Here is a 144,179-nt window from a genome sequence, read left to right on the forward strand (position 1 = left end):
TATTAATGAAAAACACAACAACAAAACGATCTCGCCTACATTAAACATCATATATGCATCTTATAACAAAAACGAGTAAGCACGCGGCTTCTGCCATCGTCTGCTTGCCGCAGTCTGAGGAATTAATGAAATCTGACACCCGCAGCCGCTGCTCTGGATTCAGACAGCAGACACATACAGTTGTAAGTGTTTGCTCTCTCTAACGAAACTAAATGATTTAATTACAAGAAAATATCAAAACGACGGTGAAAGACGGTGTCGGGGTGGGTAAGTGATCTAACCGGTGAGAGGCTGAAGCACCGGTAATCACCGTTTCACCGACTATTGCAACAAGCCTACTACAATCCAAGTGTTCATTGTAGTCCTAGAACATTGGAGACGATAACTTAAGTCATCATTTTCTTTGGGGTATGTACTTTTTGAATATCGTTAACATGTACTAATACACACTTACACACCAAAGGATGTTTAAAAATTTAAATCTTAAAATAGGTGCTCTTTAAGGCCAAGCGATCGCAGAAGATGCCCAAATGGAGATGAATAAGTATTAAAAGAAGAGGGCCTAAAACTGATCCCTGAGGGACACCAGTGTGAAGTGTCAGAGCTAAAACCACCCATCGAAACAAAACAGGAAAGGTCAGTAAAATAGTCGGGCCAAACGGATGGTTTTTCCCTTACAATGCTCAACTTCAGTCAACGTCAGTAATAAATACAATGACACTGACATTAGGACAATATGATCTGGTTTCCTTCAATGTTTTTATTTAAAAAAAAACTTCCTGATAGGGTCATAGTTAACCTTCTTATCATGTATCAGTTTCACAAAAACAATATAAACAATGACATTACATGTGAGTCAATATTGTCGCAACTGAATTGTATTAAAGCCTGAAAGTGGGTTCTTAATACATGTTTTCAGATGTTCTGTGGTTTTGTTCAACACCCTATAAGCTAATAATAGTTGACTTCCTGTAATACTGAAGAAGTCTTTTTTATAATTTCCACTATGTCACTGCATCTCACTAAAGTTTAACAATTACAGAATGAGGATACACCGCTTTTATACTTCTGTAAGTCATTCTGTCATTATCTTGAGGCCAGGACTGGTTATAATAGTAAGGTTAACCACAGTGTATTAGATAAAATGTGGATGATGTTTGTGTGGTTCTCTTCATAGATCTGCAGCTGTGCTGTCAACCTACAGAGACAGTTTAACTAATAAACAAGTGATGTTAGGAGGAAATGTGACGTTATTCTGTGATATTGATTTTAAAGACATTCATTGGCTTTACATGAAACCATCAGACTCTCTAGTGATGATATTTCGTACTTTTACATCAGACTCTACCTCAGCTTTGTTTACTGATCAAAGACTCAAAAACAAATATTCATTACAAACTTACAGTCGTTTGTTTATTAGTAATATAACAATAAATGAATTAGGGATATATTACTGTGCAAAACTATACTCACAAGCTCTAAAGCTCGGCAATGGAACCAAACTTTACATCTCTGGTAAGTGTTTATAAAATTATCAAAAAATCTATTCCTATGTACATACCATTTGTGTCAGAGAACTATCAAATGTGGTACATAAGTGAAATTCTTGCTTCTAATAGAAACTAAATAATGTAATTATTGTAATAAAACGTATGAATTATTATACATTTCAAAGCCTTTTCAAAGCTTCGAATCAATGGAACCGATTGCTTCGACAAATGATTCACTCTTTCGAAGCGCTCGAAACACATAAATATGGCGCCACCTCCTGGCGAAAACGTCAGAAAACCAACACGATCTCAGTCCTAACATTTTACACCTTTAAAAAATAATTGCAAGATTAAAAAATGTTTTAAGATACATAAATTATTTAACTTGATTAATACATTAAGTAAAAGTGTATTATGTGTTTTTAGTTTTAGTTTTATTGTGGACAAACATATCATTAAAACTCCCCATTTTAATTATGCACATGTTCGTCATTAAACAAATGTAGGCAAACTGTAGTGTTAGCAGTCCGAATGATGAATGTTTTATGAACTCATAATAAAAGTGACACGAGTTCACCTTTACATATTAGACACTGGTCAATTGTGATTAACTCCCCCTGGTGGTGAACCATCGGAGTTTCACGTTGTGATGAAGCCTCGTTAGCTAAAATCACGTAAATTGGCCAGTTTGCAACACGCTCCGAACTCATGATTCGAAACAAACGATTCGTAAATGTTTCGAGGCTTCAGAACGCAGCTTTGAAATCCCCTATCACTATTATGAATGGATTTTTTTTTCTTAAATGGAAAACAAAAGAGAGACAAATGCATGTGCTAATGAAGTGGACTAAATAATTCCCGTTATAATATAGGAAAACATGCAATGGGTAAATGTAGAAATTACATGTCTATAAAAATGAAAGAATAAATCTTATTTGGGAAATTATTGGGCATAGAAACTTAAAATGTACAAAGCAATGGAGGAAGTATAAAGCCATTATAAAATTTGTTAAAGAAATAGGGCTGTGCTCCACACTCCAGTTCAGTAGGTGGTGGTAGTGCACCATACGTTGGTTTTCCAACCGCCATAAAACAACAGAAGAAGAAAAAGAGACAAATTTAAAGTCCCTCTTGTTCGCTCAGGGATTTTTTAAAGAGAAGTCTCTTGAAATTACGTTTTTGCGTTTTATTTATTGGCAAAAATATCACAAAAAAACCATCCGTTCACAACAGTAATTACTTAGTACTATTTTCTACAAAAAAAAAAAAACCGTATTTGAACTTATTGTAAACATTTTGATTGCGTTTTTGTCTCAAATGGACTAAATTTATTCTTTGCTAAACCAAACCTGCTTGTGGAAAGCAACTGAATAACATTTACTTTAATTTTTATTTAACTTTTTTACTGTATATAACTATTGAAGGTTTTTTCAGTCAAAATTAAAACTCTTTTGTTTCATTTGCAATGCATCTTTCCTTCAACAATTGAAAAATAAAATGCAATTGATAATCTTTAATAAAATCTCAAGGCATATATAACGTCATGACTCACTGACTCAAACTGATTAAAACTGGTAGGCTTGCAAACATTGATGCATATTTTATTTAACTTTAAGCTAAAATACTGTAAATAGTTAGTAAATAAACAGCAGTTCAGTTCAGGATAACTGATTATGTGGTTAATGCAAATTCAACCTTGACTTAACTTCAACGAGTCAGTAAGCAGGCAGCGCACAGCTTTCACTCCTCTGTAAGTTTCCCTTATTCAGTGTAAATGTTTGTTTATGTGATCTTGTCATGGATCTTAATTATTTTGTGGTCTCAATCTACAGAGAGTTTAACTCATCAACAGTTTGTTTTAATTGGTTTTTACTGAACCTTCCAGATCCTTGAAGATAATGTGCACAATGAGAGAAAATAAAAATCCTAAATATGACCACAAATTCAAAAAGAACAAGGCAAAAACAGCTTATTGATCAATGATTGAACTATTGATAAATCAGGAATACTGTATAAGACTAGGCATGGCTCTTAAAGTCAGTGATGGAGTCAGACTTACACCACAGGTCTTTCAAATATCATCACAGTAAACCTTTCTTGAGTGTTTTCCTTTCAGTTATACAGTAGTTTATTGTATTATATATAGCTATATTTGTTTTTCCAAAACCGAGAATCTTTCCAAAATCTAACAAAACAATGCACTGAGCCCCAACAGCAGACAACACATCAGATTGTGATCGCTGCATACATCATACTGAACACTGTGCTTTATGTTGCAATAACTGGTGAGTTGTGTGATCAAAGCCAAACATAACACAGTCACAATAAACACAATAGCATTAATAGTACACTGTTAGAAATAAAGGTACAAAAGCTGTCATTGGGGCATAACCTTTCAAAAAGTACACTTTTGTTACCTGAAGAGTTCATATTAGTACCTCAAAAGTACATATCTTTACCTAAATGGTACATATTGGGACTTTTTTTTACAGTGTTTAATCAGAGATTGTTGTGCTATTTTAGGTCTATTAAAGATCAGCCATAAAATATTCACCAAAAATCCTTAATATCAGAATGGTGGACAAGAACAGATTCTCAATGGCGATCTGGTGAGACACATTTCGTATTTCTGTTTATATCCATGATTTCATAATCATGCTTTCTTTTGACAGCTGTGTTGTAAATATATATTAGATTTCAGTTATTTACAATAGTTTGATAGAGATAAATTATAACTAAATAATATCTCTAAAAACTAACAGCAATTTTAACATGCAGAAAATATAAAAAAAAAGTAGGAGCTTATTTATATTTTTTTTGCTCTGTCAGAATACAGAAGTGGAGTTTCGTCTGTGTGTGTCAAAGGAGAAACATCCAGTACCAAACAGAAACAGATAATAAAACACATAATACAGCCATAAAACATTTCAAACTGTTTATAGATTTCTATCATTTGATTTTAATTTTTGTGCACAATTATATCACTTAAACATGAATTTGTTGGCTAAAGGAATAAAAAGGCCTTTTAAGAAAACCCAAAGGATTAAAATTTTTTATAAGACATTATGTTATAGTTTCCTATTTAATATCATGTAAAACCAAAATATGTATATATGGCCTGTAAACTTTTATTTTGTAATTGTACTGTCATTTGCTCTTTGCCTCCTTCCTGTTCCCTGCTCTGTCATGATTGGCTGGACCTCTGTTTACTTTAAGAATTTTTTTTTGCACAACTTTCGTATTTGATTAAGTGTCTCTATCTGTATCTCTGATGTTTTAACCGTATTGGTTTACACTGTAAAAACTTTCAATTTAAAAGATTAAGTTTCCTGGTTACCTCAAAACATTTTTAGTTAATTCAACTTAAAAATATTAGTTAACACAACAATTTTTACACAATGTTTTTGAGTCAACTAATATTTTTAAGTAGAATTAAATCAAAAAAATGTTTTACAGTATGTGTAATCGTATACTTAAAGATACTTCTTATTCTCTGGATTAAATAAACTGCTTTTAAAAAAATGAATTACCTCTTAACTTGAGTAGTCATAAGTTAAACGCTTTTGTAAATACAATGTGATCTTGTTTCCTTCCCTTATTTTGAATAAAAAGTATACAGACAACATCTGATAGTTTTTTACAGGTTAAATTTAATTGTTTATACTATACAGACATTTTTTTAAAGAGCACCTATTTTCAGTACAATATGCAAAGGTACAAATCCCAAAGTAAATGATGACATGAGTTATCGTTTCTTAAATCTATTTTTTTGGACTACAACAAACAGAGGTATTCAGTCCAATAACAACGTACTGGTAAGCTGGCCAATTGGAGGACACCGCACTTTTCAGAATGATGAGCTTTGTATAAAATCAATGCTTGGAATGTTTTTAGGGAGGCAGGGCATAAAGGAGCAACAATAATGTGTGAAATGTGGAAAATAATGTGTTTTTGAACCATAAACCACAAAAACATTCACTGTAAAAAAAGTCCGTAAAAATTTCAATGTTATTGCAGCTGGGTTGCCGGTAATTTACCGTAGATTTACATTTATTTTATTTACTGGCAAAAGTTTGCTCAAAGTTAAATAATTTTAAATATTAACAAGTCTTTATCTTTACAGAATAAAACTATACAAAAAAGCCTCATGCAAAGCATTCTGGGAACCAGAAATCATCATCAACCTTTTTCTGTTTTTTGCTTCAGATTTTGTTTCCCAGAATGTTTTGCTTGATGCTGTTTTTTAGTTTTACTCTGTAAAGACAAAGACTTGTAAATGTTAAATGTTCATTTAACATTGAACAAAATTATGCCAGTAAATAACATAAATTTAAATCTACGGTAAATTACCGGCAACTCAGCTGCAATTTTTACGGATTTTTTTTACAGTGTTGTATTATATCAAATACACAAAATAAAGTTTTTTTTTAGCAATGTAACAACTTTAAAAAAGTTGATTTCTCACAGATAACCTGTGGTTTTGGTCACACTGTGTATTACTTATTAATAGTTGACTTCCTGTATTAATGTCTTCTAAGGGAAGTCAACCGAACCATCTCACGGCATTAAAGTTGAACAATCACAGAATGAGGACCACACTGCTTTTATTATTCTGTAAGTTAATCTTACTGTCATTACCTTAAGGTTTTGTCGTGATATTTTATGAGGTTTAATGTAATTAACAGTGTATCAGATATAATGGAAAGTATGTTTGTGTGTTTTTTCTTTCAGATCTGCTGATGTGCTGTCAACCTACAGAGAGTTTAATTAATAAACAAGTGATTTTAGGGGAAAATGTGACGTTAGACTGTGATATTGATGTTAAAGAGATTTATTGGCTTTTCCAGAAACCATCAGAATCTCTAGTGATGATATTTCGTACTTTCACAGCAGACTCTACAGCAGCTATGTTTATTGATCAAAGACTCAGACACAAATATTCATCACAAACCTTCAGTCGTTTGTTTATTAGTAATATAACAATAGATGAATTAGGAATATATTATTGTGAAAAAACATACTCAGGAGCTCTAAAGATCGGCAATGGAACCAAACTTTACATCACTGGTAAGTGCAAATTAAATCTTCAGTTTATATTGTTGTGTTTATAAATGATGTAGGATTTTCTCCTATTTACTACTACTTAAAACACTTTACATGAAAAAGGAACAAAAAAGGAGCTGAAACAGGAAACCAGAAATGACTGAAAGTCATTGAATTTAACTTTGAAAAACGAAATGCAAAACCATGCTTGTGTTATTAAATTATTTTTAAACAATTCATATAATTAAACATCAAAATTTTATAGACAAGATGTTAAAAACACCAATATAGGTAACTGGGTTTTTATCAAAACATTTTTCTGTGGTTACTACAAAATATTGGTTTGATAATTTATTTTTTTAGGTTTGAGACATTGTAGTCAACACATCAATATTTGAGAAAATTACAACATTTTTTTTACCTGTTTTCCCATCATGCTGCATTGTCACTAAAGCAGTACCCTTTAAAAAGTAGCACCCCAGGGACAGATGACCATTTTGACAGAGTGTTGAAAGAGTCGAAATGATGTTGCTGCTTGTGTGGATTTTACAGTTTTAAGGCCTTTTACAGGTTGTGCCCAAACTGTGAGACTTACCAAAACATTACATATGTGCTCATCTTATAGCTAATAGGTGCTAGGTAATTCAGAAAGGGACAAAACCAGCTGATATTTTGTAATTTATCCTAAGCTGGGATGTTTTAAGCCATTGTTTATGTCACCCAACAGCTGGGCTCGACCCTTTTTGTGAAAATAACCCAGCATTTTACAGAGTTTATGGTGTTTCTCAAACACACAACAATGATGTTAAGGATTTCCTATTTAAACAGAGTCTCCTCCACAAGATGAAAATCAGTGCAACCATCAGCCAAACCTTCAGACAACAACACATCCTATTCTGACTGTCATATACATCCCAATGATGTTTGCTGCAATAATAGGTCAGATATCTCAATTCTGATGAAGTACATAAAACAATCCACAATTACTGTAATGCACAAATATCAAAATTATCCAAATAATCATGCATGGTTTTATTTCAATAAAGTTTAACAAAGTGTTTAATGTTTAATCTGGAGTTATTCTGTATTAGTTGTATTACAGATCAAACTTAAAATGTGCAAGAAAAGCTCCAAAAACTGTCAAGGTGACAAACAAAAACAGCTTTACACGCCAAACGCACATGAGGTAAAACACCGTATAACATCACATACTGTATGGATGATTATGTCAATCAATAGGCTTTAGGCCCAGCTGCACTACTTCCTGAACTTCAGCCAGCTCCTTGTTTCCTGTCTGCCATTATTGGACAAACTGATTCATCCAGGTGTGCCTGACCTCAGTAGTCACAACAACAATAATCAGACACACCTGGATTAATCAGTTTGTCCAATAACGGAGGACAGGAAACAAGGAGCTGGCTGAAGTTCAGAAAGTAGTGCAGCTGGGCATAAAGCCTATTGTTACTGAATAAGATAAACAACAGCAATATATGACTTATTCTGATTGTACATGCAGTAAATGAAAAACATTAAAACTGTGTTGAAAAGAAAAGTGTTTAAGCAGCTAACATATATTTTCTGTTCATATAGTTTACAGAAGTGGAGTTTCATCTGTGTGAATAACATTGCAGTGAGGCCGGCAGCATTTTCTAAAAATGTTTAACATAATGTCTTTCAACACCTTTAATAATTCTAGGCTAACCTAGACTAAAACACATGTTTGAGCTGAAAATAACTTCTTAAAATATGTCAGTGCAATTGAGTTGTCTTAAGATACAGTAATGTATAGTTATGTTTATAATAAATGCTTAAAATGTTTAATTTAGCTAAGCCTTGTTTGTGAAACCAGGCCATGATGTTATGATTTTCTATTTAACCTCATGTAAAACCAAAGTATGCAGTATATGACCTTTAAACTTTTATTTTGTAGTTTTACTGTTATCTGTTCTTTGTTTACTTCCTGTTTCTGTCCCCTGCTCTGACATGATTGGCTGGATCTTTGGTTTACTCTAATAAATGCTTATTTGTCTTTTATATTTAGTCTTTAATATGATGTAGATTTAGTGTCGCTCTCTCTCTCTCTGTATCTCTGATGTTTTAAATGTATGGTTTAGTATTGGTACATGTGTAAACATACTTTACAGATGCCTCTTAGTCTCTGGATTAAATTAACATCATTTTTAAAATCAATGTGCTTAAATTGAGCACTCATACATTAAACGCTGATGTCAATACAGTCTGATCTTGTTTTCTTTCTTTATTTGTTAAAAAGCTTTATACAGGTAACTCTTTGCCATAAGTTATCCAACATGTTACCCAATTATATATTTTATGTTGTTGTGTCACAATCGGATAGATTTACAGGTTGAATTCTAGTTGGTTTATACTCTGAACAGAAAGTTTAAGAAAGTTGTTTTCTCACGCATCACCTGTGGTTTTTGTGATGTTATGAGTACAATATGTTAAGAACTCCATTACCCAGCATGCCACAGCAGTTGTGAGCATGTGCAGAAGCCTCGGGTAAGGGAGGGGTTTGTTGTGCTTATGGAGGTGTGAAGTAAAGATGTAAAAGAAGCTATCGCGCCTTGTCTGATTGTTATAAGGTATATAAAACAACACAGTTTTGGTCACTCAATACATTCTTCAACTTATTTTTGACTTCCTGTATTAATGTCTCACAGAGTTTTGTAGTAACACTTCCTTTAAAAGTGAAGTCAACCGAACCATCTCACTGCATTAAATTTGAACAATCACAGAATGAGGACCAGACCACTTTTATTCTTCTGTAAGTTAATCTTTTCATTATCTTTAGGTTTTGTTATTATATTTTATGTAATTAACAGTGTATCAGATATAATGTGAATAATGTTTGTGTGGTTTTCCATTCAGATCTGCTGCTGTGCTGTCAATCTACAGCGAGTTTAATTAATAAACAAGTGATTTTAGGTGAAAATGTGACGTTAGACTGTGATATTGATGTTAAAGAGATTTATTGGCTTTTTCTAAAACCGCCAGAATCTCTAGTGATGATATTTCGTACATTCACACCAGACTCTACATCACCTATGTTTACTGATCAAAGACTCAGACACAAATATTCATCACAAACTTACAGTCGTTTGTTTATTAGTAATATAACAAAAGATGAATTAGGAATATATTATTGTGCAAAACTATACTCATCAGCTCTAAATATCGGCAATGGAACCAAACTTTACATCTCTGGTAAGTCTAAAATTACTAAACAAATATTTTTTTGTATACTGTACACTTACAGCTATGAATGTTTTAATACAAATCAGTTCCTGTACAATGCTGTAAATGTCACGGTCAATCACTGTGATCTGTTTTTGTGTGTGTTTTGTTACTTTGATTGTTGTCACCTGGACATTTCATTACTAATTATTATCATCATCAACACCTGTTTTAGTCTGTATATATATGCCTGTCTGTTGTCCGATCGGATGTGTTAGCATTGTCATTGAGTCCCTAGAGTTTTCGTATATGTTCTTGTCTAACTGCCTGCCTGTTTGTTTAGTGTTATTTGTATAATAAATATATGTTATTGGTAACTTGCGTCTGCATCCTCTTACCTGTTCTACGTATCGTGACAGTAAACTGATCAAAGGAAAATCAAACATTTGTGATACTGCCGTAAAAACCAAAACTAAAGTCATTTTTAGTAATTTACTGTGTTTTCTACATAAAATCATCCTATGTAAAGAACATTGTGTAAAAATAACCTTCAAATCTTCAATATTGATTTAGTAAGATCATGACAATGTGAAATCAAACCCAGATGCTCCAAATCACATTAATTTCACAGACATGAACACATATGTTATTTCTAAAAACGATTAAACTCAGCTATTCTTGTTTTTTACAGAAGCTAAGACAGAAGATAATGATCAACTACAACACTCGAAGAACTGCACAGCCACAACACAACATCCAGCTCTGACAATTACATCCATTTTACTAATTGTCATGCTCCTCATCATAATAATAGGTAATATTTCTTTTATTAACGTTGAAAGTGCAGAAAAAACACTGGAAAATATACAAATGTGCAATAACCAGTCCTTTTGTTTAATGTAGCTTATTCATCTAACTTTGTTTCTAGAAGTGTAATTAATTTTAATGTTTGACTGTATCACATAATAAAGTTCCAAGTTTTGTTCAGTGATAAATATGTAATTGTTTAATAAACAATGTGCTTTAAAACTTTACTGTGTACTTTAGGTCTGTTGATGGCAAGATGTCGGAAACCAAGAAAAGGTGCCAAACCACAGCCGAATGCTGAAGTTGAGTTTGAGCAGATTAAGGACCTAAATATAGCCGAGGTAAGACCAGCTCGTGTTTGAACACCTCCAAACTTGAAAAGGAAAGTGTTTAAGCAGCTAACATATATTTTCTGTTCATATAGTTTACAGAAGTGGAGTTTCGTCTGTGTGAATAACATTGCAGCGAAGCCGGCAGCATTTTTACATCACAAACAACAACAAAATGAAGACAAACATAAACACAATATGAATCCGTCTGTCTGTATAGCCTAACAATACTTTATTATTAAAGGTGTTGAAAAACATTGTTAAAAATGTACAGGACTAAGTATTTTGTACAGTTTGAATATTAATAAACAGTTTTGTCAAAGTGGCTTGATTCTTGTGTTTCACAATATAAAAACCAAAAGACAGTCCATGCATTGGGTTTATACACCTATAGCTTTCTGTCAATAAGTGCTAACAAAGCCACATATCACACCAAGTTCAAAGTTGCACACATAGGGCATGAGGTCCTTAAAGAGACGTCTGTGTGTTATGTGCAAAATGCACTAGTTAATACACATGCAAGTGTGAAGGAATGTAGACCTGCAAAACCACAGACTGGTGCTGTCCGAAAAAAACTGCAAAACCGTGCAACACATTTTAACATCAGTTCCGGCTTTAATGCATTTTATCTAATGAGTCAACGTTTATCAAAATGATCTTTGAGTTTATGAAACATCAAGAGATCATTCGTATGCATGAAAAGATAGAAATTATAAAACATTTGTATTAGCATTTATTAAAAAAAACATCAAAACATACAATACTTTAAATATAATAGTTAAGAAACACAATGCATAGTTTTTAATGTTTATATAGTGAGTTTTATTTTCATTTTAATGACAGATTGAATAAGTTTCAAAGCAAAAATAAACCAACAGAGGACTCTACTTTCATCCTCACACTTGTAACTTTGGCCTACTAAAATGTAATCCGAATGTAAACATACAGCAAGTCGAACGAGGAGAAGCAGCAGAGGAAGGCTTTGAACTGGTTCACGGAAAGAAAACGAAAACCAGAAAAGGCTTGCATGCGATTTGCGGATTAATACGCAAACTTTAATAGGGTGAAGGTTGATGATTTGCAGTTGTTTCAAAGGCTTGCAAATGTTAACACTTAAGTGATTTTTAAACAATTTAACCACAAAAAGGCGCTAAAGCAATTTTATGTATGCACAGACACACATGCGGTTGAATGTGTGCGGTCCAACTCCTATCAAATGTGATTATCCCTATGCCCTTCAAAGATCAGAACTCTTGATTTATAAACTTGAGAGAGAGTAGCGCTACTGTGTCTCATGTAGTCGTAGTCGATTAAAATACATTTGGCGAATAAAGCACTAAAAAACAATGTAATTTTTACTTTATGTGGAGCGATTGTTAATGTTGCATCTTCTTCCAGAAGCGCCGTTTTGATTTCGGCCTCCGTCTGTGTGTGCGCGCATGTTTAAGTGCACTCAAAAGTGCATACACGGAGAGACGCGTTTCAAAAAGCAAGCAAACAATCTTTCTGTTCTTGACAAGACACTATAAACAAAATGATTTTGAAATACCACAATATTCTTTTTCTAATTAAAAAATTTATTTAAGTTGTTTGCCAGTAAACTATACGGTAGAAATTGTCCTTGTATAATTCTGAAATAAATGTAGGCATGTCAGAATAACAGTTATGCCTCTTACATAATGTAGCCTTTTTTAATGTTTGATGACAAGATAGAGACTTAAGGAAAACTTTGTAATGTGACTAATAATTTAAGTCGAGAACTTAATTTTTCAGGAACGTCAGTTTTAGGGTTGAACCGAAAACGTTAAAATACTTTTTCTGTTCGGAACGAACCAATTGGGAAAAAAATCTGGTTTAAAGCCCTGCATCAGATTTGGGAGAATGAAAAGAAAGAAAAAATATGTTAAAATCCCGAAAAGGATGTGGAATTTACAGGGATACGTTAAATAGGGAAGCAGGGACCAATATGTGGTTATTGTGCAAAACTATACTCATCAGCTCGAAAACTCGGCAATGTAACAAAACTTTACATCGCTGGTAAGTGCAAATTAAATCTTCTGTTTATATTGTTGTGTCTATAAATGATGTAGAATTTTCTCCTATTTACTGAAATACTACTAAAAAACACTTTAAATAAAAAGGAAACAAAAAGGAGCTGAAACAGAAAACCAGGACTTAAAGTCATTATTATACCAGAAGCATGAAAACAAAAGCACTTAACTTTGAGAAAATGTTCATGTTTAAATTTAACTTTGAAAAAATAAGTACAAAACCATACTTGTATTATTTAGTTATTTTTAAGCAAGTCAAATAAGTAAACGTCACAATTTAATAGACAAGAAGTAAAAAAAAACTACCAAGGTAACAGGGTTACTTTAAAATATTGGTTTGATCTTTTTTTACAATAACTCTGTTAAAAGGTTGAAACTGACAAATGCAGTCAACACATCAATATTTGAAAAATAAAATTATTTTTGACATGTTTTCTCATCATGCTGCACTGTCACTGAGGCAGTACCCTTTAAAAAGGTCCTAATATATATATATATATATATATATATATATATATATATATATATATATATATATAGGTGCAGATATATATATTCAGTTGGTAGCAATATGTACCTCTGAGTACTAAAATATAATCTTTACACTGTAAAAAGTGAAAAGTTGAATCAACTTTTAAAACAAAAGTTTTACTTGATTTTTTATTTTTTAGTGTTACCAATTGAAGTATTTTTTTTTTGTTGATCCAACTTTTTGCCAATAAAATGCCCATAACGTCCAAAAACAATAATTTTACAGATTTTTTTGCAGTCAGATACTATTATTTTACACATTGCCCCAAGATTTTTATGATCAAACATCAAGTGACCAATAAAAGAAAATGTAAAAGAGACATGAATGTCACTGCAAGTCAGTGTCTTGCGCGTCTGTTGGATCAGTGTGAATTGGCCTTTACATATTCAGTCTTAAGTGACCCAATACATAAAGTATTGATCAAACAAATATTTTACATGTTTGTGATTTTTTTTTACGTTAAATTGTTGGTATGGTCATGTACTTTTAATATGATACACATTTAATCACAGATTATTTTTATTGTAAATTTAGATGAATTTGTATGTAATTCATGAAAACCGTAAAAGTACTGTATAAATAATATTATTTTCCTATTTGGAAACAGATTTTCTGTATTTTGTCATTAATGACATAAATTAACAGCCAAGGTGTTGATTGATTGATAGGTCATTTGTGTAATTTTACAGAGTTTTAAATATAATTTAAAATAATGGTAAACCACCATAAATTATTAATATTTTTGTAATTGGTCGTAAAAATAGGATCTTTTTTAACAGTGTAGTCTTTACAGTTTGAAGGCCTTTTACAGATTGTGCCCAAACTGTGAGACTCACCGAAACTTTACATACTCTCAAAAAAATTATTTATTGGATTAACTCCATCCAATATGAATGTATACCCCTAACTCATAAAAAAACTGATTCACACAATAAATAGTTACAGAAGTGGAGTTTCACCTGTGTGAATAACATTGCAGTGAGGCCGTGATAACATAATGTTTTTCATAATTCTAGGCTATCCTACTAAACACATGTTTGAGCTGAAAATAACTTAGACTGACAGATGTTAAAATATGACAGTGTCATTGATTTGTCTCAATATACAGTAATTTTTATCTAAGGCATGTTTATAACAGATGCTTAAACATCTTAATTTAACTAAGGCCTAGTTCTGGCTTTAGCTATGCCTTGTCTGTGAAATCAGTCCATGATGTTGTGATTTTCTATTTAATCTGATGTAAAACTTAAGTATGCGGTATATGGCCTTTAAACTTTTATTTTGTAATTGTACTTTTATTTGCTTTTTGCTACCTTCCTGTTCCTGTTCCCTGCTCTGTTGTGATTGGCTGGACATCTGTTTACTCTAATAAATGTTTATTTGTGTTTATATTATTCTACATAGTCTTTAATATGATATAGATTTAATCTGTCTCTCTGTATCTCTGATGTTTAAATAAATGTTTAGTATTGGTACATGTGTAAACATACTTTACAGATGCTTCTTCATCTTTGAATTAAATTAACATCATTTTAAAATCAATGTACATTAAATGCTGACGTCAATACTTGATCTTGTTTTCTTTATTTATTTGTTACAAAAATGTAACCCTCTTACACAATATTTTCTCTTTATAATGTTTTTTTATGTTTTATATTTTTTATGTTGTCATGTCACAATTGGATAGATTTACAGGTTGAATCATAATTTGTTTATACTCTTAACAGAAATTTTAATCAAGCAAGTAGTTTTCTCACGGATCACCTGTGGGTTTGGTCACTCTATGTATTTTTAAATAATAGTTGACTTCCTGTAGTAATGTCTTATGTGGTAACACTTATTGTTAAAGTGAAGTCAACCGAACCATCTCACTGCATTAAAGTTTAACAATCACAGAATGAGGACCACACCACTTTTATTCTTCTGTAAGTTCATCTTACTGTCATTATCTTGAGGCTTTGTATGAGGTTTAATGTAATTAACAATGTATCAGGTATAATGTGAATGATGTTTGTGTGTTTTTTCTTAAAGATCTGCTGCTGTGCTGTCAATCTACAGAGAGTTTAATTAATAAACAAGTGATTTTAGGAGGAAATGTAACATTAGACTGTGGTATTGATGTTAGAGACATTTATTGGCTTTTCCAGAAACCATCAGAATCTCTAGTGGTGATATTGCGTACTTTCACAGCAGACTCTACATCAGCTATGTTAACTGATCAAAGACTCAGACACAAATATTCATCACACACTTACAGTCGTTTTTGTATTAGCAATATAACAAAAGATGAATTAGGGATATATTATTGTGCAAAACTATACTCAACAGCTCTAAAGCTCAGCAATGGAACCAAACTTTACATCACTGGTAAGTGCAAATGAAATCTTCTGTTTATATTGTTGTGTTTATAAATAAAAACAATGAAAAACAGTACTACTAAAGAACTACTTTACGTGAAAAAAGGAGCTGAAACAGAAAACCAGGACTGAAAGTCATTATTATACAAGAAGCATGTAAACAAAAGCGCTAAACGTTGAGAACATTTTCATGTTTAAATTTAACTTTGAAAAATTAAGTGCAAAACCATACTTGTGTTATTTAGTTATTTTAAGCAAGTCATAAAAGTAAACATCACAATTTATTAGACAAAATGTAAAAAAAACAAGGTCTAAATAAAGGTTAGACCCAAATACAAATGTTGTTCTGTACTTACTACATAATATTGGTTTGATATTTTTTTTCTTACAATAATTCGGGTTGAAAGGTTGAGACTGACCTATGCAGTCAACAGATCAATATTTAAGATTTTTTTTCAATTTAATTACATTTTATTTATATGGCACTTTTCACAATTGTTTAATTGTTCCAATGCAGCGTTACATTAAAAAAACGAGCGAAAACTGAAAAATCAGAGAACAAATAAAATAGCAAAGTAGAGCGGCTAAGATTAAACCATAACGTAATGTAACATAGTTCAAAGTTAAGCCAATGTCAGCTGACTCCCAAGGGGTTGAAAAAACTCCTAGTAGAAAAACCTTGTGGGAAAAAGTCCTCTATAGAGAGAGCTATACAAAGCAGATCCTATAGAAGTAGGGGTGCTTAACGATTAATCGCGATTAATCGATAGCAGAATAAAAGTTTTTGTTTACATCATATATGTGTGTGAACTGTGTATAATAATTATGTATATATAAATATGCACACATGCATGTATAATTATAAGAAAAAAATATATTTATATATTAGGTATTTATATTTATATATATACAAATGTATATACACATGTAAACATTTCTTAAATATATACATGCATGTGTGTGTATTTATTTATACAAAGTTATTATATACAGTTCACACAAATATATGATGTAAACAAAAACTTTTATTCTGCTATCGATTAATCGCGATTAATCGTTAAGCACCCCTATATAGAATATATAAATACTTTAAAAATATATATATATATTAACAGTTAAAGGAAGTGGTTGGTTGTTGCTGGGCAGACTTAGGCTATCCAGTAGAAAAAAATACTAAAAAAAATGCTGGGTTATTTTTAACCCATGGTTACTTGGGTTGAAAAAAGAGGAACAAATTTACCCAGAAAATGTTTAGATGTGATCCAACAATGGGTTGAAAATAACCCAACATATTAAATAGCGTGTGTGCCTTTAACACAATTGTGTTTTTATTGTTGTTTATTGTGTTTCTCAAACACACAACACTGATGTTAAGGATTTCCTGTATTTAAACAGAGCCTCCGCAACAAGATGAGAATCAAAGCAACCATCAACCAAACCTTCAGACAACAACACATCCTATTCTGACTGTCATATACATCCCAATGATGTTTGCTGCAATAATAGGTCAGTATATATTGAGTACAAATAATAAATCCACAATAACTCTGTATATGTAATGTACAAATATCAGAATTATCCAAATATGTTACATTATAGTGCTAAACATCAGGTTTAATCTGGAGTTATTCTGTATTAGTTGTATTACAGATCAAATTTAAAACGTGTAAAACAAGCTCCCAAAAAACTGTCAAGATGACAAACTAAAACAGCTTTACACGCCAACCACACCTGAGGTAAAACGCTGTATAACATCACATACTGTATGGATGTTTATGTCAATCAATTGTTACTCATTTAGAACAGAAATATGACTTATTCTGATTGTACATGCATGATAACTGTGTTTAAAAAGAAAAGTGTTTAAACAGCTAACATATATTTTCTGTTCATATAGTTTACAAAAGTGGAGTTTCATCTGTGTGAATAACATTGCAGTGAGGCCGGCAGCATTTTTACATCACAAACAACAAAAAATTAAGGAAAAAAACAAACACAATATGAATCTGTCTGCCTGTATAGCCTAACAATAAAAATACTTACTAGTCCTGTAAATGCTTAACATAATGTTTTTCAACACCTTTAATAAGGTACAATTATGAATACCCTCTTACAGGTAACTCTTGGCCGTAAGTTACCCAATAGTTTCTCTTTATTAATTATTATTGTTTTTTTATGTTTTATATATTTTTTATGTTGTCGTGTCACAATCGGATAGAATTACATATATCAAAAAAATGAATCCAAGGCACTCTTCTTCAATTAAAAATTTTAAAAGCCTTTATTAAACTGGCTACTTCATATTAGAAAGTTAAAAATACATGGGGTAAGGAAAACAACCCACGCGTAGCAGCACAAAACAGCCTTCTTCAGGGTAGGGTATTTTTAACTTTCTAATATGAAGTAGCCAGTTTAATAAAGGCTTTTAAAATTTTTCATTGAAGAAGAGTGCCTTGGATTCATTTTTTTGATATATTAATTTGGAATTCCCTATCCCAAAGAGCACCTTCAAATAATTGTTCTAGAACTCCCTGAGCACCCAGGACATTCTTTTTCTCTATCATATTAAGCACAAGGGATAGATTTACATGTTGAATTGTTAAATAAAATTTCTGTTAAACAAAAGTTGTTTTCTCACGGATCACCTGTGGTTTTGGTCACTCTATATATTCTTCAACTTACAGTTGACTTCCTGTCTTAATGTATTGTTGAGTTTTTGTGGTAACACATCCTGTTAATGTAAAGTTAACCATCTCATTGCATTAAAGTTGAACAATCACAGAATGAGGACCACACCGCTTTTATTCTTCTGTAAGTTCATCTGACTGTCATTATCTTGAGCTTGTGTTATTATATTTTATGAGGTTTAATGTAACTAATAGTGTATTATTAGATATAATGTGAATGATGTTTGTGTGTTTTTTCTTACAGATCTGCTGCTGTGCTGTCAATCTACCGAGAGTTTAACTAATATACAAGTGATTTTAGGAGGAAATGTGACGTTAGACTGTGATATTGATGTTAGAGAAGTTTATTGGCTTTTTCTAAAACCGTCAGAATCTCTAGTGATGATATTTCGTACTTTCACATCAGACAATACAGCAGCTATGTTTACTGATCAAAGCCTCAGACACAAATATTCATCACAAACCTTCAGCCGTTTATTTATTAGTAATATAACAATAGATGAATTAGGGGTATATTATTGTGCAAAACTATACTTTACAGGTCTAACACTCAGCAATGGAACCAAACTTTACATTGCTGGTAAGTCTAAAATTACTAAAGAAATATTTTTTGTACTGTACACTTATGCATGTTTTAATACAAATCATCTGTGCTGCTGTACAATGCTGTAAACTGATCAAAGAAATATCAAATATTTGTGAAACTGCCTGCGAAAACCAAAACTAAAGTCATTTTTTAGTAATTTACTGTTTTCTACATAAACTCATCCTATATAATGTAAATAACATTGTGTGAAAATATAACCTTGATATATTTAATATTGACTAAGTAAGGTCATGACAATGATTGAAATCAATGTGAAATCAAATCTTGATGCTCCAAATCTCATCAATTTCACAGACATAAACACATATATGGTATTTCTAAAAAGATTAAACTCGGGTATTTTTGTTATTTAACAGAAGCTGAGACAGAAGAGAATGATCAACTACAACACAACAACACAACCACAACACAACATTCAGTTCTGACACTTACATCCATCTCATTAAATGTCCTGCTCCTCATCATAATAATAGGTAATATTTCTGAGTTTAAATAATGGTAAAAGTGCAGAAAAACACAGGAACATACAAATGTGAAATAAACAACCCGTTTATGTGGTATTGTAAATATGAAGCTTATTCATCTGTTCATTTAATGTTTGACTGTATCACATAATAACCTTTAAGTTTAATGCAAGTTTTGTTTAATAATACATGTTTTATTGTTTGATAAACTTTACTGTGTACTTTAGGTCTGTTGATGGCAAGATGTCAGAAACCAAAAAAGAGTCTAAAACCACAGCCGAAAGCTAAGGTCGAGCTTAAGCAGATTAAGGACCTGAATACAGCTGAGGTTAGACAAACTCGTGTTTGAACAACTCCAAACTTGAAAAGGAAAGTGTTTAAACAGCTAATATATATTTTCTGTTCATATAGTTTTCAGAAGTGGAGTTTCATCTGTGTGAATAACACTGCAGTGAGGCCGGCAGCATTTTTACATCACAAACCAACAACAAAATAAAGACAAACACAAACACAATATAAATCTGTCTGTCTGTATAGCCTAACAATACAAATACTTACTACTCCTGTAAATGTTTAACATCATGTTTTTCATAACATTATGTTTATTAATAAAGTACAGTTATGAATAATAATAAACACACAGTTTTGTTAAAGTGGCTTTATGCTAGGCTATCTTAGAATAAGACACATGTTTGATCTGAAAATAACTTATACTGACAGATGTTAACCCTCAATCGGTCCTTGGGGTCAATATGACCCCAAACGACATTTCATTGGTTAACAAAAAAGGTTCCCTTCATCTCAGAGATGTAAAACTTTGTGACTTTTCCTAAATAATCTATCTTTACATGCACAAAAAAACTGGGCTTGATTCGGTTGTTCTAAAGGTATGTAAAAAATTTTTTTATCAATCTGTCCCTTGGGGTCAATATGACCCCAATTGAAAGTGAATGGGAAATGCAAAAAAATGTACTTTTTTTCCATTTGTCAAAAAATAAATATCAATAAATCCAGCATAAATCTGAAAATTTTGACACAGAAATGAAGGCCTGGTACTTTTGCACAAATGCAATGCAAAAAACACATGCTCACACAAACACACACAAATACACACACACACAAACACACACAGGTATGACTGCCACAGAGAGCATTTGTGTGGAATTTGGCAAATAAAATCAGTCACAAATGCAGAAAATAACACATAAAGGGGTGTGACATAATGCACACACATGTACACTCACTAACACGCTCACACACGCATGCACGCACACACACACACACACACACACACACACACACACACACACACACACACACACACACTCTTTCTCGCTCCTTCTCATGCACACTCTCTCATACACACTCTCTCTCTCTCACACACACACACACACACACACACACATGCGCGCACACACACAAACCCACACACACACACACACAAACCCACACACACACATACAAACCCACACAGGCACACACAAACACATACAAACACACGCAGACAAACGCACACACGCATGACTACCACAGAGAGCATTTTTATAAAATTTGGCAAATACAATCAGTCACAAATGTAGAAAAAGGATACAAAGGGGTGTAACCTAATGCACAAACATACACTCTCTCTCTCACACACACAAACACACACACAAACACAGACACACTCACATGCTCTCTCCCTCTGCCTCTAATACACATTCTCTCAAGCACACATGCTTGGCTCTCTCTCTCTCTCTCCCTCTCTCTCTCTCTCACACACACACACACACACACACACACACACACACACACACACACACACACACACACACACACACACACACACGTGCGCGCACACACATGGGTGCACACACACACACACACACACAGACACACACACTTACACTCAGTCAAATTTCTATGGCATTTTGTAAAAACAGACATTTCAAAATGCATCAAAAACTATAAAAAAATTACTATTTGACATAATATTTATTTTTAATATCCTTTCTAATGTTTATATAAACATAAATTTACAAAATGTATCACAAAAGTAATGATTTGAGCAGTTGTCCATATCCAGGAAAATGAATGGGTCTCTATGGGAATCTGCCAGTCTAAATAATTTAATTCCTACACTGTAATTCTCTTATTTTTTTTTCTAAAAACCGATGCCTGAATTCAACACCCCACACCTATATTAATATCTAAAAACAATTTAAATCAAATTTAGATAATAATTTATGTGAATTTTCATAAAAAATTGATATTTTTCAGGAAAGCAAATTGTGTAGTTGAGGATTTTAGTGGTAAACAGGTACAAAACTACTTCAAATCTCTCAAAACACAGCTTTATTGTATAGATGAGAAGTAAACAAAAAAAATGATATATTATTTGTATTATTGAAAATGTATATTTTTCTTACAATTATGCTTTCAATTTTGGGGTCATATAGACCCCAAGGGCCAGAAGTGTAAACAGAAAACGAGGAGCGTTTGAGGGTTAAAATATGACAGTGTCATTGATTTGTCTCAAAGTACAGTAATGTATTTTATCTAAGGCATGTTTATAAAAGATCCTTAAACATTTTAATTGAACTAAGGCCTTGTCCTGGCTTTAGCTAAGCCTTGTCTGTGAAACCAGGCCATGATGTAATGATTTTCTGTTTAACCTCATGTAAAACTAAAGTATGCAGTATATGGCCTTTAAACTTTTATTTTGTAATTATACTGTTATGTGTTCTTTGCTTCCTTCCTGTTTCCTGCTCTGTCATGATTGGCTGGACATCTGTTACTCTAATAAATGTTTATTTGTCTTTTATATTATTCTACACATAGTCTTTTATATGATGTAGATATAGGGCCCTATCTTGCAGCCAGCGCAATTGACTTTGTCCGTGACGCATGTATCATTCGTATTTTGCACCGGCGCACTGCGGGTTTTTCCCTCCACAGACGCACGTCGGCAAACTAGGGAATGAACTTGCGCTCCCTGGGCGGTTCAGCGCAAAAAAGGAGGCGTGTTCCGGCGCAAACCATCCCTGATGCTATTTTGCAGTTTCAAAAAACAATTGCGCCACTGACCAGAAAAAAAAAAGTTTAAAGTCAGTGGCGCGTTGCGCATTGTTCATTATGCTATTTTAAGGGCGCATGCTTGACCATAATGTATAGCGTGCACAACGCGCATACACTTTGCTTATCTAATCTACACAGATGCAACAGTTATTTTTGCAAATCATAAATTGTTACACTAAAAAATATTAATACACGAGATAAGGGAAATCATAGTGGTGAGCATTGTGGTGATAGTTTTTATTTATTGTGTGGCTGCGTTAAAAAAATTATCATGCAAACAACGATTAAAATATTTATATAAGTTTGTTGTGTGGCTGTATTACGTTTATTTTATGTAAATAATAATTAAAATGTTTTCATAAGAAACCTTAATGTATATGAACTTGATTTGTAAGAGTACTTTGGGGTTGGACCTTGGTTGCGTTTCTTGGGTCTGATTTCAAAGCCCCCAAACCCTTTCAGCGGTGAGGGTGGACGCAGCGATGTCTTCTGGTGGCGTCAGGTCCTGAGTCAGATCCACCTCCCGTTACACAGCGTGCCCGATTTATGCTGGCAAGCTTGGGATTCCCCCGTCTCCTGACATCATTGTAGCGCTTGGCGCAACGATGGGGATGCCAGCTGATGAGACAATTGTGGCTATTTCCTCTCACGCCTGTTTAACCGACGCTGATTTGGGCGGGTTTCTCCTATCCCCATACAAAACAACTTCTCTGTCTTTAACTGCTCTTACAAGAACGTCGGTCTCCTCGGCTGTGAACCGCTCCTGGCGTGCGCCTGGTAAATCCGTCATAATAATAGCAACCCACCATGGAACTTGCGCCCTTGCGTTTAAAGGGAATGTTGGATAGCGTTCTGATTGGTTTATTTGACGTTACGCCCAAACCACACCTATGAATAATGAACCTACTTCAGACCAACCCCTTATTGATTTGCGCCCGGCGCAAGAGTTATTTCTCACGCCGGGAAAATAGCAACAGCGCCCAAGATCCGCCCACAAACTCACTTGCACTTTGCGCTTCGTACTTGCGTTTCAGATCGTTAAAATAGGGCCCATAGTCTGTCTCTCTGTATCTCTGGTGCTTTACTGTATGGTTTTGTTTTGGTATACATGTGTGACCGTACTTTACAGATACCTCTTACTCTCTGGATTAAATTAACATAAAAATCAATGTGCTCAACTTAAGCAGTCATAAATTTAACACTGATGTCAATACAGTCTAATCTTGTATTCTTTCTTTATTTGTTAAAAAATTTTTTTAGCCTCTTACAGGTAACTCCTTGCCATAAGTTACCCAAAATGTTACCCAATTATATATTTTATGTTGTCGTGTCACAATTGAATAGATTTACGGATTGAATTCTAGTTTGTTTAAACTCTTAACAGAAATTTTATTTAAGAAAGTTGTTTTCTCACGCATCACCTGTGGTTTTGGTCACTCTATGTATTATTAAATAATAGTTGACTTCCTGTATTAATGTCTTGTTGAGTTTTTGTGGTAACACATCTACAAAGTGAAGTCAACCGAACCATCTCACTGCATTAAAGTTGAACAATCACAGAATGAGGACCACACCGCTTTTATTCCTCTGTAAGTTAATCTTATTGTCATTATCCTGAGGTTTTGTTAATATATTTATGATGTTTAATGTAATTAACAGTGTATCTGATATAATGTGAATGATGTTTGTGTGTTTTCCTTTCAGATCTGCTGTTGTGCTGTCAATCAACAGAGAGTTTAATTAATAAACAAGTGATTTTAGTAGGGAATGTGACGTTAAACTGTGATATTGATGTTAGTGACCTTTATTGGCTTTTCCAGAAACCGTCAGAATCTCTAGTAGTGATATTTCGTACTTTCACACCAGACTCTACATCACCTATGTTTCCTGATCAAAGACTCAGACACAAATATTCATCAAAAACTTACAGTCGTTTGTTTATTAGTAATATAACAAAAGATGAATTAGGAATATATTATTGTGCAAAACTATACTCACAAGCACTAAAGATCGGCAATGGAACCAAACTTTACATCGCTGGTAAGTCTAAAATTACTAAACAAATATTTTCTTGTATACTGTACACTTACAGCTATGAATGTTTTAATAAAAATCATCTGTGCTGCTGTAAATTGATCGAAAAATCAAACATTTGTGATACTGCCTGCCTGTGAAAACCAAAACTAAAGTCATTTTTGGTAATTTGATAATTTTTGGTAATATCATCCTACATAATGTAAAAAGCATTGTGTGAAAATATAACCTTGATATCTTTAATATTGACTGAGTAAGATCATATCAAAGATTGAAATCAATGTGAAATCAATGATGCTACAAATCTCATCAGTTTCACAGACATGAACACATGTATGGTATTTTAACATTTTTTATACTCAGTTATTCTTGTTATTTAACAGAAGCTGCCTATCAGAATGAGACAGAAGAGAATGATCAACTACAACACAACAACACAACCACAACACAACATTCACCTCTGACACTTAGATCCATCTCATTGAACGTCCTGCTCCTCATCATAATAATAGGTAAGATTTTTTTATTAACGTTGAAAGTGCAGAAAAACATGGGAACATACAAATGTGCAATAACCAATCCGTTTATGTGCTATTGTAAATATGTCGCTTATTCATCTAACTTTGTTTCTAGAAGTGAACTTACATGTTTATGTAAAATTTAAATTAGATTTAGGGGTGGTTTCCCAGACAGGGATTAGACAAGTCCTAGACTAAAATATAAATGTAAGAGCTCTCCAAACTGAAAACATAATAACATATCTTAAAATACATCAGTGCCCTTTGTTTTACCTCAAAATGCACACAAGTAATGTTTTAAGTAAGGCATGTTTGTTAAAACTAGTTATATTTTAATTAAACTATAAGGCCTAGTCCTGGTTTAAAATAATCCCCTTAATGTTTGACTGTATCACATAATGAACTTTGAGTTTAATGCAAGTTTTGTTCAATAATACATAATAGTTTGATTGACAATGTACTTTAAAAGTTTACTATGTACTTTAGGTCTGTTGATGCAAAGATATCGGAAACTAAAGTGTAAAACCACAGCCGAATGCTGAAGTCAAGCTTGAGCAGTTTGAGGACCTGAATACAGTCGTGGTAAGACCAACTCCAAACTTGAAAAGGAAAGTGTTTAAACAGCTAACATATATTTTCCGTTCATATAGTTTACAGAAGTGGAGTTTCATCTGTGTGAATAACATTGCAGTGAGGCCGGCAGCATTTTTACATCACAAACCAACAACAAAATAAAGACAAACACAAAATTAATCTGTCTGTTTGTATAGCCTAAAAATACAAATATTTACTATTCCTGTATGTTTAACATCATGTTTTTCATTATGTTTAATAATAAAGTACAGTTATAAATAATAAAAATAAACAATTTGTCGAAGTGGCTTCATTCTTAGACTAAGAAACATGTTTAAAAGCTGAAAATAACACACTGACAGATTTTAATATGTCAGTGGCATTGATTTGTCTCAAGGTACAGTAATGTATTTTATCTAAGGCATGTTTATAAAAGATGATTAAACATCTTCATTTAACTACGACCTAGTTCTGGCTTCAGCTAAGCCTTGTCTGTGAAACCAGTCCATGATGTTATGATTTCCTATTTAATCTCATGTAAAACCAAAGTATGGAGTATATAGCCGTTTAAACTTTTATTTTGTAATCATACTGTTATTTGGATTAAATTAACATAATTGTATAAATCAATGTGCTCAAGTGGAGCAGTCATACAATAAACGCTGATGTCAATACAGTCTGATCTTGTTTTCTTTCTTTATTTAAATGTAACCCTCTTACAGGTAACTTTAGATTTACAGGTTGAACAATAGTTGGTTTATACTCTTAACAGAAATTTTATTTAAGAAATTTGTTTTCTCACGAATCACCTGTGGTTTTGGCCACTCTGTGTATTTTCCAACTCATAGTTGACTTCCTGTATTAATGTCTCAACGAGTTTTTGTGGTAACACCTCTTGTAAAAGTGAAGTCAACCGAACATCTACTGCATTAAAGTTGAACAATCACAGAATGAGGACCACACCGCTTTTATTCTTCTGTAAGTTCATCTTACTGTCATTATCTTGAGGTTTTGTTATTATATTTTATGAGGTTTAATGGAATTAAAAGTGTATCTGATATAATGTGAATGATGTTTGTGTTGTTCTCTTCACAGATCTGCTGTTGTGCTGTCAACATACAGAGAGTTTAATTAATAAACAAGTAATTTTAGGGGAAAATGTGGTGCTAGGTTGTCATGTTAACATAAGTGACGTTTATTGGCTTTTTCAGAAACCATCAGAATCTCTAGTGGTGATATTTCGTACTTTCACAGCAGACTCTACATCACCTATGTTTACTGATCAAAGACTCAGACACAAATATTCATCACAAACTAACAGTAGTTTGTTTATTAGTAATATAACAATAGATGAATTAGGAATATATTATTGTGCAAAACTATACTCAAAAGCTCTAAAGATCAGCAATGGAACCAAACTTTACATCTCTGGTAAGTCTAAAATTACTAAACAAATATTTTCTTGTATATACTGTACACTTACAGCTATAAATGTTTTAATACAAATCATCTGTGCTGCTGTAAACTGATCAAAAAATATCAAATAATTGTGACCCTGCCTGCCTGTGAAAACCAAAACTAAAGTCATTTTTGGTGATTTACTGTTTTGTTTTTTTACATAAAATCTTCCTACATAATGTAAAAATCATTGTGTGAAAATATAACCTTGATATATTTAATATTGACTGAGTAAGATCATGTCAAAGATTGAAATCAATGTGAAATCAATGATGCTACAAATCTCATCAATGTCACAGACATGAACACATATATGGTATTTTTAAAAAGATTTAACTCAATTATTCTTGTTATTTAACAGAAGCTGCCTATCAGAATGAGACAGAAGAGAATGATCAACAACAACACAACAACACAACCATTACACAACATTCAGCTCTGACACTTACATCCGTCTCACTGAACGTCCTGCTTCCTATCATAATAATAGGTAATATTTATTTATTAACGTTGAAAGTGCAGAAAAAATGCGGGAACATACAAATGTGCAATAACCAATCCGTTTATGTGCTATTGTAAAGATGTTGCTTTTTCATCTATTAATTTAATGTTTGACTGTATCAAATAATAACCTTTGAGATTAATGCAAGTTTTGTTTAATAATACATGTTTTATTGTTTGATAAACTTTACTGTGTACTTTAGGTCTGTTGATGGCAAGATGTCGGAAACAAAAAAAAAAGAGTCTAAAACCACAGCCGAATGCTGAAGTCGAGTTGAGCAGATTAAAAACCTGAATACAGCTGAGGTTAGACAAACTCGTGTTTGAACACCTCCAAACTTGAAAAGGAAAGTGTTTACACAGCTAACATATATTTTCTGTTCATATAGTTTGCAGAAGTGGAGTTTTGTCTGTGTGAATAACATTGCAGTGAGGCCGGCAACATTTTTACATCACAAACCAACAATAAAATGAAGACAAACACAATATAAATCTGTCTGTCTGTATAGCCTAACAATGCTTTATTATTAAAGGTGTTGAAAACATTATGTTAAACATTTACAGGACTAGTAAGTATTTGTACAGTAATGAATAATAATAAACACAGTTTTGTCAAAGTTGTTTAATTCTTGTGTTTTCACAATATAAAAACCAAAAGACAGTCCACGCATTCTGTCTATCCACCTATAGCTTTCTGTTAATAAGTGCTAACAAAGCCACATATCACGCCAAGTTCAAAGTTGCACACGTAGGGCACGAGGTCTTAAAAGAGACGTCTGGGTTACTGTGCAAAATGCAACCTGTTCACCTACACATGCAAGTGTGAAGGAAAGTAGGCCTGCAAAACCACAGATGGGTGCTGTCCGAAAAAAATGCAAAACCATGCAACACATTTTAACATCAGTTCCGGCTTGAATGCATTTTATCTAATGAGTCATACTTAATCAAAATGATCTTTGAGTTTATGAAACACAAGAGATCATTCTTATGCATGAAAATAAAGAAATGATAAACATTTGTATTAGCATTTATTAACAAACTTTAAGTATCCTAAATGGAGTTGAGAATCACAATGCATAGTTTTTAATGTTTATATAGTGATTTTCATGACAAACACAAGATTTGAATTTATTGTAGTACGTTTCAAAGCACAAATAAACCAACAGATACTTCACAACCACTGTGGACTCTACTTTCATCCCCACACTTGTACCTTCGGCCTACTAAAATACTTTAATTGCAATGTAAAGCGGTTTGGTCAAAGTGAGTTAAGGTTTCACATCCTCATTGTAAGGGTGACTGATGGCTTCCCTTCAGTGTTTAGTAACACTTCCTGACAGACTCATAAAGTCAACACATCTCACTTGCAGTTTGACAATCACAGAATGAGGACCACAGCGCTTTTATTTTTCTGTAAGTTAATTTAACTCTTGATTTCTTGTAATGATATTTACAAAGTTTAGAGGTTTGTAGCTTTATACTGTACATTAAATATGTGAATGATGTTTGTGTGTTTTTTCTTACAGATCTGCTTTTGTGCTGTCAACATACAGAGAGTTTAACTAATAAACGGGTGATTTTAGGGGAAAATGTGACATTAGACTGTGATATTGATATTAAAGACATTTATTGGCTTTCTCAGAAACCATCAGAATCTCTTGTGGTGATATTTCGTTCTTTCACATCAGACTCTACATCACCTATGTTTACTGATCCAAGACTCAGAAACAAATATTCATCACTAACTAACAGTAGTTTGTTTATTAGTAATATAACAAAAGATGAATTAGGAATATATTATTGTGCAAAACTATACTTAACAGCTCTAACGCTCGGCAATGGAACCAAACTTTACATCTCTGGTAAGTTTAAAATTACTAAACAAATATTTTCTTGTATATACTGTACACTTACAGCTATGCATGTTTTAATACAAATCATCTTTGCTGCTGTACAATGCTGTAAAGTTATCAAAGAAATATCAAACATTTGTGACACTGCCTGTGAAAACCAAAACTAAAGTCATGTTTTTAATGATTTACTGTTTTCTACATAAAATCATCCTACTGTCTTAAGAACATTCATGACTGAAATCAATGTGAAAACAAACACTGGTGCTCCAAATCTCACCAGTTTCACAGACATGAACACATATATGTGGTATTTTTAAAAAGATTAAACTCTGTTATTTTCGTTTCTTAACAGAAGCTGCCTATCAGAATGAGACAGAAGAGAATGATCAACACAACAACACAATCATAACACAACATTCAGCTCTGACACATACATCCATCTTACTGAATGTCCTGCTCCTCATCATAATAATAGGTAAGATTTTTGAGTTTTATTAACATTAAAGTGCAGAAAAACCATGAGAACATACAAACATGCAATAACCAATCCTGTTTTGTGGTATTGTATGAATGTAGCTTGTTCTTCTAGAAGAGTACTTACGTTATGTAAAGTTTTATTTAGATCTGATGTCTGACTGCGCCACATTTCCTCTGAAAAAAAAGACAGCATGAAGTTAAAACAACTTGGTTTTGCAAGTCATTTTAACCTACACTCTAAAAATGGCTGGTTGTTAGTATAACCTATCAGCCCATCCTCACCCCATGGCGTCAATATTTGACGCCACTTGACCATGCGTCAATATGTTACGCGGAGGGTATACCCTTCGCGTCATTTTTTGACGAACTGGGGACTTCAATACTATTGAGTCCGTTGCATTCTCTTTCCTATTTTCGTACCATTTTCTTACCATTTTCGCGTCGGTTTAGGGTTAGATTTACATAATGACATCCCTACCCAAACCTATCCCTAACCCCAACGTCAGGCGACAACTGTTTAATTTCGCGTACCTAATAGTATTGAAGTCCCCAGTTCGTCAAAAAATGACGCGAAGGGTATACCCTCCGCGTAACATATTGACGCATGGTCAAGTGGCGTCAAATATTGACGCCATGGGATGAGGATGTGTTGAACCTATAGTTGCATAACAACAACCCAACATTGGTTCATTTTAACCCAGCATGTGTTCTGACCAATATACCAAACATGGGCCATTTTTAGAGTGCATTTTAAGTTTTGACCTGTGATAAGTTGACATAACTTATAAAAACAAGATTTACAAATTTGTCAAGTTAAAGGTGCCGTAGAATGTAAAACTGTATTTATCTAGGCATAGATGAATAATAAGAGTTGTGTACAAACTTGAGCCTCAAACACGATTGTTTTCTCCTTCTTATGTAAACCTTGTGCATGCAAAAGGCTGCTGGAAAACAGGCCAATCTCAACATTAAACCAACTGTGACATCAAAGTCGAGATGTACACCCCAACATTAAATTACACATTAAATGAATTACAATGTTGTTACAATGCTAAAAACAAAACAAAGCTGTGACTGTTAGCACTATATGCTAGTTAATGCTGAATCTAATGTTTAATCAGAGTTTAGTGATAAGTTAGTGTCTGGCGAGCATTTTGTGACTGTGACGTCTCTTTTATCATAAATCCTTTTGATGCGTGTGCAGCAGGCACGTATTTTGACATGACGCAATGAACACATATTTTGACATGACGAGCAACACACATGACACTTCGAACACATATTTTGAATTCGCGCCTATATATCTCATAATAATTGATTATTCCTCAAATTCCGTATGTTCGTCTGACGCTCAAACATAAGGTCTGTTTGCACACACACAGAGCTACTAAAGGAGCCAATCAGAGCGGAGCTCAACATTATTATTCATGACCCTTTCAAATAAGGTAATAATAGACCATTTCATTCTTAAGGCAAATCCTAGGGTTGAAAATGGACATGTAAAACTGTATCTGGATCATTTTTGCAGTTAGTAAAGCCACATACCATCTATGTAGATATCAGAGAACAATTTAATAGAATTATTTCAATGCATTCTTTGGCACCTTTAAAGTAACACAAAAATATATGTTGATTTGACAAAAATGCTGCATTTTTTTTACAGTGTAGCAATAAACTTTCAGTTTTATGCAAGTTTTGTTCAATAATACATGTTCAATTGTTGATAAACAACGTATTTTGAAACTTGACTGTGTACTTTAGGTCTGTTGATACCAAGATGTCCGAAACCAAGAAAAAGTGTAAAACCACACCCGAATGATGAAGTTGAGCTTGAGCAGATTGAGGACCTGAATACAGCTGAGGTAAAACCAACTCATGTTACTCAATCGCATATTTGCAACTCAGTCTGTGTAAAGTCATTTGTTGTGATTTACTGTTTTCTACACTGTAAAAAAACACGCAGCATTTTTGTTGAATCAACACAAACTTTTGTGTTACTTTAACTTAAAAAATTAAGTTATATTTCAACTCGAATTTATACGTTTAAAACCAAGTTGTTTTAACTTCGTGCTCCATTTTTAACATTGCACATAAAATTCCACAACATAATGTAAAGAATAGTGTGTAAAAATATAACCTTGATATCTTTATCATCATGTCAAAGATTAAAATCAATGTGAAATCAAACTTTGATGCTCTTAATCTAAAATTAGATTATGAGACTTTAACCTCAGTGCAAAGGAAATGTTGGTTCAACTTAAAGAAGTGAGTTACCTGGTTGCCTTTTTGAGTTAGATAATATTTTAAGGCAACCAGGTAACTCACTATTTTAAGTTAAACCAACAAATCTATTTTACATTGCTGGATTTCACAGACAGGGTCACAATTTCACTCAATAGTTGTCTAGTCGAATCATTCGAGTGCACAGAGCAGCTGAAGATGTTCCGAAACCTCACTAGTGGTGAAAAGATTGTGGAGATGATCTTTTTCACAACTGCTAAAGCCACTTAGATAAATGATATAACATGTTAAGCCACCATAAACCACGTGCTGTTAGACAGTCATCACTCATGCTCGACATTCAGTAATAAACAATTATGTGTTTCAGGATGATGATCAGCTAACTGATGTTTTTATTCATCTTGTAGTATTCTGAAATCCATTTGGCCTCACAATCTACAGAAGCTCAACTCAGCCTTATCAACGCAACGTACGTTCTTCTTGAGAAACCAAAAGCAGACGCCAGACAAACATGATGATCTTGATGTGTGAAGTCTCACATACTAACACATACCGTGGGTGTTGGGTTTGAACTTGCACAAGAGAAACATTAATATACCCCACTCTGATTCCAGTCTTACAAAGGTTATGTTTCCGTTCTCGGTTTGCACAAGATTGTTTTTATAAATGCAGAAGTTCAGCTACCAAGCAATGTCAGATGCTGGTCGTAAAGGTTCCTTCGGAGGAACTTTACATTAATTCATGTTTTACTGCTGGTAAACAGGGCTTTGTGATGGGCATGTGACGCGACCACATGATACAAAATGTGACCCTGACCCACGAAACCAGTCATGAGTGTCAAAATGCTGTATGGTTTGTTAGGATGAGGGTGCAAAAAAAATGAACTATTGAGAAAATCACATTTAAAGTTGTCCAAATGAAATCCTTAGCGACACAAATTACTAATGATAAATGCATAATTTTTTATATATTTACGGTAGGAAATGTACAAAATATTTACATAGATCATGATCTTTACTTAATATCCTAATGTTTTTTGGTGCAAAATGCAATACTTTTAACCCATACAATGTATTGTTGGCTATTGCTACAAATATACCCATGTGACTTATGGTTTTGTGGTCCAGGGTTACAAATGTCAAACAAAGCAAATAGGTAAACATCCATCTACACTCTAGATCAGGGGTGTCAAACTCATTTTAGGCTGAGGGCCGGATGGTAAAAAATAACGCCACAATGTGAGGGCCGGATAATATTTTTTAACCTTAGTGAACTGATAATGTTAAAATTAACCAAACAAACTAATTTATCAGCAAGAAAACTAAAGAAACACACAGCTTTGTGAAAACTACATTTCATAAGTCACACTCATACTGTTCATACTATCAGTGTTGGGGAAAGTTACTTGTAAAAGTAATGCATGACAATATTAAGTTACTTCCCAAAAAAGTAACCAATTGCGTTACTTAGTTACTTTTCATGGAAAGTAATGCTTACGTCGTTATCTCGTTCAGGCCTTGCAGGTGTTTTTTATGATCGCAAAAATGTAGAGCTCTGGCCTGCCATCTCGTTTCTGACTCAAACTGTTCCCGCTCAGGTGCACCGAATGCATCATTCTACTTTAATGTGTTTAGTTTAATTCAGTACATTATTTTATTTTTTTAATTTGAATTAATTAAACTGAAAAGTAACTCACATTACTTTTTAAAAAGTAACTCAATTATTAATGTGTACATTTACTCGTTACTTCAGAAAAGTAATATTATTACGTAATACGCGTTACTTGTAATGCGTTACCTCCAACACTGCCACTACACAAATTTACATCTGTACAAACCCACTGGCCTTAGGTTGCAAAGCCTTAATTTAACTTCCTTTGCATGACACCTTAACCAAATTATACCTTAATGCCAAAATTATTTATAAACCATTCACTTTTCTTTGGAATATATTTGTCATGAGAACAGTCATTTAGAAAACGGGCAGTGGCCCAAACCAAAAATGGTACTAAGGGGGGTGGTACTATTTATGGTTTTAACAAAGTACTATAAATATGATGTGTTATATTACTACCATCAACTTAGACGAGTGAATGGGCAATATAATAACAAGAATTAAAGTCTGCTAAATATTCAATATGATTTACCCGATGGAGCTTTGAATCCATGTTTGCAATGTTGAACTGCCTTTAGCAGCCTCCACAACACCGTTCTCTGTCTTTATTTTGTGAAGGCATTGGTGTTTTTTCGTATTTTTTGTCAACAAAGTGTGCCAACAACGCAAATTTAGTGTTTATATTAACTTCGGGAACATTAAATCGATTAGACAAGCAGTGTAACGTTAATACTAAGAATGTGGATATTTTAGTTGTTTGCTTGCGAAGTTGCTAGCACTTTTAAAACACCGACAGCAAATCATTACGGGAAGAAATACATAAACATACTTCCAAATTACTAATTCTGCGGTTTAATAATTGATATAATGTAATGAATCTACCTGTTAAAGCAACGAAACTTCGGAAACTGTCGTTTTCGCTTTCCAGTCAGAGAGTGGACACACAGATGCTGCGGAGCGGGCGGGAAAACACGAAGTGGATTACCGGAATCAGTGGATTTTTAGCGGATCGGTAACATAAAACGCCCTGGGCACCCTGATTAGTCTATGTTCCGCGTTTTGCTGCTTTCCGCAAGTCTCTCATATTAAAAACGAACTAGACACCCGCCTGAAAGGGTTTCTAAAATACGTATTTAATATTTAATAATACTGTATAAATAATCATGCGGGCCGGATTGGACACCTTTGTGGGCAGAATATTTGACACCCCAGCTCTAGATGCTGATGTTGTGAGCAAAAATAAACCATTAAATGTACAATATTCATATCACTTCCTAAAATGGGCGTCCTTCCTGTTTCAGTAAATATTGACATATCTTAAATATATTTTGAAACGTGTAACTTAAGATTTGTGTTACTATATGCATTGTACAGCTGTGATCTTTTAAACTGTAAATATTGTAATTAAATGAGATTAAAACTTGTTTTTAAGTGACTGATGAAGTTTTATTAGAGTTACACTTGTTTATATCATTTAACACCACACTGTAACATCTGTACACAACAAACAGTCATATGTTACAGTAAATCTTTATTTTCCACATTACCATTATAGTTACGCCATAAAAATGGCATTGCAAATGTACACAGGAATGGTGTAAATACATAACATTCAATATCTCAGGAGGATGAAAACATCACAATCGAGTCAACACCAAACAATAAATAGAGTTAAATTTCAATTTTTTACATCCTAACAACTTCAGGAGATTCATATCTATGTTTTATTAAGGAAATCTACAAGAGTATCTTACCAACAGGCATCAATAAATAATCTTTACCCATGTGTCTCTGTGATTTTGTAATGTCCGAACATTTCATACAATAAGCAATTCAGTGGTGCCCATACATCAAGTTTCAATACACAAAAATAAAACACACACATACTCAGATACACAACACAAAGCTGGAATGGGAGACAGGGCTCAGTCCATACGGATCTTCTGATTGGTCATTCTGTAGATGATGCTATCGTATCCGGGATCCATGTTCCAGAGGTTGTATGAAACGGCAATGACAGACAGAGCTAAAATGATCATCAGCCAGAGGATGATGTTGAAGATCACAGCGTAGTCGTAGTTGTACTTGTAAGCCAGATTGTAGGGGCTTTCTGGGTTACTCTGAAACGATCAAACGCTTAAATGTAAGTCGCAGGGCAAAAAGTAGGTCAGTGCAATACCGTACCGCACACAACTTGTTTTTTACCTTAACACAAAGGTTTCATTTGGTATCTAAGGCGAACCATACGCTACGGTTTCTAAAACCACATTAGTGCCAGCTAACTACATGACTACCACTACTAAGTGAACAATCAATGTTAAACATCTTACAGCAACCGGCTTCAATCGATTCTTCCTTTTCATACCCTGATGAATAAAATCATGCTGAAAAAAGTTTTTTTTAAACACATCAAAGCACGTAGGCATGTTTTCTTGCTCATCTTTAGGTAAATGAAACTAGACTCGGGATGCAAAACGATTAATCGCGACTAATCGTTTGCAGAATAAAAGTTTTTGTTTATATAATATATGTGTATAATAATTCTGTATATTTAAATACACACACATGCAGGTATAATTTTAAGAAAAAAATAAATTTATATATGAAGTATTTATAATTATATAATATAAATGATATATAAATAGAAAATTTATATACACGTAAATATTTCTTAAATATATACTTGCATCTGTGTGTATTTATATATACAGAATTATCATACACATTGCACTCACATATATGATGTAAACAGAATTTTTATTTTGCAAACGATTAGTCACGATTAATCATTTTGTAGCCTTAAACTACATTTGGAGTTAATCGGTTTTAACTTACGATCTGCTTGGACTCAAGGATGGATCGAGACTTTCTGGTAAGAGGAACTTCAAACGTCTTCACGGTGACTACTTCGACAACTGCATTGTTGGCATAGACGCTGGAGACATCATTCGCAAACTTCACATGAAAGCAGACAGAAATAAATAAAACAAATAAATAATAATAATAATAATAATAAATAAGTAATAAGCTTAGTTTTCCAAGAAAATAAATTTTGAATTAAATATTTTTATTATCCTGTAAAAAATCCTGTTATAAATATTTACTAACTTTAGGGACGGTTTCACAAACAAGGCTTAGCCAGGACTATGTCTGATTTTAATTAAGATATTAACTCGTGTGCATCTTGAGACAAAACACAATTTTTGTGCATTTTAAGTTATGTCAGGGCAACTTTTTTTTAGTAATGACAGCTCAAACAACATATTTTAGACTGGGACTAGACTTAAGCCTTGTCTATGAAACCAGGAATTAATCTTATGCACTTTTGCATTAATTAAATTAAAAGTAAATATTAGTGCTGGGCAAAGATTAATCGCGATTAATCGCATACAAAATAAAAGTGATTTTTGGCATAATATATGAGTATGTGCTGTGTGTAATTATTATGTATAAATAAATACACACACATTCATGTATGTATTTAAGAAACATTTACATGTTTATATATATTTATTTATATTTTTATATATTCTATATTAAAAATAAGTTTAAAAAAATTATATATAAGTAAAACAATTCTGATATGAATATATGAATGTGTGTGTGGTTAAATATACACAATAATTAGACACAGTACACGCACATATATTATGCAAAAAAATCACTTTTATTTTGTATGCGATTAATCGCGATTAATCTTTGCCCAGCACTAGTAAATATATCCTGTTTTAAGAATCTTTATATTTTTTTAAGTTATTTTGGGCCCAATTTTTGACAGTATGTAAGGAAAGGACAGGAAAGTACAGGGTGTAGAGAGAGAAGTACGAGATCGGCAAAGGACCTCAAGCCGTAAATCAAACCCGGGTCGCTAAAAGCGCCCCATACACAATCGGCTCCGATGACGATCTTTATTTTTTTAACAAGAAATCAACACATACATTAACATGATTAAGTAAATATTACTTGACCCTTGAACCTTTGTTGTGTTTGCGGAGGAGACATATTGGTACCTTCTGCAAGGCGGACGTCAGGATCCTAGTTGCATCCAGGAACTGTGGTGAGTCGTTGCCGTAGCGACGAGTAATCTCCTCTAATCCTGCTAACTCCAGGGAGTAGAGATCAGGAGCCGGGTCTTTAGCCAGGTGCTTGTGTTTCTGTAACTGTACACAAGAACAAACCGCTCCACTTCAATAATAAGTTGTTTGGACTTTTGGAGCTTGATAGACAGAACTGTGTGCAGTTTCTTCAAAACACTGTTATATTTATGATCAAGACAGCATCATGTGGGATGAATAAACAGAGATAAACAAACATTTTTTGATGATCAATTCCTATAATGAAGTCTGGCTACACAAGACTACATCAAACAGATCGGATTCAAATATGTTTAATGGTTGGACGGTTATAGCAAATAGGAAACTGCAATGCAAAGTAGACACTATTACGAAATACCACAAGGTTGTTTTGTATGAAAAAAATCGTATAAAGTGTCAGTCAGAGGAAACCTACCAAAGCGGAGATGTCATACAGCACTTGAACCTCAGAAAGGAAGAGAAGATCGGCCTGAAACACAAACACATACAGTATATTTAGACCAACATCCGGCCTGCTATGTTTATTGTCTTCACTTTATCAAGTTCAATACGGCTTACATGTATAAAAACGGCACGGCACGTTTACTAAACGAGTGGTTTCGATCTTTACACTTCTTTCACATGCTGCTATTTCCTGCAATGCAAAAGGCAGGGTTCCTACTTTCAGAAACTACTTCACTAACTGTTATTCCCACTAGATATGTTAATGTATGTGCATATTTTATTTTAGCATTACGTATATTTGTGACAGTGTAAATGTTACCTTAATATAATATGGACAAGATAATGTTTTTACAAATATTATACAAATGTGTTCGTATATGTATATATTGTCCAAACATAAAACTTTTGTATAATTCTAGCTTTAAATCAGTATTTTTTCAGGGTTTCTGCAGGTTTCACCAAGTCAAATTTAAGATTTTTTAAGACTATTAAGAATTAAATTCAAGACCTTTTTTGTTGGGTCTGCACATAATGCACGCATCTTGAGGGAGAGCGCACTTGCAAACGATGTGACAGGAGGAAAATTCTTATTTGTAATCTATTAGCTGGTGGCAGTAAATGTAAGTTTGTAACCATAGTAACACAAATGGCGTCTCAACCATCACTGTGGTTAAATGCATAAGCGGGGAAGATCAAAAGTAATTTCAGAGCATTTGAATGATCATAAGAGGTACACTGTAGCGTTAATATGGACGTAGGAAAATTAAGACCTGTGGCCGGTTGCATAAACATAGCCGTGACGTTAAGACTGCGTCTTAAGAATGATTTAGTTAGGGCTAGATTATTTTAGTCTTATTATTTGTATTTAAATAAGACCAATCTACCTTTCTATGTAACATACTTAAAACAGTTATGATCAGTGATCAGTGAAGAAAAAAATTCATGACTAACTTTTAAGACTAGCCTTAAAGTTTTATGCAACCGGCCACTGTTTGAAATTATTTAAGACCTTGAACCTCAAATGTAAGAATTTTTAAGGACTTACATTTTTAAGACCCTACAAAAATGTCTAAAATTTCTTTTAAAAAAAAGTCAGGAATGTTTTCTTTAAATCTTGAATATGTTTTTTACAATGCTATAATTGTAAAAGAGGTTACAACCTCAATGTGACTTTCCTAGTTAAATAAAGGTTATATATATATAATTGTTTACTAGCAAAAAACATATGAAAGGGGTGTGGTCTAAGAGGGGTGACATCATCTTCACCTCGTTGTTGCGGCTGAGAGACACAAGAGGGAGCGAGGTGAGCACAGATCCGTCCTGAGACAGACGTCCTCGAATCTGCTGCAGGGTCACGGGCAGATCTTCGAACACCGTGTTGGCCATTCCCATCATATACAGCCTCTAAAGCACACAATAAAACATTATCAGAAATTACATTTAAACAAATTGAAAGCATTTCTCATATGTGACACTCCACTTTTTTGAAAATATTCATATTTTCCAGCTCCCCTAGAGTTAAACATTTGATTTTTACCATTTTGGAATCAATTCAGCTGATCTCCGGGTCTGGCGCCATCACTTTTCGCATAGTTTAGCATAATCCATTGAATCTGATTAGACCATTAGCATCTCGCAAAAAAATTACCAAAGAGTTTCAATATTTTTCTTTTAATTTTCTTTAAACTTTCAATAGCAGGGGACTATTTTTGGGCACTGTCAAGTTTTAAACATTGAAACTCTTTGGTTATTTTTTAGCGCGATGCTAATGGTCTAATCAGATTTAATGGATTATGCTAAGCTATGCTAAAAGTGCTAGCGCCAGACCCAGAGATCAGCTGAATGGATTCCAAAATGGTTAAAATCAAATGTTTAACTCTAGGGGAGCTGGAAAATGAGCATATTTTCAAAAAAAGTCTCATGAGCTAATTTTGAGGTTAGGAGCATCAAAGTTTGATTTCATGATGTTACTCCATCAATATTAAAGACATCCCGGTTATATTCACACTGAATATTCTTTACATTATGTAGGATGATTTTATGAAGAAAACAGTAAATCACAAGAAAATGACTAGCTGCGTTTTTGCAGGAATGGTCACATATGTTTTTTTTTTGTGTGTAGATCACATTGGTGCATAAGTGAATAAGAGTTTCTGCTCGGTCATACCTCCTCGCTGGGAGCGAGTTGCAGGACCACAGGGGTGCTGTCCGCAAAAAGAGTGTGCACGGTGTTTGCCACACTGTCTAGAGTGAACGGCACCGGCTGAAAAGAAAGAAAGGGGTAGAAAACAGAAGTGCAAGGGAAAAATCAGTCTTGTGACACACAATATGGGAAGTTTTGCAGGGAAACTACACAACTACCCAACCCTGGATTTCATTTCTGGCTTTGTAAAAAAAATTATTTTTGAAAATAATTTTTAACTGATTCATTTAACTGCAACATGTCATATTGGCCACCTGCTTATTGAATCAAATACAAAAATAGAGACAAACACATGATATCGAGTTCATGCACTACAGACTGAGTCGACACTGACTCATTCATGTGACAATGTCTCACTCACATTTTCAAGGGGGTAAGATGTAATGTTTTTTGGCAGGTCGAGACTCTCCGTGCCACGAACGACGATCAGAGCGTTGGCACGAGGGCGCTCGAACAAAGAGCCGGCGGAGAGACCTGGCCAACCGAGTTCCTGCAAAAACAAACACCAACATCTATCAAAGTGCTTACAGAAAAGACTTGTAAAAGAAAGGTATTTGACATATGGGCTACCTCAGGAACAGAGAAGCCCATGGTCAGAGCAACCAAATCAGGGATCTTCTCGCCAGATATGGGCCACTGTCCATCCCGAAAGTTCACATACGGCGGACTCCGGAGAACTGTCAAACTGTCCCCCAACACACCTGACGGGAAAAAAACGGATTGATACTTTGGGGAAAACAACATATTCTTATACACATAAATAAATGCAAATTAATATATACCGTAATGTACACAGTATATAGTGTCAACAGATGAAGCAATACAGAAATTTGCCATTGCATTATTATTCATTTCTATATACATTTAAAAATATATATTAAAAGCCTTTACCTTCACATAATATTACATAATTATATAAAAAAGGAAAAAAAATATTTTATCTTCAGAATATGTACACTATACTATAGTATTAATGTTGATGTCCTTTAAACCGTGACTGTCACATGACCTCCCTCCGCTTCCTCATTCACTACAAACATTTATCAAATAAACTAAAGCAATACAAATACAACATCGTATCCATTTCAAATATTATAGCAAAATTAAACGAACAGGACTGTCTGAAACAGGATGGTTTCCTTTAAATATATCAAATGTATACTAAGTTACAGATGACATGACTGCAGATGCTAGCGTATCACTGCGGACGCCATTATTTCATTAAAAAACACAGTAAACGGCACAAATGCAAAATAATAAAGCCAAACACATGTCAAAGATGTAATTATATGCGAATTTACCTGATAAAACGCCTAAAAGCGCAAATACTGAGCTGAAAATTGATCGATTCATCCTGGGAAGATTTTCTGATGGACTGCGCTTCCTCGCTACACAGGTCACATGACAGCAGGCTGACGCGGACGTTCTGCGTCATGACGTCACAGCAGGCCTCTTCTGCTTTTACCAATCTGGAACCGACATATACATTTAAACTCAATTTAATTAATATATTAATGATTTAAAATTAATTTTATATTCACTTTGTAAATTAGCTAACTAACTATTTTCAATGCAATCAAAGATAAAAAATTATTAATAATTAACAACAAAATAAGAGGACTCTTTTAGATATTAATCTTTCATTTTGTATTTCTCTTGGCTTTTCTTTTTTATATTTTGTTTTGATTTGATTTGTACACAAGTACAGTATGTATACCGTTTTTTTATAAGTGACCTTTAACCCGGGTGAACACGTGACATGCAGCGTATCTGTTTATGTTGCTCAAATTCTCGATGGAAGCATTCCAGGCATAATCCATGACAGGACTTTTGTCAGTGAGTGAGTTTTGCTTCAGATATCTTGTAGTTTTTTGTAACGTAATAGTCTTTATGTTCAACTAAAAAGTTATATATTTTTCTGAGCTCCCCGTCAGCTATTATTAGTAATAAATTAATTGTAGCAATAATACTGAATCGTTTTACAGTATAATCATGTATAGTTACTGTAATTGTAGATTTAAACACTTGATTTGATCTCATCTATAACCTAATTCAAAAGCTTTCCTGTCCAAAATATATAAACAATTATTTTAATCAAATTCCTACTGAAAAAGCAGCTGAATCCAGCATAAGCTGGTTTTAGTTAGTCTTCAACTTGGTTTTAGCTGGTTTTGCTGGTGTAGCAAGCTGGTCTAGCTGTGTTTTGGTCACTTTTTAAGATGGTCTAGCTGGACTCAGGTGGTCAGGCTGAAAGACCAGCTGACCCACCAGCTAAAACCAGTTACCACCTTATCTGGTCTTAGCTTCAGTACCCTATTTAACGCAAATAATTTTTTATACTGGCCCAGTCGGACCAGTGCTTCAGGTTTTCACTTGCCCTGCCAAAATGTTCACTGTCTCCAATGAAAAATGTCAGTGTCACATATTTAAAAATAATAATTTAAAACTCCAATATAATTGTATACATATACAAGACACATTCCAAAGAAAAAAGGCTCCCAACTTTTCTGCTTTACCTGTAAACTGACAGCAAATTGTGCAAAATATTACATTGTTTCTTTCGTTGTGTTTTACACAAGTAAATGTCTGCTTCCAAGATGTTAAATAATATGAAAATATATTTTAGTGACTGAGGGTAAAGCACTGGCCCGATCGGGCAAGTGACTACTTTTTACTGGCCCGAACGTCTCTCACGCTTGTCTCTGGCCACCAGGCAGTCCTTTATGTTGAGCCCTGCCTACTGAAAATCCTGCAAAGACCAGCATAAGCTGGTGAGCTGGTTTTAGCTGGTGGGTCAGCTGGTCACTTTTTAAGATAGTCTAGCTGGACTTAGCTGGTCAGGCTGAAAGACCAGTTGACCCACCAGCTTTGCCAGTCTGGGAGGATTATCTTAAACCAGCACCTGCCACATTAAACCAGCTCAAACCAAAAGTCTGTGAGGGAAAAAAAACAACAAAAAACACCTCAGACTTTCTACTGGATTAAATGGTCGTATGGAAATTGTATTGGTTTTAATGGAAACAATAATGATCTTTGTGATTCTTTACTGGCAATGTATTGGGATGTTGGTGGATGAGAGGGACCATTAAATCATATTGAAATAAGAACAACTACATAAAGGAATTTATTTTGTGAACGTTTTAATAGTAAACAGCTGATGGTTCATAATAGTATTTGAGAATTAAACCACAAAGAATGTGGTATAGGTTTTTTTTTAAGCATTTACAATCTAATTTAAACCTAAATATTCTTGCTTTTAAACTTGACACACCGTCTCTCGTTCTACTTTGTTGACTGCTCTTTTTTCAACTTTGCAGGTTGTATTGCAATACCCTTGCTGTCCAGTTGGAGGAGCTCTGGTTACGTCACATAATGCTGTACACGCGCTCGTGTTGGCCACTTTTTTACTGGTTGCGCAAGATCTCGGCTGAAGCGCGGCCCGTTATCTCCGGGCAGCAGCGATCATTTACCAGCCAGCGTCTGTGAGATTATTTACACGTGTGCTTTAATGCAAACTTTCGCCACATTTCCCGTTGGTAGCCTAATGTAGGATATGTATTTAATGAGATATTTCAAATGAACAAATAACAGATTAAACATTAAAATAATTACTAACTGTAATTGGCGGTTAATTAAATATATAATAATAATAAATAATGTTAAAAATGTTCAAATAGCATCATCAGGATTAATTGTTTGGGGGTTTAGCCTAAAACAAACACCAGAATATCATCCACCCCAGTGCTGCACTGAAATAAGGAAATATTGAAGTCGATCCGTTTTACTTGTTTCGTATCCTCTGAGGCTTTGTGTGTTTGGCAGCTTGCATTGCGCGCGATGTTCTCGCCCTAATCAGCGGGACCGGAGCGCGCGGGCGCTCGGACTGTGGAGCGCGACCCCGTGACACGCCTCCTCTGATTTTCACATTCCATTAGGTAATTCAATAGCAGACAATTAGAGTGACCCAGCCATCGGCCCACCCAACGGGACACAGCCGACACAATGACCCTGATGGGGATTCGCTGCAGAGGTCTGCCTGCCTGGAGTTCTGTGTCATCCATTTGAGGATGTAAATTATTAATGAGATAAGCGTAGGAGGAGATAGATAGATAGATAGATAGATAGATAGATAGATAGATAGATAGATAGATAGATAGATAGATAGATAGATAGATAGATAGATAGATAGATAGATAGATAAGCCTACAATACATCTGTACAATAATATAAGATGTGTAAATACAACAAAAACGTTTTATTGTTGATATGTCTATCTATCTATCTATCTATCTATCTATCTATCTATCTATCTATCTATCTATCTATCTATCTATCTATCTATCTATCTATCGCCTTCCTGTTAAGCTGTTCTTATCGTTTTGAATGACAGATCGCGCCTTCAAGTGACAACTTCTCGATGAGCGGGCATTAGCCGCGGCGCTGATGGACGCCCGCGCGTCTCTTCTCCTTCCTCCGTCTTTTCATTGCGCAAAATAGGCGAAGCACTGCGCCTCGGGCACTCAACACAATGGAGTGCTCGAGAGGGTGGGATTGGGGGGGGGGGGAAAGACCCCATGCATGTATAAATGGATGGGGGAAGGTAGGGGCGGCCTTGACGAGATCAGATTAAACAACAACACAAAAGCCCCACCACACTCGCCCCTTATTTATTTAGATTTTAATGAATGGGGAGCGTTTGTGTCAGCTGAAGAATCCTAATATCCTATAAGGCACACAGTGCTCTGCCCGCGGTAATTTGGGCCTAATGGCTTGTTTATTTCTGGGTTTATTAAGGCAATTTTCCAAATATGTACAGAAGATTTAAAGTAATACTGCACATTGGTTATATTTGTTTACTATAAAACAAAAAGTGACAAAAAATATCTGGAATAAATGAAAACACATAAAGAAAAATACAGAAAAATAGCCTTACAAAACACAAAATTGAGCTTTGCTCCTCAAAAGCAGTTCCTTTAGGCGTTGTCTTTTTCTTATCAGTAGATAACATTATCATTGTGTTTTATCTCTTTAAAATCGTACATTTTACAGTCTTCACGTGGTATTTTGATTGAATTCAAGTCATATTTGCTACCGGTTAACACTGAATAAACACATAACTCCTTAATTGTTAGGAATAAATAGAATTATGTCATGCAGTGGTCACATGTTCCTGATAACTTTACCGTATGACATAATTTCATGAAAGTATCAATAAAAAAAAGGAAAAAAAGTGTATTTTTTACCTTTTTTTACAGAATACAGTGTTTTCATTAATATCCATAGATTTAATAAGTTTCCATCTGACATTATACGTAGAAAGATTAAACATTTGTAATAATTACCCTTGCAACATTTTTTTTTTATCGAATATGATACAAACTTTTATCATTTAATTGGAAACATTAGAAGGCCCGCTTTTACGGGACCGTACCAATCTATACATGTCTCAACATATACCAACTCCCCTTACTTTCGCTAAAGCGTGAATCGTTCTCCTGTGCGCAAAAGCGCACGCTCCCGAGCTCTTTTCGCGCGTTCCCCAGCGCTGTGACCTCCAGGTCGCATCCCCGGGGATGATGCTTGTGTGTGGGGGAAGGGTTTGCCTGTCAGGCGGTGGCCAATACATCCTCCGTCAAAGCCCCGAGCAATCCTGTTACGCACGCAGCTCCTCTGCGCGATTATCCTGTTCCAGCTTCTCAAGAGGTTAAAAACAGGGACAACAAACTATAGTTTGTATGAAGTAATGTTTAACTTTGACTAGTTTGCGTTTATTATATGTGATGTTTTAATAGTGTTGTGGGATATAAATTAAAACTGATTTATTTCAACCTGTAAACAAGATTTAAGTATTTAAAATTATTATAAAAGAAAATTGTGAGTAAGACGTCAGATCTGCTAAATCCCATCTGAGAATTTATTTAAAGAAAATTTTGTTTATAAAAGTTTGCTCAGTTATTGCTTTAAAACATTTCAATCACTTTTGCTTCTAAATATTTTCCACCTTTACATTAGCCAAGACGTCCCTTTATTGCTATTATTTGATGGTTTGGTTTATTAAACGTTATTTTTGTATTATTACTTTTAACGTTATTAAAACTTATTAAAGGTTATGGAGAAAAATTACATTTCCCCCACCTAAAACATCCCAGAAATCCACCACACCATTCCTGCTGAAAATATTGGCCAAAATACAGTTTTGTGGTTTTCCAGAAGCCTCTCAGCTGCGCTGCCGATTAATTTTGTTTACGGAGCCCGTGCGCTGTTCTGCGTGAAACATTCCCCCTCCCTCTCACTGCATTTTACACGGCGCTTCGAGTCGTGCGGAGGGAGCACAGCCTACTGGGTTTATGGTAATTGCGGTTGTTCCCCCGACTGGCCTTCTGGGTAGTGAGAGAGAGAGAGCTAGTGAGAGAGAGAGACGAATCGAAATCGAGCAGGCGAGTCTAGCGCTCAGCTTTCATTCCCCGCCGCACGAGCTTACAGAGGCACGCACTCATAGAGCAGTCGTGCGAGTGGTCCGCGCGTTAGGGATATCGCATATCGGAACCGGGACAAAGACTGGAGAAATTTCCCGGGAACGCCAAGGACTTGGACCGTCAGATACAACCTAGAAAGTGGAGTCAGTGCGGCGCCTTTGTCGGCAAGTGGTACGTAAACGTGCGCGTGAGGACCGGACCGCGTAAACACGCGCACACACATTGCTGTCGTACTCTCGGCGTGGCTCGTTGTCTCGCCCGAGCCCAACATGGCGCTGCGAGGCGTCATATAGCAGACTGAGTTCAGTTTAACCGGAGCCGCGGGGATTTTTCGCCACCTGTGCGTTCACGCCGTTTGTGTCAAACTCGCCGTGCTCCGCGAAACCAAGGGAATTACGTTCGATCGCCTCTGTATGGATGTACGTGGATCCTCTACATGTGTTTACAATTTGTTTGGAGTGGATATTCATATTTGGCAAGTCCGGAGATACTTTGAACTTCTGAAGGACTTGAAAACAAAGAAAAACGTAGGGTTGCTAGATTAATCTAAGTTATATATACAGTAATGCGGCTTTCAACGGGAGCATCAAATCCTCTTTGTTTTAACGGGAATCTTTGCATATCTCAAACACTATTTGTGTTCTCTAAAGAGTGAAAACTTGAATTTAAAAAAGGAAATCCCACAGAATCCAAGCGACCACTTGGACGACAGACATCAATACATTCAGGTAAGAACATTTCGTGCTTCTATTATTGATGCTTCCTTGCCTTATCTGCTTGTGTTTGTTCCGTTACATTGTCCACTGTAGGCAAATGCGTGCGTATCGCGCGGACTATTGGAAAAGCTGGTCAGGGACACTTATATCCGGGACTCTTTAAAACTTAAACATCTATATTTTATGGTTAGCTTCTGCTGGGAGTGAAATAATTTCAGTGTTTGGTTTTAAGTGGCGTTTGCGTACAAGTTTTCAACATCTTTGTCTCTTTGGTGACTTGTTATTGCGTCCGATATTCGTGCAGTTCTCCTTCGTTTTTGGTTTTATTGTGTGCGGATATGAAGGGATGCTGTTAAATGATGCTAGATCCTTATGATATATTTAATGTTTCCATCAGTCCACTGTTTTCTGTAAACCAGGTTACGGGACTTTCCTTTTTAGTAGCTGACCTTTTTCGCTTGCCGCGCTGCATCATGCCGCCTATTCAAAGCGAAAACAAATCGTAGATTTGTGGAACTCTTGGTTTCTGTGAAATTCACGTGTGATAATTTCTCGTATTGAGTAATACGACGCTAGACCGCCTGCGAGCGCGCGCTTACGGTGCCGCGTAGACTTTCTATTTTCCAAACGGGATACACGGAGAGCGCTATTGATTTCGCGAGCCTCGCCCTTCTGCATGTTATCTACCTTATGAATATATTGATTGCAAATTTCAACATAGTACCTTTCCAAGTTCATAGACGACAAGAAATGAAGGTGACCTCCAAACATATACGTGTTTGGAGGTCACCTACATTTCTTTATTCGGCGCGAGCTTTGTTCGGGACTGAAAGGACACGTTCACGGACAGAAGAAGCCTCGTGAATTATTGTAAACTGAATTAAACATTTTGTTGTTTGACATTGAGAGGAAACGATTTTTCAGAACACAATTTTGCCTCGTGGGGTAATTAAGTGACTCAACAGAAGTCGATGTTGCTTTATAGACACTTCGCGACCTTCTTGCGCTCGAAGTTGGACGATGTCTGTTTGTGTCCGGGACAAGGGGGAAAGTGACTTGGCCAGTTCAGTGTATAATTTGTCATAGAGTCCGTTTAAGGACATGATTTATATTTTAGTCCAATGACAATTGCAGACACATTTTTTTTATTACATTTTAAGTTAGATTTTCTGGCACCCTGTCTCACACCACTCGTGTCATTCTTTAATAACAGAGGCAATGACGCGGTCTCCTATTATGAGGTGCTCTGTTTTTTCCAAGTACTAAAGAGCAAAATGGTGAAAGATAAGTTGTAGGTTCCTATAAAGGGTTGACCTATGAACCATTATCGTAATAGCTTGTGAAACACGCATAACCTAGAGATTGCTTCAATACGCGTAATGCATTTCATTTTGTGAAAAGACAATTAATTACTAATTACTTTTTTATGTCAAGCAGGCTAAAGTGGTTTTAGCTCAGTGAAGACTCTTCAGATGTCAGTTTTGTTGGTCATGCTCTTGCTCAAAGTTAGGCCGCTCTTGTTACGAGTGTCTAGTCAAACCTTTGGTTAATTTTTCACAGAACTTTTGCTATTCTGCATAATTAAAACGCTGTGGACGCTATTAATCAAACATGTCAGAGCGCATCTGAATGAACCCTAGTGGAAAGAGAACGCTCGATTCATCCATATTTTCACAGGCTTGTCTAAACGTCTACCTCAGATTTTTGGCTTCCAGTATTTTAATCTTACCTACACAGTCAAGTGTAAAAGTGCAAGAGTAAAGTGTTTTTCAATGCCACACACCTTTGTGGCTATATACGAACTGAAACACCAAAAATCTAATCCGTTGTTGTTGTCATAATAAATATAGTAACCTTTAATCAAAGCTCATGGGAAATATTTTGCATTAGCTTCTTATTATTTCAAAGACCTACATGCGTAAATTAAAACTTTATAGTTTTAATGCCAATATAATTTTATATTCCGCTTCAAATATATATTTTATATCTGGTAAAAATTACTATTGTAATGCTTTACAAGATAAGAATATTGTACATTATCTGTTATGTACGTTTTTGCTTTTGTTGTACGTGTTGGCACACATCGGTTGTTTTTTCAGCGTTTATTTCGTCCACGTCTCCTGCGCGCCCCGCGAGACCCCCGGCTCTCTGGATTTGTTTATTTATAGCAGTCAGCTCAGTGTGAGCTCACGCCTGCACGGTCTCCTTACCCACGGAGCCTGTCTGGAGACAGACCAGCCTATATTCCGATGTCGGCGTCAGATTTGTAAGGGAGAAAGTGCGACATATCTGACCCGTATTGTAATGCTCTATACATACCCGCTGGTGTAATTTAGACCAAGTCATGGCCCGAGATAAACCGGTGCCACAGTTAACAGAATATTTTAAGTGATTGATGTTGGCCATGAATGAGGCAAAAATTAGACCACCGAAATGAACCACATGCAGATGTTTGTCTGCATTTGAGGTTACTGAAAGAGATCAAATGATACGAAATTAGAGACCAGCCTAATATGGTCAATATTTTAGGTGGTTTTGGTGGCATTTACTGTTGGACAATGCTACAGAAACGACGAATGTTGTAGTATGTTTAGGAATGCTTTATGTTAAGGATACACTTGAATTGTGAATATTGATTTTATTGCATTACAGTCGGATTTCATTTTAATGACAATTTCAAGACTCTAAGCAAGAGACTGTGTCCATCCTATAAAATTATACTTTGAAAGCCTATAACGGACAACAACTTTGGATATACACCACATGTTCACCCCACATAACTCTTAAGGTATCACTGAACTGAAATTCTGATGGAATTTCTTTTCCAACTCGGGTTGCCAATGTTTCTCTTTGTTTTGGCAGCCCATTCGGCTTTATTCGCCAGTCTTAAGCTTGTGTGAGGGTGGAGAGATGCGCCCGGATCGGTTTTCGTTGTTTGGCTCCCGCTGGAGACGTCACGGTTTGATTGAAGTTTCTTCTATGTCCGAGCGGTCCCGCGGGACGGCGCGTACTGAAACGGGAGAGCTCTTCTCTTCGCTTCACCGAGCTTTTGTGCCGCAGCAGGAGCCCCGGCATGCACGGATCGCCGCGCGCCCCCGGAGTGACGCCTACCCACGAAGACATTGTTTTCTTTTCGCCGTATATTCTTTTCCCACACGTTGAAAGCTTGTCTTGCACCTTATTCCTGTTTGGGACACACCTCATTACTTTAAAACTTTCAAATTAGGCCCAAGCGTAACCTAACTTATGTAGTTTCAGACAAAGCTTTTCATTTTTGTATTTTATTGGCAATATCTATGTAATCTATCTAGAATAAATGAATACTAAATAGGAATTAATACTAATTAAACAGGTAATGGTTTCCATATTAGTTCCGTATGCATTCGCATATTGTTTCTTTACACATGCATGCATGACAGCAGAAGCGAATGTGTTTCAAATAGGCCTATTAACACTTCTGATGCCAAGACTAATGACAGTAAAATGGGGTCGAGAGACAATCTAATATCCCATTTGTCCCATCTCTTCGCGCACGACCTAAAACAACCAGCCTACCTGGGGTAGAGCTAAAAATCACAAAGAACCCAACCCGCATCGATTTCTACACAGAAAGAAAGGGAGATAGAGAGGCTTGGCGAGATCCAGCGCTATTCTCTAGAGAGCACGCGAGCTACCCACCATTTTACAGCAGCGCAGAGCGCACGAGGCAGACTGGGAGGTGAGCGCGCGCTAGAGAGAATGGCTGCGGGGGCCGCACACGGAATGTGAGCGCTGTCAGCGCGTGGGGCTTGCGGCGGTTTGTATCGTGTCTCGCAGCTGAATATCTGCAGGCAACCTCAAAAACTGCTTTGTAGAAGTTACGTCTTAAACATCCGCGCTCTGATTTGTTTTTTCTTTTCTTCTTTTTTTTCTATAGCCTAACGGGCCAGCCAAATTCACGAGTGCATAATGACAATAAAGTTTGTTTTTCTTTGTTATTCAATTATCCGTGTCGGCCCCTTTGGCTATAGCTAATTAGGTATTTTCCCTTAAAGATAAATGAAAAGTTATGTTAAGCCTACCTCATAGATCCTGTATCAATTTCCGTTTCTCAGAAATATGTTCTTACATATGGTGTATTTTAAACGTTCTGAATATACAATTTTTGTTTGTCTCATCCAAATTTTCTTCTCAGCTGGCATTCTGTCTTCCGTGTACGGACATTATAAACATTTTACTGCCGCTTTAAGAGCCGTTGAGAGTCTCGGCGCGGCGGACGATGAACTTGGCGATCTGCCACAGTTGACGGTGGGCCCCAGGAGTTTATACGTGGAAGTCTAAGCGGCCACCCATTCTCCACACACGAGTCTTAACTGCAAAACCCAACACCTTCTTAGCTGAGCATTTAACACTGTCTTTCATGCTCTGCGCACTTTATAACATCTCGTGTTTTTCTGTCAACACCGACCTGAGGCAGTGGCTTTTACGCTTGCTCGTGCCCTTGGCGTCTCCTTGTCACGCTGTCACACGTACATCTCTGCATTTAAAAACAATTAGTTCTACCTTAAAAATATAAATAATAAAAGCTATTAAAAATAGTATTTTCTGTCTTTTTTAAATAACAACCCTAATTTCAAACTAAAACTAAGCCTAAATAGCATTATATATTGAAATATATGTATCTAATTTATGTTTCATGTTTTTCTTTGTGCAGCTATGTTTGCATTTCTATTTATTTGCTTATAATTGTAAGCATGCATTAGCTGTATGCTCTATTAGCTAGGACACGCGCTGCACATTATGCGATGCAAAATTAGGGAAATTTTTCCGTCAGCGCCTTGCTGTAGCTGAAACAATAAATCATTTATGCTCCTGTTAAAAGCACCGTTTAATTAAGGTTGAATTTGCTGTTCAAACTAGTTTATTTTGTTTTATGTTTTAAAATATTTGGTTATGTTCTCCTTTGATGGACCTCGCAATGCGCTGCATCCTGTGCCATCAGCCTTGCGTTTTTAAAGAAGCAATGGAGATTTTTCAGAACATGTGCCCCTAATTCTGTTCAGTTGCGCTCCGTATGGCTTTTTTGAACGCACGAATGCGTCCCGTGTGAATGTCCCAGAGGTAAACCTGTCGTTCAGGGTATTTTGAAAGTCTAGGTGATTAGAAACGAAGTTAAAACGCCCCGATTTGGTGTTGGCTCACCTGCATTAAGTGACAGACAAAGAGCCTGGCGCGCCTGGTTTGTGATTGATGTCTTTGAGAGCGGAGGTTTCTTTTCTCCGTGGGGGGTGAGTAGCCCTCTTACCCATGCGCCCCTAAAATGCATAATGTCCACGCCCCCGCCGGCGCAATGAAAGGACGGGTCACAGAGGGGACGGAAAATGAGAGTGCAGAGAACGTGACTGAATGGCCAAGGCGAGAGTCTCTGGTGCGCTCCCTACGGCAGGGTCGGATTATAGGCTTTGAGAGCAGTGAAGATTTGGGGGAAGGGAGGCAGACGATCCAGGAACAGAATTTACTGAAGTTTAATGTTGGTGCAATTATGAAATAATAATTTATTTGCTTATTGTGTTTATTGGAGTTTCTTTAATATGGACAATTTTCAGTCCCCATTCCTTCGTCATGTATTTTGCTGTTTGAAATGCGTAAAATGTACAATTTCCACATTTATTTATTTTTTGCACCATTTAAAATAAATAGTACGCAGTGTGTAAAGAGTGTAAGCGAGATGCATGTTTGAAAACATACACATCAGGATACATAACACTTGTTAACACAACATTTTGTTGTGCAAATTGCATTTAGGGTTTATAATTATTTGTCATATCTTGCTAAAGGTGTGAAAAAAATATAATTGTTTGTATTTATTATACATAATTTATTTGATATATTTACCTTAAGAACACAATTGAATCTATTGTTTATTGTTATTCCCACAATAAAATGATATCAATTTGAGACATTGTAGAAATAACTAAAATTCAAGATGCCAAAAGTGCCCAAAGACTCATTGTGGTGCATACATAATACCCAACAACCTCTGCTTTCTTTGCATAAATGCAAGATGAATCGTAATTTTCTGCATTACTTTTGTTTATGCATTGAATCTGTTTTGCGGCAGGTTGCTATGGAAGTGACGCATGGACATGCACATCTGTGTGTGTGTGTGTTTGTGTGTGTAGGCTGGTTTGATTGATGACAGAGGGCAAACTGCATCACTCCTTCAATGGCAGCAACTGTGGCCACGTCTCTAGATAAGCTCTGGGGCTACGTTATTGAAATCTGGGGTCTGTAGAGCCATCAATAACAGAGGCGCGGCTCGCCTACCCAACAGAGCTCTGCTGTTATGTCTTGCCAAGCCGTGGGGCTGGGCGGCAGTATTTGGGGAGGGGTGGGGACAGGAGGCTCGTTTGATTGCTGCCTTCTCCTCTGTAATGATGAAACCCCTCTCACTCCCTCCCCTTGCGTTGCTTTATATGAGTACAGAACGCAGAGGGATTCCTTATCATAGCCTTTGAGATAACAAGGCACGTGGCCTTGTGACCATTCGTTGAGACGAAAGCGTGTTGAGGTACTGCCCTATGGCTTTACCACCAAGTGGTTGTTTTGCATGTATTGTTTCTCCACTTGCATCATGCCAGTTTCTCTGTTTGGTGTTCTTTGTCCCCTGTTGTTCTCTTTTCATCTTAACTGAAAAGGTACTATGTTGTAAATAAATAAGAATTGTAAATCTTGACAGTTGCATGATGTCTAAAATATTTTTCCCCACACAGATTATTCTTGAGATGGTGAAGACAATAGAATCTGTTGAGAACTAACCGAGAAATAAAGTCATCATTCAAAGCATGGTAAGCACCTTCACATTACCCCACAGCAACTCATTTGCAGAAAATATGTATGAGTCCATAAACAGTATTGTGCAAAAGTCTTAGGCCACCATGAATTTTTGCAATGTTATAGTGATCATATATAATTTTTTCTCAGTCTCTTTAATAGAATACATCCAGAAAATACAGGATGTCTCAACTGATGTGTCAAGTATTTAGGGTAAACTCCCCTTCCACTTGAGCAGTAGCAGGAAACTGCAGGATCTCTTAAACCTAAATAAAATTAAATACTAATTTCTAATAAAAAAATATTTTTACTTCATTTTGCTCAAAAACACTCAAGATGTGTTTAGTGCCAAGAGAGGTCACACTGAACACCGACAATTTCTAAAGAAGACATTTAGTCCTGAAAATGTAATTATTTATTTTTTGTACTTATTTCCTGTTTGTATCTTAATAAAATATATTGAAAAATAAATATGGATGGACGTTACAACATCAAGTCAGGTGGTGGTGGCCTAAGACTTTTGCACAGTACTGTATATGTAGCAAAGTTCTCCAAAGTTGAGGGGCAACACTTTAGCCTTGCATTTTCCTTTTTATAATGAGACTTCAGTAAGATTTCAACTGTCCCCTCTCATTGTGAAATGCATTAACCCATCATGAAGCAAAGAGCACAACCTGCTTTCTTGCATTAATATTCTCCATTGTTGACAGATGCACTCCCACAGAATGCACAAGCCAGAACTGGTATAATTTAACTCTCAGGTATCTCCCATATGGAGATACCGCCTGTTGCTGATATTTAAGAATGATCTCCACATTCACATGTTGTGACCCTGAATGTGTGTTTCATGTATTGTTAGTTTGTAAGGTAATCACCAGAGAATAATGTGAAATGAACAATTTTAATACAAGACATTGAAAAGTTTTTTTGTTTTTATGTGGGTTTTTTTTGGTGAAATCATGACCACCTCATTTTGTCTAACGTTTTTGTGGCTGTCACGTCATGTAGTCTCTGTTTCAATGATGATTCTGTCCTTACATTTAGTGAAAAGTGAATCTCATCTCTAGATAGCAAATGGATGGATCATACCTGTTGTTAATCTGGATTGGCTTTTTGTTCCTTTGTCTGCCTGTTGTCTGGTTCTTATTGCTTTTTGTTTATTGTCTTCTTTTACACCCCCCATTCCACCATGACCATTTTCTGCTCTTCTGTCCCAGGTGGATGCGAGTACAACCTGCAGAATGAACCATCTCAGTGCGCTCTCAGGCATCGATCGGTCCAGCTTGATGCGGGAGAGTCTCCGTGTTCATGGAGGAATTTATCCAGCAGGAATCCGGACTCTGCCAACAGAAAAGGGCTTTGTTGGTGATAGAATCCCAGACCTGCTGTACAAACCAGACGTGTCCCTCGACACCAGAAAGACCTCAAACAGTTATCCTGGACTTTATAAGAGTTCTCCACCTGGGATTCAGAAGCCGCTCGTTTTGCCTGGGACTGGTGCAGATGCATTAGGGTTGGATAGACGCGTTTTATCAGCAGACAAGCCTCCCGAACTAAGTTTGAATGGCAACAGCTATTTGCGGGTTCCATGGATGAATCCATATCATGAAGCTGGAATGTACTCTTTTATAGACTCCAGTAAATATAATGCTTTAAACATGTATAAAGCATCAATCTTGTCACAACCACCACATTACCTTCCCCAACATCTGGCCTACCAGTCTCTATGTGCTGGAGCAGGAGGAAGTGCAGCTGGTGCTGAGCGCTTATTCTACATGCCCCCTTATCCTCCTGCACCTATATCTTCACCCCTCGCCCCTCCTCTCAGGATCCCCACTGCCACTGTTGCTCCTACAGCACTGTCACCAATGATGCACCACCAGGATAAAACCATACAGAACATTGGCCCAAGGATTCACCATGAGCCCTCAGCATTTGGGCAGCAGACCATACATCAGCAGACACAGGTCCACCACCAGTCCTCTAGTGACAGGCAACACAACAGCAGTGTAAACAATCACAGCAACAGCAAGTCCACCCGGACCTCATCCAGCAAAAACACGAGCATCACTAGCAGTAGTGTTAGCTGCAGTAGCAGTGTTGGAGTTAGCAGCAGCTCCAGTTCCATATCAGTAGACACATGTCCTTCCCTGGTAATGCAACCTCCCCGTCCGACAGCACGCCCCCCTCAACCATCTGCAGCTCCACCCCCTCCACCACTTGTGGACAGCACTATTGAGTTCCAAAAGCATCTGTACAGGAGTCCTTCCTCAACTTCCTCATCCTCACCATCAGTTGCTCACCCTGTATACATTAGCAACATTTCCCAAGAGCTACGCTCTCCTATTCGAACTGCTAGCCAAAAACCTAAAGCCAAAGAGGCAACCTTGGATTCGAACAGATGTGTAAGGAATGAAAGAAAAGGCAGCTGCTCACCTGTGAAGACCTCTTCTGAGAAACCATCTGAGAAACAGGGGCCTGTTACCAAAGACCCAGCAGATAAGCCTTTAGACTTGTCTGCTAAAATCATGGATTTTGAAGGACCTCCCAATGGATATCAATCAAAATTAGAGGCCTTAGCTAAACTTGGTTATTCCCCCAACTCTCGTTATGGACTTCCCCCAAACAGGGAGCTTTTAAAAGAAACTCTTTCTCCATCCTCCTCTGCTGTTAGCACTTCTTCTAAAACACCAGAAAGACCTGAGATAATTAGCACTTTACCCTCCTCATGGGTTGTGCCAAGTCCTACCCAGACAATCAGCTCTGAGTCTAATCAAAGCAAAGGCTGCAACATCATAAAGAACAAGAATCTTGAGCATGTAGTGCCAGAGCCGAGAAGTTCCTCTTGTCCCAGAATTGATGACCAAAACAACGTCTCAGTCCCAAATTCTGTCCCTGTTGTCATAACTTCAACATCTCGGCCATCATCTGCCTCACCTTCCCCCAAGATAAATGGTGAATGGACAAAGTCCACTCCCATTCCACCAGAAAAGACTCCAACTAATAACCATGGACACCCCTCAGCTACAAAGCCCTCAAAAACACTAAAAAAAACAGAAATCCCTGAAATTGGCTACAAGCACCAGCAAACTCATTTAGAAAATGGACATGCACCAAGCCATCTTTACATGCCTCAGGGTGAAGCATATCTTTCTCCAAGCTTAGCATTTTCTAGCAGATATCTCTCCTACCCAGTACCTGAAAGTCTGTCCCTGTCTCACTTGCAGTTGCCTGGTAAAGGGCCAGTGTACCCTCACCCAGTGCTATTGGGCACTAACAACCTGTATTCAGCACGTTTGCCTCCTAAACCTGGCCTCCCTTTTGGAATACCACCTAGCCATGGAGAGTATCTGACCTACCATGAAACACAAGAGATGGTCCACCCACTGATGTCTCCACACATGCCCATGGACCACAAAGTCTCTGAGCGTCTTGAGCTGAGACCCAGGCCATCAGACAAACCTTGGCATCATGAGGAACCTTCTTACAAGCGTCAGAGCCTTACAGAGACAGAAACGGGTTACAGATCAGAAAGGGAGTCAGAGAGGCAAGAATTTCAGGGCTGTAGGTCTCAGAGCAAGCATCACACAGTGAATAAGGAAGAGATTGTCTGTATTGACCTGGTCCATGATGATACCGATGGCAGTCCAGAGCCAGACAAATATAGTGTCACTGATGCCAAAAGCAAAGAGCCAGCTAAGCCAGTCGGCAGTGGGACAGGGAATGAGAGTGGCAGTAGTTCTGAGGGTAAGGAGCCAGAGCTCATGCAGATCTTGCGTTCTGGCCAGCCTGCCATATCTAGGCCAACTGAGTCAGAGCGGCGGCCAGAGGTATGCAGTCCACCTCAGCCTAAGATGCAGGCTGACTCTCCTTTGCATAGCCAGGGTGAGGAGAGCTCATCTGAGCATAGCCCACTACCAGATATGTTGGAGGAGCAGACGTTACGCTGTGCTAGAACATCAGGTGAGAGGGCTCGGGCTGATGGTGCAGAATTCAGAGTTGATCGGCACAATGCTAATCGACAATATATGGACCTGGGCAAGGACATGCAAGAAGATGCAGAGTCCCACGAGGATGAGGAAGAAGGACATGGATTGAATAAAAACAAGAGATCCAGCCTAGCCAAGCGAATAGCCAACTCAACAGGTTATGTTGGCGACCGCTTCAAATGCGTCACAACTGAGCTGTATGCGGATACTAGCAAACTGAGTCGGGAACAGCGAGCCCTGCAGGTGAGTTGCACACCTCTTCTACATTTGTTAGAATGAATAAGAAAGTCACACAACATTTGTTTAAAAATCATTCAGAAAACCTAAGCTGTAGTAAGATTATAATTTAAACACCCCACACTTTGTTTTCTGGTAGAATCTTCACAGAACTTTACAATTTGAGTTAGTTCTCTAAAGTCCAGGGTTTCTTTAAATTTCCGGCTTCGAGTGAGCACTTGCATCTTGCTTTGCTCACTCTTATTGAACGCCTCGCTAATTACGGTTCTCTGTAACCCACCCTCCCTCTCCTGCTCTCTCTTTCTATCGTTTCTTGCTCCCCTACTGTGAATCTGTCAAGCAGGCTCTAACGGCAGCAGTGCACAGTTATCGTGAGAGAATGTGTGTTTGTGTAAGAACACACACCCTTGAATGTGTGGTTCAGTTAGCAGCTGAAAGGGTTAACACAGCATGTCGTCTGTGGCTGCTCTGGCCAGTCGTGCGGAAGCTCAGCTGCTGAGTGTGTGTGCAGGCCAGGGCCTAGCTAGCACATAATGCTGCAGGCAACTGTTAACCTGCAGGTGAGCCCCCTGAGACTAGTGTGTGAGTTTGTGTCCGAAAAACATGTCGGTCATACTTAAACATAACCACGCACTCTCCTACAAGCTGCTTCTTGTGCGCTGTTCTTCTCTTAACTCGCATACACAAACACATGCACTCCCCCCAGGCCCCCAATAGCCATGTGCATGGTAGAAGCTCTCCCAGCTTTAGTGAAATCCGGCCCATTCGTTCCTGATGGGGAAGATTAAAAACTCTTACCAGCAGCAGTGGGCAGAGAGCTCGCCGACTGGCAGAGTCATTAGTGCAGACACACACACGCACATACAAAGTCGCCCTGCTTAGTGTACAAGGAGAGAGAGAGATGGAGAGGCTGACAGAGGACAATAGCTCCATTTCAGAAACCCCACATGATTTCGAAAATAAGCCTAGTTTTGTCTGCACATTTCCACACATCCCACAGTAATATTTATATTATTTACACAACAGCTTCTAAAACTTTATTCTCAAATGTCTTGAATTCCACTATGTTTTTATAAGAATTAGTGTCTTGCTTACAATGCCTTGTTATAGTGATTCTTGTAGTTCCGTAGCAGGGTAAGTTGTTTGTATACAGATGTGTTAAATTTGTGAACATTTTAAATTTCAAATAAAATGAAAAAGATATTGAGCCCCATTCTGATTGCTTAGATGGAAGGATTATCACAAGAGGACAGTAATTTAAGTCAACCAGCTGCGTACTGGGAGGTCAGTTCATTTTATTTTTAAATTACTAATCAGTTAAAATGAGTAACTTTGGTTTTGCTCCCACAGGCAGTTGTGAAGTCAGATTTGTCCTTTGTTTTGTTTCCCCCTTTATCAGGGGCCCTGAAAATTGCATGGTCAAATTTTAAGAAATCCCTTGACTTCACTTGCATCATTTAGCATTTGTTATTAGTTTTTTGGTATGCATCTGCTGCATTTACTTGCTTCAGCTCCTGTTCAACTTTTTACCACAGATTTATGTTGTGCCCATTTTATTAATTTTCCTGCATTGTACTCTAAGCGCGAGAAAGACGTGCTCTTAACACTGGGTCTGGATTCACGATTGTGCTGTGTATGTGTGTGTGTGTCTGTAGCGTGCGATGATCCGTTTCTCGGAGCTGGAGCTGAAGGAAAAGGAGGGGTGTGTGTCGTCTGCAGCGCCCGGCTCAGGGAGAGATCGGGAGCGAGAGAGGGAGTTGGCAGAAAGCCAGCAGAGAGCGGGAGACTGGGAACGAAGCCAGCCAAGCTCCAGGCCCTCCGCAGCCCTTTCAGTCCTCTCCGATCACACAGAGCAGCACAACGGTAAGACATAAGCGCACACACATAAGTGCAAATCTCTCTTACGATGTCTGCCACTCTTGAACTCCTTTTTATCTCTCTCTCTCTTCACTCTGTGTCTTAGTCTCACACACTTTGGTGCGCCATCTTGATCGCATGCTCTCTTCTTTTGTCCTATCTCCTGCAATCTTCCACACGCATACCATTTTGGAAGCGCTCTCATTCTTCAACTCCCCTGCACACTTCCTCTCCATGTCACTAGGGACGGTCCCTGTGCTGCGGCACTCCTGCAACAGCGCTAAACCAGCGGAAACAACGTGGTAAACATGGCTTCCGCCACCGCCACCCTCAAACAGGAGACACATGCATAAATAAGCACATGCTCACTCTCCTTCTTTCCCTCGGTCTCTCTCGCCCTCACTTTCTTTGCAGTTTTGACTCATGTTTTTCCACTAGAGCTCTGCTAATGGCCTATTGCCATCAGATTTCCAAATCAACACTTTGCTGCTATGTGACCTTGCTCTCCCTGTAGGCTCTCACAGAGGCGAGGCGTTTCCTGTGTATGTGGGTCAGAATGTGTGTGCGCGTACGCTCGCATGTGTCAGCCACACGGACAATTAGCAGCGCTCTGGATTACATAAACAGAACGTGTTCGGCAGATCGGCAGTCGGTACGATGCTCAGAGGGCAAATAAAGCGGGAAAAAAGACACTTCCAGGGAAGATCTGGCAGTGTCTTGTATCTGTGGAGGTTCACAATGGCTGCCAGATCCCATCATTTTTATTAATCGATACAGCTCACAAAAATTGATTATTTAATTATTCAACACTGCATTTTTACGTTCTTTCTGTCCTCCAATATATCCCCCTTATTCTCTTGTGGTGACGCGAATGATGTTACCATGGTGATCCACTTTAGTCCAGAGTTGCTATGGTGCAGACGTTGCCATCAATTATGGGATGCATGTGGTGTTAGTCACATGCTTTCTGTGTGTCAGTGTTACCCCGGGGCAGGGCAGACTGCATTCTTGCCTGGGCCAGTATATGGGTAGGTTTGTTTGGCATCGAGAGTGCGTTAATTAAAATAGTTTCACCAGTACGTGCTTAATCTATTTTTGTGGTATGTGTTTTTTTTATAAACATGTTTGTAATTGGACCTTTGCCATGTGTGGCTTTATAAGATTTAATTTTTGTGTACATTACGTTTTATATATGGTGAGAGTTCTTGTGTTGCATCTGTGTGAATATCGGACGAGCCCCCATTGCCTGTCTTTGATCTACGCCAATGCTCTTAGCTGCCGGGAGACATTCTCAAGGAGCGCTTTTCACTGCCACACACAGAACAGGAGAAATGGGAGGGGGGACTTGAGCTGGGTTGCCGCTTGCGATCTTGGCAAGAACGTTTTGGGCTAATTTAAGCGAGCAAGCCGCCCCTGTTGCTGTCTAGCGCTCTGTGTAGGAAGGGTGTGGTGGACTTAGCACAAACACGCAAGTGTCCAGGGTAGGGGTTTGTTTTTCTCTAGCTCTTTCCTGTCTGTCTGTCTGTCTGTCTTTCTCTGTGCTCCAGTGGCCTTGTTTTCCACTGGCCTCTCATTCTTCTTTGAACTTGCATTCTGTGCGGTTGAAAGGGCCTTTCTTTGCAAGGCCATGACGTAACGTGTTTGACTAACACTTTGGCTTTGCAGGTGTGACGCCAACGTGTGCAAACAACAGAGTTCCCGTGCTCCAGAGATGTGGTCTGCCGGCTGACGTCCCGCAGTCCCGCCGAGTGGAGGAAAAAAGAACGAGGGATGTGAAAGGGGAGGAGGAGGGCTCTGTTGGCACGGCGACGAGCAGGAAACGTGCACTTGGTTTGGAGCCGAGCCAAGGCCACCCTGATTGCACGCACGCCGCAGAAGAGAGGGAGAAAGAGGGAGAGAGGCAGACGAGAGGAGAGGACGATCACTGCATCGCAGCGAAGAGAGCAAGACTGATTTCAGGTAGATATTTGAGCTGTCTGTCTCTTAACCGCCTACAGTGTCCTTCACTGTGTCTGTCCTGTTTTTCCACCTTATAATCCTATTGTTCAGTCTACAACAACTAGTCAGTTGGTTGCCTAAATGACTAGTTGACTAATTGGATTTAAGAGGAAGCCTTTTAATTAAAGTATTACGTTTTCATAGGATGCCGCCTGTCTTGTTCCCTTGCACGTCTCACTTTATTCCTAGGGTTAAGCTGTTGCTCTTCTCTCCAGCTTTAATCCATTTGCTGGCCTTTTCGGTTCCTTGATTTGTGTTTATTGCCGTCACATGGTCCAAATAAACACAACTGCTGGGCATTCTCTGGCCATCTCTGTCTTTGCACTCCTCCTAAAGGGCATTTTAGATCAAAACCACCTTTGTATAATCACACATTATTTAAACACGATCCAGAATGCTTCGATTTGCCAGCCAGATTTTTGTATCTGTATAAGGGTGTCTGTTTGTTGCAGTGCATTAGTGTAAAAGCTATGAAACTCACGCTTGTTTGTGTTCCTGGGAAAGCAACGCTCATAACAATAGAAAAACAACCATGTTTTCTGGTTAAATAGCTTCTTCTAATGCATCTTTGGGATCAATGTATTGTAATCGAATCACGCAAACCACTTTCAGGAGGTTTTAGTTTAAGTGCTAATTTACAGACAAAATTTGCATGAGACACAATTATTGTAAACATTATGAACGACGATTTTAACCATTACTATTAAAGCAAGTAATATATGAAGTCAGACCATCTGCTTAATGCAAACCGATCACAATTGGCCACCGGAGCCTCATTTGCAATGCATGATAAAACTACATGCCGTCTGTCCCGACTGACCACTTGTGATCGGATATCTCAAGACAGATGCAGGGTGTAACCAGATTGCTTGTATCTCCCTACGCAGACGTGTGGCCACAGCCCTCAGAGCAGGAAGTAAAGAATCTGAAAGTGTGTATCGAGCTGACAGGTCTTCGGCTTAGTAAACCCCGCCACCTCCATAATCTCCAGGATCTATGGGATAGACAGGGACAGCTTAACCATGACAGGCCTCAATTTGGAGCTCCCAACCTGGGCTTGCCTCCCAAAGCCTCACTTCCACCGCTACAAACCACCAGGAGGGAAAAGATCGACCCCTGCCCCACAGAGGTCCAGAGAATTGCCCTTGGTGCCCCCGCTGTGGATCGAAAGGTCAAGACAAACGGATTGGAAGAGAAGGCGGTGAAGAGGAAAGGAGAGGTGGAAAGAGGTTGGACTAAGGAACAGCTGGAATATGCAGAATCTGACATGGGTATGTCCTCACTTTTCCATCTCATTTAAATGCGAGTCTTTGCTGGGTCGACAGTGGAGAGCAGGGCATTCTGGGTAAAAAACAGAGCAGGCTGTCTGTAAAGATCTTTAGGGGACTTTGTGTTAACTGAACCTTAGACATCAGACGAAGAGATAGGAGTGGTGTAAATTGGTTTGGTCATCTGTTATCCTGTTTTATTTGTGTGACTGATCGGTCTCCTCCCCAAACCGTTCAGGTAGAATGCAAATATAAATTTCAAAGACATACCAACCTCATCATACTATAACCTTATGAATACAAAGATTGAATACATTCAAACATAGTCAACCTTAGATATACAACACACTACATATTTTACCTACCATACATCCTATACTACACTTACGAAAAGCACGTCTGCAAAGGGTGCTCTAAGCAAAGAGCGTCTCATTTAGTTATGCAGGGCAGAGAAAGACCCAGAAGGGGGGAATCGAGCGGAGAGACACGAGCAGTATGCAGATCAGTAAGAACAAAAGAGACAGACAGTGAGAGAGGGAACGAAAGGCTGTTAAAAAGGAGAGGGAAAGGGTGGAAAGGAGCAGCGAAAGATAGCAGAAAGAGATGAAGAGAGGATATGGGTAGAACCGAGGTGAAAGATGAGAGCGGGAGAGAAACAGGAGTGGAAAAACAGCAGGGAAAGGCAGATTAGAGGAAAGCGGAGCGCGTCGGCCCGTGTCTGTGGCTTCGGGATCGGAATAATGATTCTTGTTGATTGACAGCCACACACGCGTTCGTGCGCACATACTTAGACGCTCGCTTCCTTGTTGGTATAAAAGCATCGGCGAGAAAGTGCATGCCGCAGAGTAATGAGCCATGAGATTCCACAACTGTGCAAATAGCAATGTGTGTGTGCTGCCCGTCAGTATCTTGGCTGCTGGATATTGTGCTGGCGTTCTGTCAGGAGGATTAGAAAGGAGCAAGATGAGAGATGAGACTCTTTATCTTTCTCTCTCAGTCCCTCAGTCGGTGTATGTGTGTGTGTGTTAGGGAAGTTCAAAAGTACGTTTCAAAAACGGACTAGTTTGGTAGGTTGTCTTACTAGTTGACTAATTGCTCTGGTTTAATTAGGCTGGCTTACACGGACATGGTTTTTATGAAATGTTTAGTTCATGCGTTCAATTATGTAGCAGCAAATTGAATGCAGGTGTGATTTTGATAAGTCAAGCTATTTTCGTATAATCTTCCTGTAGCTCAATTGGAAGAGTGTAAAGATCATGGGTTGGATTCCCAGGGAACACGGGTACTGATAAAATGTATAGCAGGGGTCTCCAACCTTTTTGTGAGCAAGGGCTACCACAATGGTTAAAACAATCCGGAGGGCTACTTTTTTGAGTCTATTCAAAACTTTGTTGTTTTACGTCTTGATTTTATTTGACTTATTGATATGTTTTATTGTTGTTTAAAATATTATCATACATAAAAGAACCCAAGCTTATATAAAATCTGTAATAAATATGTTGGAGAGCACTGATGTATAGCTTGTAATGATTTGCATTTAGTGTGGAGAGACAAATTGCCATCTAGCTAAGACACAGTGTTCGACTAAAGCATCTGCATGAAATTTTTTAACTTGACACTTCATCTTAACACTTGTGGTGTTCGAATGTTCCAAAACGTTGTGCGAGACGGTCAACTACACAACCTGCGTGGCCCATCAACTAGTGTAACTAATATGTGCTATACATGTTTATCTTGGTTTAACTCGAGCAGGGCAGTGGTTTGCTGTTTAACGCATTATGGTGGTGTGTGTGTATGTGTGCGCTTGCCCAGTTGCGTGCTAATGGGAGGCTAATATCCCCCAGATGTCCCTGTCAAAATCCGTCTCCTGCTACACACACATACATCTCGCTCTTCTGCTTAGGGAATTCATACACACGCAGACTAATTTGCATTGTCTGTGACAAGGCGTGAGAGAAGACGCGCATACCAGTGAATCAAAACTCTCCGCAGTAAAGCCCCAGGGTGTGTATGTGTGTTTAGTACGCTGGTTTTGTTCTGTTGATTTTAAAAGCATTAAGGTCTTTGCTTCCCTTTTGCTAATTGAGTGTTGCTCTTCGGCTAGAGAGCACACACACTTGTGTGTGTGTGTGGGGTGGGTTTGGTGAATCTGGTCTCAAGGGTCTCGGGGTAGGACTTTAATTAGCCTGTTGAAGGAGAGAAGCACTTTACACAGACTGGAACAGTTTGCCCATGGGGATGTGTTCTTACACACATGCACACACGCTAGGCGGTGCACAGCTGGTGGTCTGTGTTGAAGGTTCTCTGCGTCAGGTTTACATCAGAACCGCTTGTGTAGGTTATGCCGATATTGTAGCACTTTTATGCTGGCCTGATGTGTGCTAGAGCATATTGCATATTTGTGACATTAGTCATAGTAGCCAAGTGGTATTGGTTGTTTAATTGGAGATATCTAGAAAGCAGTGTGTAATAATGATGTAATACAGCGTAACGATAGCAAATGAAGGAAGCACCAAATTGTAAAAATTTGGGATGCAAATTTTACTTTTGATATGAAAATAGGTTTGGTAATTTTGACTAAAATAAATATTATTTTGAAACGAACACTTGTAAAAGTATGTGACAATCTGCTTGTTAAGTCTGACGTCACACTTGGACCTGGAAACGGAACTGTTTACGTCATAACTTAACAAGGGGATATGACACTCTATTTCTTATACAGATTATATCATTCATTACAGAAGACCAATAAATATCATCAGGTTAATATGCATTTTTATATTCATATGTGCCGTTCTCTGTTTTCGACTGCATGCGTGTTAGAGATTTCCTCCGCGCGATGGTGTTCTCATAGCTGCTGCGTGCGACGGAACGGAGGATATGATGAATAATGAAACAGATGTGGAGCGTGCTCGGTTTCAGCCTCCCTCTCTCTCTGCCTCGTGCTTACCCTTTTATTGTCTGTCTCTCTCGCCGATGCGTTCCTCTCTCTCTAGTTACATTTTTCCGTTTCTCCTTTTCTAGTCCGTTTTATTTTTGGTATTTACTTTTATTTTATGCACTTATTTTCTTTCCTGCGTTTTCCTTTCTCGCCTTCTCTATTGGTTTACGTTATTGCAATGATGTGTAGTGTCTGTCCTCGCTCCGGTCGGAAGAAAGATAGGCTGTATTCATGTTTGTGCGTTCTCGCTCTCCCTCCTCGGTCTATCCTTCATAACAAGGTGCTCTGCCTTCTGTTGTCCATTCTATGGCTGTCTGTCTGATTTACCTAACAAGGCCATCAAGAGGCTTCTATTGGTTTGATTTTTCTGTGTGTTGCCCACAATGAGCTTCTCTGCAAACATGAGAATGTAAAGCCGTCCATGTTTGTACAGTTAAAGGTTATTTTATTCTATATTGCATTTTTTCCTAGAATGGTCCCGAAAAATTGTTTGTTGATGTAATAGCTTGCTGTTTTAATGAGTCCATCTCTTTGTCCCTCTAGGTGTTCCTCCCCTCTCCGACGGCTTTTGTGGAGATTCCTCCATACGAAAATTTTCCTCCGCACTTCCGTCACATGTCTCTGACAAGCGACAGCGTTTCAAAGAGCATCGCAAGTCTGTCGGCTCCTCTTCACCTTCCCAAGACTCGGACTGCACCTTCCCTTCTCGTTTGCGTCGGCATGGCGACCCCGAAAAGCCAAAGGGCAAGCGGCAATGCAAAACCAAGCACCTCGGCCAGCAAGAGCGCCGGATGTTGTCGCAGGCCACCAATGAGGACTGCCCTGAACTCAGCCCTGCCCACCAAAACAAGGTAAGAGCTATCACACCTCAGGATTTAATTGCTAGTGGTTGACTTTCTTGTGGTGGCCTTAGCAAATTCCACATTGCCAGGATTAGTAGCATGCCATTAACGGCTCAAGTGATTGGCTCCAAAGTCCAGAACTTAGTGGCTATTATCATACTTTAAAAGGTTGCGCTAGCTGAGATAAATGGAAAGGATAATGGATAGATCTCCTTGGTCTGCCATGCACTTTCATATTCAAGGTCACCATCATTCATTAATGTGCACAAGAACGTCCTTTCTTTGTCAGCATGTGAGGTGAACCGCTGCGCTCTTTGCTTTGGCTTGCAACCCAAGCGCTCTCCCTGGGCTCAGCGAGGAATCGTTTAAAAACGTGTCTCCAATCACAACAATGTTAATCATCCCAATTAGGAAAGCGCCGCGGCTCTCTGGGATAGCTCAACGCAGACGGGAGGGGGGTCACGGCGTGTGTGTTTAGAGTGCGGTTGCTTTGACCTCCTTGTGCTGAAAGGCAGATTCCCAGCGGAGAAGCAGGAATGGGGGTGGGGAGGAGTGAAGGCCGGGTCAGAATTCCGAACTCACTCACTCTCTTTTCTCTCAAGGAAAATGATTCCCCTAGCGAACACGCTGTGCATTCTTTAAATAACATTCAGCCTGTGTTCTCCCTGTTGCGGAGTTGCACTCATATGCAGCACACGTGCATCCAGATTTGACATTTAAAAAATTCAAATAGTTTTCTTTTAATGTTAAATTTTGGGTTTGTTTGTAAGTCCAATTGGCTTTTTATGGGAAGTAAACGTGTGAGACTTATCCTGAAGTCTAATGCCATATTGCGAGAGACGAATTTTCAGCAGGCTGTGTGTTCGTGTGTGCGTGTTTTGCTCTGACAGCTGCTGCGCTGTGGAAGTCCTCGGGGGTGGGTGGAGTTCCCGCCCTTAACCCCCCTTCCCGACCTTCAGGCCGCTCGCATGAACTCACAATCTACGCATACACGCAAGCATTCCAGCTCATCTGTCCGCTTCACTGCGCTCCACAGATAGAGAGCTCACAAGCGGAAGGCGGGAGAGATAAAGCAACGGGAGAAAGCCAAAGTCTTCCGTCGTTTCCTGTTTAACTTTCCCTGGCGACAGGCATGGATTACACTGACGGATTTACAGCGCTCCATCTGCCTCACAAACAAATACTGAACAACCGCCTAGAAAGATCCATGTCATTCCGTAAAAAATGTGTTAAGGGGGAAGTTTGTGGAAATTTGAATAGTCTCTGTTTGTTTCAACCCATTTAACTGCACCAAAAATAACCTTGCTGACCATGCGGTGCTCTCTCTGTGTGCATGAGAGGAACTTTTGTTGGCTGTCGTACTTGTGTGTCTGGTTTATGGTGAGAAACTAACAGAATGGTCTGACACACAAGATAGTCTTGTTCCAAACTCGTGACATTAGTTAAGCTGAAATCAAAATTTGGGGGGAAATCTACCCATCAATGCCTTACATTTACTTTGCATTTTAAGCAAATATATTTATAATAAAATTATTGGAAATTTTAAATGATTTTAATATTCTTAATTTCAAGGCCTCCCTCTTGATTATATCACTGTGCCTGCTTTTGGCTGTGATGAATTAGCGTTCCACCTGAAACCGAGCGAGTGGCTCCTTCACCATTTTCTCCTCCATCTTTGTCTTTGTCTGTTAGAAAAGAAAGAGAGAGAGCGAGAGAGATGATAGTGATAACTTGGGGAAAAATCTGTGTGTGAAATATGAGGCCTTGTGATGGTTGGATTATCACAGCGTTGCGATCTGTCATACATGCCAATGTAACGGCACTTTTGTTCTCCCGCCAGGTGCTGAAACGATCTGCACAGAAGCGGCCAGCATCCCTCTCCGATTACGAGCCCTCTCCGGTAAAAGCTCGTCCCCCTTCCCCCGCCTACGAACCTGCCGCTCCACCCACCCCTCCACACACTGTCCCAGAAGCAGCGACACCTCCAGTTGCCCCCGCTCCTCCAATGCCTGCTGAGCCCCCGGCCAGCAGGCCCATGCCGCCTGAAGCGCGCCGACTCATCGTCAACAAGAATGCGGGTGAGACTCTACTGCAGAGAGCTGCACGTCTGGGATATGAGGTAAGTGTGTGGATCTCTCTCTCTCTCTCTCCCTCTCTCTGGCTGTTCTCTCTCACTCTGCTCGCATCTCATTATTTCTGCGTGAGACTGAGTCTGACATGCGAGAACCCCTGACAGGCACAGAGCGATCGCTTGGCGCGTGTGCACGCACATACTTTCTCCCCGCCTGCGACAGCCTCTCTTTTTTTTCTCTCTCCTCTGTCGAGCGCACACACACATACACACACGTACTTCTCATCTCTTTCTCCGCTCGGCTTTTGCACTCCCACTCGCAACCTTCTTCACTCGCATTTATTCTCTCACTCTCGCTGACACGTTTTTTTGCCGCATGCTTTCTCTGACTTGTCCTTGCGCTTTCTTTTCATTTTAGCGGAAAGTCGTAATCCTTAAAAAAACCTGCGGTGGATCTTGTAAAATGTTGCCTGCCTTTTTTGTGTTTCTTTCATTTTAATGCCAGGATATTTTCAAAGAATGACTTGATTTTATCAGTTAAAATTTAATTACATCTTTTTATTGATTTGATGGATATTATTACCAAGGCAAACTTTGGTTTATAACTTATAAAACAGTTTGTGCTATGAACACGGGCGATAGCTACATCCAATTTCATTGCTTGTTTTTAAGCAGTCAACTGAAAGGCTAATAAAACAAATCGAAAAATATCATAGACACATGTTGAAATGTAAAATTTTGTTGGTTATTTCTATTTCTTCTTCTTCCTCCAGTTGTTTTGTGGTGTGGAACTGGTTATTATATTTATTTTATTAATATTTTTTATTTAGTTTAACAACTATGCACAAGACTAATTGTATTTATTATTAATAAATATTTGATGATGTTTTGTAAAAATTGTGGGGATAAATATTTCTGTAGCACTTTCTGGAATATACCGGTTTGTTGGTCGCTAGTTTGTGTAACGGTGTATCGGTCAGTAGGTTGGAGTGCCTGTTGTTGTAGAACTTGACGGTATTTCACAATTCTGGAATACGGTGGTTCTTCGGGTTCTGGAATGGTGCGGCGTTCCGTGTCCAATTTGTGCAGATTAATGGGCAGCTAGATTAGTTCCGGCAGCGCGTCTGAAAGGACTGGCATGGAGAACAGGAAATGAGCGATTACTGCTGCAAGCGCATGATTTCTCTCCCCCCCATCCCCCCTTCTCTCCGCGGTGCCTTGATTTCCACTGAAAGGGAAAGTTTCTTATTGCATTTTACGGACCATTTTTAGCATTGAAGCGAGGTGCTGTTTGAGAACAGAGCCCGCTTGCTTGGTGTCGGAATCAAGCTAGTATACGGTTACGGATTTATTTTTCATTGTTTTATCTGTTACGCTCGTTTTCTTTCACGTTTTGCGTCTATCAAACATCCACATGCATCTGTGTGCTTGCATTGTGGATTCTCTATCTGTTCCATTTTTCCATCCCATTGTTTTGTTGTTATGTGTTTCGAGTACTTTGTCAGTTGTTTGAAATGACCAGACGGTTTCATTGCGGTCCCCCGTGTATATCTGAGTACACACATCTGACTGCTTTCACGCACATACCGAGACATGCGTTTGAAGTTTCCCCTCCCCCATGGTTTCTTGTTCGCTTGTTTGTGTTTCCTCACCTCCTTTCAGCTCTCAACTTGAGAGTTTTACTGCCACACACACAAACACACACACTCGTCCATTATTGTCCGCCAACACTGACGTTTTTGCTCTGTTACGATGCTGCTTGTTTACATTCGTGTTTTGTCGTTGCCTCCTTTTATGACTCAGAAAATTGGCCTTTGTGTGTAGATTGAAACCTATCGTTATGTGTTTGTGTGTGTGTGTATGAATATGCGTGAAGCGTCTCTCTCTCTCTCTCTCTCTCTCTCTCTCTCTCTCTTATATTCTGCTGCAGTTGCTAGACTCTGTCAGTAATTCCGCTCTCAGGCAGAATGGCTCTTTGCCATTAAGGTCCAATCAGCGATCTGACAAGTGCTCTCCGTAATCTCCACGTTAATTAATCATTCGGCTGAAGGTGCTAAACACGTGCTGTTTTAAGCCATTAGCTGCCCGTTCCACATGCCTCCCGATCTCTCGCAGCCCGAGCTAACGCCCGCCATTAGCGACTAAGCAGACGGGTGGGAGCTTTTTCAGCACATCTGATAAATGATAAAGCAGTGGCTGATTATCACAAAACAAAAAGCAATAGCTTTCATATTTTTGTTATTAAAAAATTCTAAATGTATATTTTAAATTTTTTGACAAAACATATAAAGATTTCTGGCTACACTGTTTATAAAGCTTTTTTAACTAGTAACTCTATTGTTTGTTTAATAATAGTATGTTTTTAATAAGAGCAAATTATTAAAGATTAGCTGTTTTGAAATTTGGATAGAGCTAACATGTTGTGTTAGCGTTGGATTTTCTTGTGCTTGTTGAGAGTCGTTACCTCTGAGGCGCAGGGCTTTGTGATTTCCCCGCTGCCGCTCGGGGTCTAATTCTGCTCTAATGGCTTTATAAATGCGCTTGGTGACAACGGTTAAAGGCGGCTGTTCTCGCGGGGCCGTGCGTGCGCCACAGATACGGCGGGGGAGCAATGGAGCGCGCAGTGCACTCGGCGCCATTCTGTGTGTGTTTGTGTGTCAGAGGAAGAGAGATAAAATGTAATCCTTCCCGCCCTGTTTATTCCTCATTTCTCTCTCTCTCCTCCCCCTCTGCGCCCTCGCATTGGCCCTTAGCAGGTGGGTACAGACCTTCCGTCTGTCTGTGTGTTTTTTTTCAGCCGACAGCGGCTTGTTTTTCTAGTCTTGCGATTCTGTTTCACCCCCCGTGCTCCTGGTTCATACAGGAAGCTGCTCTCGCTGTGTGTGTGCGAGAGATAAGCTACGAGTGGTGAGCTGCCAGCGCCATGCGTTTGTGTGTTAAGCTATGAGCAGCTCCGTAGCGCTGCCAGAGTTCTAAAATATGACATGACTGCACAGCCGAACCTTTCAACACGGACCTCACCAGCTGCTCCGTGTGTGCACGTCAAAGTCAGGGGAGCGAGAGTTCACACACTCAAACGTGGCACTCCATCTCGGTCCCAGCGCAACTGCTGTAAACACGCAAATAGCACGTAGCCTTGCGCGCTCTCTCACAATCATTTCCATTTTCTCATGCGCGCGCACCTTCAAAACAAAGCGCTCCTGGCTTGATGAAACTCGTGGGCCACTTTGAGCAGTCCTGCGTGTGCGATTTGAGTCATTTTGGCCTGCATCTCATGCATTAACCAGGCTCAAGTGGAAAAACCGGCGTGTTTTCCACAGTTGACTGCCTGAGCGTGTCCGCTGATCAGACTGTCCGTTCAAGGCTGCTTACAAAAGATTCCATCCGTTCTGCGCTCTTCTGCGCGAGCGGATCTTTTGATGTAGGCGCCGACCACAAAGCACAGCCTGTGACCTTAAATAACCCACTGGCATCTGTTCATTTGATCTAAGTTCTTTCTCTGTACATCTGCGATTTGCATATTTTAAAATATAAAACCAATATAAAGTTTTAATATGTTTGCAGTTTTGCAACCAGCAGAAAGTGCAATTGTGCGTGCAGGGTCACAGCCAGTGAGGCGTGTGTGTAGGCCACACCCTGTTTTGTCACCGTCTGCCAAGCCCGGCAAATAGCAGGATACAGATCTTCAGCTCTCAGACTGACGGCAGTTATATCACACATAGTCTCAGCCTCAAACCACACGATCATTGACGCCTACTGTCTGATCTCTGACCGTCTGATGTATATTGCACACAAAACTGGCAAGTGCTTTCTTGATCTGGCAATCTTAAATCTGATCGAGTTTGTGGTTCTAGGGGCATTGTTTATTTTTTTTATCAGTCCACCTGGAAAAGTCACATTTACATGGTAAACAATGAGCTCCACTGAAGTTGAAAGAATCTTTAAGTGGAAGCAAATCTTTCTCAGATAAACCCATGCACAAAATCTGTGTATTTCTTCCTATCAAGGTGGGCGGTTCTTGGCCACAATGAACTGCACTTACGCCTCTAGTCAAAGGTCTGGCTATGCAAGACATAACCACACACATTCACACTCATCTATTTAGCGGGTGTGTAATTCGTTTTCACGTTTGTTTGAAACACATGCAATTCTCACTAGTTTTATTTCTAACATAATACCCGTTTTTTCATTTTTACTGATACACAAGTAGCAGCAATGCAGATTTATGCAGGTATACTCACAAAAACATTCGGCAGCTTGCGTAATAAAGCCTGACTGATAAAGACAGATGTGTTAGATTGCGTTAAACATTAAATGTGAAATCTCACACGCACACGCTCAGTCCTGCCCTGGCCGGCTGTCAAGGAAAATTCCTGATGCGTTAATGATGCACTTCTTCTAAGGAGGCCACCTCAACCCTTTTCCCTCTGTTATCAAGACTCCCACTCAAGTCCTGCCTCTTTCTCAATTAAAAACCACACGAGGGAGTTTCTCTCTCTCTCCCATTCTCATTTCCTGCTCTATCTTTCTTATTTTTTTGCTCTTTCACTGTCGTTTTTGTCTTTCTGTCCCCACTCTCACTTTCCGAAGCGATGTGACGTCTGCTCAGTCTGAAGGCTGTTTTTCCCCGAGTTGTGTGTAAAATTAGAACATTCGTCAGCGCTGTGTGTAGCCAAAGGATCATTAAGCGAATGCTCTCCCGGTCAGACTCGAAAGAAATTCACAAAATTCAACCCAAACTTTATCAGCTACTTTAGATTTCTAGCACACCAGCTGTAGAATATTAGAACCCTTTGTCGTCTACTTTAGAATTCTAGAACCCTTTATCATTGGCCTCAGAATTCCATAACCAATTATCATTTACCTTAGTATTTTAAAACGCTTTATAATTTGTCGCAGAATTCTAGAACCCTTTATAATTGACCTCAAAATTACAGTAGCAATTATCATTTACTCTGAAATTGTAGAGTGCTTTATAATTTGCCTCTGAATTATAGAACCCTTTATCGTTTACCTCAAAATTCTAGAACCCTTTATCATTGACCTTGAAATTCTAGAACCTTTTATCAATGACCTCGGAATTTTAGAACGCTTTTTAATTTGCCTTGGAATTCCAATACCATTTATCATTTACCTTGAAATTTTAGAATGTTTTATAATTTTCCTCGGAATTCTAGAACCTTTATCATGTATATCTGAATTTAGACCTCATTTACCTCAGCAGTTTATATGGAGTTTTAGAATTATATCATAGGCTTAGAATTATAGATACTGTGTCAATTATTTTTATGAAATATAATTACTTTACTGAATGCCTCAGACATTGAATGCCGGATTTTGAACTCTTGAGAAATTCAAGGCTTGTTTAGACTGGAAACAGGTTTTGTGACTACAGAGTACCAGAGACCAAGAATGGTTGCAGTCTATGCTTTTGAAACGCTTCCCTTTCTCGTTTTTGTCTTGCTCCGAGTTGTAGTTCTTAATCCTTTTATTTTTATTATGTGGATTGGGTTGACAAGGCTTTGAGGTTGTGGTTAAAATGGTTGAACGTTGCATGTCAGGTTCAGTCTGGAGTAGTTTTGTGGAAATGCTGTCATGAAAGGGTTAAATGTCTGAAACGAGACTGATCGAAGCCGTTTTTGCTAGAGACAGCAGTGGAGCAAACACCACAGCAAGGAGGAGTTCTGAGGAGAAATAACGCAGAATCTTCTCGCTCGACTGTATAACACAGCTTTTATTGTCTGTTTAATGTAACTCCCAAAAATTCCAGCTGAGGAACTCCCAGAGGCGGGAGAGAGGGAGACCTCACTGGGAAGGGAATGAGGCGATGGAAATTGAGAAATTCTCCTCAACCGCGGCTCGCTCTCGGTAATTGAGCGTGTTAGGTGTGTGCGTGCTTGTATTTTTTACCGTGTGTTTCGGCCTGCACCTCCCGTCCGCCGCAAGAGTTTCCCGTTTGGGCTCGTTAACGGCTCGGCGCCGCCGCTAACGGCTCGTTTTTTTGAAACGCTGCCAGCAGCATGCCGTATCCTGGATACGGAGCCGGCGGGAAGCGCGAGGCAGAGCTGCTGGCAGCGGCGCGGGTCGTACCACCGTAGGGGGGGAGGGGTTGAATGAGCTCTCTGAGACGCTGCCAGGGTTGAAGTGCGAGCTCTACGCCTACTGAATCCTAATGCCCTCATTCGCCTGAGAGTCGAGCGGCCACCAGCCCTCCCCTCTCAAACCCATCTTTGTTGGTGTGTGCGTATGCGCGCACGTTTGTTTTTGTTGCGCACGCATGAGGGATCGGCTGCAGTGATGGATGAGGGAGTTTCTTCAAATCTCGAGTTTACAAAAGTCGTCTCTTATTAATTGGGCAAGGTCTGTCGGTAAATCTGCTTTCCTTTAGCTACTTCTCATGGTGTTCTCACAAAAATTTGAATGTGTTTTAAATTAATAGCACACAGTCACAGTAAATAGGCTACATTACTATACAACTTTTCCATATTAAATATTAAAGTAATTCAGTTTTGCAACAGCTTATCTATTCACTATAGGTAATTATATTATGTTTATTAATGGCTTATATTTCTTAAATGGGACATATAATGAAAATCAGTTTTTTCCACGTTTAAGTGCTATAATTGGGTCCCCAGTGCTTCTATCAACTTAGAAAATGTAAAAAAGAACAACCCATTAAATTCGTTTTGGTAAACCATTCTTTGAAAGTATGTGAAAAAATAGGTCATTGAAATTTTAATCCCTTTGTGATGTCAAAAGGGGATAATACCGCCCCTTAATCTGCACTATCTAGCGCATTTGCATTTAAAAGGACACATGAAAAAAACGCACTTTTGTGCTCACAACAAAGTGGCAATTTTAACATCCTATAATAAATTATCTATATGTTTTTTTGAGCTAGAACTTCACATACATGCTCTGGGGACACCAAAGATTTATTTGACATCTTAAAAAACGTCTTGAGAAATGTCCCCTTAAAAAGTATTCTAATGTCGTTTGAAGTGGAAACAAAAGCTGTGTGTGAGAAAATAACCATCCTTTTGAGCCTATGTATTGAAAAATAATGGTAAAATTAAGAACAACTTCTTGGCAATCAGTTTCGCAGATATCTTTCTATTTTTTTCAAGTCATTTTTACAAATAAACAAACACGCGCACTTCTCTTGGTTGTGTCAGAAGTGTCGTATATGGAAAGTGAACAGCAGGCTCGGGGCAGGATTCAACGTTGAAACCCATGATACCTCACACATCAATAATCAGCTCTGGGCAGATTTCTCTCTCTTGTTCTCTTTCTCTCTCTCTCTCTCTCTCTCTCTCTCTCTCTCTCTCTCTCTCTCTCTCTCTCTCTCTCTCTCTCTATCTGCGCTCCTTTAATGGTGTCTAATGAATTTCATTCCTCTCTGCACCATAGAAACCACTCACCTCTCTCTCTCTTTCTCTCTCTCCCTTTTTCTCTCGCTGTAGGATGTGGTTTTGTACTGTCTGGAGAATAAAGTGTGTGACGTGAATCATCGTGATAATGCTGGTTACTGCGCGCTCCACGAGGCCTGTTCCCGCGGCTGGCTCTCCATCGTGCAACACTTACTGGAACACGGGGCCGAAATCAACTGCAGCGCGCAAGACGGCACCAGGTACCCACATGCACTCACACTTATTAAGCCAAAGCTTCACTGCCCTTTGGATCGACTCGTTTCCATGACTTCCTGCGCTTTCGTCATAATGCACTTGAGAGCGCGTCCGTGTCTCCGCGGCTGCGATAATTACACGTGCGCGCACGTGCTGACGCGCACACAGTTGTTTTCAGTAATTATATGTTGCTAATAATGGCTTTACAACAACAGAAGAGGCCGAGAATCTTAGCTCGGATAATTACCGCGCAGAGAGCAGATTAAGCGCATGAGATCCGTGTCTTCGGTATGCACTTAAAAATCCAATTTCATTTAGCGTTCTGATGCCTGTCTGAGAGATGAATGACACTGACTGGTTTTAATGACTGTGTTATTGGCCAATAGGATCAGATAAGATTAAGGTAATTACGGACAAATTGAATAATTGAACAGTTTTTAGAAACTTTACAAAATGGTAACGTAAGTGACATTTTTATTTTATTTTATTATCCACCTGCCAATAATGTCTTAAAAGACTTCAAGTATTTTATTTTCACAAGATAAGTCTGCTGTAAAATTAACCAATAATATAATAGACTAAAAATACAATTCGATATTCAGTTTCACTTAAAATTAAAAAAGTATCGCACTGACAATTAAATATTACGCAAATGTCTCTAAAATGTGTTATGTCTGCATGTAATAAACAACTAAATGTCTCTTCTGACAGGCCTCTCCATGACGCTGTTGAAAACGATCATTTGGACGTAGTACGACTGTTGCTGTCATACGGCGCCGATCCAACTCTAGCTACCTACTCGGGCCGCAGCCTGCTGAAGATGACCCACAGCGACATAATGGAGTGTTTTTTGTCCGGTAAGAGCACTCTTCCCCTCTTCCGCCTTCATCCCTACAATTCCCCTCCCGTAGCAGCAGAGGGTTCGGCTCCACTTGGCTATCTGGTTACTAAGCAACAGCTGGAGCAGAGGAGAAGCCTCTAGCACCGGCAAATCAGCTTTTCCCAAAAGGAGATTATGTGTGTGCGTCTGTCTGCACTTGTCTTTATTTGTTTTCAGGCGTTGTGCGCCTGTTTCGAAGGGTGTGTGGGTTGTCTCGCGCAATATTTTTTGGTATTATTGGAACAGTAATGTGGGCGTGGAACAAACTGTGAGATTTTTCTTGATTGGTTTAATTGACAATTATTATAATGTACATGTATTACCTAAAAATTGTTCCAATTGAGCTGCTAAGTTGGTGATCTGATGAGTGAAATATTAAAGCGTCATATGGATGGATGGGATGTGTTTGATGCATGTGAAGATGAGACTTGGCATTTACAGACGCCCTTTCCCAGCTCCCCCGAACTTAACTTTCTCTCCATCCGTGGCCTTCGTCGTGTTTTTCAAGGCACAGCTTGATTAATGGTCCGAAAGTTTTGGAGCTCAAACTAGAGGACAATGCAAACAATTTGTACACAGCCTGCGTTCGTTCTTGACGGTAGTCGAGAGTACTTTCACCTCCAGAGCTAAGTGTGTGTGTTAGCTTTAAGGCGGCCAGTTAAAGGGCAGCTCAGTCACATGGTAGTGGTTCACACTGACTGTGTGTGTTTGATTATGCATGAGTTTGTGAGACTGTAGAGCGCTTGGGCCTGGAAGCACAGGGCAGCATATTGTGTGTCTGTGTGTGTGTGTAAATCAGTAGGCATGTCCCGTTCTGCTGTCTGCTGCGCTGATTTAGAGACCCTCCCCAAATTTGTTTTCCCTCTGTGGGAGCCTTCTAATCAAGCGCCTTCTCTCTCTCCCTGTCTCGCTCGCTCGCTCGATTTCTGGGTAGAATCATTAATGGCTGCGCTGGCAAATGCGGTTGCTAAAGCCGCTAGCAGCACCACGCCGGGCCAAGTTGCATCTGAGCACACAACCACAAGCGCTTGCACAATGTCAGATCCTCTTGTGTTCTGTAGACGTAAATTTTTTTTGCTTGATATCCTGTGGTCTGGTTGCACCACTGGTCAACATTAATGTTGTTAAGCCTAAAATTAGCTTATTTTAGTAGTGTAAAACGCTTTTCCTGCGGTATACGTAATGGGAACGTTATATTAGTTATTGGCATTTGTGTCAGTATTGTCAATATAAGCAGTATAAGCTAAGCTTTCGAATTCGAACACCAGACCGTATACCAGTGACAGCTCGTGACTGCTCTTCCGAGGGGCGCAAATTCAAAATATGTGTTCGGAGTGTCATGTGTGTTGCTCGTGTTTTCAAAATATTGCGTTGAGTGATCTTATGTGCATCACATCTTTTGTCAAAATAAGAGCCTGCTGCTCACGCGTCAAAACCATTTATGATAAAATAGATGCTCACGTTCACAAAATACACGCAAGACACTCACTTAACACTAAACTCTGATTACGCATGAGATTATGCGAGTATCTGGCAAACGCGAGCGTCTCTTTTATCATTAACCCTTTAAACGCATCTGCAGCAGGCACTTATTTTGACAAGACACGTGATGCACATATGTTCACTCGACGCGCCGAACATATATTTTGAAATAACGGACATACATGTTGTGACGAACTTCGCATTGTGTGCCCTCGAAAAAGAAGTCACCGGCCGCCACTGCCGTATACCTTTATAACATCAACATCATTGTTGATTTTCATAATAAAAGATCTTCAATCTGTATCCGTCAACATTTCTATCAGCTCATCCAGCTACTTCCTGTTTACATCACTGATATTCTCTCTCTCTCTCTCTCTCTTTCTCTCTCTCTCTAGATTACTTTGCCGACCTGCAGGGCAGAGCGGACGATGACCCCGGTGTGTACTGGGAATTTTACGGCAGTGCAGTGTGCGGTAAGTAACGCTCGAACACACACGCACACACTTTCTCACAGAAACGCAATCCCAGAGTAACAGATGAAGGAAAGGCAAAGAAATATCGCTGAGAGTCAAGCACAAAGACAGACGGAGAGAGAAAGACAGATAGGTATAGGCCTGGAGGTAAATCGCTAAGGGAACCGTCAATGTTTGTAGATGGTCATTGATCTAAAAACGAAAAATAAATAAATAACAGCCGTGTTCGCGCTCTCTCCCTCTCTCTCCCTCTCTCTGATGTTTACTTTAAAGATTTTACCCGTCCTCTGGGTGGTAGGTTTGGCACCATGGGGCAAAAATGGGTAGCAGCATTTTTTATTGCTCATTTTTTCCCTCTCTTAACGAATTCTAGCTGCGTATCGAGAGTTCCCCTGGCTGCCATATATCAGCAGATCGCTCTCTGTGTGTGTGTGTGAGCGGGCCTGACTCCAGCTGGCCGAAAACAAACCCCGTGCTACTGCACATTTTCCCTCGGATTCCTGGAATAACAATGCCGAGAGAGAAGGGAGGTGTGGAAGGGAGCCGTGCAGCTATTTTTGGGAGGCTGCGCCGTTGACGTGCCACCTCGGAAAACCCAAATTGTTAAAACGAGCCAGGGAGCGAGGGATAGAGGTAGAGAGGCGCCTCCGTTTGTCCTCGTTTCGCTCCGAGGCTCAGGCAGTTCTGCCAGCCCTCGCAAATGACTGAAGTGCTTCGACACGCACACGCGCGACTCCTCCCGTGGTGCTGCTTAATGGAAGAGAGTGCAAATAGGAGAGAGAGCGTTAGGAGAACGGCGTGTGACGTGCTTCGGACGAGCATGTCTCGACGTGAATCTCTCTGGAAGAGGGAGGGCGGGTGAAAAGGGAATCCGTAGGGATATATTAGGAACAAAATCCATTGGAAGCTCTCAAAAACACCTGCGAGTGTAAGAGGGAGGGAGAACGAAAAATAGATAGGAAAGTGTGTGCGCACTTGTGCGGTTTCATAATTCACACATTGTCTCAGGTTTCTAATCGATCATCGTCTCTCTCTAACTAACAGAAGCTGCCGACGACTCGTCTGGTTACGATATCCTGGCCAACCCCCCGGGACCCGGCGAAGACGAGGACGAACAGAGAGAAGTGTTCGAGTTTGAATTCTCCGACCGACCACTGTTGCCGTGCTACAACATCCAGATTTCTGTCTCACAAGGGTAAGAACATAACACCACCTTTGAACTTGTATGTCAGACTACTTTTCTTTAGGGCAAAAGACATCTCGGCATAAATGTCATGGGTGTTGAAATCCTTTTCAGGTGAAAGATCTGTAGATCGTAGCCGGTGACTGACAGGCGATTATTAATATACTATTTATGTTGTGTTTTGCAAAATGTATAAAAATTTGTGCGAACATTATTAGATTGTTGGTTTTACTTTGCTGTTTTCTATCCGCTCATAATGATTTTTGTCAATTTAGAATGTAGCCATAGAGACATTGACATTTGTCAAAGTTTCATCCTCACTATATAATCGTACAGTCCACAGCTGATTTGCTTGATAAAAAAAATTGAATCGAAATCGAAATTCGGACATTGGTAATTGTTTGTCGTAATTTAACATTATCAGAAGATCCAAAGCAATTCAGCTAGCCTGATCTCATGAGAATTCATATGTATTTTACGAGTTGACTATAAAAAAAATACGATTTTCGTAAAAAACAATAACGAAAGATGACCCTCCCCAACCCATCCTCTAAACCCAAAGTCAGGGCAAATCATAAAAAATTAAAAATTTGGAAATTTAATAACGGTAATACGAATTCAAAATACGTACATTTTTGCGTTGATTTAGCACTGATCCAGCTGTATTTGGTAAACGGAAAGTTGAGAGATTAGCATGGCGCCAATAACAGTCAGACTAAAAGAACCGATAAAAACAAAAGTTTGGCATTTTTGATAATTATTAGTATCGTCAATTTCACACTTGTCAGTTGTCAAATTGACATACGTTAGCTTTGACCCGCCATGCAAGATTTCGTTGTACCTGCGCCAGGTGTTTCCCCAGGGAACAGCACGTTGAGCGGAGAGCGACAGCCAGTCACGATGTTAGTTTAGTGTCAACGAAGATGCGAGGCCCGTTGCGTTTAAACAGCAGAGAAACGGAGAGAGAGAGACAGTCTAGTGACATCCTGCTAAACAGACACAGCTAATTACCTCCCACACAGACTCTAGCTCGACCGGTATCGCGCTCCGCTCTCTCTCTCCACACCCCCCCTCCAAACACCAACCCGCTCCCAGGCTCAGCTGCCGCGCTCACTGTTGTGTATAATCTTCAGTCTGCGCTTGTCTCTCGGCTGCCTTCCCCTCCCCCGTCCTCGCTCTCGCTCGGCACTGCTGGCTGATGCAGTATTAATGGCTTTCTGCTCTCCTCACATTTCCTCCCCCTTCTCGCTCGCCTGCTCTTCCTCCCTCTCTCTCTCTTTTCCCTCACCCACTCCATTCAGGGTTCAGCGCTCCGCGAGAGCCGCAGACCGCCTCAAGTGTCATCGATTGAGCGCTGCCTGTTACTGCTTTCCGCGGTGTGTGTGTCTGACAGGCTCGGTCTGGCTCTTTTTTTTAAGACTGCATAGACCATTGTGTTTTCGTGCAAGTTTAGGCCTTGAAAATCTTTGTGAAATTTCGTCTAATCGTCTGTATGTGTGTCTACACAAGGGCAAGCTGTAGACGTGGTGTGCATACTTGCGTATGAGCGTGTTTTTGTTTTGTCTTGCGCTAGCTCCAATATTTGAATTAGTGTGCAGTGTGCAACTTTGAGATGGAGTGCTCATGCAGGCAGCCAAATTTGAATTTGGCTTGCTGTGCCTATTCTATAAACTTGAATTAGGAATAAAATGTCCAGAAGACCTAAAGTAAATCATAAATGGCCATTCTAGGTTGTTGTAGGTATTATAAGAGGGCTACTATGTGATAGCGTAACACCGTCTCATGGCAATTCGTACATATTTTACAAGGTGGCTAATTCGTATTATTTCGTAAGACCTTATTCGTACATTTTTGTATGATTTGTTTTTGCCTGTGTTATGTTGCGGTTAGGGGTGGGGTTTCATTCTAGTTTTTTTTACGATAGTCGTAAATTTTTCTATGATTCACTTTGAATAAGCCAACTCGTAAAATACGTACAAAGATCTAAAGTGAATCATAAATGGCAATGCTAGGATGTTGTAGGTATTATAAGAGCACTACTATGTGATAGCGTAACACCATCTCATGGCAATTCGTACCTATTTTACGAGGTGGCTAGTTAATATTATTCCGTACGATCACATTTCGTACGTTTTTGAATGATTTGCTTTTGCCCGTGTTATGTTAAGGTTAGGCCTGGGGTTTCGTTATAGTTTTTGTTTTATGAAAATCGTACGTTTCTATGATTCCCTTTAAATTAGCCAACTCGTAAAATACGTACAAAGACCTAAAGTTAATCATAAATGGCAATGCTAGGTTGTTTGGATAGTATAAGAACGCTAGTATGTGATAGCGAAACGCGGTATCATAGCAATTCGTAATTTTTTTACAAGGTGGCTAATTTGTATTAATTTGTACGACCACATTTATACATTTTTGTACAATTTGCTTTTGCCCGTCCCATTATGTTGGGGTTAGGGTGGGGTTTCGTTATTGTTTTTTTTATGATAATCATACGTTTTTGTATGATTCATTTTGAATTAGCCAACTTGTAAAATACGTACAAAAACCTAAAGTGAATAATAAATGGCAATGATAGGTTGTTGTGGGTAGTATAAAAACGTTACTATGTGATAGGACAACGCCGTCTAATGGCAATTGTACGTATTTTACAAGGTGGATAATTGGGGTTAGGGGTGGGGTTTCGTTATTGTTTTTTTTATGACAATCGTACGTTTTTGTATGATTCACTTTAAATTATCCAGCTCATAAATTACATACAGATTCTCGTGAGATCAGGCTAGCTCAGATTTCTCTTAATTCAATTATCTAACCAAAGCATGCATGATAAAAATGGTGATGCTTTCCTTAGATTATAGCCAACAAAAATCCAGAAACCTCTAATCTAATTAATTCCTCTTCTCTCGAATTCTTTCCCTCAGACCGAGAAACTGGCTGCTGCTCTCAGATGTGCTAAAGCGCCTGAAGATGTCTGCCAGAACGTTCCGCGCCACGTTCACGCACATCGAGGTGGTGACGATAGCCGAGGCAGAGTTCTACAAGCAGGCGTCTCTAAGTCAGCTCTTCTCTTGTCCAGAGGAGCTCGAGGGATTTATGCCTGACAGCAAGGAACTCTTGGATCTGGTGGAAATCAGTGCTGAGCTGGTGGCGCTGTTAGGGTCATCGGTCGAATGCTTGGACGACCGCTGGGAGCCAGCATCCAAACCTCGTTCATGAACTTTTGCACGCACAAACACGACGCAACCTCGGACAGACACGAGGAGCACTAGAAGTAAAGGACGAGGATGTTCTGGGACTTTTCTTGACGTTTAAGGACATTTTTGGACTGGTTATGCTTGGCTGCAAGAAGGCTTCAGAACATCTTAATGCAAATTTGTACATAGTGTACATTCTGCAAATAGAGAAAGAGGACTCGAGATTTGGACCGCCGTCTCTTACTCGGAGATACGAAGCCATGCTCGAAACATGACACTCTTTCATATAAAAGAGATGTTTTCTAAATAGGAATATAACTATATATAAATAGTCACTGTATTTTATTTGTGTGTATTATATATAGATATAAATATATATATAAAATATAAATATATATATATATATACGTATACGCTGCATTTTTTTGTCTTGTTTGGTCAGGTTTTTTTATAAATGGATGTTCAGAGAACTGGTGTAAATATGTATTTGGGGATGGATCTGGGTTTTAATCGTGATGTCCACATTGAGGTTGAAACAGCCCTGTGGTCTCCTAGGCCGAAAAGGCCACTTCACTTTATCCGTGAAGCCACTTTAGCGCACTTCATCAGTGATTTCATTGCAAGACGTTTTTATGATGTCTATGAACTAGTAACCCGTTTGGGATTTTCCAGTCTCAGTGTTAAACTCTAAACTACAAAGTACGCAAGCTTTTGCTTCGACTACAGTCACTTATTTATGAGTAGGAATGAAGACATTTTAATGTGCCGTTTCTTTGTAAAATATTAAAGTAATTGTAAAATACTAATCTGACGCTTTGTTAGGCAAAGACGTGCTTGAAAATGTAAATAATGGGTTGACTATTTCAGTAACATGTTTCTGACGTGTGTTATTATTGTTTTTCGAGCAGTGTTTGGACTTTGTAATTACATACGCTATCATTTGTATTTATATTTTACCAAAAAAAGTTCCTTTAAATAAATGGCAATAAAAGATCTTGTACATCTTGTGCTCTTCCATATTTACACATCTTATTTTTCCTGGTTTATTAGTAAATATTATTACATAATTTTATACATCCTCTTTAAAAATGCCTAAATGGATAAAAAAAGAGTCACGAACACTGTTTCACATTGGCGTTAAAAGACTGAGCGTGTTAAAATCATAGAGCTGCTCGTTTTTAATTGATGCACAAAAATGAATTGGATCATTAAGCCTCTTGGTTTATTGCTATAATCAAGAATTAAGACCTTAATTCCATAACAACTCTTGCCATCAGATGAGTCCCTATACAACGTACGATGGTCACATCCTGTACCGCTGGACAAAACAGGAAATGAAGACTGAGTCACCGGATATTAGAGGCCTGAGGCTGAAGTGAGGGAAGCGTTTGTCTGCCTGATAAGAGTGAGGACATTATTGGCTCTGTTAACTTTCCATAACTTTAATGCAATAAAGAGCTGCACCGATGACGTATTTTTGTAGGCTAACCCGGAAGTTGGGTTCATGTGGGTTCCCTCGACAAAAAGTCCATGGAATTTTCCATAGGCTTTTGGATAATTGTAAAAAAAATAAGCTGTGTGATCATCACTAGGTTTTGATGCACGTTTTGTCCATCAAGATAATTTTCACAAATAAAATTGAAATGCATTTGCTAGAAATAAAAATTATTTATAAAATTCACGGACAACATGGCATCAAACAATGTTTTTTTTTATTCTTGGGTTAACAAATGTCGAATTATGTGTATTTGTTGGTTGTTTATCAGAATGTGAAGTCTGAAGGGTTGAATTGAAGAGGTGTAGATTTTAATCACCCTGGGTAATTACCCATTGAGAAGTTTAATGCCCCCGTTTCAGAGCGGTCACGATTGGTTGTCTTTGTTAAGATAAACTGACTGTGAATTTGTTAGTCACTATCAGTAATTAAAATGTGCTTATGCTTGTGGTTAAAAGCTGGAAATCTATGTACTGAATATGTGCATATTATTTCGTAACCTAATGTGATTAAGAAATGAAGGCTACGAGGTGGAAATAAATAATTTAGCCTACTATTAATTGCCACGAAAACACTATGCGCCAAGTAATATATTTTAGTATATCTTACTCACATGAGGCTTTTACTTGCATGTAAACATATAAAAAAACGATATATATATTTATTGCTATTTTCCCCAAAATTACAAAGATAGGCCTATATAACCCAGCACTAATGTATTAACTGTAGATATAGTGCCTACTTATATATATATATATATATATATATATATATATATATATATATATATATATATATATATATATATATATATATATATATATATATATATAAGCAATTTAATAATTGATTAAAGGTTTTCAACATTTTAGCCTCGGATGTTAAAGCTGAAAAAATATATTTATACATTTATTAGTAATTTTTTACAGGTTTCCAGTATAATTTTGAGAAAGAAATTATAACAAACAAATAAACAAATTCACGAGTTAACATGTATTCAAATATAAAAATAAGGCATTTTGCAATATTAGCCGACATCTAATGCCCCCCATACCCCATTAACTGGGACAGATATACCAGCATGGAGTGAGGCGATGGGGTAGAGGAGAGATGCTGCAAAAACTGTCGGGATAGAGGTGAGGGGCGGCTATAGGGACCTCTATGCACTGATTGGTGGATTACCTATACATCTTAGTTATAACTTTATCACAAAAACACTGTTCTGGTTACCGGGCTTTCTAATTTATATACAAGCATTGTGCTTGTAAATAAATATGGGTAAAAATCTCTTGAACCATACAGTCCCACGTGGCTATTTCTGGCTCTGTGAGGCGTCAAATCTAGCGCACGTTTGGCGCGCAACATAATTTAGGAGTTATTGCGAATAGAGCCGCACGCTGCCACGCGTGCTGAAAGCTGGACTACTGGGAAGAAATGTGGCCATCTAATTAAAAAACAATTAAATTACATTAGGCTTGGTAATTACACCCTCCCCTCCCCGGTTCTGTGTTACGACGGTTAATCCCCTCTTTATCTATCAGACAGAGCTCTGACATTGACGAGACAGTTCTAGCGCGTGAGTGAGAGAGACAGACAGACAGACAGACAGACAGACAGACATGTGTCTACTGGACGTGTGTGGTGCGTCACTACCAGAAACAAGATCGCTCCCATTATAATTAACTGAACTCTCTGCACTGCAAGTGACGGCCTTGACACGGCTTCAATTGACGGACTGCTCCGCCACTCTAGCAGGTCTATTTTCCCTGTTATGCCGAAATATGATTTCGTTTATATTTACATTACATTTATGCATTTGGCAGGCACTCTTATCCGAAGCAATTTACAGTGCATTCAGTCTTTAGGCCGACACTTTATCATGACTGAACTCGTGAGCTTTGCGCTGCTAAAACAATGCTCTATTAATTTAGCGACACATTTTAGCGACAACAATTCTTTAAAACTTAATTGCTTTATATGTTTTAGATTTTATTATATGTCAATGTCACATTTTATAACGATAAAATAAATAATATATAACTAAGACCACATCGCAAGCCCAAAAAATGTGGGTGGGTCCAAAACATTTACCATCTGAGGTAAATGCCATATTGTTGTATTTTTGTGCCTTTTAATTAAACAACTGCTTTTATGGCCTAAAAACTTTGTTTACCTTGATCTGTTGCGGCCCGGAGTGCAGCATGAAATGGAGTTTAATCATAATGGTCTCTAAACGAGGGGCAACCTTACCTTCCGATCTCTCTGACGAAGCCGATACGGAAGTGACTTAAACTGCAATTCAACGACTGGACGCTAGAGGCTCGCTACAAATGGGAGTCGACTCCCATAGAGCCCCATGTTAAAATGGCCAACTTTACAGTGGAAAATAATGTTTACAGTGGTACAGAATGGGTTTTTGGTCTTTATAGATGATTTTGCCATGTCATTTTTAATGACAACTGTGAAAGGAGGTGGGGGGATTTTTTTCTAATTCATGCGGTTAAATTATATTAATCCTTAAAGTTCTGCATAATTAAGGGTGTGACGGGTGAACTGCCACTGCTGTCACTAGAGTCGAGCTAGGCAGGCATGATTTTATCAACCAGCCACCTCAGCTTCACCCACGTCCCACCTTTTTACCCATTTTTGATTCTCTGTGAGGGATGCGCGGCCAAGATGGCATCGTCAGTCACTGCTTACTAAAAAGCTCCTCACAAACCTTTGGGTGACATCACGGACATCACGTCCATATTTTTTACAGTCTATCTGTGGGTTCACACCAGCCGCGTTTGAGGTGTTAAATTTCCGTCTACCGCGTCTAGTTTGCCGCTTGAACATTTTGAGTTTACTCGCTTCATTCGCACGTGAAAGCCGTGCGTGAAATTCTAGTCATCGAGACATTCACCCGGATTTTGCGTCATGGGAGGGGCTTTTGCGACTCCGCTCGCTTCCTGTAATCACGTCACTACTAGAGCAAGCTCCTGATTGGTTAACGCAGCTCGTTTTTCCGCCAAAGTTCAAATTTTTCAATTCGTGCCTCGAGACCTCCAGACGCGCGTCACCGCATCGTCACATTGAGTGAACATTGAAATCACTCGCACTTGACGCCTCTACTGCGGCCGGTGTGAACGCAGCATAAGACTCTAAATGAGGCAAGTGGAATGCATTTGAAGAAGCAGCAGCGTGAAAGTCAAGGCTGTAGCTAAAATGTGAAGCAGAGTTTAATTTATAAGGGCATTCCTTTAGTGGAATGGATTATTTAGTGCACAGACATATGTGCTAAATTAGAGAAAAGGTGAGTGGGTCCAATATTATTGGACTTAAAAAGTGGGTTGGTCTTGTCCCACCCACATATAATGGTTCTGACACCCATGGAAGAAATTGATTTCTGGTAAACCATACCTTGTGGCATAGCTAACTTTGCAACATGTGCTTGCATTGCAATAAAAGCGTTTAATACAATGAACTAAATGCAGCAAATTCATGTTGGGATAGCGACTGTGTGGCCTACAATATAAGCTCGCAGCTGTTTGACCTGCGATTAGCGAACATTTTGAGGTAACTTGTAGCTAAATTTTTGTAGCACAACGAGTCGCAGCAATGCATAGCTGCTAAATCTGCATAACGTTGACCAAACAAAACTATAATGCTTCCGTTTAAATCAACAAAAGCTACACAACAAGCGTGTAATGCGGCGTATAGCCTTCTGATTTTGTGAAGTGGCACAGTGTCACCCACCAAGCAAAGAGCAGGGTGTGTTTGAACTCGGGGGCAAACTGGGCATCCGCTTTAATGCAGCTGTCGGAAGGTTGTGTGTGCGCGTGTTCCCGGGGCCGGTGCTTTACCCATCTCCGAGACGGGTTTGGCGTGGAAACGCACATTTCTGGTTCGAGGGCAGGCAGGAAAAACGCTCTCTGGCGGATTAGGTAACCTCTACACTAATTAATTCTGCGAAGGGCCTTTCAGAGCGCCGCATGCGGCTCTCAGAGTGAGCGAGAGAGAGAAAGAGAGAGAGAGAGGGAGAGGGAGGCAGGCTGAAAGGATTGCATTATTCTGCGCTGCGAAAGGAAATCAGAGAGCGCCGGTCTCTCGGGGCCCTGGCGGCGCGCTCTAATAGCTCAGCGCGATCTCGGCGAGGATATTGCTGCCCTCGAGTGTGTGCGTGCTGGCAAGTGGGGGCTGGTGAGAGCCGCACAAAGTATGTGCGAGGATATTTTTAAGCGAATGCACATAGGAATACAAAAACAAGGGGACATGGTTGACTTTTTAGATGCATTTGGTGAAGTAGGCTACACGTTTAAAAATAAAGATTCCTAAATGTTTCCTTTGTCGGGTTGTATGGTTCCATAAAGAACAAAAATTGTTCCCAATGTTCACACCAAAATAAATATTCTGTCAATACCATCAAATTGTTACAAAGTTTTCCTCTTCTGTTGAACACAAAAGAAGATATTTTGATAAATGATGGTAACCGCACAGTTGACGGTACCCACTGACTTCCATAGTAGGAAAAACAAATACTATGGAAATCAGATATTGTCAACTGTGCTACCATCATTTATCAAAATATCTTCATTTGTGTTCAGCAGAATAAAGAACCTCATACAGGTTTTGAACAACATGAGGGTGAGTAAATGATGACAGAATTTTTATTTTGGGACCTTTGGAAACCTTTATTGTAAGAGTGTTTTGTAGTGTTTTTGTTTAGTATGCAGCTGGGACCAGTTGTAAGGGCGATGGTTGTTCCCTTGAAACTTCTAAAAGAATCTTCAATGAACCAGAATAGTTTAGTGAAATTGCGATCTCTGCACCAGAATCATTACATTCCTTACGATTCTCATCCCTATGTATGAGTTCCTGTTTGAGTATCAGCGTGCATGCGTGTGTGGGTTGGTTGCACGCGTGGCGTGAATGGTAACAGATGTTGCTTGCTTTCTCTCTCTCTCTTGCGAATCAATTCCTTCCTGGAGATCATCACCTGTCAAACACATGTTTCCGAGAAAGGCAATTCTCCTCATAAACAAACACGTTAAAGGATTAGTTTACCCGATTTCGATCATTTACTCACGCTCATGTTGTTCCGAAACTCCTAATTATGTATTTTTACCTTTATGTAAAATCGCACAAATATCCATGTGTGTGCTTATGTCGTGAAGTGTAAAGATGAAGGTCCCTACATTCTTACGAATAAAGGTGGTTTTTCAGAGCGATGCCTTAGAGGAACCATATTTGGTTCCACAAAGAACATTTCAGTCAAAAGTTCTTTAATGAACCAAAAATGATTAGCACCTTTATTTTTTAGAGTCTACCCATTAAGGTGTCCTTTAGTTCGCTCTGTTATCTCACACATTCACACACACTGGTGGATTGTGTAGGAGTTGGGCTCTCCAGTAGGTAACCGTGATCTTGCCATCTGTCCATGCAGTCAGACGTTGGCAGCGGTCGTAGCTCGAAGGCGTGAGCGGTGGCGAGCTGGAACAAGGACGCGGGCGCACAGCCAAAGCGATAGAGAACACACGCTAGTCTGGTTTCAGGTTGCGACGCCTCCAGCAACAGCTATAAATCAGGGCTATCACACAAACACGCACACACACACTCGATATCCACCTGCACATCATTTTAGACCACTTGCGATTCTTCACATTTATCATCATGTGCGAACGTATGCAAATAAAGGATCCAACAATCTGATCTCTTAGGGGCTGAACACACCAAAACTTTAAACACGGCTGAGCCGAGCGCTTGGGTAGCTCTGATACTTGAGCTGTGAGCCGGTTGGTTGCTGTGGTAATGTCCCGCCCCTCCTCCATTGTGATCGGATGGCCGTGTGAGAACTGACAGTGACGAGCGGAGCTTTTCACTCAAAGTTGAATCTCTTTCAACTCTCGCCGCTCAGCGCAGAAAAAAAACAGAGTGCCGGTTTTCAGCGCAAAAAAAAACTGCTAGCTGCTGGTTACTTGAAAAACGCAGAGTTTCCATTGGAATCAATTGAAAACATGCGCTGGCCACGTGCGTAAAAGCTTTGGTGTGCACGCCCCTTTATACATTTTTTATTAATTTGTACAAATAAGCAACGCTAAAGCCTAACCCCTAACCCAGTGTCGCAGAGGCGAAGGCAAATAATACTAAAACGTACAAATGAGATAAAATATTTACAAATTCCAAGAGTTCCCCACTGAAAAATCTTGCAAAGATGAGCATAAGCTGGTAGCTGGTTTTAGCTTGTTTAAGCTGGCAGTAGTTGGTCTAAGCTGGTCCTCCCAGCCTGGCAAAGCTAGTGGGTCAGCTGGTCTTCCAGCCTGACCATCTAAGTCCAGCTAGACCAGCTTAAAAGTGACCAAAACAAAGGAAGATCAGCTTAAAATACCAGCAAAACCAGCTAATTTTTCAGTAGGGTTTCCAGGGAGGACATACTAATAAAATGTACAGCTTGGATGCAAAATGTATAAACATAAATGCAGAAGATATATTTGCAATGATATTCAACAAGGAAAAGTAGTGAGTGATGTTATTTCCCTACTGAAAAATCCAGCTAAGACCAGCATAAGCTGGTAAGCTGGTTTTAGCTGTTCTTCCAGCTTGGTTTTGCTGGTGGAGCAAGCTGGTCTAGCTGTGTTTTGTTCACTTTTTAAGCTGGATATGCTGGAAGACCGGCTGGCCCAACAGCTTGACCAGCTTTGCTAGGCTGGAAGAACCAGCTTAGACCAGCTACTGCCAGATTAAACCAGCTAAAACCAGCTAACAGCTTATGCTGGTCTTTGCTGGATTTTTCAGTAGGGAATGGGATAACAGTGAACCATTTACTGGACTATAATCAGGTTGTTTGCTGGCAGGGGTTGAACATTAGGGATTTGTGACATCACCATAATATTGCATAAAATTGCTTCAGAGGCGAAGAGAAAAACGTTAATAAACATTTTTTAATTTTGCCCAAAATGTTCTACATTTTTCTAAAAAAAAAAAAACATGCATCAATTCATTTTGCACACAACAAACTTATTTTTGAAGTAATTAGGGTCAATTTGGAGTTCATGTTGGCGTAAACAACTATGTGCGTGAGACAGCCTGTATTTTCTGCACTGCACGGTCCAAGCGCATTTAGCTATCGACAAATCTGAGTGCACCCTCCAATTTCATGCCCCCGTACACACTGCGACTAATTACCCCACAGGAATGTTACCCGACCGTTCCGAGCCGCACGCAGTTTAAAAAGATTTGTGTCCTAACGCTTTCATCCCACGAGGGGAAAGTAAGACCTCGCTTTTTTGCCTGCTCAGTTTTATTCTCTCTCCCCAAGCGGTCTGTGTGTGCACGGAGCGTTTATGGCCGTTATGTGTGCAAATGTGCGTCAGGGGCAGCAACCTTGAGACCGCGTCTATAAACACGGTCATGTGGAGGAGAAGCCACTGGCACAATCTCTACTGCTCTCAGATGATTACAAGCCAGAGAGAGAGAGAGAGAGAGAGAGAGAGAGAGAGAGAGAGAGAGAGGCAGGGGAGCAGATGTGATAGCTCAAGATAGTCGGAATACACAAAAGCCTCCGTCCTTGCTTACCTTGGATCTCCGTGTTTCACAATAAACCAAATTCCGGACTCACATTTCAGATACGACACAGGCACGCTATTCAATGTAAAGCTGTTTGCATATTGTAATGTTTCTTTTCTCGTACATATGGCTAGGTTTTATTCTAAATCCTTAACCTAAAGGTTAAATTTATGTTTTCATACCATCATAAAAAAGAAATTCACAGTTAAGATGAAGTAATTTCGTTGAGAAACAAATAGCAACTAAGATAAGAAAAGTGGGTTGTTTTCAACCCAGGGTTTGGTCAAAAAGGGACGAATCGGCCGTTAACTAATGCTTGATTGTTTTAAAGGTGCAGTGTGTACATTTTTGCAGCATCTAGTGGTGAGCTTGCGAATTGCAACCAACGGCTCAGTCCACTGCTCACCCCTCACTTTTGAAACGCATAGAGAAGCTACGGTAGCCACCACTAAAAAAATATGTTATTGCCGGAGACAACTTAGTAAAAAAGTTTGTCCGTTAAGGGCTTCTGTAGAAACGGCGGCACAAAATGGCGACTTCCACGTAAGGGGACCCTCTGTGTATGTAGATAAAAACGTCTCATACAAAGGTAATAAAAACATAACGGTTCAATATAAAAAGGTCTTTATACACCCCTGATAATATAGTTTTGTATATTATTTTGCATTTCTGTCAAGAGATCCTTCTAAAAATTACACACTGCACCTTTAACCCATTGTGGGGTCAAATATAATCATTTTTTGGATATTTTAACCAAATGGATTGGTTTGTCCCCTTTCAACCCAATGCTGGATTGAAAATAACCCAACATTATTTAGAGTGTTCTTTGGAAAGAAAAAAATGGTTTACTGCAGTTGCTTTTTATTTTTAAAAAGGTACAGTAAAAGGGTTTTGAAGTACGGTAAAAAGGTTTTATGAAGAGCATAATGAGTATAGAGAATTTATCTATTTTAAAAGTCATTGAAATTTTGGCTCGTAATCTTTCTGAGAGCCACCGCATCCGTAAACCTAATCCAAGCCCTGTTCCAACAGCCCAAGGGCCGGCATCCAGCAGAAAAGACAAATAAAAGCTCTCATTGTTCAAACACTAAACCCAAGCTGACACTTTGACCCGTCAGGGCCCCCTCGGTTCCTAAAAGCTCAACCATGTTTTGCTCTCTGCGGGGTGTGTTCACTTACTCTGAGGGATTTAAAACTTAAAAAGACAACTGAAATAGCATTTCAACTTCCCCAGACGTTTTTGTTCTTTGTTGGATCCCTCTGATGGATATTTCTGGAAAAATCCATCCACTGACGATGCGGTTACAGGCATTTCGTTTGAAGCCCAAGAACACTCAACCTGAGGTGTTTTTGGGGTAACCCAGAGACCCCAAAACATGTGGCCCATCTTAAAAGACCAGCTGCTAGAAAGATTCCCTCAATTCATAAACCGTTTTCCTGCTTTCTGCATTTCTCTCTGGTTTTCCGCTCCCAGGAGGCTATTTTTCTTGGTCTTGCCCGAGCAGCGCAGTCTGCTGACCATGGCCCTGCACACACACACTCGCACATTCATCACTCCGCTCGTACCCCAGCGAGCAAACACACCGGTTTACAGCAGCAAAGTCAATAGCACAAGGCTTCTCCCTGCTGTTTATGTGCCCCTGTGTGGAATTCGGATTTTAGGCGAGGAACGGTTGCCAAATAAGCCACCATGTGTGTATTTAAATCAATTAAATTGCACATTATGAGCAAACAAAATAACCAGACAAAGGGTTATTATTTTTTATGAGCTACATTAAATAAACAATTTGGGAGGGAGAGAGAAAATATCTGTTAGATTTTTAAAATAAGAAGATTAGTTAACGTTGCTGTATTATGTTGCAAGCATGATGCTGTGTGCATCATTTACATTTATGCATTTAGCAGACGCTTTTATCAAAAGTGACTTAAAGTGCATTCAATCTACAGCAGCCAATACATTTATTTTATAAGGAAGTCTGTTCCCTGTGAATCCAACCCGTGACCTTTGCGCTGCTTTGCTGAGCCATGCATATTCACAAAAAAGTATGGGTTTAAGTGGCATTACGTGTAGAGTTTTCATAAAAACATTTTATAAACCAGCCACATAAAGCATTAACCGCCAGTTAAAATATATAGTTCCTGACATGTCATGATGTAACAGTTAACTTGTATTCATGTTATAAACAGCTGGTGAACAGTTGTATTGTGTATTAAAGCTGTACACACTTAAAATGTTCTTCACAATAATGCTTGAGAAGAACCATTTTTGGTTCTCCAAAAACCCTTTAAACTCTCTGTATGGAACCATACAGCCTAAGAGTTTATTTTGAATAAATTAGATTAATATTTTTAACCATATCATTTTTAAATATATGCTAAATTCAAAAAAGTGTGTGGATATGGTGCCTCCGAAACATTTCAGATTGAAGCCACTATTGTGTGTTCAGCCACACCTGGTTCATAACCATCGCCTATTAATTATTAATTGCCTTGACAGGGTGCGCAGGAAACCGAGGAGGTTTTTCCGAAATCCCTGACGCCTCGCGCCCACAGCCTGTTTACGTTACAGGCTACTTGATCGGCGAGAGCAAAAGAAGAAGAAAAGAGCTTCGGGGGATGAAGAGGAGCGGGGGAGGAGGTGCGGACCGCGTGCTTGGCAGTAAATTCGAGCACTGACATGAATTTGGCGAGGGGCCGGTCCCTTTGGAAACTCCCATGTGACGGCATTACAGGCCTCTCTGTTATTGCGCACACACACGTGCGCATGCGCGCACGCATCGACTGCGCCTCAAAATCTGCGCTCTCGGCCAATAAACAATGAAACTCAAGGAGAAACCTTTGTCATTGAATGTGTTTATTTGGCTTTCGGACGTTGCTATACTTCTGCTTGAGACAAAAGTAAGATAAAGGAAAAACTTTGTTACATCACTACTTAAAAATAAAGTTAAATTGAAGTATAGCTATGTACCACATTTGTACCACTCTTTAACTACATATTTCATGGTTAAACTATGATACCATGGTAAATTTGTGGTTTTGCGGCCATGGCCAAAATCTCACATTATTAACAAATAATCTTTGGAACAATCTGGTGCATTATTGTATTAGGCTACCATAGACGTTTCAAACCTATAGTAACCATGTTTTTTACTATTTACATTGGCTTATTGTAGTAAAACTATCACACTCCAAATGGAAATCAATATGGGGGAATAAACTTGAAATAAAAAATAGTCCTGATCAAACGGACACATGTCCAAAAGAATATTATGTCCCAAAGTGTTTTGCTAAATTATTTTCCACAAATCTTCTAGATCCGTTCTAGAATCGGTTTCCTATTTAGCGTCGCGTCCAGAACGAGTACGTGAGCCGATTGTTGATTCTCGCGCTGGCTGCTGTCGGGGTTTAACGAGCGCAGCGTGTCGTTAAAGCGCCGGTTTACGAGGCTCCTTTATCGTCCCACTCACACGCATATACGCGAGCGGCACACAGACTAGAAGCCCTAAAGACTCAGATTTAATGCTTCCTGCCCGGGCTGATCTCACTCCCACAACCAGCTGCTGCTTTCAATTGCCTCTCTCTCTCTCGCCCTCTCTCTCTCTTTCTCTTCTGCTCTTTACCTCACCGGTGCCTTTGGCGACGAAATGTTTGTTAAAGCTGCCCGCGTCTCTGAGACGAAGATACTGTTTCAAAACAGCACGCACACACACTTGTGCGTCTGAGGAGCCCCTTGACTTCGATTTTTCACTAATTAAGATGCTTATAGTCAGATCAACTAACCATGCACATTAAAAAAAAATAAAGGTTTCTACAAGGTCAGCTTGTGGTTCCAAAAAGAACCTTTAACAACCACAGAACCATTCTGGCTTTCGGTTGCACAAAAGGTTCTTTGTAATGGAAAAATGTTTTTAAGAGTAAAAGGGTTAACCTTTGACTGAAACATTATTTGAAGAATCTAAATGGTTGGCATCACTGCAAAGAACCCTTTTTAGGATATATTAAAGGTGCCATAGAATACAAAACTGAAGGCATTGATGAATAATAAGAGCTCTATAGATGGTAATGACATATCGTGAGCCTCAAAAGCGTTTGTTTCCTCATTCTTATGTAAACCTGGGCACACAAAAGACTGCTAGAAAACAGGTCAATCTCAACATAACACCGACTTTGACGTCACAGTCAAGATGTACGCTCCAAACATTAAATTACACATTAAACTAATTACAAAGTTGTTAAAATGCTAAATGCTAGTTAATGCTATATGTTAGCGTTTAGGCTGAAATTCTACTATTGACTTTACAGTTATGTTTTTCAGGTCCCTAGGCTACTGAAAAAGACACAAACTCCAAACAAATAGTTGTTCCTCAAAATCTGTATTTTCATCTGATACAGGCTGAAACATACAGTATATCAGGTCTGTTTACTAATATGAGCTATACTGACATGAGCCTCAGAGCAGAGCAATCAGAGCAGAGCTCATTATTATTGTTCATGACCCTTTCCAAATAGGGCAACAACTATTTAATTCAAAGGACAAATCCTAGGGTTGTAAATGGAAATGTAAAAACATTTCTGTATTTTAAAAATCATAAATAATATCAAAGAACAATTTAACATATTATTTCAATGCATTTTTTGGCACCTTTAACGAGTGTAACCGTCATAGATCATGGTTATTTGTGAGGACTTCACTCAGATTAGGAGGTACTCACCATATGCTTTATTATTCTGAAATTATAGTAATTATTATATAAATAATATTATACAAGTTATAGTAGGCCTATTCATATAAAAATTAGTAGGTATCAACTTTGGGACAATGACATTGGGTTGTGTTTGTACGGGGGTCTGTAGGGTACATGTTTCCATTAATCATTGTTTGTGGGTATACCCTGCACTTCACCAACTACACCAATTTAATAACCTGTTTCTATGACGTCGCAAAAAAGACCTTTTTCAGATTTAAGCTAAATTCAGGTGACTTTTTTCAGAATTTTTTATGAATATTTTATTGCTATCCATCTATGACACACTCGCACATATAAACACACGAACTCAAAGAGCTCGCGTTAATCCGTTTGTCACGCTAAGCGTGCTTCCCGAGAGCTGAAAAATTATTCCTCCTTTTCCCCCGCGACGCTCCACGCACCGACAGCGTGTGCGCGCGCGCGCGCGCTTTAATGTTTTTGTGTGTGTGTGTGTGAGAGAGAGAGAGAGAGAGAGAGAGAGAGAGAGAGAGAGAGAGAGAGAGAGAGAGGGGAGAGAACAGACAGGCAAGCAGCTGCAAATGTTAAATTGTATCCAATTACTGCCCGCGCGGCGATACGAGGGGAATAATTCTTTCCGTATGACAGCGCGATTCGATTATTCCGCACGCGAGAGACGCGCTCCTTATAACTGCGTGAAAAACGTCCCCTGCGCGCACTGACGATGAACACACACACACACACACACACACACACACAGGTCCGTGTCACATTGCTTCCGTGTGTGTGTGTGTGTTTGTGTAATGACGCGTTGCGTGTACTAGTGTTACACTCTTGATTGACAAGGGAGGAAGAACTCATTATGGTCCGACGCTTTGAAACAAGTCGGCGTGCGTCAAGCGCGTATCCAAAGGTCAGCGACCTCTGACCTCAACCTATTTCAACAAGATTAGAACCTCCAGTAACTGTACGTTTTTGAAAGGCCTCAGGGTTGAGTTATTTTACAGGAACAACAAACAACTCACCGTCAGATTATAACTCCTCTGTGTGTTTTGTCTCTAACATAGGGATTAGGTGTGGGTCGGGCTTTAAAGATAATCAGGTAGCAGCAGAATCCCCATAAATGAATCAATCAGAATTAAGGAATAAAAATCACAGGGAGTCTAATGTTGATAATAAAGAATTTCTAAGAGTAAGGTTTAATGTCTGTTCTTTTTGTCAAAGGGAACATCTTCTCTACAGCTGCACTATTGTTAAGCGCTTTTGGGACAGATTATATGAATGGTTGATTTAGATAAACATGCCTGCATTTGATTACGAAATTTGAGGTCTTTATGGAAAACAAAGATGTTGAAATTTTGTGTAATAATATGTTGATTGTAGCCAAAGTTTTATATACATAATTGTAGATTTCTCAAAGTTCCTCCTTGTTTTGTGGCCTTTTAAAATGACTTTAAAATGTTATTTCAAACCCTCAAGCATTTAAAAAGCAAAAGTGCCTTAAATCTAATTAATGGCTCTATATATGGATTAATATATTAATATATATTGGCTCTGTAATATGATGTATTTATTTTGGTATTTATTTTTATTTTATAATATAATATAATATTTATTTATTTTCAGGTCTCGTGATGCTGCTTTATGTATCCTAATTTGTTAGTGTATGGCTATTTATATTTTGACAAAATTTTTGACTCTCAAATGGTTTTCAAGATCGTCGTTTTTAAAGCAAGCACACAAATTACGATTGGTCGTGAACCAATGACGTATGACATACTTGTCAACGCTGGGTGGTTTGGCAAAAAGTTTGAATCTGCGCATGCGTTAAATGATAATCGCGCTTCGTCAATGTTGAGGTAAAATTTTGTCTGCCTTGTATCACGATGTATATGACGGTTTCTGGATGTTTTTTCATGCTTTCATGACTGGAGATCGACAATCAAATTACAAATGTGTAATTCATTTGACTTATTTGCCAAACATATTGGCCGTTTCTCAATCATTCAAAGGCTGCAGCCTGCGTACGTCGCATATGCAGGCTGCATACGTCATCAAGTCCGGTTTATTTAAGTTAACTGAGCATTAACATTCGCAAGTCAAAGACATATTTCAACAATTTACGATTAATTAAGAATAATAGTCAACGTTATAATTATTAATATTTTATAATAAGACCGTCTTTATGACATGCAGCCTAGAATTGCGACCTCCGGATGTTGCAGCCTTTTGTTTGAGAAAAGGCTTTTGTTTTCCCCAAGGTCACAGGTGGCTGAAACGACACGAGCGTAAGTAAACACCATTTTTAAAAAATATTTTATACTTGTATATTAAGGGTATGAAAACTTCAAATGAATATACCAATATAATAGTAACATTGTTTTTCAATGTAAATCATATAATCTGAAAGATTTATTTTACAATATTTATTTGATTAGATGTAGAATCTGTTACAAAGAACTACTGTTATGGCACCGTGACATAGATGTCATGGCATTGGTTTTGAATATGGTATTATAAAAAAGTACATATATCATGGTACTACCATGTTTTTGAAGAAGTGTACCATGGTGCTCCTATGGTAGCCCATTTAAGAAATACATAAACAAACATCTTATCCACATAATACATGACAAAAAAGTGGTTATGCCATGGCGTCATATAAAAAAATGCATAGTCGTACAATGTCACTTTTTTGTAAATGTGTATAATTATGATTCTCTTAAAGTGTGTAAATTGTCACAACAATGTCTTTTTTGGTAAACAGGCATTGAATGAGTCTTGAGTGTGCGTGTAAGTGCATTGTCAGGTTCTTGGGCTGGCCCAATCGTTTCTGAAGTGAACCACTTAGGGTAATGACAACGAGTGCTGAGACGTCATGTGTAAATGTCACGTGTAAATTAAGTTTGCAGTGAAGTGTGTGTGTTTGATGAAACCACAAACTTAAATGCATGGCTAACCTCACCTCGACACCGTATGCATTAGTGTTTGTATACCTCAAATGTTTATACGATAGTCATCCAGCGTATGTGTCACCTTTAAATGTTTGAAAATGGACCAATCATTTGTCAGCTCAAAAGTAGACTTAAGAAATAGCAAAGTCACTTTAGGGAAGTCGCGGCACTAGTGGACATCTTCGCAATGCCTCCGGGCAGTTATTTCAGTCATGCAAGACTAAAGTCCAATTTGCTTGAATGGGGAACGACAGATATCTCTAATATTATGTGCTAAAATCACAATCAAATAACATTTTTTCGACCAACAATTAAACCTGGCTGGACCATAACTTGTTTGTAAGCTCAAATTGTGCTAAGAAAAACAAGTTATTTCAAAATGACAAGCACCTCGTGCAACTCTGTACAGCAGTGGTTCTCATACTGGAGCCAGTGTGCCACGAAATTGTGCCAGGGGCACCAGTTTTATGACATTTTATAAAATCTATCAATTTATCATAAATTCTGTGTTAAACCTTGGAAAAATAAGGCTACTAACCAACAGCACTACAGCAGTAATACATTTTTTTTAGAGGGGGACACAAAGGGATGTACCATACACATGGGGGGCCGCATGCCGATAAGTTTGAGAACCACTGCTGTATAGAGCTCCTCCCCTGGATAATGTCAGTATTTATCGATTGATGATTGGTTCTTTTACAGGGTACCCCGGGTCCTTGAAAGTTTGTGAATCTGGAGGGGGAAAATTCAAGGCCCTGGGAAGTTTTAAAAAATATACATACTGTAGGTCACTGAAAGTGCTTGAATCTTTTTTATGCAAGAAGTTCTTCTTCTGAAAAAAAATCCATATTATTCCCTGTGTAGTGTTGGATAATATCATAAAATTCTAGACTTTTTAAGCACACGTGCTAAACTGTTCGCTTTAAATGTTTATATCTTCTGTATGCGAAAGTTGATTCATACCAAAATGCTTTTTTGCATAATTGTGTTTGGCACATGAAAACGTCTCGGGTTATGTATGTAACTGTTGTTGCCTGAGAAGGGAACGAGACGCTGCGTCTCCCTTGCCATACTTCCTGCAATATTTCAGATAGCGTTACACTTTCTAGCTCCCGTGTCAGCTCCGTTTGTCGTTAAGCCTCACCATTGGTTGAATTTGATATACACATTCAGACGCACTTACCCCTGGAGGAGTCCCCGCAGTGACGCAGCACGAGTTCCCTCGAAGGGGAACTGTAACAATGTAACTTTAAAGGTAACGCAATGTAACCTTGCTCTCACTTAAAAATGTGTCCCCACATTTAGTCCTTGAATTTGAGGGTATTGGACCTGGAAAGTCCTTGAAAGGTCCTTGAATTTGAAGTTACCTAAGGTGTGGGAACCCTGTTTTACCTGGAAGGGATGAGCCCCCCATAGCAGTGCTCAATCTTGTTATATCCAATATCTTTGGCAATAGTAAGACACTACATTGGTGCATTTGGTCGAAAATTGTCTTTTTTTGTAAGCAGTGTAAACTTTTTTGGCATACGGTACACTTTTATCCAAAACATGCCTTGTTACGGTCTGAAGTGCCCCCAATGCAAGTTCAGTTCGTATTGCACTTGACATTTATCTATTGCATTATCAACGCTAGTTGAAGGACGCTTTTGCGGACATTAGCATACATTTCGTCATCTACAGTAAGTTTTAACTGAGGTCAACTACTATTGCAGAGTATGCTAGTCATCCTCTTGCGGTTTTGTACCGCAAGGACGTACATTACTTATTACCATGTGTTCCCATAAGCATGCTTGCATACCGTATGTTTTTATAGCGCAACACCTGTAAATGACACAGGCTCCAGCCTAAGATTTCCAGCCCACTTCACACAAGGAAATAGGGCGAGATTGTGATGAAGTTTAAGGGCTTCCTGTCAAACACACATACACGCACACAGTCTCTAAGTGGCTGCCAGTCAGACAGCAGCTGTAGGGGCCGCCTGGTTGTCAAAGTGTCGACTGCCACTGTGGCAACCGCCACATCCCATAAAAACAGCCGTGTGTGTGTGTCTGTGTGTCCACCGTTACACAGGGGAAACATAGCAAGGTGAATCGCCCGTGGCGTGCTTGTCTTTCCCTGTCTAAACTCTCTCTTCCTCTCTCTCTGGGTTTTTAATATTAGATATTAAAGTCTGAATAGATAATAGAAGTTGACAGCTTCCTCCGATGTCTGTTTGGCGGATCTCCCATTTACACACACATACACACACACACACACACGCACGCACACACACAACCCTTTAACCTTTTCTTTTTTGCTCTCCATCCTTTCCTCCATCCCAGGCGCTCTGATGTCCTTGAGATTATCCCTTTTCGTCTCGCTCTCATTTGTTCAAATCAGCCTCCCCGGTTGTCACCAGGATGTGAGGGACGACCTTGTGATCGCGTTCCCTCCCCGGTCTCAGTGCCTCATCTGTTCTTCGTGAAGGAGAGCGTGCTGCGGGCAGGGCTCGTCTGACGTTCAGGTGTCTTGGACAGATGTCACATCACAAGTGCCCTGAGTAGACGGCTTCCTCTTAGCGTCAAGATCTTTTCGAAAAAGGCAAGAATTAATCTTTGAGTGCTTACAGTCTCTCTCACTCTCAATTGTCAGTGTTTAATGATGTTTATTGGCATAATTACAGAAGTGCAGCACTGCCAAAGCATTGCACGTGCTTACCGTAGTGTTCCTGTAGATCAGTTGATCGAGTTATGCAAAGGTCAAGGGTTCGATCCCAGAGAACAGATGAAAAAGAATGTATAGATTGAATGCACTACAAATGGCTTTGGATGAAAGCATGTCAAGTGTAAAAGTAAAGGTTCCTAAAACATTTACAGACATAGCTTTTCATTTATAGCGTTGTGATGACATAGAAGAAATATGCAATGTTTCTTATAATGCTATAGAAACAATATGATGTCTATATGATGATTTTAAACCTTTAGGGCAGGGGTGGGGAACCCTGGGTCCTTGAGGGCCACTGTCCTGCAGAGTTTAGTTCTAAGCCTAATTTAACACCTGCAAAATCTAATTAAAGTCTTCAGGATTACTTTGAAATGAAATTCAGGTGTGTTTGATTAGGGTTGGAACTAAACTCTGCAGGACAGTGGCCATCCAGGACCCAGGGTTCCCCACTCCTGCTTTAGGGGGTGTGCGCACCAAAGCTTATACGCCGGCGTATGTTTTCAATTGTTTTCAATGGAAGTGCAGCGTTTTTTAAAAAGCCAGCAGCTGGCGTTTTTGTTTTTCGCACTGAAAGCTGGCGCTCTACACTTTTTCCGCGCTCAGAGCTGAACACAGAGAGTTGAAAATGGTTTTAATTATTTGTGTCTATGGCACAAAATGTAGCTTTTTTACGTGCCTAAAGCACAAATGTATTTTTCGTGTCACTGGCACAAACTTCTATAAATAGTTTATTGTGGCCGTGGCATTTGTGGCATTTTATGTTTTGTTTTCAAATTTTTTCCTATTTTTAAATCATTGTCGCTTGGGGTTAGATTTGAGGTTTGGGTTAGGATGTACTTTTATGTATTTGTGTCTACATGTTTTTCTTCAGCTTTTAAAACCAATCTCACCTGGAGTTGGGGTTTGGGTTAGGATGTCTAAGGGCCTATTTACACTAGAACGCTTGAGGGTGAAAACTTGAAAATATTTTATCGGATGTGCCTTTCGTTTACACAGCGACGCCGTTTTTGGGGCTTAACAACGCAATAAAGTGAAACCACCCTCCGGAGTGGAAATCTTAAAAACGATCTACCCTCGTGTTCCCGTCTAAAAGGTAAAATGCAAAAGTCTGCTCACTGTGGCTCTTGTACGCGTTTACGTCACAGGTATACGCCAATTCAGGAAAATAACAACAAACATGTCGGATTATTTCCATACGTTGGACCTTCAAGTTGCCATAGCAGTTCTGATAAATATACAAGACTCTTTCCAGAAGTTGTACGAAATATTCACAGCTAGTTTTACTGATCAGAGAAGGCGCATTAATTACCTCTATCAAATTGTTGATGCGCCAACTCGTCGGAGGCAAACCAGACGACTTTGGACGAGACCTGGGAGAACAAGGAAGAAGGTTGTATGCAGGCGAGCAGACTTGGTGGTGTTGTGTGTCAGTGCTTCAGATTGTCATCTAGCTGCCTGGAGTGCATACTACATCGAATATCACACACTTTTGCGTCACCATATGCACGCAGATTTCCTCCTCAAAAAGATTGTATAAACGGGCAATAAAAAGTTATAAAGCAACGCCACTTTTGCGTTTTGTTTTCACCCAAGTGACAATGGTAAAAAAATAGGAAAGTGACACGAAAAAGACATTTGTGCTCAAGGCACGTAAAAAAGCTGAATTTTACGTCACTATAACACGACTTTCCATGAGATCAGTCTGCATAAAACACATAAAAGTGTCTGATCTAAAACTAAAGATAATTTTAGATTAGACACTTTTATCCAATGTGACATTTCTTCAGTCTTTGTTTTCCCTGGTGGTCAAACTTATGATGTTTGCGTTGCTATTGCAGTGCTCAACCAGTTGAGCTACAGAAACACTTTAATGTTTATGCCAAAGGCCGAAGTACAGTCCATTTTTTACGTGTACGCGCACCGCCGAATTTTTGCATACACCCTGCGTACATTGTATGCGTAGGTTGCACATGCGCCTACAGAAGAATGTAGTATGTAGCCCAAGAGAGGCATTGCATTTTACATTTATATTAAGTTATTTAGTAGATGCTTTTGTCCAAAGCGACTTACAAATGAGGTAAATTTTGTCGCAATGCACATGCTTCAAACATCTATGTATATGTATGAGACAAATAAACTATACTAAGAAAAGCTGTATGTTCGACCATGTGAATACGTTCACGTACACGTAAAAAAACGGACTTTATTCCGGTCCTAAGTACGCAAGATGTACCGAAAACACAAGGAAAATTGCAATTCACATAATGCAATGATTTGCATTAACTAAATGCTTTTAATACTTCAAAAAGTTATGCATAGTTAGGGGTTGTGTACACCAAAACTTTTACGCCCGCGGCCGGCGCATATTTTCAATTGTTTCCAATGGAAGCTCTGCGTTTTTCAAATAAGCCAGCAGCTAGCAGAGAGATTCAACTTTGGGAGAAAAGCTACGCTCGTCAATGTCAGTTCTCACACGGCCGCCCAATCACAGTGGAGGAGGGGCGGGACATTACCACAGCAACCAACCAGCTCGCAGCTGAAGTATCACAGCTACCAAAGCGCTCAGCTGAAGAAAGCTGGAACTCAGCTGAAAAACAGCTGGCATTCGGCGTCCTCAAGGCGTTTTCAGCCGCGTTTAAAAATTTTGGTGTACACAACCCCTTAGAGTTTTAGGTTGAGGCAGAGCTTGATGCTTTCTTTGCTCAGAAAGAATGTGAAACATGTATGTTGTTATATATTTTCAGTTTAAAATATATTTACTATTATTAAAATAGATTTGACAAATTACAAACGTAAAGCATTATCGTAGCGCTTAGTATATCGAATGTTTCGTCAATACCACGCAGCCCTAGTTTACAGCCAATTACCACCAAACTAAAAAAGGCAGATGCCAAATATGTAAATAATTCAAACCTTAAACGAGAGATTAAGAGATGACTGCATAAGCGAGAGGAAGCCGTGATCTGTGTCACAGCGAGAAAGCGAGAAGCATAAAAAGAAAAAAAAAGAGATCTTTGTCGCCCTGTTACAACAGTATCTGTGCTCTGAATGTGCGCGTGTGGGCCGATATAACGCCAGCAGGCACAATCTAGCCTGTTTATCACATACACAAGAAACACCGTTTCTAGTGAATTTGTGGCATTCAAATTCAACTTTTTGCTCAGCTATGACTTGGTGTCACACACACACATGCACAGGATCCTGGCATTCATCCCCAGCACATAAACAGCCATTAATCGCTGCTCACACTGGTGACATTTGGAAGAAAGGTCGCACTTTAACATCTCTGTCTCACTCTCTGTCTTACTCTCCCACAGTCGATCTGCCCACCCCGAGTACCGGCAGACAAGCCACGGCTTCAGTAATTTTCTGCCTTGGGCCGCTAATCGTGCATTTGCCGCTCGAGAGAGGAATTTGTGGCCCGTGTTGCCAGTGCCGCCTCGTACACGTGTCTCAACCAGACGGATAGGGCAAGATTCCAGAGATGGGGAATTTTCTGGTCACAAAAGCCAAAAGGTCGTGTGACGCTATGAAATCACAGATGTACAGCCGATGGTCATAAAACACCTTCCTTGTGTTTTCGTTACATCGGTAATGCTTCTCCAGACATATTCGTTTTTATGGTTTTCCCTTTTTGTGGAACTTGAGGAATTTGGCTGCTTGCATTCAGTCTTTCCGTGTCCGCGTTAAATATAATACCCTGCTTATAGCTGTACGACAGACATCAAATACGTTCTGACTGGCTGTTATTTTGACATCTTTATGCAACATTTCCTTTTAGTAAGGGCTGAAAAATAGCTCGTGTCACACCTGGTTTAGAAACGATACCGAATGTAAAGCAATGTGTCAAGAGAAATCTGTGTTGAGTTTAATGCATTTTTGTGGCAAACGCGTGACCGTCTACGTGAATGAACCTCGTTGTTACGCGTTCTCGCCTGCGATCTTCCTTCCCTCGTGATTTCTGTCAGTCTGTTGGAGGAACAATAGCGGCATTTCATCCTGAGATCAACCAGCGCGAGTGACACACATACACACACACGGCTGTGTCTGTCAGAGGATAAAGCAGACGGAGAATCCGGGAACACCGAAACAAATGATGAGAATTACAGGCAGATAGGAATTGTACCTCCTCTGTTCTGACTCCAAATATTTCACATATATCCACACACAAACGCGATGAAAGCCATTAAAAAAAAGTTACCACCAAAATCAGTATTGTATCAAGTCAGTATTTAAAAGTAAATTCTTAATTTTACGAAAAATTCGATATCCGTCGTGTTATTCTGTCATCTTTTTTCCCAAAGCGCTATAAGTGCCAGTCCTCCTTCTCTGCAGAATGCAATAAATCCGCATAACAAATCACAACACACCATTCCACGTATTGTAAACAATAATGGCGGTGCATTAAATACACACAGAATCCTAGTTTTCCTCATCCACTTTGTAGTTCGTGATCAACAAACAAACAAAAACAAAATAATACTTTTGATGGCATTGATAAACCTGTGGTGGTTTTCTGTGACGGGAAAGAAACGTAAGCCACTCGGGCGACGGCAAAGTGACAACATCAAGCTTCTGTCATGCTAACACATTGACCACAGGGGATCTTATAAAAACGTTTCATTATTTTTCTCGAAGTCAACGAAAATCGAGCAGGACCAAAACATTTTACAGCTGATCGCTGTCAAAAAAGTTCAGCGACGATGTCCCAAGCATAACAGCAGCAATCACAGTGTTCTTAAGCACAAAGTTTTGATAAATGCCATCTAATGTTTATTTTTTTAATCCGTGTATACCACTAGTCAACTAAATGAATGTAACATGGCAAAGATCAATGCACATTTTATATATTGATTCAATAGATTTATAGCATTTTGGAAAAATAATTTATTAAATTTGTTGCAGTAAAGAATCGAATCGTCCCTTTATCCTCCCACGGTTCGGCAAGTATTTGCACAATGTTTGATTCGACCTCGCATTTCTGATCTAGTTATTGAAAAAACAATGCATACAAGTGCTAATGTATGGTTCTGAATAAGCTCTGGGTGTGTTTACTTGAGAGTACCTGTCCAATCAACTTGAAGTATGCAAATCTGTTGCCAACCTCACAGTTCCTCCTTACATGTTGGTGTGTGTGTGTGTGTCCATTTAGCGTGGCAAGCAAAAGAGAAAAGCCGCTGATAGAGGCACCGCCAGCTACACCGTAAAACCCCTAATATATATATATATATAACGCAATGACTTTGGCGGCATCAAGGTAGCTATGATAAACGCATTCGGACAGCCTTCATAGGCAGCGTAATGAAACGTAAACGAGCGCCTTTGTGAAAACTAAAATACTAATTTCTCGCTAGAAATGCAACCAAAAGGCATAAAAAGTGAAAATATAACTTTATATACACAAAAATTAGTGATCCCACCACTTTCTTGGCCTCCATTTTATTTTTTCAGACTCGACCAGGCTCGACCAATCACATTCCCCACGCACACACGCAAAGAATTATGGGAGAGGTTGATAAAGGTATCTCAAGAGACAGGAAGTAAACCAAAATTGGATTTGGATGTGCCTTGATGCCTTCCTGGCTTGGAATGTTACTTCCGAAGGCAGCATTTAAGAGATTTCGGAAGCAGCCAGAGTGATTGTTGCTTGGACTTTCCTATCTGTCTTTCACGTTTTTGTGCATGCCATCTTTCTTTTGTCTATGCAACAAATTCACTCTTCACGCATGTCTAGAAATCCCTTTCGCTGTCCGTTCAGTAGCGTTACATTAAAACATGCACAAATCACAGTTCAGTCGGTCGTGGGTTCTTGAGTGGCAGTTTTTCTGGTTGTGTTTGTTTTGTGCGTCCGCGGTGAACAGCCCACACACCTCTCTGTTGACACTGCATGCTTGGTCCCAAACTGCAGCAGAGAGAGAGAGAGAGAGAGAGAGAGAGAGAGAGAGAGAGAGAGAGAGAGAGAGAGCGCGAGCGCGAGCGTGTCTGGTGTTTTTCCCAGCGTTCCATGTACCAGACTTCAGGACTGTTTCAATGCCAAACACAGATCACAAAACATCTACATATAGTCACAACTCTTTCTCTGCGTCTCTAATTTTGTGATTTTAAGGCTCCAGAAGCATCTGTTTATCTTATCTAAGACGCATACTGTTGTTTTGCAACACATCATCTGCGGTTTTTATTAATATTCCTCTTTTTTAGTTTGTCATTCCATTTTTGTTTGGCCTTTACTCTTTCGTTTTTGTTTATTTTTCAGCTTATTGTATTTTAGTTATATTACTTTTGTTACTTGTTTTTACTATGGAAGTCAATGGGGCCTCTGATCGGTTTGGTTACAAACATTCCTCAAAATAATCTTCTTTTTTGTTCATCAGAACAAAGAAATTCATACAGGTTTTGAACAAAATAAAAAGTGAGTAAATGATGACAGAATTTAAATTTTTGGGTGAACTTTCCCTTAAAAAATATATATATATATATTTATTTTTTTAATAAAAAAATGATACAGAATAATGGTTTAATTTTATTTGTATAAAGAACTGAAATGACAAATACAGTATGGTTATATTTAGTATATTTAAGTAGTAATGCATTATATTTAAATTCTCACTTCATTTTTTAAGTTTTAATCGCAGTTAACAAAAACATTCACATTTCTTGATAGTTCTAGTGTACTGTAAGAACCTTGTTGTCATTTACATTTTCACATTTATGCATTTGGCAGATGCTTTTATCCAAAGTGACTTAAAGTGCATTCAAGCTATACATTTTTTTCAGTTTGTGTGTTCCCTCAGGATCAAAGCCTCAACCTTTGTGGTGCTAAGGCAAAACTCAATTTAGCTACAGGGTTTAAAGGGTTAACCCACAGACGGCAGCGACATGCAGCGAGCATGTGGGCGTTTGGGTGTGTTCTCACTGGTGATAGCGAGAGAGAAAGAGAGAGAGAGTGCGCAAACATGAGCATGTGCGTGGTTTTGGTGTGCCGATCCGTCGGGAAGACGCGCTTCACGCCTGCTAGTCTTTAACTGTCAGAATCGTCCGCTTTAACAAACCCCTCCAGCGCCGTAACCTCAAGCTATCTCACTAACACAACAAAGTCCTCACTCGACAACCGCACACACACAAACACACCAGAGGTGAATATTGTCAGCAAGCGCCCTCCGTCCTGGTGTTCAAACACAGGCAAGATAATCTAGGAGAGTGCAGAGCAAACACAAAACTTTCATCTTTCGTGTTTTTCAGATTTTTCGCTTTTCTGGTTCCCTTCTCTGTCCACCAGCTATGATTAGAGAGTGGAGAAATGCTACTTCCCAGAAGAGTACGGGCGTCTAAACAATTCGAGTCGCTCGCACAAACATCCCGTCTCCAGTAATCTGTCAAATAAACCCAAAACACGCACGTGATTTTCCCACAAGCAATATCCCTGGCGAGAGCGTCTGTTTGTTTCCTGAAACGAAAGCCCATGGGTAGTGGCACAAGCACATACAATTAAATATCACAAAGCACATCTCTATAATAACACTGAGCTAAATTTGGGCTACAATCAGTGTTGCCCAACTTGTAGAGCATTGCATTAGAAGCACCAACTGTTTGAGTTGATTCCCAGGAAACGCACATACATATATAATGTAAACCTTGAACTGTAAGATGCTTTGGATAAAAGCGTTTTCAAAATATATATGTAATGTAATAGCTCCGATTTATATTTAGACATTAAATGGAGATCAGATGGAGACTTTGCTCAACTCTCCTGATTTTCCTTTTGGGAAAAGAAACCCTAGTCCAGTGGGTCTCAAACTGACTAAATGTTTAATTTAATATGTATTGTTTAATTCAAATTCTAAGTCTGAGGATGTTTTATGCCATGATATTTTTTGGGGGGGGGTGCAAAGTGAGCTACACAAGGGGGGTGGGGGGCGCACGCAGAAACGTTTAAAAACCACTGCCGGTCTCAAATGTTTTTCTAATTTGAAGTTACACCAAAGTCTGAAATTTCAGTACAAGCTTAAATGTTTCTTAATAGATCCTTAGAAGGCCATATGATTTGCTTTATACTATACAGAATAATTTGGTAGCTCTGTACGTTTACTTATGTCAGCGGGGTTTTTTTTTTAGGGAAAATTCCATGGAATTTTTGGGGACAAAACTGTGAATTCCATTAAAGGAATAAATCCCTAAAAGATGTCATAATTTGCTCATCTCGGTGTTAGGCCTTAATCAGCACTAATGGCAATCGTAAGTATTTTACGAGGTGGCTAATTTGTATGAATTCGTACTCTCATTTGTATCTTTTAGTGCGATTTGCTTTTGCCTCAGTGGCATTGGGTGTATGGTTGGGGGGTTAGGGGTGTTGTTTTATTCAATTCAATTCAATTTTATTTATATAGCGCTTTTCACAATTGTTAATTGTTGCAAAGAAGCTTTACATGAGTAATCAATAGATAATATAAGAAGTACAATATAGCGGCTAAGGTTGAACCGTACAAGCGAGTGTATTAATAATGTAACAGTAAAGTGCTAAGTTAAGCCAAAGTTGGCTGACTCTCCCAGGGACGAAAAAACCCCTAGGAAAAAACCAGGTGGGAACAACTCCTAGAAGGACAAAAACCCTTGGGAGAAATTAATATATATTTATATATATAGACACGGTAGGGATAGGAAGCGGGTAAGCAGATTAAACTGATTCAGCCGGTGGTCGTTGGTCGCACATCGGCTGGGCATCATGTTGAAGGACAGCCAGTAGATCAGTGGTGTGATAACCTTCACAGCTACAGGAACTGGGTCTGTTTGTCTCATTGTCCTCAGGGTCGAGGATGAGACAGGGAGAGAAAAACAGAATTCTATTAGCGTAGGGGCCGTTCGCATGTAATGCAAGTGTCATACAGTATTGTGGTTTAAAAACCCACTCCGTTCCAGACAGGCTGCCTATTGCGACATAAGTATATTACCCATATGAGGTATGTGAGTGCTTTGTTCTAGACAAAATAACTATTGCGGGATAAGTACATTTACTGGATATTTTATGTGAATGCTTTGTTAAAGAAGAATGTCTTAAGTTTAGATTTAAATTGATCGACTGTGTCTGATACTCGAACATTATTTGGTAAATCATTCCAGAGCTTATTATAACTTTATTTTAATAATCATATGCATGATTCACTTTGTACTGGGACTGGGCGATATTGGGGTCAATGACGTGGCGTTAATTATTTTGTGTCCATATAGTTCAATTAAATGTAAAAAATTATAAATAAATTTGCAGATTACTTGCATACATTCTCTTTTATGAGGACCAAGTCTAATATTTCTGGTTTTATTTTATTTTGAAAGAATATTTGGGGGATAACTGCAAAAATGTCAATGTGGTGTAACCGGTCTGTGTCAATTGGTTTAACTAGTATTTTTTTATTAAAGTATAAATATATTTTAAAAAAGTGTAATCGTTTAGTGCAATATAATTTTTTACATACAATTTTACATCATTTGTCAAAGATTATTTAGAAAACGGATCTGTTTTCAGCATATGTCAGGGAAAATATTACAAAAATGCATTAAAATGTACATTTAGAAATAACTAATGAAATGATATTTTAAAATGATTATTATTTATTACGCTTAAATGCCATCAAGGTGGATAAAATATTTCATATTTCTCATTCTTTGGCGCAATTGGTGGTTACACCATTTGACATTTTCAGGTCCATCAGTTTAACTTTCATAAAAATGGTCAAATGTAATTTTTGATTGCATAAAATTAACATAAATATACTATTTCCATTGAAATAAACCTGATGCATGCTTTTTAAAACAAGTTTTTTAAAGTTTTTAAAACAAGTTTTTTTTAAAAGATTTTTGAATTTCTCATCTTGCCAAACCGTTTTTGTCACTAACCCATTGAACGAAATTTATATGTCAGATATTCATTTATTTATTTATTTTTATGACCATTGGTATATGATTAAAATCTTGATAGTTTCAACAAAATAAAATACGTGTTAGCAAGCAAGTCAAAGCCTCCTAGCAAGTCAAAGCCTCCTACCTTTATTCAAACAACGTATGATAAAACTAAAATTGTATAGATTATAACAATCTACGTGGGTTACAAAAGAAAAAGTTTGGGATATAGATTATACCGATATATTACCAAAACTCGATCTATCAGCCAGGCCTACTTTGTACGAATTCATACGAATTATTCACCTCGTAAAATACTTGGGCGGATGCCCGTGAGATCATCCTGGGTAGCTATCAATTCTTTGCTTTTCTTTAAAATGATTTTAATATACTTTATAACGTATTGAAATATGTTGCTTAATATTATTTTAAATATGTGCGAATGAGAGTACTTAAAAAAAACATACAACATAAGGGCGTATAGCCTCCTGAGCTAAAACATCAACCGCTGAGCAATAAAAAAAACCCTCAGGGTTGCGTTTTGTGTAAACGTTTGTGGGGGAAATGCAGCAGTATGTAATAAGCAGAAGTTCAAATGGTAACTGGGTGAGAGGGACGCAAAGAGAGGGAGAGAGAGAGTGACTCGAGCGAGCGACAGATCAGACAAAGAGAGGGTGGTGTGGTGAGTCAGCCTTTAGTCTAACAAAGATGGAAAGGGAACGGATGACAGCCAGGCCAGAGGCTGCCGTGGCTCAAGAGACTCGCACATATGCGGCACTCAGACGGTGTTGTTTTCTCGTGTCTCAAAGCGAGAAAAGACAGACGCAACACTTCGCTCCGAGACTACGACACGTACTCTGCATTTTACAGCGAGCATTGCATTTCTTTGTCTTTTATCCAGGTCAGCATTCTCAAAACAGGATAAATTTCTCACTTTTTGACCCCACTGACCAGTAGATTTATATAGTTTTAAAGGGGCCATGGCATGAGAATCGGACTTTTTCCATGTTTAAGTGCTATAATTGTGTTCCCAGAGCTTCTATCAACCTAGAAAATGTGAAAAAGATCAACCCAGTAACTTAGCTCTGGTAAACCATTCTCTGCAAGCACATTGAAATTTGGTATTATTATAATAAGATCTCCTTATGACATCATAAGGAGATCTTATTATAATAATATCGCACCTTAATCTGCACTATCCAGCACTGCACTGCCATTAAGTGCCGATAGAGAGAGAGAGAGGAAATAATTCACAGCACAGTTGAGTTTCAATTGCAACAAACCACCATCATTGTGATCAGTGTTTGAATTTCATCGGCTCATTTGCATTTTAAAGGACACACCTTAACTGCATTAAAACTGTTATGTATTGGGGTCCATTAAAGTCTATTAAAATGAGACAAATTCTGGAATGTTTTCCTCAAAAAACATAATTTCTTCTCGACTGAACACAGAAAGACATCAACATTTTGGATGACATGGTGATGAGTAAATAATATGGATATTTTTTTTTTTGAGAAAATTTACTAATCCTTTAATATCAGCAATGACCATTAAAAACCCATATCGGTCGACCACTAGAATCGGTCCATATGACGGTATTTTTACACCCCTGCTGGAAAACATTACAAATATACGAAACTAAAATAAGTGAGTGATTCTTTGCACTGTCTGTCCACTCTGCTGAATGTCACATGATTCCTTAAAGCATGCCAGCTTGCATCACTGCTTCTTAATTGTATCTCCTATCTTTTTTTCTCTACCTGCACACAGAGGCATTTAAGAGACCTCTGCAACGCTCCTGGCCTTGACTCCACAGAGAAAAGATGGTGGGTCCTGTCAAGGACAGCGTAACGAGCCGTTCTCCCCCGTCTTCATCTCCGAGGTTTCCTCCTCATGCTCTCATCATTCCTGCACGTTCCTTTTGTTTTGTCGGTGACAATATGGCACAGATTGGGAAGTATCTGCATTTTCTGGCACATAAAGCAAACAACAGTTCAAGACACAGCTGGTGAAGTGTCTGTTTTTGTAGTATTAGGCGACATGCTGACTGTTTGAGCCTGCAACATCCAAATGAGCACCAAAACTTGCATATGCGCCAACCACTGCACCATGGCTCAATCATGCCAAAACCTTGAGTTCAAACGTGAAATGTCAACTTCTGGCTCAGCCAATTGCATGATTTTGCATGGGACCATCAGTTTATGCTATTAGATGTTTGGAAACAATCATTATTGCAATTCCTTTTGATGCATAGATCTTGCATATATGCTGTGTTTTTGTGATGCGTTGTTTTTAATGTTTCAGTTGTGTCACTTCAAATAACACTCATCTTCAAATTCATTTCACCCTGGACAGGTCTGACAACACTACCTTGAAGTCCAAACGTTAACCCGAGTCTGATCGCTCTCCTCCATTAAGCAGACCAGCTTCGTGGAGGACCAGGCGTCCGTTAGGTGATGTTTCTCGTTGAGTGTCTGGTCAGACACACTGGCGGCTGCTCGACCGCTAAATGGCCCAATCACAAAACCCTATGACTCGTGGAAAACAACAGATCAATAGCTCTTCCTCTGGTTCTCGCCCGCGAGAGAGAAAGACGGCGCAGATGGAGGTACATTCGCATCTGAAAGGTATGTGGAAAACGTGCTTATACGATGCGTTTATTAATTCCACCGCCCCATTACAGCTTCCCCTTGGAGAAATGAAAAATGATTGCTTATCAGGGAGAAAACGATTTGCTCTCTGTGAGCAACGTTCATTATAAACGGGCTTAGGTGTGTCGTGTGGCCGAGCTTGACGTCAGGAGTTAGCGGTGTAAAAGCCAAACCTTCCATCGCCACCAAACAGATCAGATTAGAAAGGCAGTGGAGCGCTCAGTCAGCGAGAGAGCAGGACGAGGCAAAGAGAGACATAAAACAGATGGATAGACGGGTCAGGAGAAAGTGGCAAGAAGAGATATATGCCTATAGCACTGATCCAAAATGTTTTATGCAAATGAGCTCTGCTCTATAGCTGTATTCGATTTTTACCCTGCAACTGAAATAGGGCTAACAATTCTGTCTGTGCTTTTGCGCACCTGCTTGAACTTCATAATTAAATGGTTTTTTTTTTGGAATGTTGATCAAAAGTTTACAGTAGAAGAAAAACTGATCTATGATATCTTAAATACAGTGCCTTTGCCATGCAGTTTCAGATGTCATCTTGAGATGAACTGAAGCAGAAAAGCCAACAATAGTATATTGTTAATGTTATATAATAATATATGTGATCCTGGACCACAAAAACATTTATAAGTCGCACGGTCAAATGTGATGTATTCAGATGAAAAAAGTGACCCTTATGACCCAGGTCCCAGGGTCACATATGATGTTAAAGAAGAAAGGTCTAAGCAGAAGCATTTTAAATTGTATAATTTAAATGTTAAATTTTATTATATAAGATAATTCTGAGAAGCAGAAATATCTAAAACTTAAGATTTTGAATAAGAACAAAAACATGTGAAGCTTCAAATGTTATGAATTTCTATACTTGAAAATGTGTTGATGCCAAAGAGATGAATCTAGAACTTGACATCTGGTGTCAAAGAAGATAGTTACATAGATAGATAGTTGCGTTGATAGATAGGCACATCAGTAGTATAGATCTATAGATGTTTTGAAGCAGAAAAGCAAAATAATTAAGAAACTGACATTTGTTAAAGAAAAAAAATTGAAATTGATATATTTTTTAAATAACAGAAAGGCAGATAAATCTAGAACTTTACACTTTTAATAGCAGAAAAAGATTCGAGAACTTGACATTTAGTTAAAGTAGAAGAATAATCTAGAAATTGGCATTTGTTGAAAGAGAAGAATCTAGAAATTGGCATTTGTTGAAGGAGATGAATCTAGAAATTTAATTTTTTCAAGGAGAAGAATCTCCTTGAAATTGGCATTTGTTGAAGGAGATAAATCTAGAAATTGGCATTTGTTGAAGGAGATGAATCTTGAAATTGGCCTTTGTTGAAGGAGATTAATCTAGAAATTGGCTTTTGTTGAAGGAGATGAATTTACAAATTGGCATTTGTTGAAAGAGAAGAATCTAGAAATTGGCATTTGTTGAAAGAGATGAATCTAGGAATTGGCATTTGTTGAAAGGGAAGAATCTAGAAACTGGCATTTGTTGAAAGGGAAGAATCTAGAAATTGGCTTTTTTTTAGGAGATGAATCTAGAAATTGGCATTTGTTGAAAGGGAAGAATCTAGAAATTAGATTTTTTTTTTTGGAAGTAGATGAATCTAGAAATTGGCCTTTGTTGAAGGAGATTAATCTAGAAATTGGCTTTTGTTGAAGGAGATGAATTTACAAATTGGCATTTGTTGAAAGAAGAATCTAGAAATTGGCATTTGTTGAAAGAGATGAATCTAGGAATTGGCATTTGTTGAAAGGGAAGAATCTAGAAACTGGCATTTGTTGAAAGGGAATAATCTATAAATTGGCTTTTTTAGGAGATGAATCTAGAAATTGGCATTTGTTGAAAGGGAAGAATCTAGAAATTTGATTTTTTTTTGGAAGTAGATGAATCTAGAAATTGGCCTTTGTTGAAGGAGAAGAAACTAGAAATTGGCCTTTGTTGAAGAAGATGAATCTACAAATTGGCATTTGTTGAAGGAGATGAATCTACAAATTGGCATTTGTTGAAGGAGAAGAATCTAGAAATTGGCCTTTGTTGAAGAAGATGAATCTACAAATTGGCATTTGTTGAAGGAGATGAATCTACAAATTGGCATTTGTTGAAAGAAGAATCTAGATATTGGCATTTGTTGAAAGAGATGAATCTAGGAATTGGCATTTGTTGAAAGGGAATAATCTATAAATTGGCTTTTTTAGGAGATGAATCTAGAAATTGGCCTTTGTTGAAAGAGAAGAATCTAGAAATTGGCCTTTTTTAAGGAGATGAATCTTGAAATTGGCATTTGTTGAAAGAGAAGAATCTTGAAATTTGCCTTTTTTTAAGGAGATGAATCTTGAAATTGGCCTTTGTTGAAAGAGAAGAATCTAGAAATTGGCTTTTTTGAAGGAGATGAATCTAGAAATTGGCATTTGCTGTAAAAGAAGAATATAGAAGTTGCAGTATTTTTTAAAAGCAGAAAAGCAAAAGATTTGAGAACTTGACATTTAGTAAAAGTAGAAGAATCTAGAATGTGGGGTGCTGTTGGTTGGAGTATAATATACAACTTTAGATTTTTCTTAATTTTCTCGATTTTTTTTTAAGCAGAAAAGCAAAAGGATCTAAAAATTGACATTTGTTGAAGGAGAATAATATAGAAGTTGAAATATTTTTAAAAGCAGAAGAATCTAGAACTTTGCATTGGTTGAGTAAGGAATAAATGATGATGATGGATTATTTTAAAATAATGCACACCCAAGGTGGTAAAGCGACACAACGCGATGGACCACGGTTACCAAAGACATTGCTAAGACATTGTTCTGATGGTTATTTTTAGACATTTGACAGGTTAGGTGTGCATTTATTGAAAAATAATGCATACCCATGGAACATTTCTCAACAAATCAGAATAAAGCATTCAAGAGCCTTGTGCAATAAAGTGCAATATACAACTTGAGATTTTGTTTAAAACTAGAAAAGCAAAAGAATTTAAAACATCAAGCAGAAAGACCCCCCCCCCCAAAAAAAATTAATGACTTGTAATGCATTGGTATTGTAGAGCAGAAAATCTACAAGAATCTACAATTTGAGATATGTTGAAGCAGAAATGCCAAATAACCCATGGCTCGAGATGTGTTGATGTAGAAAAGCAGGAATATGTAATCCATGAGATGCATTGATTGATTAATTGCCCTGATGGGCATATCAATAGTATAGATCTTTAGATGTTTTGAAGCAGAATACAAAAAGAATTGAGATCTTGACAGTTATTGAATGAGAAGAATCTAGATACTCAGACCTTTTATAGCAGAAAAGCAAAAGATGCCAGAACTTGACATTTGTTAAAATAGAAGAATCTAGAACTTGGAATTGGTTGAAGTGCAATATACAACTTGGGATTTTTTTTAAAGTAGAAAAGCAAAAGAATCTAAAACTTTAAGCAGAAAGACCTACAAGAATCTACAAGAGAGATATGTAGATTAATCTAGAACTTAATATATGTTGAAGCAGATAGGCCAACTTATCCATGGCTTGAGATGTGTTAATGTAGAAGCAAGACAAGATTGATGGTTAATTGCCATGACAGGGATATCAATAGTATAAATCTTTAGATGTTTTGAATCAGAAAAGCAAAAAAATCTAGAATATGACATTTGCTAAAGGAGAAGAATATAGATGTTGAGGTATTTTTTGAAAAGCAGAAGAATCTAGAACTTGAAATTGGTTGAGTAAGGAATAATTGATGGGCTATTTAATTATTTTAAAATAATGTACACCCAAGGTGGTAATGCGGCACAACATGAAGCAGAGAGCATTAAACAGCATTGAACCACAGGGCTGTTGAATGCTTTATTCTGATTGGTTGAGAAATGTTTTACGGGTATCTTTTTTTTCCGCTAATAAACACCTGACCTGTCAGATGTCTTAAAATAATCACCAGAGCAGTGTCTGGGGTAACGTGGTAGAAGTGGAATAATTAGCATTATATTAATTATTATAATTAATTATTAATTATTTGAAATGAATGCATTAATAAATATTTTCCAATAATTCAACGGCCCGGCATCAATTATTCCTTATATATTTTTTAAAGCAGAAATGTAAAAGACCCTAAAACTTTGAACAGAAAGACCCAAAACATCCTACACATTAGTGGCATTGATTGATTAATTACACAGAAAATCGTATAGATAATATAGACCTCTATACACTTAAAAGCAAAAAGGCGAGTTAATGCCAGAGTTCAATCCTGGAAAAGCGAGGCAGGTAACCAATTAAAGCTTGTGATGGGCAGGCGTAATATTTTTGCGCTGCGGCTCTCTACTCCGACATACGTGCATGCGCTCGCAATCACAGCACAGAAAAACAGCCCGCTCCCGAGTGCCTATGTGTGTGCGGGGGATAAAAACAGCCCTGACGCCGAACAATCAGCAGCCCTCCGCGTGTCTCTCTCTCTCTGGGCGGCGTCATGGCAACAGAACAGCTTCAATTAGAGGAGAAGAAAGCGTTTCCCCTCGGCATGGCGAGGAGAGAGAGGCGAGTGTCAATGAGGAGAGGGAGCGTGTGTATGTGTGTGCGTGAAAAGATTGCGAGCAGGAGAGAAAAAACGAGCGCCTGGGAGACGTGTGTGTACGACGCCGAGATTGCGAGAGAGAAAGGGAGCGTGTCTGAGTGTGTGCGCTACAGATTGCGAGGAAGCGAGCCAGAGAGACAAAGCAAGCAAGTGAGATTGAGAGGGAGGGGAAAGTGTGTGCGCGCGAGCAGCCGGAGACAGGCAGTGTTTTGCCTGCGTTAGCGCAGCTAATGAAAAATGAATGAGCCCACGGGAGAGTAAGAGAGAGAGATGCAGGAGAGGTAGTTCAGTGTGCGCAATGTTCTGGCAGTAGCGTTAGCATGTGTCTGCGGGTTCAGAAGGGCCGGGGCGAGACATTGGCAGGGTGCGTGATAAAGGTCAAGGGGTTAAAGCTAACACCATAACTTATGATGCCGTACTGTATTTTTGAACAACATGATGTGTGCTGTTCAATTGCTCTGACGGTAAAAAAAATCTTGATAGTCAAAGGGGGCGGAAGAGTTGTCTTTAAATATCCGTGTGACTTCTAATTAGATATTATCATGATATTCACATAGCTAGCTATAGAAACGTAGCTAACCGAAGTGACTGTTGCAAACCACTGTGGTAAAAACGATGCTTGATCACAATATGATCTGAAATAGTTCATAGCCACTGATACCATAATTATCAATTATCACAATTAAAATATTTTGTCCAAAACAAAGTTTTCTATGCCTGTTCTTCTTTTTGTTGTGATCTGTCGCACATAACAAAACAAGTTTACATGAGAATGCTCGCTTTGGCAGAAACACGTAGACAGAAATTGTGATATATTAAAATATATATAAATACCAATTTTTTTATGCATTGCAATATATATTGGTAGGTGTGGTATGTGTCCCGCCCCTCTTCCACTGTGATTGAATGGCTGAGTAAAAAGTGACACTCAAGAGCCCAGTGTTTTTCCCGAAGTTGAAAATTTTTCGTCTTTCACGAACGGTAAACAAAAAAACTGTGATACTTCTGTTTTGTTTATCAGCAGTTTTACGAAGGCCCATTGGTTTGGTGTGGTTTGTGTCCCACCCCTCATCCACTGTGATTGGATAGCTAAGTACAAAGTGATCACAAACCCAGTGCTTTCCCGAAGTTGAACATTTTTTATTTTTTATTTTTCTGTTTTGTTTATTAGTAGTTGTACGAAGGCCCACTGGTTTGGTGTGGTATGTGCACTGCATTATGATTAGATAGCTAAGTAAAAAGTGATCACAAGCCCAGTGTTTTTCACGAAGTTGAAAATTTTTCGGCTCTCCTGATCGGTAAACAAAAAATTTTATATTACTGTTTTGTTAATCAGAAGTTGTACGATGTGCCCATTGGTGGGTGTGGTATGTTTCCCACCCCTCCTCCACTGTGATTGGATGGCTAAGTAAAAAGTTAGAGCGATCACGAGCCCAGTGTTTTTAACCAAGTTGAAAATTTTTCGGCTCTCCCGATCGGTAAACAAAAAACTGTGATTACTTCTGTTTTGTTTTTTAGTAGTTGTACAATGTGCCCATTGGTGGGTGTGTGTCCCGCCCTTCCTCCACTGTGATTGGATGGCTAAGTAAAAAGTGATCATGATCACTATCCCAGTGTTTTTCCCCGAAATTGGACATATTTCGGCTCTCCCGATCGGTAAACAAAAAACTTTATATTAATTCTGTTTTGTTTATCAGTAGTTATGCGATGCGCCCATAGGAGGGTGTGGTATGTGTCCCACCCCTCCTCCACTGTGATTGGATGGCTAAGTAAAAAGTGATCATGAGCCCAGTGGTTTTTACGAAGTTGAACATTTTTCGGCTCTCGCGATCGGTAAACAAAAAACTTTATATTTCTTCTGTTTTGTTTATCAGTAGTTGTACGATGCGCCCATAAGTGGGTGTGGTATGTGTCCCACCCCTCCTCCACTGTGATTGGATGGCTAAGTAAAAAGTGATCACAAACCCAGTGTTTTTCCCGAAGTTGAAAATTTTTCGGCTTTCCCAATCGGTAAGCAAAAAAGCGTTGGATTACTTCTGTTTTGTTTATCAGTAGTTGTATGATACAGCCAATGGTAGATGTGGTATGTGTCCCACCCCTCCTCTTCTGTGATTGGATGGCTAAGTAAAAAGTGATCATGATCACGAGCCCAGTGTTTTTTTCTAAGTTGAAAATTTTCGAATCTCCTGATTGGTAAACAAAAAACTTTGATACTTCTGTTTTGTTTTCTCAGTAGTTGTACGATGCGCCCATTAGTGGGTGTTGTATGTGTCCCGCCCCTCCTACACTGTGATTGGATAGCTTAGTAAAATGTGATCACGAGCCCAGTGTTATTCCTGAAGTTCAATATTTTTCGACTCTCACAACCGGTAAACAAAATACTTTGATACTTCGGTTTTGTTTATCATAAGTTGTACGATGCGCCCATTGGTGGGTGTGGTATGTGTCCCACCCCTCCTCCACTGTGATTGGATGGCTCAGTGAAAGTGACACTCATGAGCCCTGTGTTTTTCCCGAAGTCAAAATTTTTTCTGCTACCACTCTATGATCGCTTGTTGATATTTAAATGAAATAAAAAACTGCACCATTGCACACACATGCTTTACATTCACCTGTCTCTCTTACCTTTTTCTGACCTTTGCCGCCAAACGGGGGGAAATCCACCCGCTGGCTCACAAACTACCAACTGCTATAGATAGACCTCTGTCAGAGATGCCAGAGAGAGCAAATGACTGACAGCGACTTCATGAGTTAGAGGAGCCTCGTCTCAAAGCAGCTGTGGCGAGATAAAGATAGATAGAAAGAGAGACTCTCTCTCTTTCTGTCTCGGAGACATTTGCCGGCGGTATTCTGATATTCCCGACTGCTGCTCTGGTATTCAAAGGGCTGCGTGCGGAGACTGATAGCTGAGCGTTGCTATTTTTGATGCACTAGTGTCGACATGTTGACGCCCCCCATTGCCCTCCCCCCCAACGAACACATCGCTAACAGCGGCACCACAGCTGGGTACGATTCTCGACTGCACGCCAACACCACGTCTACACTGCGAATGAGCGTAGCAACAAACAAAAATACGTCTGTAAAGGTGCGTGAACACTGATGGCGATTAAATCACTCACAGTTGTCATATTTTTTTTGCACTGTACACTGCAAGATTGTTACTAAACAACTAAAACTATCCAGATATTATTTGATTTTTTTTTTTTAATTGAATTTAGTAAAGAAATTGGTATAATATAATGGAAAATACTTCACACACTTGTGGTATAGGCAGCTTTTTAATTATATATTTTTTATTATAACGTTTAAGAATAAGTATATATTGAGTATAACATAATCGTTTTAGTAAATGTTAACTTTTTTGACCTTGGATCTTTCTTGATTAAAACTGGAATATTTTGGCAAACACTCAACTCTGTACATTGTGACAAAACTTAAATATTCTATCTATATTTGAGGAGTGTGCTACTTTTAGCATATATTGTTCCTTCGGTTTTAGCTATTCTTCCATGATCTGCGCCGTTTCTCTGTCCCAGATAATAACAATCTAACGAAAAGCCAAATTTCTCTCTCTCTCTCAGTGTGGTAAATGCCACGGCTCCAATCACGGACCCCCCGTTGAGCTCTTTGGCTTTGACTGACACAACATTCGGAAACACACTGGGATTTGAGTGTGCGTGTTTGCGTGTGTTTCCCTAAGTAGCGTTACACCCTCCACCCACCCTCCAAACCCCCCCGCTTCGTTCCCTCTCTATCCGCTTCTAATCTGTCTCTCATTTCTCTCACCCACGATCTCACGCTCCGTAAAGATCACGTTCGTTCAGCGTGAGAGAATACCGTAAGCCACATCTCTGTTTTTTATTTCGTCGGCTAACTAGACCAGACGGGTGTGTAATTTTGTCTTTTAAAAATATGTGTGCGTGTTTTGAGGCAGCTACTTATGAGGTATAGCATCTCCGAGCTAATCCGAGCTGCGATGAAAAAGCCAGAGAGAGGTTTCGGTGCTCTGCGCGAGTGTGTGTGTCTCATGTGGGCCCTTCAGTCCTCGAGGCGTTTTGTTCCCCCTCCCTACGCCGGCCCCCAGCCCTGCTAATCCTTTTGAGACGCACACACACACACATTTCCCAAGGCTCCGAGACGCTCCGTGCTGCTTATCTTCGTACTCCACTGAGCTGCGTGACACACACACACACACGGCAGATCTTGGCTCCGGCTGTAAGGTCTACGCTGGAAGAGAGCGACACGGTGTGACAAAACTAGAACCTTCCCGTTATAACCAATGAAAATATCTACGCAGCAAGCATTGCGATTTAGTTGCTACGTTGATTATAATTCGCATGCTACCAGCACAGAGAGCTTTGATTATAATGAGGACGTGGTAGTTTCGTCACGTCGAGCGTTTGCTGTGCGGATGGCCTTGTTGACTATAACGGGAGTGTTCTAGTTTTACGTTGTTGCGTCTAGCATTGCGTTTGTTTTTTGACAATGCATATTTTTCGCATAAGTGACTCTATTGATTATAACGGGAGCATTTTAGATCTGTTGCATTATGTGTGTGTAATTTTATACTGGTAGCATTTTAGTTTGGTTTCGTAATGTTTGTGCCTTAATTGTTACATCTATGGAGAAACTTGTGTTACGTTTATAATGTATTGCATTAGACGGTAACTTTCCGATATGCTAATTATATTATATTTATGATTCCTCAACCCTTTTTCACATTTATTTCCTACAGGATGCAGTTGTCAGACTGCTATTACTGTAGGTTATATGAATGGCATACTTGATTCATATGTGGAAAAAATTTATTTAATAGTTATATATTTATATTCATATTCGGAAAGTTTGGCCCCAAAACATGGTAAAATTACTGTAATACATTGTAATTGATGGCAGCAGCAATATTATCAAAGACAGCAATGTTTGTTAAATTAAATTTTTTTTAAGTAACTATTAGAAACTTTTATCCCGTCAAGAGATAGTTCTTTAGCCTAACTGTAAACTAGGCAAATCGGTGCGTTAATATAGGATTCAACTCATTTGTGGGACAGGTGTGTAAATTTGGCTGTTAAACATAATGTTTATGTTACAAACTTTATAGTTTTTTGGACGAGTATCGACAGCTAACATGGATTTTGTTTAGACATATGCATTTCAGGGAAAACTTCTAACGATTCAATTAAGGCTGCAACTAACGATTATTTTAATAATCGATTAATCTGCCGATTATTTTCGATTAATCGATGAATCGGATAATAAAAAGCATTCATTTCCAACCCTTTATTCAAAAACAGACGGTAACTTTCCGATATACTAATTTTATTATATTTATGATTCCTTAACCCTTTTTCACATTTATTTCCTACAGGATGCAGTTGTCAGACTGCTATAGCTGTAGGTTATATAAATGGCATACTTGATTCATATGTGGAAAAAATGATTTAATATTTATATATTTATATTCATATTCGGAAAGTTTGGCCCCAAAACACGGTAAAATTACTGTAATACATTGTATTGTGTGGCGTATCGGTTTTACGAATTGATGACAGCAGTAATATTATCAAAGACAGCAATGTTTGTTAAATATAATTTTTAATACATTTTTAAAGTAACGATCAGAAACTTTTATCCCGTCAAGAGATAGTTCTTTAGCCTAACTGTAAACTAGGCAAATCGGTGCGTTAATATAGGATTCAACTAATTTGTGGGACAGGTGTGTAAATTTGGCTGTTTATCATATTTTTTTTTACGTTACAAACTTTATTGTTTTTTGGATGAGTATCAACAGATAATATGGATTTTGTTTAGACATATGTATTTTAGGAAAGACTTTCAACGATTCAGTTAGGGCTGCAACTAATGATTTTTTTTATAATCGATTAATCTGTCGATTATTTCCGATTAATCGATGAATCGTATAATAAAAAGCATTCATTTCCAACCCTTTATTCAAAAACAGACGGTAACTTTCAGATATACTAATTTTATTATATTTATGATTCCTCAACCCTTTTTCACATTTATTTCCTACAGGATGCAGTTGTCAGATTGCTATAACTGTAGGTTATATGAATGATTCATATGTGGTAAAAAATTTATTTTATACTTATATATTTATATTCATATTAGGAAAGTTTGGCCCAAAAACACGTTAAAATTACAGTAATACATTGTATCATGTGACGTATCGGTTTTAACGAATTATTGACAGCAGCAATATTATCAAAGACAGTTTGTTTGTTAAATATAATTTTTTAAAAGTAACGATCAGAAACTTTTATCCCGTCAAGAGATAGTTCTTTAGCCTAACTGTAAACTAGGCAAATCGGTGCATTTATATAGGATTCAACTCATTTGTGGGACAGGTGTGTTAATTTGCCTGTTTAACATAATGTTTTATATTACAAACTTTATAGTTTTTTGGACGAGTATCAACAGATAATATGGATTTTGTTTAGACATATGTATTTCAGGGAAGACTTCCAACGATTCAATCTTGTGTTTTCTCAGCGCTGTCCTCCAGTCAGACTCCTGGCGCACTGTTCGCTGTCCTAATAATCCTCTTTGATCCGAGATGTTGAGGTCAGGGCAGGGTCATGGTTGCGGTAGGAGCACACATGCGCCAGGAATTTTATTCCAGGCTGATCGCTGAAGTCTCTCTCTCTGTCTCGCTCTCTTTCTCTCTTACTCACTCACTCACTCACTCTCTCTCTCTCTCTCTCTCTCACTCAGAACATCTGCGTGTGATCAGAGCCGTGCATAAATTATTCTCAAGCAGCGCGGCTGCGTCTTGTCTGTTTTCTCTCATGGTTTCTGGCTCTTTCGCATCAGAAGGCGCGCAGCATGCATGTTAGTTTGCGATGTCCAAGCGGCGCAGACGCCTTCTCTCGGATAGACACACACATACATACTAGCATGCACACTGTGTTACAAGGAGAATGGCCTGTGTCGTTGTAGAGTTTCGCAGCACTTTAACACAGGCGCTCACACAAAGGGACATCCTGTTTCCTGAAACACACAAACACACACATACACACATACACACACACACACACACACACACTTAGTCTTTTGTGTGTTCAGCTCTGTGCCGCACTGCAAAGGGACTATGAGTTAACCCTTTACACATTCTGTCTCTAGCAGGATGTACAGAGCTTTTCTCTTTCATTTTAGGTTTATCCGCTTTGTTCTCTGTCCATGTGTCTTTTTTTGTTGCTCTTTCTGTCTCTTATCAAAAGCAGAAATGGAGAAAATGATAAGAAATGGAAGAAGTGAAACAAGATAGCGATGAGAAGGAGTTGAGAAAGAGATTAGGAAAAGAAGAGAAAGACTCAAGGCACAGTTGAGAAAGATATAAGAGAGAGTTGAGAAAAATTAGAAAGTAGAATGCATTGAAAACATTCCACATAAGAAAAGTGGAAAGAAATGAGATGCTGGTAAGACTGATGAAATGACAAAGCAGTGAGATGAGAAAGAAAAAATTATAAGAAGAAGATAAAGAAAAAATGAGACTGGATGGAGAAATGCATAGAGGAGAAAGGAAATAAGATGCAGGTAAGACAGATGGGATGCAAATGAGATGAAAATGCAGCAATATGATAAGATGAGAGAGGAGAATAGAAAGGCTTGAGACATAAACGAGAAAGTGATGAGACAAAGCTGAAACAAATAAGAGGCAGAATGCAGAAAGATAAAAAGCGGAGGGCACAAGAAAAAATGGAGAAAGTGATGAGCAGGAGGTAAGGACAAAATGAGATGGCAGAGAAAGAGATCAGACAGGGAACAGAAAGCTTGAGACACAGATGAGAAAGAGATGAGACAAATAATATATTAGAATGCCGGAAGATAAAAAGTAGGGGACACTAGACAAAATAGAAAAAGTGATGAGCAGGAGATGAGGACAAAATGAGATGGCGGAGAAAGAGATCAGACAGGGAATGGAAAGGCTTGAGACAAAGATGAGAAAGAGATAAGACAAATGATATAGTAGAATGCAGAAAGATAAAAAGTGGAGGATACTAGACAAAATAGAGAAAGTGAAGAAGGAGATAAAGAGAAAATGAGATGGCAGAGAAAAAAGATTGGGCAGGGAATAGAAAGGATTGAGACACAGATGAGAAAGAGATGAGACAAATAAGATGGTAAATGCAGAAAGAGAAAAAGTGGAGGACACGAGACAAAATAGAGAAAGTGAAGAGTAGTAGATAAGGAAAATTTAGATGGTGGAGAAAGAGATTAGGGAGAATAGAAAGGCGTGAGACATAGAAGAGAAAGTGATGAGACAGAGCTGAAACAAATGAGAGGCAGAATGCAGAAAGATAAAAAGCGTTGGACACAACACAAAATGGAGAAAGTGAAGAGCAGGAGATGAGGACAAAATGAGATGGCCTAGAAAGAGATCAGACAGGGAATAGAAAGGCTTGAGACACAGATGAGAAATAGATGAGACAAATAATATATTAGAATGCAGAAAGATAAAAAGCAGAGGACACTAGACAAAATAGTGAAAGTGATGAGCAGGAGATGATGTCAATATGAGTTGGCGTTAAAGAGATCAGACAGGTAATAGAAAGGCTTGAGACACAGATGAGAAAGAGATGAGACAAATGATATAGTAGAATGCAAAAAGATAAAAAGTGAGGACACTAGACAAAATAGAGAAAGTGAAGAATAGGAGATAAGGAAAAATTAGATGGAAGAGAAAGAGATCAGGCAGGGAATATAAAGGCTTGTGACATAAATGAGAAAGAGATGAGACAAATGAGATAGTAGAATGCAGAAAGATAAAAAGTAGAGGACACTAGACAAAATAGAGAAAGAGAAGAGCCGGGGATAAGGAAACATAGATAGTGGAGAAAGAGATTAAGGATAATAGAAAGGTGTGAGACATAGCTGAGAAAGAGAAGAGACAAAGCTGAAACAAATTAGAGGAAGAATGCAGAAAGATAACAGAGGACCGAAGACAAAATTGAGAAAGTGAAGAGCAAGAGATGAGGACAAAATGAGATGGCAGAGAAAGAGATCAGACAGGGAATAGAAACGCTTGAGACACAGATGAGAAACAAATGAGATAGTAGAATGCAGAAAGATAAAAAAGTGGAGGACACTAGACAAAATATAGAAAGTGAAGAACAGGAGATGAGGGAAAATTTGATGGAAGAGAAAGAGATCAGCGAAAGAATAAAAAGGCTTGAGACATAGACGAGATAGAGATGAGACGAAGCTGAAACAAATTAGAGGAAGAATGCAGAAAGATAACAGAGGACCGAAGACAAAATAGAGAAAGTGAAGAGCAAGAGATGAGGACAAAATGAGATGGCGGAGAAAGAGATCAGACAGGGAATAGAAAGGCTAGAGACACAGATGAGAAAGAAATTAAACAAATAAGATAGTAGAATGCAGAAAGACAGAGCCGGCCCAGCCACTAAACGACACTTGCAATTGCAAAGGGCCTCGTGGCCAGCAGAGGGCCCCCTAAAGTCACTTAGCTAGTGTTTGAAAAAAATCATTCATCAAAAGTAACATAAAATAAATATAAATATTCATTATTTATTATTATGGCAATGTTAAAAAGGCTGTTACTTGTTATTATAGTTATTATGAAAGTTCGCTAATAAGATCTCTTTCTTGCCGAGATTGATTGACACACAGCATCCAGCGCAGCAGCCAATCAGTGCCCGCGACTATGTGCAGGCGAGCATCCCGCCCACAGAACGCAAGTTGAGTTGAGCCGGATCGCTGATACAGACGCGAACTTTTGCTGTTGCTTTAAGGACAATTTCTTTAATGTTATGCGTGTTTGTGCGTAAATGCGAAGTAAGTGGATCTTATTTGACTTCGGTAATGACCAAACCTGTGTTCTGTTTGACTTCTCTTTCTTATATTTGCCATCATAACGTGAATTGGTTTATTAAGCTTAATAATTAATATTTAAACGGTTTAACGTGGTAAATTAATTCTGTTACGCTTATATTTCACGTATGCCATTGTCATTTCTACATATTTATGTCATTAATGTAATTATATTGTTAAACGTCTGAATTTAAAGTGTTTTATGTGTAAGAGTAAACAAACTCATGCGCATATGCGTGGTACATGTCCAGACAGCGCACCGTTGTTAAACCACCTGCTAGCCTTTGCAAAAGTGTATAATGTCACTGTTCGGTGTTTAATATTTAAACTATAGCAATGCATATGACATACAGTAGCCAGCTTTGTTAGATTAATGTTATGAATGCAATGTTAATTGTTAATCTTGAATTATTAATATTATTTGCAAGTGAATTGTTATTATCCACAAACCTATGTTTGTGTCAGATTTAGCTCATCTCAAACAAGAATGTTAGGTACTATTAACCTTGTTTGTTGGGTTTTAGATATTATTGTTAATTTTGTTTATTTGAAAAATTTAAACATTTAAGTATTATATTTATTATTTTATATAATATTTTAATTAAATTTTATTCTATTTACTCTATTTCATTTTAATTATATATAGGCTGTTGTTTGTGCCTCTTAATCTCTGGTGTCAATTAAAAATGTTTCTTTGATGGTCAGTGAAAATCACTTTATCAGTCTTTTTATTCAGCAAGTTCATCAGTGTGTGTTCATTGCACTGCACTGCCATTCAGTTCAGTCAGTGGTATCATATTTTTCTGTTAGACATCAAACATGGAACTCAAATCAAGAACTCAAGGGGGCAGTTTCCCTGAAAGGAATTAAACTAGTCATAGACTAAAATAAAAGTAGGCTAAGAGCTGTCCAAACTGAAAAAAGCTTGCACTGACATATCTTAAAATACACCAGTGCTCTTTGTTTTGCCTCAAAATCCACACAAATAATGTTTTTAGTAAGGCATTTTTGTTAAAATTAGTTATGTTTTTTAATTAAACTAAGGCCGAGTCCTGTCTTAAGATATTCCCTGTCCGGGACCACCCCAAGGTCTTTTATTGTCATTCTGTAGGCTACATGTTGCCACATAAGAACGAAATACGTACTCAGGACCAGCAAAAAAGATCATTAACATACAGTATACATAGAATAATTAAAACATAATTTAATAGACACATTTAAAAAAAATAACATATTAGATATCATATGTGCAGTATAGTCATAAGGTAGTCATTGCTTTTCTTTAGGCCTTACTTAAAACGGTCAAAGGGCCTCCGACTAAATTTTGCTTAGGGCCCCCAAAGGTCTAGGGCCGGCTCTGCAGAAAGATATAAAGTGGAAGACACAGGACAAAAAAAGGGAATAGCATCAGATGAGGACAAAATTAGATGGAAAAGAAAGAGATTAGGAAGAATAGAAAGGTGTGAGACATAGAAGAGAAAGAGGTGAGACAAAGCTGAAACAAATTAGAGGAAGAATGCAGAAAGATAACAGAGGACCTAAGACAAAATAGAGAAAGTGAAGAGCAAGAGATGAGGACAAAATGAGATGGCGGAGAAAGAGATCAGACAGGGAATAGAAAGGCTTGAGACGCAGATGAGAAAGAGATGAGACAAATAAGATAGTAGAATGCAGAAAGATAAAAGTGGAGGACACTAGACAAAATAGAGAAAGTGAAGAAGGAGATGAGGACAAAGATCAGAGAGAAAGGTCAGGCAGGGAATAGAAAGGCTTGAGACAAGAGTTGAGACAAATGAGGAAGTAGAATACATAGAGGAGGAAGATGAGACAGAAAGTTGGAAAGGAAAGAGATACGAATAAGAAGCAGTAAGATGAGAGAGGAGAAAGAGATTAGGCTGAAAGATAAAGAAATGTAATAAAGGTAAGACAGATAAAACATGAGCAAGGCAAAAGAGAAAGCAGCGAGACATATCATGAGAAATGAATGAGTTATAGAGAGACATTGCGCATCAGTTGTAGATGAACACACAAACCAGTATAGACCTCTGCAGTACTCCAGTATACTTCAGTAATAGACAATGTGTGTGTGCGTGTGACAGACTTTTGCATAACTAATGTACCAGCGAGAGTCTGAGTCTGCATTTACAGCCGCCCAGAGCTGCCCAAGACCAACAACACCGCCCGTCCAATGAATATTTAAAGGCTGTGGGTGTGTGTGTGTGCTGTGTGGCTAGGATCATTTATTAATGCCGGCGGAGAGAGAGAGAGATGAATAGATTGGCTGTGTACACAGAGCCAGGGCCGGGACGAGGTGAATGGTAGAGCCCTGTGTGTGTGTGTGTGTGTGTCACCCTGCGCTGTCTTCTGTTTGGTCTGAGGGACCGAAGCCTTGCGTCTATTTATAGATCCATTATACATCCATTATTAATCTTCCATCTATCCCAGATGAAAAGAGAACCGTCACCGGAGCAACCGGACCACAAACACACGTGCACACAAAAGCAGAAGCTAATAACGATGTGTGCGAAAAACACTTTACATTCACAGGTTTCACATTCATCCGACACCACGTTTCATTTGTAACTAAAAACTAGTGGTCGACCGATATAGTTTTTTTTTATGGGCTGATGTTGATATTAAGGCAGATATAACACAAATGAAATTATAGTAAATGAGAGACAAACCCGTGAGAGACAAAATGAGAGAAAATTGGTGAAACTAAATAAACATTTGTTATTCATAATATTTATAAACTTACAATTTTAAAGGATGTATTATTACAAACAACAATTTAGGGAAAATAATTATTGGCCGATGCAGATAATTAAAAAAACTTTCAAATACACTGTCACTACAAAAAATATTAAGGATGAAAATTTTATCAAATGTTTTGATCTGTAGTGGATACGGAGAGTTTTAGAATAACCAAACAAGTATTTTCATGACGTTGGTTTTATTTGCGGTTTGTTATTTAATATTGCAATATTCATATAAAAATTTGTCTATTTAAATGGCATCCACAAAACTTTTACTTGTGTAAAACATGACAAGAAATATTTTGTGAACAAAACTACGGTGAAACTTTAGCCAATTATCTAAAACTGATTGGGTTGTGAAAATTGTGCTTCAGTAATTAACTCAGTTATCTTGTCAATTAAGAGAAAACGCTTCCCTGCCAATATAGAGTTTTGTACAGAAATCCATATTTTCGCTATAATGCTCGCCGATGCATATTTATCGGCCAATGCAAATATTTTAAAATGTTAAAATGCCGACTGATATTTCAGATATATATCAATATTCACATACAAATTTGTCTATTTAAATGGCATCCGCAAAACTTTCACTTGTGTAAAACATGCCAAGAAATATTTTGTTAATAAAATAAGGGTTAAACTTTAGTCAGTTATCGCAAAATGATTAGGTTTTGAAAATCCTGTTTCAGTAATTAACTCTTTCCCTGTCATTGACGAGTTATCTCATCAATTAAGAGAAAACGCTTCCCTGCCAATGCCAAGTTTTTTACAGCAATCCATATTTTCGCTATTATGCGCGGCAGATGCATATTTATCAGCCAATGCAGGTAATCTAAAATGTTCAAATACCGACTGATATATCAGCGACTGCATTATATTGGATAATCACTACTAAAAATATTAATAATGACAGATCTGTAGTGGATACGGAGAGTTTTAGAGTAACCAGACAAGTTCGAGGCGAAATCTAACCATATTCATTTTCATGACGTTGGCTTCATTTACGGTTTTGTCATTTAATATCGCAATATTCACATATAAATTTGTCTATTTAAATGGCATTCACAAAAATGTCACTTGTGTAAAACATTGGTTCTCAAACTTTTTCAGCGTGCAGCCCCCCTTGTGTACGGTGCATTCCTCCGCGGCCCCCCGAAAGAAAATTTATGACAAAAACTGTTCTGAAATGTAATATTTTAATTAAACAAAACATATTAAATTATACCTAGTAGTGCTGTTGGTTAGTTGGCTTATTATTTTTTAGGTTTAATTACACAGAATTCATGATAAATGAATGTATTTTATAAAATGTCATAAAACTGGAGCCCCCCTGGCACCATCTCACGGCCCCCAGTTTGACAACCACTGGTGTAAAACATGACAATAAATATTTGTAAACAAAATAAGGGTGGAAATTATTGCAAACTGATTGGAGTGTGAAAATTAAGAGAAAACGCTTTCCTGCCAATGACAAGTTTTTACGGCAATCCATATTTTCGCTATCCACTTTTACCCAACTTATAAAATGCATAACCATCCACTGATCAAAAAACAGTAAAAACTCAGTGTGTGTTTTGATTATTCCTCTGAATCTGATCTCTAACAAAAGTCAAATGCAATCATTTTATCACCTCTCAAATATCAAATAAAAAAAAGCGAAGATGAAGATTGGATGAAAGTTTTTTTGTTTGTTTAAAAGCAGATCAGGTCTGTTCCTGTATTTGATATATTGTATATTTATATATTTAACGCAGAAAATTTCTTGGAAGGCATTAAACTTTTGTGAAAATCATAAAAACGCTAAAACAGGATTTATGATTTTAGTCCAAAATTGTTGCAGTGGCAAAAATAAATGCGTAATAAATCAAAATATGACAAAGATTTCTTTTCTTTGCAATAACATGCACAGAATTTGTGGACAGTAAGACCAGATGCATTTTGTATATATAAGTATATTTCGGTCAGTTTTGTTTTTTAAATTGTGGATAGTGTGATTTAGAGAAAGTAAGGTCATGTCGTGTATTTTTTACATTTATACATTTTGGCGACGCTTTTATCCAAAGCGACTTTTAACAAGGTATGCATTTTTATCAGTATGTGTGTTCCCTGGGTTCGAACCCATGACTTTTTGCGCTCCTAACCACTGAGCTACACAGGAGCATTTACATGAGCCAATAACTGAAATTCATTGCGTTTTGGTAGTAATCCTGATGGTTTTTGTGCACACCTAAAATCTGCCAATAAACAATTTTGGGCCATTTGCTATCAAAGCCTCTAATCCGAGTGCTTAGCATCAGCACTTTGGAAAAGGTGTTTGACTAATATGTTTATATTTTGTGAGGGGGGAAATTCACACACCAAACCACAGATTTTACACCTCACCATTAGTACAGATTAGATACAGCATTTCAGATTTGACACCTTTTAAAATTGGCGATGTGTGGTCAGATTTCACTCTGATATTATTTTGATAGAGCTGCAAAGAGAGGAGACGTGGAGAAAAACATGAGATGAGATGGAACGGAAAAAGATGACACGAAATAAGAAATAAAGGAAAATGAGATGAACAATAAATGCTAAGAAAAGTTTTGTACTAATTATTTTTCATAGAAACGTATTGGTGTTACATATTAATAATGAAATTTTAAAATGAGTTTTGCTATAATGTCACTCAGTAGTCATAACATACGCCAACACATCTATCGAAGTTCTTCATCTGCTGAGCTTCTCTGTGGTTATAAGAAGTCTATATGAAAATGATGTGTGTTAACGGTCTGCTGTTGAACCGCAGCGCTTTACAGCAGGGTTTTTCCCTTTTTACACAGGTGTGTGTGTTTGTGTGCGGATTGACTCATAGCGAGACTGTCAGGAGTTGGATGTGAGTAAGAGCAAGAAAACGTGAGTGAGAACACACATAAAACACAAAAGCGAAACTTGTAAACGGTTAATCGAACGAAGACACACATTTTTGCTTTGATCATGCGTTGGTGTTCACTTTCCAAAATTTTGGATATATTACAACATGGTATGTCCTCATTTACATATTTAAGTTGACGTATGTGCGGCAGAAGGATTGTGTATCGATTACTTTTCCTGATCAATAATCACGTTACATCAAGAACATTTTTTTTTCCGAAACTGCGTTTTTCTGATCAAAGCATTTGTGTGCATCCTGTGTGCGAGACTGACAGTTATTGTGTGTGTGTGGTGTTTGACTGTATTGTGTGTTGGTTTTTGTGTGTTTAGGTTGTGAAGTCTGTGTTTGTGTGCGTGTGTGTCCTTCCAGGCAGCATTAACTCTTCGTCTGGTTTCCAGGAGGCTGACAGTTATTGTATGTTGTGTATTTGTGTGCAATGTGTATTTTTTGGGTGTTTTTTATTTGTGTATGTGTGTGTTGGTGTGTAGTGTATGTGTAATGTGTGTAGTGTGTGTGGGTAGTATTTGAGGGTTTTGTCCTTGTTTTTGTGTGTGTTGGTGTGTAGTGTAGTGTAGTGTATGTGTAGTGTGTGTGTGTGTGTCCTTCCGAGCAGCATTAACTCTGCCTCCGGTTTCCAGCGGAGAAAGGAAGGGAAAATTAATTCCGCGAGGAGAAAGCGGGCGAGAGAGAGAGAGAGAGACGCTAAATTTCAGACCCCTCCAAATGGAGCAACCCAACATAAGGGGTCTAAAAGGGGTCAAGAGTATACGACGCGCTCTCGTAAAACATGCGAGCGTGCACACACGCCCTGAAAATATTGGATTACGACGGTGAGAGACAGAGGCACGGATTTCTCATTTTGAACCTTTGACGTCCCTGTAATACATTTCTGATAAATGATTGTGTTTCAAAGTAATGAATTAGCCTCATTAAGCGGATGACTGGAGCTCGAGAAAGACTGGGGAAAAAACTCTGCCAGGGAGGTGGAGGGGGGGAGAGATTTCATCAACGAGCGAGCGGAGATAAGGAAGTATGTGTGTGCGCAAAAAGAGCGCAAGGGCGGGAGGGTATGTGTGTGTGTCTGAGGTGGGAGAACAGAGGAGCGACGAGCTTTGTGCGGAGTGAACGAGAGGGAAGCCACGGAGGAGGGAGGGACCAGCCTGGTGGGAGATTAAGAAAGGCTGTTTTAGTACAGCGCAGGGCGCTGCGCTCCCGCTGGGCTCTTATCTGGATCGTCGCTGCTGCTCAGAGACTGCACTGCACAGAGATTTTGCACGGCTGCACAGGGAGGTTTTCTTCCTGTGCAAAGCTGGCTTTGTTTGGCAATCTCTGTACTGGTGTATTACTCTGTGCCCATGTTGAGAGATCCCTGTGTTGTCATCCTCTTTGTGTTCTTAGTGATATTTATGTATTAATTTGATAGTTTCTACATTTTTGTGATGCTATATATATTCAATTTTTAAACAACTGCCCAGGTTCTGTAAATATATTTCTTTAGTCTTGGATTAAAACGTTTTTTTTGTATACATGGTTTGGAATCTTGGAATCTTTGGAAGCTCTCTGTGTTGTCAGTATTGCAGTTCTCTGTGTCGAGTCAGTATTGCACTTCACTGTGTCGTGTCAGTATTGCAGTTCTCTGTGTCGTGTCAGTAGTGAGGTTCTCTGTGTCGTGTCAGTATGGCAGTTCTCTGTGTCGTGTAAGTATTGCAGTTCTCTGTGTCGTGACAATATTGCAGTTCTCTGTGTCGTGACAATATTGCAGGTCTCTGTGTCGTGACAATATTGCAGGTCTCTGTGTCGTGACAATATTGCAGGTCTCTGTGTCATGTCAGTATGGCAGTTATCTGTGTCGTGTCAGTATTGCAGTTCTCTGTGTCGTGTCAGTAGTGCAGTTCTTTGTGTCGTCCCTACTGAAAAATCCAGCTAAGACCAGCATAAGCTGGTGAGCTGGTTTTAGCTGGTCTCCAGCTTGGTTTTAGCTGGTTTTGCTGGTGTAGGAAGCTGGTTTTGCTGGTGCAGCAAGCTGGTCTAGCTGTGTTTTGGTCACTTTTTAAGCTGGTCTAGCTGGACTTAGCTGGTCAGGCTGGAAGACCAGCTGGCCCACCAGCATGACCAGCTTTGTCAGGCTGGGAGGACCAGCGTAAACCACCTTAAACCAGCTAAAACCAGCTACCAGCTTATGCTGGTCTTAGCTGGATTTTTCAGTAGGGGTGTCAGTAGTGCAGTTCTCTGTGTCGTGTCAGTAGTGCAGTTCTCTGTGTTGTGTCAGTATGGTAGTATGGCATTATGGCAGTTCTCTGTGTCAGTATGGCAGTTCTCTGTTTTGTGTCAGTATTGCAGTTCTCTGTGTCATGTCAGTATTGCAGTTCTCTGTGTCATGTCAGTATTGCAGTTCTCTGTGTTGTGTCAGTAGTGCAGTTCTCTGTGTCGTGTCAGTATGGCAGTTCTCTGTGTCGTGTCAGTAGTGCAGTTCTCTGTGTCGTGTCAGTATGGCAATTCTCTGTGTCGTGTCAGTAGTGCAGTTCTCTGTGTCGTGTCAGTATAGCAGTTATCTGTGTCGTGTCAGTATTGCAGTTCTCTGTGTCGTGTCAGTATTGCAGTTCTCTGTGTGCAGTTCTCTGTGTTGTGTCAGTAGTGCAGTTCTCTGTGTCGTGTCAGTATTGCAGTTCTCTGTGTGCAGTTCTGTGTGTCGTGTCAGTAGGCAGTTCTCTGTGTCGTGTCAGTATGGCAGTTCTCTGTGTCGTGTCAGTATGGCAGTTCTCTGTGTCGTGTCAGTATGGCAGTTCTCTGTGTCGTGTGTCAGTAGTGCATTTCTCTGTGTCGTGTGTCAGTAGTGCAGTTCTCTGTGTCGTGTCAGTAGTGCAGTTCTCTGTGTCGTGTCAGTATGGTAGTTCTCTGTGTCGTGTCAGTAGTGCAGTTCTCTGTGTCGTGTCAGTATGGCAGTTCTCTGTGTCGTGTCAGTATGGCAGTTCTCGGTGTCGTGTCAGTATGGCAGTTCTCTGTGTCGTGTGTCAGTAGTGCATTTCTCTGTGTCGTGTGTCAGTAGTGCAGTTCTCTGTGTCGTGTCAGTAGTGCAGTTCTCTGTGTCGTGTCAGTATGGTAGTTCTCTGTGTCGTGTCAGTAGTGCAGTTCTCTGTGTCGTGTCAGTAGTGCAGTTCTCTGTGTCGTGTCAGTAGTGCAGTTCTCTGTGTCGTGTCAGTATGGCAGTTCTCTGTGTCGTGTCAGTAGTGCAGTTCTCTGTGTCGTGTCAGTAGTGCAGTTCTCTGTGTTGTGTCAGTATGGCAATTCTCTGTGTCGTGTCAGTAGTGCAGTTCTCTGTGTCGTGTCAGTATAGCAGTTCTCTGTGTCGTGTCAGTATTGCAGTTCTCTGTGTCATGTCAGTATTGCAGTTCTCTGTGTCATGTCAGTATTGCAGTTCTCTGTGTCGTGTCAGTATGGGAGTTTTCTGTGTCGTGTCAGTATGGCAGTTCTCTGTGTCGTGTCAGTATGGCAGTTCTCTGTGTCGTGTCAGTAGTGCAGTTCTCTGTGTCGTGTGTCAGTAGTGCAGTTCTCTGTGTCGTGTCAGTATTGCAGTTCTCTGTGTCGTGTCAGTAGTGCAGTTCTCTGTGTCGTGTCAGTAGTGCAGTTCTCTGTGCTGTGTCAGTAGTGCAGTTCTCTGTGTCGTGTCAGTATGGCAGTTCTCTGTGTCGTGTCAGCAGTGCAGTTCTCTGTGTCGTGTCAGTATGGCAGTTCTCTGTGTCGTGTCAGTAGTGCAGTTCTCTTTGTAGAATCGGAATTGCAATTCACTGTGTAGTGCAGGAATTGCAGTTCTCTGTGGTGTGTCAGTATTGCAGTTCCCTGTGATGTGTCAGCATTTCCGTTCTACGTGTTGTGCCAGTAATGCAGTTCTCCGTGTCACGTCTGTGTTTTAGAGCTTGGTATCCGTTTTGAGCTTGTGGCGGTAAAGAGCTCCCGGGCTGTATGCGATCACCTCAGCACAGCACATATGGAAACAATGGAGCCAACAGCTGTCACAGGGTGTGTTTGAGTGGGCTGGGAGACGAAGGAGGTTAGGATACACGTGTGTGCGTTTGCCGTATGGACATACAAGTGGCCAAAATCAAACCCTGTGATCTGTTGAGCATTGATATTCTGCTTGTGTGTTTGTGTGTGTGTGAGCGAGAGAGCAAGTCTTTGGGGAGAAAGCCGCCTGTTTAGCGAGAACAATGAATTGAATCGGAGGACAAGACAAAGCAGGGCAGGAGGCAAAATGTAGGCAATAAATTTCAATTGCGTGCTTTTCTTCCGCTGCGGGCAGTTACCGAGCGAGAGGTAGAGAGACAGATGAGAGAATAGGGAAAGCAATCGCTGCCCATCAACTATAAATCACTAACTAGCTAAAAAAAACTGCAGTATAGCAACATTTTTCAAAGGACGCCGAGCACAAAGCAGAGATTATGAAGACTAAGTCACAGAAGGCTTTACATCTTTAAACCTTTTCTATCAAAATGGCAACCAGACTCACACACACAAACCATATGACCATAAGAGAAACTTTTAAATTTTTTATGTTTAAATATCCGCATGCGTATTGAGCAATAGCATAAGTTGGGTGGCATTCTGTTGGCTTGACCAATGACAGGAAAGGAAAGTGTCCGAACAGTTATTAGTAGCGCATTTGAATTTTGGTAAGCTATAGGTACATAAATTACACCTTTCGTTTTCAAACCAGTGATACTCAAACATGTGGTTCATGGACAGGAGAGAAAGTCAGCATTGCGTGTCATGCAAAATATATATTTTTTGCATATTGTTCACGTAATTTGAATAAAATTGAATGTTTGATTCCAGGAAATGTGAATAAACAATTCTGGCTCTGAGCATCACCGCTTGATGTCCGGCGTAAATTTGCATCATGAATCGAAACCGTTCGAGAACCTCCTTAAACGTCCCACAAATCTGTGCTCCGCTTCAGAGATCCAAGACGGCGTCTTTTATACGAGCGCGCACACGCATAGCTTTCCAATGCTGATTAGAAAATGCATTATTCATTATGAATCTGCACACGAATGTGGGAGAATAGAATGAGATTGGGTAGAGAGAGAATGCCAGAGAGAGAGTTCCCTGGCTCAATAGGATGGAAAAAAGTGTGCAAATGTGTTAAGGAGTGTGTGTGTGTGTTTGCACACGTGGGCGTTGCCGCCCTTTGGGACGCGTTGACCCTCTAATTGACCCCGTCCGCATAGTCACCGGCCGACACGCATGGATCCAGCGGGGCTAAACGCTCGCAACACTCTCGCCTGCCAGTCAAATCCACGGGGGGCTGACGCTCTCCAGAGCGCACACACATGCATTTATATTCAGCGCATGTGTCTGCAGACCCCGTCTCTGGTGACCGCCCGCTACGCTCTTCCACAGTGCAGTGGTCCGTCGAGATTTAGAGACCCAAGACCGCTATTACTCACCAGCTGACAGCACACACATACACACACACATACACACATACATAGAGGCTTGGAACGTCCTGAACAATCACGGCTTGACTCGAATGCAACAGAACGGCGAGGCGACGAACGCTGGCAGAGATTTCGGAATCTCAATCCAAAACTCTTATGGAAATCTCAACGGAATATTCGATTGCAGTCGAACCTTGAGCTGTTAAACGTTTATGTAAACGTGGAGCTGATGAAACGGACTACTTTTACGTACATTTCTAATTAGGAGCATCACAGTTTAAAGTTTTCAATCTTTGGCATGACCTTACTCAGTCAATATTAAAGATTTCAAGGTTATATTTTCACAGCATGTTCTTTACTGTATGTAGTAAATGAAGTAAATAACCAAAAATGAGAAAGAGACTAAATTACACGCACGTGCACTTGTCGAGACCACAGTAAACTCAGACGTTTCGCGAAAGCCCCCAGACAGAGGAATTTTCCGATAAACAGCCACATGCTCGCGAGCATACGGCCGCCGCGCTGGGGGAAATAATGACATCATGGACACGGCAGGTCTGCTGGCAGAACGTAGGCGACTGTGGGTTGGGGAAAGGAAGCGCCACTGTGTGTGGTGCGTGTGTGTGTTGGCCTGGGAAACACTAGCAGAGGCTGGAGAGAAAAAAAAGCCTTTGAGGCCGTTCATGGAATCCGTGTGTCACCGACGGAGATTTCCATCAGAGAGAAAAGACAGGAAGGATTGATGAGGTACGAGAAATGACCGAAGGTGAGGAACGAAGAGGTCGCAGAGGAATTGCGAAGTGAAGCAAGTCCGTGAATTTTTCCAGACACATTTTCCACTTGCTTTCTGTGAGATTTGTGGAATGTTTGGATAAAAAATAACATTGTGTCCTGTGGCTTCTGCATATGGTACAACTTTGACCTTGACTTTTTTATCTTGTAAAATATTTTGAACTTTAATGACAGATTAAGTTGATTATAATGGGATTATATTGATTTGTTGTTGTTGTTGTTTATAAATTGTCTGCTGGCCTGACGTCTTCCTGGTCGAAAACCAGACGGGTTCAATGCGAAACTAACTTTCACAGCCGAGAACTTGGAAATGTTTAGATCAGGTCCCGGAAGAATTCCTAAAGAAGGATTTCCCTCTAATTTCCCATCTACGCAAGCACCACATGTTGTCTGTAAGCTATTTTCTAGTCTAGTCTAGGAGACGTCTATGTCCAAAATATTAAACATTTTGCTACTTTTTGAGAATCTTTTAATCTGGTGTTGCACAGTGAACCCTGCATTCATCTGAAACTCTTTACATGGTTTCCAAAACCGGCTCGGTTTTCATTTCTTTCTCTCTGAAGTGCCTCCTTTTAACAGAGAGACGACAAAGCAAAGTCTTTGTCCAAAGTCCGTTGTCTGGTGTTCATTTTCCCAGAAATCCACCTGAAAGCAGATGCCTCTTATTACTTCATTCTCTATCAGAAGACATCTGCCCGCCGGCAAATTTAACAATTTAGTGAAAGAGACGGAGGGGAGCTGTAACAGTTTGGCGTCGAGTCATTTTGCCAGTCATTTTAGACAGTTGGAAAAGATAGTAGGACTGACTCACAAAAAGACGAGATTTGTGACCCTGGACCACAAAACTAGTCATAAGGGTCAGTTTTTTGACATTGAGATTTACACATCACCTGAAAGCTTTCCATAGGTGTATGGTTTGTTAGGATAGGACAATATTTGGCCGAGATTATCTGGAGTATGAGGATGCAAAAAAATTTTAATATTGAGAAAATCACCTTTAAATTTGTTCAAATTAAGTCCTTAACACTCACAAAAATAAATTTTTGATATATTAACGGTAGAAAACGTACATAATATCTTTATTTAATATATTAATAATTTTTGGCATTAAAGAAAAATCGATAATTTTGACAGTGTATTGTTTGCTATTGCTACAAATATATATATATGCAACTTAAGACCACGGTCCAGGGTCACATTTATTAAATAGACATATTTATGAATAAGCATTCCT

The 144,179-nt window shown here is 38.7% G+C and overlaps 4 protein-coding genes and 2 long non-coding RNA genes across 8 annotated transcripts; 5 read left to right on the forward strand and 1 right to left on the reverse strand.

Moving 5' to 3' along the window:
* Window positions 1-9,058: 9,058 nt before the first annotated feature.
* Window positions 9,059-11,139, forward strand: LOC135721440 (uncharacterized). Of its 2 annotated transcripts, XM_065243689.1 has the most exons (6): window positions 9,059-9,136; window positions 9,215-9,318; window positions 9,423-9,758; window positions 10,420-10,542; window positions 10,776-10,876; window positions 10,960-11,139. In XM_065243689.1, exons 2-6 carry the CDS (start codon window positions 9,291-9,293, stop codon window positions 10,990-10,992), a joined length of 621 nt encoding a protein of 206 aa, XP_065099761.1. In that variant the 5' UTR covers window positions 9,059-9,136; window positions 9,215-9,290; the 3' UTR covers window positions 10,993-11,139. The 2 variants fall into 2 exon arrangements, with proteins under 2 accessions (XP_065099761.1, XP_065099763.1); XM_065243691.1 differs by lacking the exon at window positions 9,059-9,136 and having other exon boundaries at window positions 9,160-9,318.
* Window positions 11,140-24,454: 13,315 nt separating this feature from the next.
* On the forward strand, window positions 24,455-25,912 carry LOC135721452 (uncharacterized). Its single transcript, XR_010521495.2, has 4 exons — window positions 24,455-24,659; window positions 25,037-25,165; window positions 25,658-25,753; window positions 25,822-25,912. It is a non-coding gene; the product is annotated as an uncharacterized lncRNA (long non-coding RNA).
* Window positions 25,913-27,596: 1,684 nt separating this feature from the next.
* On the forward strand, window positions 27,597-28,212 carry LOC135721457 (uncharacterized). The gene is made up of 3 exons (XR_010521496.1): window positions 27,597-27,692; window positions 27,907-28,009; window positions 28,093-28,212. It is a non-coding gene; the product is annotated as an uncharacterized lncRNA (long non-coding RNA).
* An 856-nt stretch (window positions 28,213-29,068) lies between these two features.
* LOC135725274 (uncharacterized) lies at window positions 29,069-35,272 on the forward strand. Its single transcript, XM_065244548.1, has 5 exons — window positions 29,069-29,116; window positions 29,230-29,565; window positions 29,909-30,031; window positions 31,795-31,895; window positions 32,682-35,272. The coding sequence occupies exons 1-5, from the start codon at window positions 29,089-29,091 to the stop codon at window positions 32,787-32,789; spliced, it is 696 nt and encodes a 231-aa protein (XP_065100620.1). The 5' UTR covers window positions 29,069-29,088; the 3' UTR covers window positions 32,790-35,272.
* A 130-nt stretch (window positions 35,273-35,402) lies between these two features.
* Window positions 35,403-42,065, reverse strand: atp6ap2 (ATPase H+ transporting accessory protein 2). Its single transcript, XM_065244546.1, has 9 exons — window positions 41,931-42,065; window positions 41,200-41,330; window positions 40,991-41,119; window positions 40,594-40,689; window positions 39,693-39,830; window positions 38,398-38,451; window positions 37,899-38,048; window positions 36,724-36,843; window positions 35,403-36,008 (listed from the first exon to the last, which is right to left on the reverse strand). Exons 1-9 carry the CDS (start codon window positions 41,980-41,982, stop codon window positions 35,814-35,816), a joined length of 1,065 nt encoding a protein of 354 aa, XP_065100618.1. The 5' UTR covers window positions 41,983-42,065; the 3' UTR covers window positions 35,403-35,813.
* Window positions 42,066-46,682: 4,617 nt separating this feature from the next.
* Window positions 46,683-85,693, forward strand: bcor (BCL6 corepressor). 2 transcript variants are annotated; one of them, XM_065244549.2, is made up of 14 exons: window positions 46,684-47,833; window positions 54,574-54,648; window positions 55,852-58,866; window positions 60,088-60,144; window positions 60,516-60,723; window positions 62,383-62,676; window positions 63,603-63,986; window positions 67,468-67,775; window positions 69,607-69,885; window positions 77,301-77,467; window positions 78,174-78,319; window positions 80,220-80,297; window positions 81,342-81,492; window positions 84,402-85,693. In XM_065244549.2, the coding sequence occupies exons 2-14, from the start codon at window positions 54,646-54,648 to the stop codon at window positions 84,694-84,696; spliced, it is 5,385 nt and encodes a 1,794-aa protein (XP_065100621.1). In that variant the 5' UTR covers window positions 46,684-47,833; window positions 54,574-54,645; the 3' UTR covers window positions 84,697-85,693. The 2 variants fall into 2 exon arrangements, with proteins under 2 accessions (XP_065100622.1, XP_065100621.1); XM_065244550.2 differs by lacking the exon at window positions 60,088-60,144 and having other exon boundaries at window positions 46,683-47,833.
* The last annotated feature ends 58,486 nt before the right edge of the window (window positions 85,694-144,179 follow it).

Source organism: Paramisgurnus dabryanus, chromosome 24, assembly GCF_030506205.2.
Source record: "Paramisgurnus dabryanus chromosome 24, PD_genome_1.1, whole genome shotgun sequence".
In the NCBI taxonomy this organism is placed as follows: domain Eukaryota; kingdom Metazoa; phylum Chordata; class Actinopteri; order Cypriniformes; family Cobitidae; genus Paramisgurnus; species Paramisgurnus dabryanus.

Coding starts and splice junctions, on each gene's coding strand:
- LOC135721440 (XM_065243689.1), top strand. CDS start 9,291: ATGAGGACCAGACCACTTTTATTCTTCT. Junction 9,319..9,422: donor CAGACCACTTTTATTCTTCT/GTAAGTTAATCT, acceptor TTTTCCATTCAG/ATCTGCTGCTGTGCTGTCAA. Junction 10,877..10,959: donor AGGACCTAAATATAGCCGAG/GTAAGACCAGCT, acceptor CTGTTCATATAG/TTTACAGAAGTGGAGTTTCG.
- LOC135725274 (XM_065244548.1), top strand. CDS start 29,089: ATGAGGACCACAGCGCTTTTATTTTTCT. Junction 29,117..29,229: donor CACAGCGCTTTTATTTTTCT/GTAAGTTAATTT, acceptor TTTTTCTTACAG/ATCTGCTTTTGTGCTGTCAA. Junction 30,032..31,794: donor GCTCCTCATCATAATAATAG/GTAAGATTTTTG, acceptor TGTGTACTTTAG/GTCTGTTGATACCAAGATGT.
- atp6ap2 (XM_065244546.1), bottom strand. CDS start 41,982: ATGAATCGATCAATTTTCAGCTCAGTATTTGCGCTTTTAGGCGTTTTA. Junction 41,331..41,930: donor GCTTTTAGGCGTTTTATCAG/GTAAATTCGCAT, acceptor TTTTCCCGTCAG/GTGTGTTGGGGGACAGTTTG. Junction 41,120..41,199: donor TGGGCTTCTCTGTTCCTGAG/GTAGCCCATATG, acceptor TTGTTTTTGCAG/GAACTCGGTTGGCCAGGTCT.
- bcor (XM_065244549.2), top strand. Junction 62,677..63,602: donor GAGAGCAAGACTGATTTCAG/GTAGATATTTGA, acceptor CTCCCTACGCAG/ACGTGTGGCCACAGCCCTCA. Junction 67,776..69,606: donor GCCCTGCCCACCAAAACAAG/GTAAGAGCTATC, acceptor TTCTCCCGCCAG/GTGCTGAAACGATCTGCACA.